The following is a 144,179-nucleotide window of genomic DNA, read 5'->3' on the forward strand; positions in this document are numbered from 1 at the left end:
GGGTTTATTCGATCACCTACCAATTCTCAGAAGGCAGCCCGCCCTTCGGCCCCTTTTTCTCCTCTACCTCTTCACGTAAATCACAGGGATCTGGGCCTGTTCCCGAGGAAGCAGTATATCCTTTGCGTCAGGCTCGTCAGACTGGTGAACGAAAAAAAGGATTCTGCTAGTCCGTGGTGAGTAATCGCAGCCCTGATGTCTAGAAGTTATTTTCGGTTATAAGAGACGTTAGTGGCGACATTATGTACAAAATAAGTTGAAAAATAGGTTAAACAACGCAAATAAATGAACAAAAAAAACTATCGGTTGGGGACACGTAAAACCTCTGCCTTCCTCACATTTTCCATGCGAGAAATTGCCAAGAAACTGAAAATCTCGTACAATGCTGTGTACTACTCCCTTCACAGAACAGCACAAACTGGCTCTAAACAGAATAGAAAGAGGAGTGGGAGGACCCGGTGCACAACTGAGCAAGAGGACAAGTGTATTAGTGTCTAGTTTGAGAAACAGATGCTTCACAAGTCCTCAACTGGCTACTTCATTAAATAGTACCCGCAAAACACCAGTCTCAACGTCAACAGTGAAGAAGCGACTCCAGAATGCTGGCCTTCAAGTCAGAGTTGCAAAGCAAAAGCCATATCTCAGACTGGCCAATAAAAAGAAAAAATTAAGATGGGCAAAAGAACACAGACACTGGACAGAGGAAGATTGTCCATAACACTTTTTTCCAGACAAATCTAAGTTTGAGGTGTTCGGATCAAAGAACATTCATGAGAAGCAGAAAAAATGTAAAGATGCTGAAGGAGTGCTTGACGCCATCTGTCAAGCATGGTGGAGGCAATGTGATGGTCTGGGGGGTGCTTTGGTGGTGGTAAAGTGGGATATTTGTACAGAGTAACAGGGATCTTGAAGAACTCCATACCAACAGGACAATGACAAAGCACAGCTCCAAACTATGCAATAACTATTTAGGGAAGAAGCAGTCAGCTGATATTCTGTCTATATTGGAGCGGCCAACACAGTCACCGGATCTCAGCCCTATGGAGCTGTTGTGGGAGCAGCTTGACCGTATGGTACGTAAGAAGTGCCCATCAAGCCAATCCAACTTGTGGGAGGTGCTTCAGGAAGCATAGGGGTGAAATCTCTTCAGATGACCTCAACAAATTGACAACAAGAATGCCAAAGGTCTGCAAGGCTGTAATTGCTGCAAATGGAGGATTCTTTGACGAAAGCAAAGTTGGAAGGACACAATTATTATTTCAATAAAAATGTAAAAAAACATTATTTATAAACTTGTCAATGTCTTCATTATATTTCCAATTCTTGATTATATTTCCAATTCATTTTGCAACTCATTTCATGTATGTTTTCATGGAAAACAAGGACATTTCTAAGGGACCCCAAACTTTTGAACAGTAGTATGTATACACACACACAATCTGGTTTCAGCATGGGAATACAAAGTACAGCACTGGATCTGAGCCGACTAGACCCACCTTATTACACCTATATATAATTGGAACACGTACAAACGACAGTAGGGTTTACCCTCAACAGCTCAGACTTTAATAAGTCTTACATACACACACCGACACTGCCTATAAGTCAAAACACAGCAGTGAGGGTGAGCCACTGCCCCCTACTGGTAGTACATGTTCAGGTAAGGAAAATGGGATATATGACCAAGGCGTTCACAGGTAAAAGACCATGGTCATGTTCGAGAGCATCAAAACAGTGATGTATCATGGGAAAATGTTGGCTGACTGGCCAATATTGAGTAGTTAATTAGGATACAAGGTGATTTGAATTGTAGGTCAGTCTGTCTACAATTGAAGTTTGAGTGCGTGGGGTAGGCAGAAAGTAAGACTGATCTGGATGTATAGTGATGCCTCTGAGGGAGAGAGGTTGGTGGTGGTGAACTTGGCGTGGGCCTCCCATCCTGCTGGTTTTAGCCCAGATAAAACCCCATTTGTCAGGCTGTGACTGTCCCAGCCGCCCAGGGCTCCCACCAGACAGAGCTGGATGAATATATTTGCCCAACAGGAAAGAAGGGATTTAACTCACAGAGACTAAAACCCCAGAAAATCCCTCCCCTAAAGTCTCTACTGGTGTAATGCATGGTAAACAGGTTGACCCAGGAACATAGCCAGAGGGAAGGGGGATAGAGAGACAGGAAATAGCAATAAGACAAGACATGGAGAAAAGAAGAGCATGGCAGAGAAAAGACAGAAGGCTCCAGGAGACAATGTTTAATGGAGAGACAGAGGAAGGGGGGATAGGAGAGACAGAGGAAATAGCAATAAGACAGACATGGAGAAAGAAGAGCATGGCAGAGAATGACAGTCAGAAGGCTCCAGGAGACAATGTTTAAAGTCATTCACGTCAGGCTGATACTTTAGTTCACACCATGTTTCATCAGCACCATCAATGTTTAAAATAGTGTTAATTGACTGAAAGACAAGAAAACTGTTTAAAAACTTTAAATTGTGAAAAAGATTTGCAGTTCCAATTAATGGACAATGGCTATGAACAGCGGGATACTCTGCCTCTCCAATGAAATCTTGCAACACCGGTGCCTAATTACAGCACACCACCACGATGCAATTAAACCAGAAGTGTGCATCAATCAAGCCAGGGTTTAAATGGACATTTAATTGTAATGTTTGATTTTCCATATACTGTTCCTATTAGTAAGTTCATCCTCATGCATTTTAATTCTCAATCACTCCAAAGACCGCAAATTAGGGAGACAAGAAAATCAGAGACCATTTCAGTTGTGTATAGTGTATTATTGAACAGAAGTCTTCTTTAATATATACATGTTTTACAAGACATTATGTGCACATACAGTAGTTAGCTATGATTTAGGAGACTGCATTGTGAAGTAAAAAAATATACAAAACTTCATCCAGCAGGTCTTCAAACAGGGGAATGACTGTGTCTATGGGATGTACCCGTAGCAGTATGGGATGTACCCGTAGCAGTATGGGTAGTGAAGCTTCATTCAAATTGGGGAGACGCGGGAGCGACAGTCCCAGTTCCCAACATCTCAGAGTTTTTCCCCCCACACGGCCGACATGCAATTTATAATGGTGCGATTAACGGTCACAGCACACCAAACACAAAATGATAGCACTTCAGGCGACAAGATTCTCCGGGGGAATCAGGTAGAAAGGCATCCAACGTGCGGTCAGAATGCACCAAACTCAAATTCACATGTATGTGACAGCTTAGTTGTCCTACATCTCCCCTGTATAAATGTACCTTGTCCGTAAGGGGTAGGTGGGCAGGTGTCAGAGTGCAGTAGACTCAACAGGCAACTCCCCCAAGAAGCTCATCAAGGTCATCTGCACAACACAGAGACAGACAAATTAAATCAAACAAAACACAGGGTGGAGCGCTGATTGGTTTCCCAAGAACATACACTCATATGCATATCCAAGTCCCACCTGCGCCCCAGGACAGGTCCAGTGGTGCAGCAGGCGGGCCCAGGGGAACACTAGAGGAGCCAGCACCAGAGTCTGCAGAGACCTGTGGGGCCCGAACATCCTCTTTCATCATCATTATCATAGAACAACTCCATCTGAGACACAGGGCTCCTGGGACACTGGAGGACTGATCAGATGATTCCAACATTGGCTCTACATTCAACAGTAGAGTTAGACAAACAAAATACAATACATCTGTCAAGACACCAAGTTTTTACTCATCAATGTCATTGATTTGTCATTGTTACATCAAACTCCCAACAGCAGGATACAGGATAACAACAAGATATCCTCCAGCCCTTGGTAGTGGTGTCTCACCGGGGGGAGGGGGAGCAGGGCTCTTGGTGTGGAGGGACGGGGTCGAGCCGTCAGGAGGGTAGATCCTCAGAGGTTGTTGGGTGTCACGTTCAGGTAGTGGTTACGTGGGGACGGAGAGAACACACCCACCTTCATGAAGAGACACCAATTATGGGTCTACAGCTAACAATTTTTGCACTATCAACTTTACACACAATTTGTTTTGTGCCGGATTTTTATTGTGAGTGGCTCAATCATTTTGAAGAATCCAACAAATGATTTGCAATGAAACACTAGTAAATAGTGAGGTGTGTGGCCCAGAAGTCTTACTCTGTTTGAGCAGCAGTACCGCCCCTGTCTTGAGCTCCCCTAGTCTGTCCTCTAGAGGCGCCGGCACTGTGCCCTGCATCTCTCCTACAGTCAGACACACGGTTACTACGGTGTTCACCGGCAGTCAGAGCAAAACAGCATACCTAGCCACTGTGCTTCTGCATTGCTTGCTCTTTTTTGGGGTTTTAGGCTGGGTTTCTGTATAGCACTCTGTGACAACTGCTGATGTAAAAATGGCTGTATAAAATACACGTGATTGATTCATTCCACATGGAGCACACTGGTCACATTATTCCTGCTAATGACAACAGTGTAGTAATCAGTGCATCCCTCCAGTGGTAATCTGTTGACAGGTAACACCATGGGCCACACTTCAGGAGGGAATGCACAGATCACTGAGACTTAATAGTCTGTGGTGATCAGCATGTGTTAATAAACGTTCATTTGATGCTGATCCATGATGACAGAATCACTAATAAGCACAACACTAAGGTTAAGTAAGTACTTTAAATAGATCCGCTCAGATTCAAGCTAGGTTCAAGCAGGAACTGCAAGAAAATGAGAGAAAGAGACAGAAAAAGGAAAAGAGCCCTAGAGACAATGAAACCGCCAGCCACAGACTCACTAAAATGCCTGTGACCAGTTCTACCTACAAGCACAAGCTTACCATCAGTAGGCCTTACCTGTGGGATCCCTGAACACAGCCTTGGCATCAGCGTGTGTGGAGGGATGCTCTTTAGTACCACAGCCATGTTGGGGACCTGTTCTTCACCAGCTGTTTCAGGGCCGCCTGACAGAGCAGACAGACAGAGACCTTCGTATTAGAGCACTACAAAACAAGTTCAAACAACTGCCAATCATTAACTTTAATTAATTAAACATCTCAATTACTCATGCAGAGTTGCCATTAGCAGTGGCACATTAAGACTGTGGAAAAAACAACAGAATAACCATTAAGATGATTAATGTGTGATCATGCTTGGGATGATAACTACTAATTCCCAGGCACAGGCCTGTCATTTGTCCTGATTATACTGATAGAGTGCCACCACAGAGACAAGGGCCATTAACATAGAGAAAAACAGCCCATCCACTTCTATCAGGGAGGCTGCCCTGGGTGCAGAAAACATGCTCATGAAGTCAAATTATGCAAACGGTGTTACGCAAGTGTTACATTTTGCACCAGATGATATGGCATTTTTCTAACATTAAATATGCTATGTTAAATGATGCATATTGTTGTGGGTACATGGCCACGCACAGCCTGAACACTGTTAGCCTTTCAGTCAATTTTCATGCCATTTACACTACTATAGGCTGTGTAAATTGATACCGCTAAATGTGCTGGTCACCTGCGGTGGAGTACCATGGCCACGCTGTAAGAGTGCAGAAACAGGAGGAGTTCCTTCGTCCAATCCCATCTCTGCCTTCATCGCTGCCCACGACCTCCACTGAAATCCTCTTCCTCAGTCTGGAGAGCTGGGAACCTGACAAGTTTTTTTACACACACATCACATGTTCATAAAAGCAAAATGATATAATAAAGCAATGGACAAAAAGGTTAACTAATATCATGACACATTCTGTAAATGTATAGGCTACACATCAGTGTGATAGTACCTGACTGGGCAGTCGAGCACGGCCCCCCATGTGCAGGTGTTCTGAGGAATGGCCACCACAATGTCATCCAGGGCTCTGCCCATGGAGCTGCTTTAAGGGAGAGAGAATGGAACCCGCAGTAGCTTAGTATCACAACCAAGCACATGTTGACTGCTGAGATTAGTTAGACTACAAATAAACGGACAGAGAGGCAGGTAGGGATAGAAGCAAAAAGAGACACACCTGTTGGTAGGATTCCTGCAGGCCCGGGAAGCGGCGGTATTGGGCCGGATGTGGTCAGAACCCGGTCTCTGGGGAGTCTTGTTGGAGTTGGACACCAGCTGAATCAAGTGGTTAGTGAAGATGGGCGGTGGAGGGAACGGGGGTGAGACTGGGGAATAAAACCAAACCTACTAGAGGGGCTGGGGAGACAAAAAGGCTGCGCCCTTGAGCCAGAGGTGTAGCCCAGGGCCTCTGTACCTGGGAAGGAAGCCCTCTGACTGGGGGTCACAGGCCTGGGGAAGGGGCTGGAGGCCATGGTGAGGCCAGATAACACTGGGCTCTGGGGTGGAGCTAGGAGGAAGGTAGCACTAGGATCAGGGTGGGGAGAGGGGAAGGGACCAGGGAATGAGGACCTGTGGAGTATACTACTACTACTGGGAAGACCAGACATTTGGTTAGAGGTACTGAATCCTCTCAGACCCACATTGGGCCCGGTTTGAGCACCACCACAGGCTGTGGGCCGTAGTCTTTGGCTGGGGATACAGAGTCATCGCTGGGCTTGGTTAGATCTGCAGCTGGAGCAGTTTCTCGGACCTGAGCCCAAGTGCTCATCTGTGGGTCACTTTCATCTAGGTCTGCCAGGTCAACAACCCAATCATCAAAGTCATCCTGCGGGCGAGGGGCCTCTTGTTGTCCTGTTGTGTTTGACTTCATCTGTTGAGCTGGTGAGGAGCTCTGTTGGGTAACTGTACACAGTCCCTACTCAGTGTAGGAAGGTGGAGAAGGGGGAAGAGGGAATGAGGGCAATGGTTTAGATGTAGAGAGCTGTCTCAAACCCAAAGCAGTAGACTGTCCTACACTGTTCGGTGTTGAATTATCTGACCCTGGGCCATTCGACAGGCCCCTATGGGCAAGTATGCCTTCTGTGGTTGGTTGATGTGAGTTATTCTGACCATAGGGGCAGCAGGAGTTGATGCTGCAGTTGAACGGAGGAAACAGGACTGTGCTGCAGAGGACACAGTGCAAGCAGACACTGATGGAGCAGACCAGTCCATCTCAAGTAGATCCTAACACACACACACACACACACACACACACACACACACACACACACACACACACACACACACACACACACAAAAAAAGTTGTATAACTCATATTCAAAGAAAGCCAGAGGTGTTCAGACTAAATAGTTTCACAACAGTACTCTACATTACTTGTGATGTCAATGTGAGAATTTATTCACAGAGGGCTATAATCTGTCATAACTATTATATCAGCAGGTGGTAATCACTGACTGTGTAAATCAGTTTGCAACACCTCATCATGAAGTCCTCCCCAACGTTAAATAATCCATTCCACTTGCAAGTCTGTCGAAAAAGAAAGACATCTTCAAATATAGCATCAACTAAGAAAGAGCTAGATGTAAATTACATTTTGCCAACTAGATGGTTGGCTAACACTGTTAGCTACGTGCCAAGCTAGCTAGAAGCTTCTCTCATTTGTAAACTTGTGGCAGCTACCGACCTGGGAACCAGAGCTAGCAAACAAATATGACTGATTCTTACCATAGCAGTCAATGCGATCTCGTGTCGAATGTCTTTTCTAACTGCCTATTTACATTGGTACATAAGATCAATCGGAAATGTAGATGTCATTTATTCAGTCATCCAGTACTTGCTGCAGTAAAAATAGTATAACTTTTCAAGCAAAGCAAAATGCGAAATTTTGTGAGATTGGCACCGCCACGTTCAAGTAGAACGTAATTGCGTAATCAATGTCTACGTTACATGACGTTCGCGAGATGGGTCGTCACTTGTCGCCACCTGCTGACTATCTCAGTTAATGCAGTTCCCCGAATATCAGATTGCGTTCCCTGTCTATTTATAACAGGCACTAAACTTGTATTGGGGCAACAATATCTTGTGAAAGGACATTTGGACGTGTCTGTAAAACACGTCATGAAGTGTCGAAAGCAAATTACATGATCCACAACAGCAAATGTACTATATTTTGTATAGTAACTTATTTGAGTTCACATGAAAAAAATCTGATTTCAGAGTGGTTACTACAAGTTCAAGGTGAGTAGAATTCTATATTCACACAACATTGATACTATGTAAATGCAATCTTCAAAGACCAGAGACAAAATAAATTGTTGTCTCTGTTATCTCTGTCTTGATTTTCGTTTAGTATTGGCCATAACAGTAGGTTTTTAGTCAGTGTCTAAGTCAAATTGGCTGCACTGAGTCATGTTGTGTAAACTGTAAACAACTAAAATTGGAACTGTTTCAAATGTGTTGCTTAAAGACCTCAGTGGGTTGCTTGAGATTCTGCTCCAGCTTTGGGTGTCATGTCCAGGGACACATTTGCCTTCAGCTCAGCCGCCTTGCATTCTCTGAAAGTGGATCAGGAGCTCCAGGAGTGGGAGGATAAGCGGCAGGCATTGGCTCACAGGAGGGCCATGAGCCGGCCACCTGTGTCCCGGGCCTCCAGACCCCCTCCCAGACAGCAACGGGGCCTCCAGGAGATCCGGGTCTATGAGGCCCGATGCAGAGACACCACAATCCACAACACATTCATGTGTGGGGACATGAAGGGAGTGCACACTGTGTTAAAGGACCCCTGCATGGTCAACGCACTGATGGAAACAGTACATGAGGAGATGGTGTGGGCTCCAGAGCTGGGTAGGTGTCAAACGCAGAGAATATAAACTCACTTTTACTGCTTCACTGTTGTCTTTTTGTTAGACCTATCTGTGCCTTTCTTATAGATCTTCCAATCATTCCCCAATCACTGCTCACTGACTCTCTTTATTCCATCCTCTAAACATACCTAAGCCTCTCTGGCTTTGAGCATCTGCTAGGTAAATAATGTACATACTCTCTGTCCCTCTGGCAGGGATGTGGACCATGAGCTCCAAGATCAAGCAGACATCTGCATTGCGTCTGGCAGCCAGCAAGGGACACTCAGGCTGTGTGGAGGAGCTGCTGTTTCGAGGGGCGGAGGTGGATGCTGACCCTGGTGGCAGCACAGCCCTGCATGATGCCTGTATAGGTGGCCATGACAGCTGTGTCCAGCTGCTGCTAGCCCACGGAGCAGACCCTGACCTGCTGGCAGAAGACGGCAGTGCACCCCTTCACCTCTGCAGCACAGCCCAGACATTTCAGTGAGTGACAGCGCTCTTAGCCATACTGACACTATGCCTGGTGATCATTTCTATTATTTATAGACAGAGGAATGTTTCAAAAGTTATATGGCAGGTGGGTCTGTTGATGTGGGTGCTAATGAATGATAAGATCATAAGGTTGTGTCTCTACTCTCTTCAGGTGTGCTGAGCTGCTGGTGACGGGTGGGGCAGAGGTCAATGTGTTGACCAGTGAAACAAAGCTAACGCCCCTCCATGTGGTGGCTCGTCGGGGTCTGGAGGAGCATGTGAAGCTCTTTCTGTCCCATGGAGCTGACGTGTCAGCCAGGAACCGTGAGGGGGAGACCCCCCTGAATGCAGCCTGTGGTGGGGCTGAGAGGCCTGCCGAGGCTGGGCGGTACCTCCGCGTGGTCCAGATGCTGCTGGGAGCTGGGGCTGACCCCTGCACTGCAGGCAGGAAACACCACACACCTCTACACAACGCCTGTAGTAACTGCAGCCCACGCATTGCAGAAATTTTACTACAACACGGAGCCAAAGCAGACGTGCAGAACTGTGCAGGATACACACCCATGGACTGTCTGTTACAGGTGGGGTTAAGGGTGGGCCATATGGGGAGGCAGAGGGAGCTACAGAGAGTTATGTGGTCAAAGTGTAAGATCCATTTGGACATAAGGTTATTTAATTATATTCATCATTTTCATAGTCAGTGAGTGGTAGATAAGACAGACTTCTTCTCCTTCTCCTGTCTGCAGGTGGTGGAGGACTATCCAGACCAGCATCCGGAGGCTGTAGCACGCTCCCTCCTAAACCACGGGGCCAAGGCCGGTAAAAGCTTGGTATGTCAGGGTGGGCAATTGGAAAAGTGTGTTGGGCCAAGCTGGGTGTAAAAATGCCAGTTGGAGGCTGCATTTGGGTCCATTTAATTCTATTTTATTGGGATGAAATATGTGCACCAGCAAAAGCTTGATTTTATTTCATTTGGGGTGCGCTATGAAAATGTTTTAAAGTTAATTCCCTGCAATTCTACGTAGACAATATATTTTGGAGGGCATGATAATAATAATAACCTCCACAGATTTCCTCCATATAGATGCTGAAGCTCTGCCTCCTCTCCCCTGCCACTCTGGAGGTAATGCTGAACTGCTATGCCGTTGTCCCTTCCTGTGAGGAATGGATGCAGTCTATCCCTCTTGAGATACATGAGGTTTGTCCTTTCCTCCGTTTTCAGCTCTCTCGTTCACTGCCTGAACCATCTAATGTCCTTCTTCCATTTCCCTCACCATCTCTCTGTCCCCAGACGCACCAGGGTTTCTTTGACTCTGTGAGGCAGATGACGAGCCAGCCCCGCTCCCTGCAGCACCTGTGCGGCTGTGCTCTGCGCCACCACTTAGGAAAAGGTATCGACGCAGCTATCAGTAGATTGGACGTCCCCAGCTCTCTGATGGAGTATCTGCTACTTCGGAATGACGGGGAGATCCGGTGAATAAAGTGAAACACGTGGGACAGAAGCCAAATCAAATCAAATCAAATTTTATTTGTCACATACACATGGTTAGCAGATGTTAATGCGAGTGTAGCGAAATGCTTGTGCTTCTAGTTCCGACAATGCAGTAATAACGAACAAGTAATCTAACTAACAATTCCAAAAAACTACTGTCTTATACACAGTGTAAGGGGATAAAGAATATGTACATAAGGATATATGAATGAGTGATGGTACAGAGCAGCATAGGCAGGATACAGTAGATGATATCGAGTACAGTATATACATATGAGATGAGTATGTAAACCAGTGGCATAGTTAAAGTGGCTAGTGATACATGTATTACATAAGGATGCAGTCGATGATATAGAGTACAGTATCTACGTATGCATATGAGATGAATAATGTAGGGTAAGTAACATTATATAGGTAGCATTGTTTAAAGTGGCTAGTGATATATTTACATCATTTCCCATCAATTCCCATTATTAAAGTGGCTGAGTAGAGTCAGTGTCATTGACAGTGTGTTGGCAGTAGCCACTCAATGTTAGTGGTGGCTGTTTAACAGTCTGATGGCCTTGAGATAGAAGCTGTTTTTCAGTCTCTCGGTCCCAGCTTTGATGCACCTGTACTGACCTCGCCTTCTGGATGACAGCGGGGTGAACAGGCAGTGGCTCCAGGGGTTGATGTCCTTGATGATCTTTATGGCCTTCCTGTAGCATCGGGTGGTGTAGGTGTCCTGGAGGGCAGGTAGTTTGCCCCCGGTGATGCGTTGTGCAGACCTCACTACCCTCTGGAGAGCCTTACGGTTGAGGGCGGTGCAGTTGCCATACCAGCCAAGAGAGAGAATGATTTGCATTTACAATAACTAAAAGAATGGTTGCAATAATTTGTGTTTTCTGTATTAATTTATTAATAAATCAACTTTTATTTTGCCTTTTGTGCTATGAAAATGTTATGATACATTTGTATGGACGATTGAAAAGACATCTCTGAACTGAGACTTATGATCAACTTTTGCTTATGCACCGGTGAAAGCAACCACCCACTACAGGTACACTATTGCTTTCATCTGTACTCTATTTTCAGCACATAAAGGAGAGAGAATGCGAGGAGAGGAAGTCACTTTTTAATATTTTAGATTTATACCGTTATTTGTTTCCTTGCTTGTGCCCGTTTGCGTACCAGCTACACAAGAGTTGGACGTCCCAAGGATCCCAGAAAGCACTAACCGACCTACGTGCTGGTGGCGTAACGTCATCTGTGTTTATGTGGCCCTCTACTCCAGTTTTATTATCGGGGCTGTGGCTAAATTAGCATGGTAGCATTTCGTCAAACATGATTTGACTACATAGCAGGTAAGCGCACCTCTTATATTCAAATGCGCATATAACTGGTGTGTGCATTTAATAAGAACATCTATAGAAAGCATTTTGACAATGTAGTGAAAGTTAGCAAACGAAGGTTGTCCTTGTTGCTATTACTAGCTAGCTAGCTTACCTAATACCTAGCTAGTAACCTACCAATATGTCTTCTAACGTTAGCATAAACATTGAAAAATGTTTTTATTCTGTATCTATCCAGTTCTCCAACGGATGCACAATGTAGTAGTAAACACATTAGTGACGTTTTAACTGGGTTGACATTTAGTTAGATGGTTTGTTAGCTAACTTTTGTGACAATATTGCCAGGCCATCACTTAAGAAACTATAGACGGTTGCTTTGAAGTAGCACTTAATCTCTGTCCCTGACAGTTGTAATACAGGTCTCGGTCCCTGACAGTTGTAATACAGGTCTCTGTCCCTGACAGTTGTAATACAGGTCTCTGTACCTGACAGTTGTAATACAGGTCTCTGTACCTGACAGTTGTAATACAGGTCTCTGTCCCTGACAGTTGTAATACAGGTCTCTGTACCTGACAGTTGTAATACAGGTCTCTGTACCTGACAGTTGTAATACAGGTCTCTGTCCCTGACAGTTGTAATACAGGTCTCTGTACCTGACAGTTGTAATACAGGGCTCTGTCCCTGACAGTTGTAATACAGGGCTCTGTCCCTGACAGTTGTAATACAGGGCTCTGTCCCTGACAGTTGTAATACAGGGCTCTGTCCCTGACAGTTGTAATACAGGTCTCTGTCCCTGACAGTTGTAATACAGGTCTCTGTCCCTGACAGTTGTAATACAGGGCTCTGTCCCTGACAGTTGTAATACAGGGCTCTGTCCCTGACAGTTGTAATACAGGGCTCTGTCCCTGACAGTTGTAATACAGGGCTCTGTCCCTGACAGTTGTAATACAGGGCTCTGTCCCTGACAGTTGTAATACAGGGCTCTGTCCCTGACAGTTGTAATACAGGGCTCTGTCCCTGACAGTTGTAATACAGGGCTCTGTACCTGACAGTTGTAATACAGGGCTCTGTCCCTGACAGTTGTAATACAGGGCTCTGTCCCTGACAGTTGTAATACAGGGCTCTGTCCCTGACAGTCACAATACAGGTCTCTACTCAGGCTTTCTACTCATATGTATCTATGCACTTCTTTCACTTCTCTTTTGCTTTTCAACAGACACAAAGGACAGAGATGGCGGTGTGTGCACTGACAATGGACGGGATGGAAGACGGGGTGGCTGCAGTAAGCGGTGTGTTACTCCTGGTCTTGGCCCTGGTCCTGGCTTGGCTCTCCACGCAAGTGGCAGATCGGGGAGACCACATCCTGAGCACCATCCTTACAGTTGGGGCCCACGCCTCTCTAATCGGGCTGGGGGGCCATGACAGTTACAGTGGAGGGCCACCCAGTGCAGACACACCAGAGCAGCAAACACCTCCACCCTCCCAGGAGAATAAGCCAGAGGAGGGGGAGCCTGGGTCTGAGAGGGAAGATGGGGAGATAACAGGAGAGGGGACTGCAGGGGCTGGAGTTGACCTGCTGTTGAATATCCAGGGGAAGAAACCTCAGACATACCAGCCTGATGATGATGAAGATGATGAGGATGACTATGAGGAAGAAGACAAGGTTCAGAAGCTGAGCCCAGTGGTCTCCTGCACCAGCATCACGGTTCGTTTGAAGTTCCTGAATGACACAGAAGAGGTGGCAGTCCTGAGTCCCCAGGATACAGTGGGTCTACTGAAGAGGTTAGTATGATATGGCAGCTCTCATTATACATGTTCTGTGTTTAACCTTCTTTTTTGATTTATTGAACATGCATATCTCTCCCATACAGTCTTACAGAGACATTTCTTTCTCCCCTCTAGTAAGTACTTCTCAGGGCGGGAGCGTCAGATCAAGTTGATCTACCAGGGCCAGCTGCTTCAGGATCCCAAACGGACTCTGCTCTCCCTCAACATCTCTCACAACAGTGTGATCCACTGCCACGTGTCCCAGGTGCTGCGGGAGGCCAGCCCAGAGGAGGCAGCTCGCTCTGGGGCTAGTGGGGGAATCAGGGCTGCAGGCCTGGCTCTGAGCACCAGCAGCCTGGTGGTGCCTGTGTTTGTGGTGATGTTAGCCGTGGTCTGGTACTTCCGCATCAACTACCGTCAGTTCTTCACCGCCCCTGCTACCATCTCCCTGGTGGGAGTCACTGTGTTCTTCAGCTTCCTCATCTTTGGAATGCACAGCCGGTGAGCGGGAGAGGAGGCAGGATGGAAGGGCCCTCATCTGGGCAGGAGAATGAGAGGGAAAAACAACTGTGTCAGGAGGATGAATGGAGTCAGGGGGCCTCTGCCTCAGACACCATAGAGCTCAACTGGAATCTTAAGAGTGGGTGTGCCTGTGTTTGTGCATGCACCAGCAAATAGCATAATATGAGATTGATTGTATGTGCAGAGATTTAAGTTATCTGGAATGTGTGTTTGTTAGTATGAAGCAGAGATAATACTGAGTGGTAATTTTGTTTCTCAGAAAAACATTGAGTGGGTCCAGCTCCTGTTGGTCCTTTATAGGGCAGAACCATCAGCATCACAGCCAGGACCACAGGCTGCTTGGTCCACTGTGTCAGCAACATCTTCTGGTCAGTTTGGCTTCACATAGCCTGTTCTGTGTTAGGTTGCTCTCAGTAATTAGGGTCTCTATTCAATCAGATCCGCTTAAGCCCACATCAGTATAGAAATTGTGTGGGAGGTGGAACTGTGTTAGTGCTGTCAATCCACTGAGGTATAAGAACTGGAGACTGCGCCCAATATGTCCGCCTTTTGTTTTCAAGGTTATCTACTCATGTTCGCATAGGCCAATTCATGTCTGTCTATATCCGGGTTGAATCCAGTTTATACAGACCAACATCGCATGCACACTAGCACTCAGTGCGCACAGGGTGCAGCGCAGACATCATCCAAAAACATGGCAGACTGATGAATATAAAATGTTGGCATTAGCTACAAATATTTGAATAATTAAATGGATGATTTGTGCACAAAGGTGATGACCTAAGTGTCTTATTATGAATTTTGAAATCTGACTTATCTATGTGGCCGTGTATGGAAATTGTCCTTCTGGGCTGAGTGTCAGTTAAACTGCAAAACTGTAGCTTTGCTTTAAGTAAATACCACGGAGCCTTGTTTACAAGTTCGAAAATGAGATGACCGATGCTTGCTTTGAGTAAATCTAGCCTACCACGGAGCCTTGTTTACAAGTTAGAACAATGGAATGAGAGAATCTAGACACCTCGATGAGGCTGATTAGACAAAATGACAGAATTTACAAAGACGCAAGAAACCACTCTTGTTATATTTCTACTTTCTTTCCATGGGACACTTTATTTACTGTAAACTGCCTTATTGCAAGGCAAAAAACAGTTTAAGGATTTTTGCTGCTTGAATTACTCTACGCTAATATACAATAGAAAATACAGACAAAGAAACCTCTGTACACTTGGGAAACTGAGAAAGAAAACCTAGCTGTGCGAACAATATACAATTGACATATTTGCACATGCACACACACGTGCATGAAAAAGTTGTTGTGAAGACACTTTCTATTGCACGTTTGTCCAAAAGTTGCACTCATATTGTTCAGAGACACACTGATACACACAAATAAACAGTTACACAGCATTAGTAATACAGGACATTCTTTACCCTGTCAGCAAAGAGGGACAAATTAAATGAGCCATACCCAAAATAGGTGTTTTTTCACTTGAAGGTTGATTCTTTTCGTGCACATTAAAGTGATGTCATACTTACTGGCTGAATGTTCTAAATGAAAGCTCAGGGTATATAAGATTCTTCCTAGCAAGTATAGTCTGGTGGACCCCTCAAACAGGAATGAATAACATATATCGAACTCTTTAGCTAGAGTAAAACTGAAAATGGCAAGAATAACAGTCTGAAATATCCCATGCAACAGCCATGGCACTTCTGTTGCAGGCGGCGGATTTGAATTCCTACAAGCACATAGACACTGCACATAAGCAGAGACAGACTTTGAAAGCAAGTCAAGTGATGCAGATTGACCTAGAGTATTATTGAAGAAAAAAAAGCAGGTTGACTCCACTATACTTTAGCATTATTCAACAGGAAGCAATGTGAGATCTACAACTTGTATAGAGTGATATTGTGATTTGCAGCAGAAGCAGATTAGAGAAACTTCAGACTGAGTATGAAACAGTAAAGATAGACAGGGAAGAAGCACTGTTTAGCATGAAGCTGTGTATGGTAGAGAGGTTACCGTGTATGTATACAGTATCCAATTAAATCATGATTCTTTTACATAGGTCATCATACCAAATGTATCGGTATATAAAAACACGTCAACATCTGCATTTACAATTTACTGAGTGCAGACATTAAATACACATCCTCACTTGACACAGTCAATGTAAACCAAAAAAGTTAAATATACAAAATAACACATATACTGACTCTACCACAATGGCACATTCAGAGATGCATAGTAATCTGAAAACAAATTAAATCACGCACACAACACGGAAAACAGTCAACTTTACACAACAAACATTCATACACACACACACCACTGTGCAATACAATGCTAGTACGGATAAAGCGACCATCAAGTACCCCAATACTGGTGAAACAACAAGATGGCACTGACATCCTCCACCACAATAACAACACTGTAGTCGTAAGGTGATGCAATTAGTCCACAAGTCCCCTCCTAAACAGAGACAGTCAAAAAGAAAGCAATGTTTTGTTTTCAGGAGAAAACAGATCAGAGTGCAAAAAAGCGGAGTGTGATTGGTCCATGTCTGAAGCCTAAATCACTGATTAACAAAAACATAATTAAAGTGAACAATCCATGTTTCTTTATAACTGGAATTGCAAAATATTGTCTTCAACAACAAACAAATAAGAATGGTGTTCAAATGAAGGGGTGCTGTGTCCAGTTATGAAAAAAGAGAAGTTACAACCCCTGGGCTAATCAGAGCTGATATTAATGTGTGAGTGAGTGGATGTTATCATCTTTGCCTCTGAGAGGGGGGGGGTTAGGTTGTCAGTTTAGGTTGTCATAGATACTGGGGGCAGAGGGAACAGGAAGCTTGGGCTTCTTCTTTCTGTTGGATTGGCCTACTAGACTACTCTGGGAGCTACTGCCCCCTCCACTCCCACTGCCGCCCCCTCCTCCTCCTGTGCTGTTTAGGCCAAGAGACGTCGTCTTCTTCTTCTTGGGCTTCTTAGAATCTGAGTTGTTGGTGCCTGGTAGAGAGATCGAGAGCAGGGGATGAGATGACTTCCACTGTATGAATGTACAGAATGTGGACCTGAATCGGTTCTCTTACTGGCTTTGGAGGAGGCTGAATCGGAGGGGGAGATGTCTGAGGATCCGTCCCACTGTAGGCGACTCATGAGAACCTGTCCGTCTGAGGCGTCGTAGCAGTCACTCTCCACCATCGTGTCTGCATCGGGCAGAGATGACCTGACAGAGACAACAGCCGCTCAGATCAGACCAGCCACAGACAGCAGCAGGACACATGGTGGAGCCATTCAACCTGCCATACAGCACACCTACTGTAGTACACATCCAGGCCATACAGTTGGCCCCATGAGTGCTCATACAGTAGCTAACTAACATAGTCCACCCTCAATGATAAGGCCTGTCCATCTAACTGGCACAAAACATCCACAATAAATACATAGTCATTCAATACAACTCCTCAAGCAAACACCTGTACATTTAGGGACACCACAGGCACCAGTCAAGATCGAATATATCAGTTCTAGGAATAAACCAGTCAGAACCAATGGAGGCCTGAGGGGCAGGGGAGGGGCACACTCACGCGGACGGCCCCAGGAGGAACACCCTGACGGCCCTCCTCTGTTCGTCCGTGTGCTGGGGGCACCGCTGGGACCTGGCAGGGACACAACGTGGCATTACAAACACCTGAGAAACACCTGCCCACAATGCACAGTGGCCCCGCCTACCCAGGGCCACGGCAGAGACAAGAGTGGGAGAGAGACAGAAACAGACACTGCCAGTGATCAATCAGATGATGGGTCAGGTGTCATGAGAGTTTGGAGGTTAGAGATTAACGTTTGCTCACTGACAGTGTCCAGTTCGTCTCTCACCACGTACGGCAGGCAGTGTCCAATCAGGGTCTTACATAGTCCAATTGGAAAATATCTGTCCAATCAAATATGAATTGTTTCACTAATTTTACACGATTTGGTATTATACTGAACAAAAATATAAAACGCAACATGCAACAACTTCAACGGTTTTACCAAGTTACAGTTCATAGAAGGAAATCAAGCCCTAATCTATGGATTTCACATGACTGGGCAGGGGGCAGCCATGGGTGGCATACTGTAGGTCCACCCACTGGGGAGCCAGAATGAGTTTTATCCCCACAAAAGGGCTTTATTACAGACAGAAATACTTTTCACTAGCCCCCCTCCCACTCCTCAAATTACCCCGCAGGTGAAGAAGTCGGATGTGGAGGTCCTGGGCTGACGTGGTTACACGTGGTCTACGGTTGTGAAGCCGGTTGGATGTACTGCCAAATTCTCTAAAATTACATTGGGAGGTAGCTTATTGTAGAGAAGTAAACATTAAATTCTCTGGCAATTGCACGCTCCCTCAAAACTAGAGACATCTGTGGAATTGTGTTGTGTGACTAATATTTTATTGTCCACAGCACAAGGTGCACCTGTGTAATGATCATGATGTTTAATCAGCTTCTTGATATGCCGCACCTGTCAGGTGGATGGAATATCTTGGCAAAGGAGAAATGCCCACTAACAGGGACACATTAATACACACAATAAGCTTTTTGTGCGTATGGAACGTGTGTGTATTTGTGCGTATTTTATTTCAGCTCATGAAAAATGGGGCCAACACTTTAGATGTTTAGTTTATATTTTTGTTCAGTATACATTTAAAAAAAGAAGAAAATTAGTCAATAACTGACCCCAATCATCTAATAAATACTATATGTTATAAAGGAAATGGAAAATAATTGAGAATCATATAGAGTTGCCACTTGTGTACCCCAAAAATCAGTCCCAACTACACATGATCACAACACACCAATGAAACTGATCATGTTAAAGGTCTCACAGAAACAACATGCAGAACAGTAACCATGAGTGTCTGTTGGCAGCCTCCATAATGGAGTTGGGCCACAGGTTTACCACTTGTCCGGAACACACGTCATTCAAGTCACGGAAGACCTTCCTGACTAGCTAGTTTAACAAACACCTCTGAGAACCTGGTAAGATCCATACTAAGGGGCAGGCTGAGGGATGGACACAGGACGTACTGACATTGACATCAAACTTCCAGGAAGATGTCTGTCTGAACCAGTACAACCCTGAATGGCTCATCATGATCATAATCAGCAACTTTGACTCAAGCTAACATCTAGTGCCAGCGCTTGAGAAACAAAAAGTATTAATGAGTTTGTGTGATAAAGGTGTGTGTGTGCACTCCGTGTAGCTGATAGGACATTAGGTGGAAATGACAAGACTATTAGAGGTGCATGTGCTGTGTTTGCGTGCAGAGTAATCCCTACCTGGTGCACATCTTCTTGGTGTGCTCTGAGATCACTCCACATTGCTGCAGACAGGGGGCAGTGTAGTTAGAGACAAGCCAGTCATACACACTGCTGATAAATGTCTTGAGATTTTAGATATGATCCAATACAGTTAGACTTGTGGATGGATGGTAGAATGGATAAATTAAAAATGACTCACTGTTGTCAACAGAGACCTCAGTTCGTCAGGGCCTAAAGTTTCGTAATTGATGCCAGTGTTATAGTTGTACTGCAGTGAGGGAGAGAAAACGATAACAGACATCAACACACTAATAGAAATGTAGGTGTGAACCATCAGAAAAATGGATTCTGGTTACCTTGTATGGATCTGCATTGACACTATTACTAAGCTCCCCTGAAAAAGAGAACAGCATATGATCTATCAGTCTACTTGCCAGACTCCCAAAGACACAGATGATGCACACAACCACCACCAACTATGAAATAAAGCAGTGATTACATTTAGTGCAATATCCACAATATTACATGTCACATTGATTCCTATGTCTGACAAAACATATGTAAAATGTACAGTTTATGATGGGATGAAGCAAAGGTCTCACTAGCTATTGACAAGTAAGGTAAGAGAACATAATTGATTATTATGTACGTGCTGCAGTAGCAAGCATATTTATGCATAAGCATAAGGCAAAATATATTTTAATGGTTTAATCAATCTGTGATTGAAATTGAGCAGCACTTTAAGGGCCAAAACCACAAATGACAGGTCGATCAAACTGGTGTGGATTGAGTTCAGGTAATTTATTACATAGGAACATCCTTGACGCTCCATAGAAGATAGCAGCACCGTTTAATTTCAGCTCCATTTAAAGAAACAGGTACAATCAGGAAATTAAGAATAAATGAAGACGTGATACAAAACGACAAAAACAAATGCAAACAAAAGCATGAATATGTCAAGTAGATAATGGATAGGATAATGCACAAAGAGGACTTGTTGAGTCACCTGAAAAACTAAGAGATAAACAGCTGGTCTGCTTTAGAGACATGACTGTAGTCTATCATTACTGGGACCAGACTATCATCTGACATGATTTTTTTCACTCAAGTGTTGAACGAGTTAAACAATATATAACACAATACAGAAAATAAATTGATATATTACATACAAAGAACTGAAAACTGGAGGCTGAACTGTGATTTATTGCACACAATTGTCAGCTTCCTGTAAGTCATTCTCAGCTCATTAACTTTGCACCATGATCCATGTCAAATTAAAATCATCAAGCAAACAGGAGACTGTGGAGCATGAAGAGTCGGCCTTTGCCTTATATCTTAATTGCTTATCCTCATCTTCAATGCTGCTTCTGATCCTTTTCACACTGTACTACGTCTGTATTCTGCCAACATTGTGATCCTTTTCATTCTGTACTACGTCTGTATTCTGCCAACATTGTGATCCTTTTCATTCTGTACTACGTCTGTATTCTGCCAACATTGTGATCCTTTTCATTCTGCACTACGTCTGCATTCTGCCAACATTGTGATCCTTTTCATACTGCACTGCGTCTGTATTCTGCCAACATTGTGATCCTTTTCATACTGTACTACGTCTGTATTCTGCCAACATTGTGATCCTTTTCATACTGTACTACGTCTGTATTCTGCCAACATTGTGATCCTTTTCATACTGTACTACGTCTGTATTCTGCCAACATTGTGATCCTTTTCATACTGTACTACGTCTGTATTCTGCCAACATTGTGATCCTTTTCATACTGCACTGCGTCTGTATTCTGCCAACATTGTGATCCTTTTCATACTGTACTACGTCTGTATTCTGCCAACATTCTGATCCTTTTCCTTTTCAACACTGCGTCTGTATTCTGCCAACATTCTGATCCTTTTTTTCATACTGCATGCGTCTGTATTCTGCCCATTCTGATTTAAGCAGCAGACTCTTCAATGGCCATCTATCGTCTGTATTCAGAAGGCCACATTCTGATCCTTTTCATACTGAAGATTTGAGACACCCTGGGTCTCTGCCAACATTCTGATTTCCTTAGGAAACATTCTGAACTCATACTTTCCCTGATGCCAACTGTCCTAACTGTACTACGTCTGGTTCTTTCCCAGATCCTTTTCTTCTCGTCTGGTCTACCAACATTCTGACTTTTACATTGCACTGCGGGAGGCCAACATTATAGAGCTGGCCTGGTCTGTATTCAGCCCCTTCTGATCCTTTTCATACTGTACTAGTCTGAAATGCATCATCTCTCAACACGCACTGCCAACATGGAGCTGTCCTGATCTGCAACAAGGCTTTGGCCCCAGCAATGCTGCCAACATTGTGATCCTTTTCAGAGTGTAAACATTCTGATCCTTTTCAACCATTCAACCAACATTCTAAAACTTTCACTGCACTGTATTCTGCCAACATTCTGATCCACAAAGTCTGGGCCAAAATTCTGATCCTTTTCATACTGCAGTGGGCTCTATTGTGCCAACATTCTGATCCTTTTCATACACACTTCCATTTCAAGGCTACAGTGAGTCTGGACTCTAGAACATTCCTTTTCAACTCCCTGTAACAAATAAAATACCATGAGACACTGATATAATATTCTGTACATTCTGATCCTCAGAATGCATTAATTAAACAATAATGTCTGCAATTAAATGAATGCACTGTGATTTCTACCAAATGATCCTTTTCATACTGATTGATTCTGCCAAATGATCCTTTTAAAAATTTGCCAAAAAAAACGGGGCAATTCTGCCAACAGTTGTACTACATCCATTTTGACCTGGATTTATAAACTCCTTAATGATATGTACCCATTGATTCTTGAAGAATATAACTTAAACTGTTATACCTTAGGAAATCAGAACTTGTTGTACTCCAATGTTTGTTAACAAAACACTATACAGCCTCAAAACTATAACTTTGATATCACAATGGTCAGTCCTTGCATCCATAGCTTTCTATTAATTTGGAGCAATGGTAAAACATTTCTAGCACAACTACTCTAAAACTTTCAGCTTTTTACAGAATAAGGGCCATAAATTGGGTGATGCCTATGTTTATTGTTTTAACTACTGATTGCCAGAAGATTAAAAACAAAAAATGAGCCATTCTAATCATTCTGTATTCAGAATGCATTATATAAAAATATTTACATTCCAGATGAAAATGTAAATGACACACAGCTTATAGTTTGTCATTTAACCTGCATCTTACATTTTGGGTTCTAAGAATATAACTTGAACTGTTATACAATCAGAACCATTTTTATGTTTGTTAACAAAACACTATACAGCCTCAAAACTATTTTGATGGTCTTCCTGCATCCAAGCTTTTTCTATTTTTAAGGTAAAACATAAGCTCTCAGCTTTTTACAGAATAAAGAGAACTGTCATTGTTTTACTGCTGATTGCCACTAAGATCTAGATAAAAATATCATCAAACAACTGGAAAATATTTACATGCAGACAGGAAAAGTGAATGACACACAGCTTATAGTTTGTCCTTAACCTGCATCTTACATGGGTTTGTAAAAAAAAATGTTTTAAATTTTGATCCTGGGTGCCATGATTCTAAGGAAATAATACACAAAAAGAGAACTGTCAATGTGATTCACATGATCCAGATGAAAATATCACAAACAATAGTGAAAAATGCAACAGGAAAAGTGAGCAACCCCTTGATCCAATTGAATTTTAAAAAAATAAAAAATTTGATCCTGCCATGCTTGTAAGCAGAAAGTAGGGCTGTGACAATACCAGTATGGCAAAAATAACAACTTAATGATGTTTGTTTACAACATTAGAGCTGTTTTCCTAAAGAAGTTTCCTTTCCACGACACTAACGAGTAATGCGATACTGGTATCATCCCGGCCCTAGCAGAAAGGACAGAGGGATACCAGAAATCCTAAAGGTTATTTTTTATCTATTGGCCCCCTTGCAATTACATGTGGACAAAAACACAACATACAGAACATGAATCTCCACAGCAATGAAACTTACCAAAGGTATATGTTGTTTCAAAGAATGTAAAAATACCTTATCTGACTTTCTCTTCTTAGCTGTAGAGGGAAAATAGAGGGGTGTAAGACAAGCATAGATGTGCTTGTTCAGCTAAAGTCACAAAAAACATTCAGACAGGGATTCACACTTGTTTTATTCTCACCTTTTTTTTCTGAGCCATACGACCAGTCATTGTCATTGACGTCATCATTGTCTTCCTGATCACTCTCTGATTTGTTGTTCATGTTGTTACTGCTTGCTATTCTGTAGACCAATATCAAGAAAATGATCAGAATTGCCCAATCACTTGAGGAATGTATTGGTTTGTTTTCTTTGTCACATTGTAGTGTAGTGTCTACTGTCCATGTCCAGTGCCCCTTGCTGACCTGCGGTTGGCGATGCGGCTGCTGTTGCGCCCCATGCCCAAGCATTTCTCCAGATGAGGGGCAAAGCGGGGACGCAGCAATGCTCCGGTTGCAGTTGGGACACACACACTCCTTGTTTTCCACTGATTGTACACTTGCCCGAAAATGTCCACTCCTGGTTGGTCAACGATTTCTACGGAGCAAGGCGAGAACATACATGAAAGATAAACTAACCAATTAAAGGCAGAGAGATGAACCAGATAACCAGACCCAGGAGAAGGCACTCTGGTCCTAACCGAAGTCCTTCATGCTTTCTTGGTCCGTGTCATCCAGGAAGAAGTAGCCCTGTTTGACAGCACGATGCACCTCGAAACACAGGCCCAAACAGGCGTCCTCCACCAGGTCCAGTAGATGTCCTGAGCCAAGGCCTGGAGGGCAGCAAAAATAAAGCAGAGTCACAAAGGAAAGGAAACTACATGAGCAACTTCCTGTTTTAAAGCAGGACAACAACCACCAAACATGATAGGATGGTGAAAGTGTAGTCCACTACTCACCTCTAGCTTGGTGTTGTCCAGGCCGACAGAGACATATCCTCCATTTTCATTTGCAAAAGTTGAAGGGCGAATCACTGCCTTCTACATGGCACAGCTATGGGGGACAACAGAGCTGAAAACAGGAAATACACACATTTAGTGATTTAAAATACCTCAGTCATTCAAACAATAAAAAAATAAGTGATGAGACAAGAGATTATCCATTTGTTGGACAAAACCCAACAAAAGTCCCAGAGTGAGACTGAATCAACACTTACAAAAGGAGCCCCCGACACTCAGTTGAGACCTCTTCTTCGCTAATAGTTGGCAGAGGTGACTGCCTGATATTGTTTTGGTTAGCTGTTGAAACAAATAAACAAATACATTTCACTGAATTAGTAAATTTGGTGTTGCGGCTACACAATACAAGACAGAACCAGAACAAAAACTAAAGTAAAGCCAGAACAGTTGTACTGTCTAGAGACTAGAGTGAGCATTAAGACACGGCTACTACGTGTTAGCTTGCGCTAACGTTCGATATTAGCTAGGATAGAACGCAGTAACAACTGATAGACAGCAAATTAGCTATCTAGTTAGCAAAACAAATATTTTCCTAATCTGCTACCGATAGCAAAAACATAGCTAGCTAACAAATCAGCTCATTGCACATAATCTTACAAATACGTGTACGTACAATTATTTCAATGATTTCTTTACACAGAATATCATACTGGTCAGCTCGCACTCACCATCAACGACCAATCGATGATTGAGCCGTTACAGTTAGCTGGACATTGACAATATATTATTTTGCTACATTGTATCTAGCTAGGATGATACATTTTGTTGTAGCTATTAGCTAGTCATTTAAATGTGATCCAGCAGAGCAAAGGGAAATAAGAAAATGTAAAAGAGGCTGCCATTTTCCTTCCTAACAGACCTCCCTAAACGATCACCGAGGTTCTCCGTGCCGTTTTACTTGGCCTAAAGTCGGAGAAAAATGGCAGAGAAAGGAAATGAACTTCTAATCAAATCAAGTGACTGTACTTAAGTGCAAATATTTAATGTTTAATTGGATATGCAATAATTCAATAGAAAAAACCTCGGCTGTCTGGATCCGCCCCCTCTCGCGAGTGGCCATTTATGTTATTGACGGAAAGGGAAGAGGTGAAATAATCACGGTTATCGTTTATCGATTAGTTCTCATGAAACAACCAAATCACAGATTAGGGTATATTTATATATCTAGTTGTAAGTATCTGACAATTCTACTTGATCCATTTATTTAGGAGGGCACTATTGTTTGGTCGGTATTTCGAACATATTATTTGAGTTGGTCCATTATCCATTTTCAGTAGGCTTCAACATCCATCATATAACACCTACAATCATTTGTAAAATAATGAATGCAATATGTATACTTTATTAAAGACCAAGTTTATTTGCCAAATGCTTAAATAGCAGGGACATAACACCCTCCACTATAGAAAACATCAAAAATGTGTCAAATGATCAGCAGTACAAATCTGTAAAGCCGTTCTCATTTAGTCATTTATACAAAGAAACCAACATGGGGAGAGATAACTAAAACGGACAAACACAATCAAAAACGTTTCCCCTGCAAGCAATGGACTCACACCTCCGATGGAGCCACTGACAAGACTTGGCCAAATAAATCAAACTACAAATCAAAGTAATTCCACACAATACAAAAAAGCAATATTTACAAATACCATACAACATGTCTGTTGTATCCCCATTGGAAACACCATCCCACAAATCCCTTTCCCGAATCCAGTATCCCACCCTCCATAACATTTCCACATTCCTTCACCAAATCATATATAGCCCACCATGCTGGTGTTAATCAACAATTATGAGATTTAGAAATGGACTAACTCAGTCCCATTTAAAATTGGGGCCATTGTTAACCCATTGTACTGCCCTGGAAACAAGTTAAACTTATGACATAACCAGTCCAGTGGGTCGTCTAACGCATCTGTCCTTGTGCTGGTAACCAACAGGACCACACATAACTCAGTTTTAATCATTTTGAGAAAAGGGCATTAAAAATCTTCATCCAGGTGTTTGTGTTGTAATGGGATGAGAAGTGCCTCCTACACCATGCAGGCACATACATCCTTCACAGATTGCAGTCGGTTCTGTACCCTTCTCCCCTAAGTGCAAACTCGTTCACTGCCCCTCAAGGATTTATAAGCATGTGACTGGTCTAAGAAACATTTTTAGGAACACAGTCTAGCCCATTCTCTCACCAAGCAAATGTTTTTTAATCCTTGGGCAGTGGAGAAGTACACACATGGAGAAAAGTAGATAATCGAAGCCACAGTCAAACACAGGATGCAGACAGCACACACCAATGCAGTCGCTCTCACACAAACACATGAAGGGGCTGAAAAGTTGACCACAGGAAGTATGGGACAGGCTTACATGAAGTGCAAAGATTTTTTGGGATACTTCGACTAAAAGAATATCGGGGTTGGGGTCAATTTAATTTAATTTAAAATAACTAAATGGATCCATTTCAATCTATCCCTGATTTCAAATGGAACTGACCACAGCCCTCGACATTATTAAAACAAATTCATTAAATCAGCTTTAGATCAAATAGAAGTGTAAAACAGTGGTTCAAGGAAGAAATCAAAACCAATATTAAATTGTACAACATAGTCTGTTTGTTATCTGCAGTCCAGGCAAAAATAACTACTCTGTAAGAGTGGCAAGCAAAAACTCTTAATCGATAAACGATATATTCCTTTGATACCACTAAGAAACATTCATTATTTATTCTGTTCAACAGGCCAGTGGATGAACAAATCTAAACTGAAAAATCAACATGAGAACCAACATGAGTCAAACAGAATTGTCTTGGACTTGCTCCACAAAGACCCTTGAAATTGTCCCCCAAAAAGCTTGGACGCATTTCTATGTAGCATAAATAAATAGACTGTCAGTCACCTTTGAACTTGACCACCTGTCAAAGACAGGCAAAAGCCATTTTTCTAAATGCATCCAAATCTAACTAAAACTGTGGATGAATACATCTCCTCTAAATTTCCAGCAACAACAAGAGACATTCATAATGGCTTAATTTTTCCTGAAGATACCACCTCGTTAAGAACCTAATAATTAAAACATACACATTGAGAGCAGGAAGAAAGTTGAGAGGCGCTGAAGAACAAAAGACTAAAGGAAACATTCTCAAGAGTGCAATTATTTGGTCCCCTGCACCCCCACCCCAAAATAATCCCACAGACAAATAGGTTCTTTGGCTCTCAGAGGCCTGTTCACACTCTCCCCCCTTCACAACCGTGGTCTCTTGCATCTGACAGACACTGACAAAACAGGATGGGGCCAAAATCAACAGTCACCCCAAAAAAGCTAATAGAAACCTATTAGCCACAGAATATAGAAAGGAAGCCAAATGTCCCCACCTGAACCCAGCGCTGTGTGGGCTGGGCAGGGGAGCAGGTCAAGGCAGGGTTGGAGGAATAACAGATGATGGGATGATGTGGTGGTGTTAGGGTCTTCACCCTCCTTGTACAGAACACCAATGAAGAAACACAGAAGAGAGAAAGCGAGTGAGAAATGGACATGGTGGGGCAGGGGCTCCCTCTGGTGGTGGGTTGTGAGGAGAGCAGGGCCGGCACAGTGGCAGCGCTCCCGAACTCTTGGCTCAGCGCTGCTCAGTCTCTTGGGTCACCATGGACCAGTTTCAGTCTGAATCAGAGTCCGATGTCTCCACTGAGCTCGAGTCACTGCTGCTACTACTCCCCTCTGACTTGTTCTCTTTATCCTCCGCCTCATCATCATCGTCATCATCGTCGTCTTCCTCATTCTGCAAGAGTAGGTGTCGCACAACAAGAACATTAGCCTCAAGTCAAGTCAGTCAAGGGCAACATTATAATTTCCAACAGCAATGATGAATTTCACACAAGTCTGAAAACTATCATCATCATCATCTTCCTCCTCACTGTCCTCTGCACTGGAAGAATCGTTATCTGATGAGGCAGCCTCCTTCTCTTCCTCCTCGTCATCATCATCCTCTGTGTCCTGGGGGACGATTGATTGTCAGAGATGAATGATGTTTGACTTAGAGTAGTAAAAGTAAAAGTAGAGTGGTAATGATAAACTGAACAGAGCTGGGACTTACCGACTTCTTGATTACCTTGGCCTTAACTTTGGCTGCAGTGCCTCCTGGTTTCACTGGGGTTTTTCTTTTCTGAGGAAGACAATAGGAGATTAAGATTAACACTCAGTTTGTTTACATGTTAATTTGCCAGCAACTACAGGGAGAGTTTGTGGTAACACTCACTCTAAGGCATAATAGAATAGCACAGACGACTTACTTGCGAGTTGTACTCCTTGTACACATTTCTTTCTTGTGAGGACAAGCTCTGTGAAAGCAGGGACATTTTAATTCGTCAGGTCATTACAGGCACACAATTTCTAGGATGTTCAATGCACTTAGTGTCTGCAACAAATCAAAGATGGCGTACCGCCAGCCACCGCTCCAGCTCTACTTTGTACAGCTTCTGTTTCTCCTCAGCGATCTTTTTGTAGCGGTCCTTCTCCTTCTGGGGCTGCCTCTGCCAGCGACCCCCGATCTCCCCCATGCGCTCCTTCATAGGGAGGTGGTTCAGCTCTCCGTTGGACAGCATCTCCTGAGAGAACTTCTGGTAGCCATTCCTGAAAGGTACGTTTACAAATCCTAGATCAATATCGTTATCAAAAACAGACAGAAGCACTCCATCAGAAATACACTCACGAAGGGGGTTTCTTGGGTTCACCGTCAAATTTCATCTTCTTCCCTGAGGCAATGATGGTTGCAGGAGAGCGCATCTCACTCAGCTCCCTCTGTCAGTAAAAAAAGTGCCAGTAAGTCTCAATGGACACTTAAATGTCTGGGGCCTCTGCCTTTCAGACACATTGGATTCCATTTACCTCGTATCGTTTCTGGTCCTCAGCTGCCTTCTTAATCCACATGATCTTCTCCTTCTTCTCCATGGTGTTCCAAGTGGCTTCCATGGCTTTCTGGGCTTTTGGCCGGTCGTTCTGTAAAGCACAGGAGGAATGAGGTAGATAGTCAGGACAAGGGGAGAAGCAGTTGACATGCTTTAAAAGGCAGTCCTGATCCAAGGCCATAGTTGTGTCACCCACCTTGAACCTGGCCAGGTAGTCTCCTATGACACTCTGCTGCCAGATGTCCTGTGCAGTCTTGGGGGTGTCTGGCAGCCGGCTGCGCTCCTCTTGTCCTTTCTTCACAGACTCGGCCTTCAGGACCGTCTCAAGGCGCTTGTACTTCTCCTACAGGGGGAAGACAACGTCAGTTATTTAGCTAACAATCACAGGTAGAGGCTGAAACCAGAAATCCTTTCATCGACACAAGCCGATGCCATATAATTGATGCGGTCATGCATCGTACTGCATTTTATTCTATACCATAGATTTATATACTGCATATAATATATATTACTGCTCAGAACCCTCCCTCAGCTGCACTATGGTAGTGTGTATTAAACTGGGGTGTGTACCTTCTTCTTATCTGAGAGCTCGTTCCACATGCGTGCCAGCAGCCTGGTGAGCTCACTGTCAGACAGGTCTGGTCGCTCTTGCTGCAGCTTGGGACGTTTCTCTTCAGAGAAGATGAACATGGCCGAGATGGGCCTTTTGGGCTTCTCTGGGCTAGGCTGCAATTTAAGCGATGGGAGCTTTTTTCAATTCAATACAACTTTATTGCAACAGGAAAAGTGAAGCACACACCCCTTGATCCAATTGCATTTGTAAAAAAAAATAAAAAATGTTCATCCTTGCCATGCTTGTAAGCAGAAAGTAGGGCTGTGACAATACCAGTGAAATAATGCATACTACAGTCAATATCTATTTTGTCTGAGATTGATAAAATTACAGTCATCTCCATTTCATACTTCCTTGTGATTGTTATTGTGAAATATGTGGAGCTGATGAGGTGAGTGATACTGACGCATTGTGGTACTTACCTTCGCTCTGCTCTTCTTTTTGCTGCCCCCGCTGCCCTTCTTAAAGCCAATCATCTTCTGCTCCCCCAGCACACGCTGCTGCTCCTCCTCTGATATACTCTGTAGACAGACACTGAGTAAATAACATACATACTGCCTCTGCTCTCATTCACTAGATACAGTTGAAGTTGGATGTTTACATACACCTTAGCCAAATACATTTAAACTCAGTTTCACAATTCCTGACATTTAATCCCAGTAAAAATTCCCTGTTTTAGGTCAGTTAGGATCAACACTTTATTTTTAAATGTCAGAATAATAGTAGAGAGAATGATTTATTTCAGCTTTTATTTCTTTCATCACATTCCCAGTGGGTCAGAAGTTTACATACACTCAATTAGTATTTGGTAGCATTGCCTTTAAATTATTTAACTTGGGTCAAACGTTTTGGGTAGTCTTCCATAAGCTTCCCACAATAAATTGGGCGAATTTTGGCCCATTCCTCCTGACAGAGCTGGTGTAACGAAGTCAGGTTTGTAGGCCACCTTGCTCGCACGCGACATTTCAGTTCTACACAAAAACTGTCTATAGGATTGAGGTCAGGGCTTTGTGATGGCCACTCCAATACCTTGACTTTGTTGTCCTTAAGCCATTTTGCCACAACTTTGGAAGTATGTTTGGTATCGTTGTTGATTTGGAAGACCCATTTGTGACCAAGCTTTAACTTCCTGACTGATGTCTTCGAGATGTTGCTTCAATATATCCACATAATTTTCCATCCTCATGATTCCATCTATTTTGTGAAGTGCACCAGTCCCTCCTGCAGCAAAGCACCCCCACAACATCATGCTGCCACCCCCGTGCTTCACGGTTGGGATGGTGTTCTTTGGCTTGAAAGCCTCCCCCTGTTTCTTCCAAACATAACGATGGTCATTATGGCCAAACAGTTATATTTTTGTTTCATCAGACCAGAGGACATTTCTCCAAAAAGTACGATCGTTGTCCCCATGTGCAGTTGCAAGCCGTAGTCTGGCTTTGTTATGGCAGACTTGGAGCAGTGGCTTCTTCCTTGCTGTGCGGCCTTTCAGGTTATGTCGATATAGGACTCGTTTTACTGTGGATATAGATACATTTGTACCCGTTTCCTCCAGCATCTTCACAAGGTCCTTTGCTGTTGTTCTGGAATTGAGTAGCACTTTCGCACCAAAGTACGTTCATCTCTAGGAGACAGAATGCGTCTCCTTCCTGAGCGGTTTGATGCGTGGTCCCATGGTGTTTATACTTGCATACTATTGTTTGTACAGATGAATGTGGTACCTTCAGGTATTTGGAAATTGCTCCCAAGGATGAACCAGACTTGTGGTGGTCTACATTTTTTCTGAGGTCTTGGCTGATTTCTTTTGATATTCCCATGGTGTCAAGCAAAGAGGCACTGAGTTTGAAGGTAGACCTTGACATACAGCCACACCTCCAATTGCCTCAAATTATGTCAATAAGCCTATCAGAAGCTTCTAAAGCCATGACATCATTTTCTAGAATTTTCCATGCTGTTTAAAAGGCACAGTCAACTTAGTATATGAACATTTCTGAACCACTGGAATTGTGATAGTGAATTTTTAAGTGAAATAATTTGTCTGTAAACAATTGTTGGGAAAAATTACTTGTGTCATGCACAAAGTAGATCTCCTAACCGACTTTCCACAAATTTATTTTGACCAAACTATAGTTTTGGCGTGGTTGAAAAACAAGTTTTAATGACTCCTAAAACCCTGACTACACTGCAAGCGTCATGTGCGCGAGCGTTGCAAAATAAATGTAGAAATCTATGTTATTCAATTTTTGCACCCACACTGCTCACGAGCGTCTGCGTTGCCAAGGGCTAAAATAGAAGTCCTTTCTATTTCTAAAATCGTCAGTGTTTCCTACTTACAAAGCATGTAGAGGTCTGTCATTTTTAGCATAGGTACACTTCAACTGTGAGAGACGGAATCTAAAACAAAAAATCCAGAAGATCACATTGTATGATTTAAGTAATTAATTTGCATTTTATTGCATGACATAAGTATTTGATACATCAGAAAAGCAGAACTTAATATTTGGTACAGAAACCTTTGTTTGCAATTACAGAGATCATACATTTCCTGCAGTTCTTGACCAGGTTTGCACACACTGCAGCAGGGATTTTGGCCCACTCCTCCATACAGACCTTCTCCAGATCCTTCTGGTTTTGGGGCTGTCGATGGGCAATACGGACTTTTAGCTCCCTCCAAAGATGTTCTATTGGGTTCAGGTCTGGAGACTGGCTAGGCCACTCCAGGACCTTGAGATGCTTCTTACGGAGCCACTCCTTAGTTGCCCTGGCTGTGTGTTTTGGGTCGTTGTCATGCTGGAAGACCCAGCCACAACCCATCTTCAATGCTCTTACTGAGGGAAGGAGGTTGTTGGCCAAGATCTCGTGATACATGGCCCCATCCATCCTCCCCTCAATACGGTGCAGTCATCCTGTCCCCTTTGCAGAAAAGCATCCCCAAAGAATGATGTTTCCACCTCCATGCTTCACGGTTGGGATGGTGTTCTTGGGGGTTGTAACTCATCCTTCTTTTTCCTCCAAACACAGCGAGTGGAGTTTAGACCAAAAAGCTCTATTTCTGTCTCATCAGACCACATGACCTTCTCCCATTCCTCCTCTGGATCATCCAGATGGTCATTGGCAAACTTCAGATGGGCCTGGACATGCGCTGGCTTGAGCAGGGGGGACCTTGCGTGCGCTGCAGGATTTTAATCCATGACGGCGTAGTGTGTTACTAATGGTTTTCTTTGAGACTGTGGTCCCAGCTCTCTTCAGGTCATTGACCAGGTCCTGCCGTGTAGTTCTGGGCTGATCCCTCACCTTCCTCATGATCATTGATGCCCCACAATGTGAGATCTTGCATGGAGCCCCCAGACCGAGGGTGATTGACCGTCATCTTGAACTTCTTCCATTTTCTAATAATTGCGCCAACAGTTGTTGCCTTCTCACCAAGCTGCTTGCCTATTGTCCTGTAGCCCATCCCAGCCTTGTGCAGGTCTACAATTTTATCCCTGATGTCCTTACACAGCTCTCTAGTCTTGGCCATTGTGGAGAGGTTGGAGTCTGTTTGATTGAGTGTGTGGACAGGTGTCTTTTATACAGGTAACGAGTTCAAAGGTGCAGTTAATACAGGTAATGAGTGGAGAACAGGAGGGCTTCTTAAAGAAAAACTAACAGGTCTGTGAGAGCCGGAATTCTTACTGGTTGGTAGGTGATCAAATACTTATGTCATGCAATAAAATGCAAATGAATTACTTAAAAATCATAGAATGTGATTTTCTTGATTTTTGTTTTAGATTCCGTCTCTCACAGTTCAAGTGTACCTATGATAAAAATTACAGACTCCTACATGCTTTGTAAGTGGGAAACCTGCAAAATCGGCTGTATCAAAATACTTGTTCTCCCACTGTATATATTGTACCAGGTAAGTTGACTGAGAACACATTCTCATTTAAGCAACGACCTGGGAATAGTTACAGGGGAGAGGAGGGGGATGAATGAGCCAATTGTAAGCTGGGGATGAGTAGGTGACCATGATGGTATGAGGGACAGCTTGGGAATTTAGCCGTGACACCGGGTTAACACCCCTACCTTACGAGATAAGTGCCATGGGACCTTAATGATCCAGAGAGTCAGGACACCCATTTAACGTCCCATCCGAAAGACAGCACCCTACACAGAGCAGGGTCCCCAATCACTGCCCTGGGGCATTGAATATTTTTTAGACCAGAGGGAAAGAGTGCCCCTACTGGCCCTCCAACACCACTTCCAGCAGCATCTGGTCTCCCATCCAGGGACGACCAACCCCTGCTTAGCTTCAGAAGCAAGCCAGCAGTGGATGTGAGTGGGTGGAATGCTGCTGGCTTATAGAAGCAGGTTGCTGGCTTATAGAAGCAGAACATGCCATCTCCTCATTGGTTATACCCACGTGGGTGATTGAAAGACGAACTGTGTTGCCGGTCGCCGTGGTAATACGATAATAATAGATGCCAATCACCGTATAAGTTCAAAGATGAAAAAGCCTGAAAGGAGGAGATGACTAGAAACGATTCGGTTGACCGTTTTATGTGTGGATTAATTGTCGGAGTGGCGGACCTTGTGCATTTATGGTAAAATAACTCAATGTTTATATCCCTGGACAAATTAGCAGTAACAGTAGTTAGCTGAGTCAGGGACAAATTAGCTAGCAAGTGCAAGCTAGCTAGCTAATTTGTCCTATTTAGCTAGCTTGTTGTTAGCAAGTGCAAGCTAGCTAAATTATACATGTTTTATGCTTTTCGACCTGTCCCCAAATTAATGTAATTGGTTCAGAGTTTGTTTTGATATTTTGTCGTGATCACGTTTTGGTGGGACAAAATTAATTTATGCACGATGGCACACGCGCGCAGCCGGTTTGGGTTCTGTTCTGTGTCAGTGTATGTAAACGTCCAAATTCAACTGTATATAGACACACACATACATACATGTAGAAAAACAAACTTACACAAAGAAACCGGTTCATCTCGACTTCGTATTCTTTCTTTCTCTGAAAAACAGAATTGTGAAAAGTTGAGCACTTAGGACTTCAGACAGTATGTCCAAAAAGTCAACATTGGAGTGAAACAGTCCACTGCTAGTGAAGTACAGACCTGCTCGCAGCGTTTCTGGTAGCCGTCCTCCGTTTCTGTTTCAGCAGCCTCACCTGGCTGCACATGACCATGCGCTCTGTACTGGGCACGTCCTTCATACTCAGACATCAACTCAGCACAGAACATGGAGTAATCCATTCCCAAAACACACACAGAATACACAACACGGTCACAACCCTTGTCACCATGTCCAGTTAACAGTGTGATCACCCAGTGGTAAGATTAAAAGTGTGCTGGTGTGGATTAGTACTCACGGGGGTGGTTTGTCTGGCCTGCCATCAGATTTGTCCTTCAGATGTCTCTCAGCCTTGGTGAGGGTGGACTTGACGATGTCCTCGTTGCTCATGTTGAGCTCTGGGTGAGTCTCAATGAAGCCCTTCATCACCTCCTGTGGAAAACAAACATGGGTCACAGGTTAAAAATCAATTAACACTCTTGGAAATACCCAAGACAGGCAGTAAATAGGCTTCCTTCAGAGTCTTGTGCCTCATATTTGAGGATGCTCTCACCTCATATGCTTTGTGCATCTCCAGGGACTTGGCAATCCACTTGAGTCTCTTTTTGTCTGACAGCTGTGTCCACTGCTTCCCAAGACTGTCTTTAATGTCTTTGGTGGTCGCCTAGTAACAGATATTATAGTTTCAAGAACATATACGTTGCTTCAGATGGACATAGTTCAACTTTAGCATGTTAGCTTTGAGTGTCAACATTGTGGCTTTGAAGGTGTAACAAACGGTCCTGAAAAGCGCAACTCACGTCTGCGTGTGTTTTGAGGAAGGCCTTCTTCTCGTGACTGTACCATAGCTGCTGAGGCGTCCTTGGTTTCCTCTGGTACATTAGAACCTTTCTTTGCCATGCTCTCCATCAGGTCGGGATGGTCCTCCCTATAGTCACACAGAAAACCCAATGACTACTGTGAGAGAGAGACAGCTGCATGTGAGCTCACATTTTTCAACATGTTTTTTTACAAAAGTGATAGACTTGGAGTTAGATAAAACTTTGATTTTCTCGGCAGGGACATATGCAGGATGCTACCCTCCACAGCATGGCTTCGAACCGAAACCCTAATTTTGACCAAAATTTACCGGAGAGATTACTGCTACCAAGGTTTCTTTTTCCAAGCTATATGGTGTGTGCTCTAGCAAATAAAAACAGCAGAGACCTGAGATACCGTCCAACCTGGAACTAAGTGAGTAGTGTTTGGTCTGATGATATTTTGAAAGCCAATAAGAAAAAACTACATTAATGATATTTTACTTTATGGGGACTGAATGTTGATAAGGCTGCACAGGCTTGTACAGGACAGACCAAATACAACTTCAATTAGCACTGAGGTGTGAAGTAAAAGGGTGTCAAGGCCTTTGGGCCCAACAAGTGGCAGGAATCTTTGAAGCGCCCTTTGAAGCCCCCCTCCTGCTGTTCAAAGACCATTCACTGGCATTTTCTACAAGAAATCTGCCTCCAGAAATAAAAGCTTCCCCCAAGTGGGTGTGACACCTACTCCTGTTGCCTGCTGCAATGCTGCTTGGATTCCACCTGCCGATCTGTTCACCGTCTGCCCTGGCTTGTCTCCCCCTGTCCTGTCTCCCCCACCACACTCCCCTCTCTCCTGAGCTTTCGTTCGCCTCCAGCACACACGCACTGTTGGGGCGAGTGACTACGAACTTAATGGCAATTTTTTTTCTATTTGCCTCATGACTCCTGCATGCTTTGTTGATTACAAACTTTCTTTACCAAACCGTGGGACAAACTGTTTGTTCCCATACTCGGGACTCTGACTCTCTATTGGTTACACTGACTTTTGACCTTCCATCCTATTCTAACCACCTCTCGCCGGCTTTGCATTCATGTTACCTGATGAAATTGCTGTACAATAGGATCTTGTAGCCATCTGATGCACATTCAGATGTCATAAATCAGCACTGCAGAGCTCTCCCTGTACTATGCCGTGCCTTGACTGTATTACTGTTGATGATATCTGGAAATGTACATGTACATACTGGCCCATCTACTGCTGCTAGCCCCAATTCTGATTTGTGCTCTGCTATCTGCTTCACTAATTTCTGCTCTTGTAAAAGCTTGGGTTTTCTGCACGTTAACACTAGAAGCTTATTACCTAAAATTGATCATTTGAAAGTATGGGTTCACAGCTCCAGATGTGTTGGTCATTACTGAGACGTGGTTAAGGAAGAGTGTTTTGAATACTGATGTTAACCTTTCTGCTTATAACCTTCCAAAAGGTGGGGGAATGGCAATCTTTTACCAAGGATCACCTTCAGTGCTCGGTTGTCTCCACCAAGTCTGTCTCCGAACAATTTGATTTGCTGGTTTTAAGCATTAAAACTTTCAAATAGCTTTTTTTGGACTGTTGCTGGGTGCTATCGTCCTCCATCAGCACCGGCCTGTACCCTAACTGCCCTAAGACATGCTTAAACCACCTGACCATGTCCTAAAGCAATGGGACTCCCTAAATCTTTCCAGATTATTACCAATCCCACAAGGTATGACTCCAAACACCCAGAAAAGGCTACTCTCCTCAATGTGATCCTCACAAATAATCCTGATAGGTATCAGTCTGGTGTTTTCTGTAATGACCTTAATGAACACTGTTTTACAGCCTGTGTTCGCAATGACTGGTCAGTGAAACAACCTGTCCTGATGTGTCATAGACGCTTGCTAAAAAACTTTAAAAATTAGCAAGTCTTCATGCACTGTCCTCTAAAATGGTATATAATCTGCTTGATCCCCTGTCGAAGATGCTTGGACCTTCTTTTTTGATATTTTCAGTGGTATTGTTAACAAACACGCACACAAAGAAAATGAGAATTAAAAACAGGTTCAGCACCTGGTCCAAACGTGATCTTGCAGTTACTCCACCTCAAGAATTGCATTAGGCGAAAGGCTCGGCACACGCATACTCAGGCTGATGGGCTCTTTCTTGTTCAGGCAAATGAGAAATAAGTGCACTCAGGCTATCTGGAAGGCCAAAGTTACTTTAAGGAGCAGTTCTCTCTCTATGGGTCTAACCCCCAAGAAGCTCTGGAAAACAGTTACAGATATAGAGAATAAACCCTCCTCCTCACAGCTGTCCGTGTCCCTTAATGTTGATGATGTGGTTGTTACTGACAAGACGCACATGGCTGAGCTCTTTAATCACCACTTCATTAAGTCAGAATTCCTATGACTCAGCCATGCCCTCACTGCCCATCCAACATTTCCTCATCTCCCACCCCTTCTAATGTGACAATCTCTGATGCTTCTCCCTCTTTTTCTCTGCCCCCACAACAAAGTTTCTCCATGCAAGCAGTCACGGAGTCAGAGGTGCTGAAGGAGCCCTTAAACTTGACCCCCAAAACATCTAGGTCAGATGGTTTCGACCCTTTCTTCTTTAAGGCTGCTGCCCCCATCATCGCCAAGCCAGTCTCTCCTTTCTTTCACGGTTCATCCTTTATTTAGGCGAGATCAATCTGATCCAAACTGTTATAGGCCTATTTCTATTTTGCCTGTTTATCAAAAAGTGTTGGAAAAACTATAATAATCAACTGACTAGCTTTCTTGATGTCTTTCGTATTCTCTCAGGTATGCAATCTGGTTTCAGCTCAGGTTATGGATGTGTCACTGCAACCTTAAAAGGTCCTCAATGATGTCACCATTGCCCTTGATTCTAAGCAATGTTGTGCTGCTATTTTTATTGACTTGGCCAAAGCTTTGATACGGTAGGACCATTCCATTCTTGTGGGCTGGCTAAGTAGTATTGGTGTCTCAGAGGTCTTTGGCCTGGTTTGCTAATCCTCTCTCAAAGAGTGCAGTGTTTAAAGTCACAAATCTGCTATCTCAGCTACTGCCTGTCAACAAGGAGTACCCAAGGACTCGATCCTAGGCCCTAGCTCTTCTCAACACATCAACAACATAGCTCAGGTAGTAAGAAGTCAAGCCATCCATTTATATGCAGATGATAGTCTTATACTCATTATTTTCCCAGATGTTGTGTTAAATGCTCTACAACAAAGCCTTTAGTTTCCAACAAGCTCTCTAGAAGTCGAACGATTATGATTTTTCAACGCCGATACCGATTATTGGAGGACCAAAAAAGGCCGATGCCAATTATTGGAGGACCAAAAAAAGCCGATAGCGATTAAATCGGCCGAGATATATATATACACACACACACAGTGGGGAGAACAATTATTTGATAACCTGCAAAACCGGCAGTGTTTCCCACTTACAAAGCATGTAGAGGTCTGTAATTTTTATCATAGGTACACTTGAACTGTGAGAGACGGAATCGAAGGCAAAAATCCCCAAAAATCACATCGTATGATTTTTAAGTAATTAATTTGCATTTTATTGCATGACATAAGTATTTGATCACCTACCAACCAGTAAGAATTCCGGCTCTCACAGAATTCCGGCTCTCACAGCTCTCACTGTTCTCCACTCATTACCTGTATTAACTGCACCTGTTTGAACTCATTACCTGTATAAAAGACACCTGTCCACACACTCAATCAAACAGACTCCAACCTCTCCACAATGGCCAAGACCATTGTGTAAGGACATCAGGGATAAAATTGTGGACCTGCACAAGGCTGGGATGAGCTACAGGACAATAGGCAAGCAGCTTGGTGAGAAGGCAACAACTGTTGGCACAGTTATTAGAAAATGGAAGAAGTTCAAGATGACGGTCAATCACCCTCGGCCTGGGGCTCCATGCAAGATCTCACCTCGTGGGGCATCAATGATCATGAGGAAGGTGAGGGATCAGCCCAGAACTACACGGTAGGACCTAGTCAATGATCTGAAGAGAGCTGGGACCACAGTCTCAAAGAAAACCATTCGTAAGACTCTACGCAGTCATGAATTAAAATCCTGCAGCACACGCAAGGTCCCCCTGCTCAAGCCAGCGCATGTCCAGGCCCATCTGAAGTTTGCCAATGACCATCTGGATGATCCAGAGGAGGAATGGGAGAAGGTCATGTGGTCTGATGAGACACTAGAGCTTTTTGGTCTAAACTCCGCTCGCCGTGTTTGGAGGAAGAAGAAGGATGAGTACAACACCAAGAACGCCATCCCAACCGTGAAGCACGTGGTGGAAACATCATTATTTGGGCATGCTTTTTTGCAAAGATGACAGGACGACTGCACCGTATTGAGGGGAGGATGGATGGGGCCATGTATTGCGAGATCTTGGCCAACAACCTCTTTACCCCAGTAAGAGCATTGAAGATGGTTCGTGGCTGGGTCTTCCAGCATGACAACGACCCGAAACACACAGCCAGGGCAACTAAGGAGTGGCTCCTTAAGAAGCATCTAGCCAGTCTCCAGACCTGAACCCAATAGAGAATCTTTGGAGGGAGCTGAAAGTCTGTATTGCCCAGCGACAGCCCCGAAACCTGAAGGATCTGGAGAAGGGGGTCAAAATCCCTGCTGCAGTGTGTGCAAACCTGGTCAAGAACTACAGGAAACGTATGATCTCTGTAATTGCAAACAAAGGTTTCTGTACCAAATATTAAGTTCTGCTTTTCTGATGTATCAAATACTTATGTCATGCAATAAAATGCTAATTAATTACTTAAATCATACAATGTGATCTTCTGGATTTTTGTTTTAGATTCCGTCTCTCACAGTTGAAGTGGTACCTATGATAAAAAATTTGACCTCTACATGCTTTGTAAGTAGGAAAACCTGCAAAATCAGCAGTGTATCAAATAATTGTTCTCCCCACTGTGTGCGTATATATATATATATATATATATAAAAAATGTAATAATGACCATTACAACACTTATTTTTAACTTAATACATAAATAAAATCTATTTAGTCTCAAATAAATAATGAAACATGGTCAATTTGGTTTAAATAATGCAAAAAGTGTTGGAGAAGAAAGTAAAAGTGCAATATGTGCCATGTAAAAAAGCTAACGTTTAAGATCCTTGCTCCGAACATATGAAAGCTGGTGGTTCCTTTTAACATGTCTTCAATATTCTCAGATAAAAGTTTTAAGTTGTAGTTATTATAGGACTATTTCTCTCTATACCATTTGTATTTCATATACCTTTGACTATGTGGATGTTCTAATAGGTACTTTAGTATTGCCAACCTAATCTCGGGAGTTGATAGGCTTGAAGTCAAAAACAGCGCAATGCTTGAAGCACAGCAAAGAGCTGCTGGCAAATGCCGCAGACCTTCTGCTGCCTACCACCACTCAGTCCGACTGATCTATCAAATCATAGACTTAATTGTAATATAATAACACAGAAATACGAGCCTTAGGTCATTAACATGGTCAAATCCGGAAACTATCATTTAGAAAACAAAATGTCATTTTTTTCCAGTGAAATGGAACTGTTCCGTATTTTATCAAACAGGTGGCATCCCTAAGTCTAAATATTGCTGTTACATTGCACAATAACTTCAGTGTTAAGTCATTATGTACAATTCTGGCAAATTAATGACGGTCTTTGTTAGGAAGAAATGGTCTTCACACAGTTGCTTGAGCCAGGTGGCCCAAACTGCTGCATATACCCGACTCAGCTTGCACAGACGCCAAGAAGTAACCCGAACTCATGAATTAAGAAAAGAATTCATGTTGAGCTATTAACCAATATTACAGTTTAAAAAATATATACTTGTGTATTGATTTTAAGAAAGGCATTGATGTTTATGGTTAGGTACACATTGGTGCAACGACAGTGCTTTTTTTCACGAATGCGCTTGTTAAATCATCCGTTTGGCGAAGTAGGCTGTGATTCAATGATAAATGAACAGGCACCGTATCGATTATATGCAACACAGGACAAGCTAGATAAACTAGTAATATCATCAACCATGTGTAGTTAACTAGTGATTGTTAAGATGTGTTGTTTTTTTTATAAGATAAGTTTAATGCTAGCTAGCACCTTACCTTGGCTCCTTGCTGCACTCATAACAGGTAGTCAGCCTGCCACGCAGTCTCCTCGTGGAGGGCAATGTAATCGGCCAATATCGGTGTCCAAAAATGCATATTACCGATTGTTATGAAAACTTGAAAATCTGCCCTAATTAAATCGGTCGACCTCTACTCTCTACCTTTGTTTTGGAGGTGTTCAGAACAAAGGTCATGTGGTTTGGTAAGAAGAATGCCCCTCTTCCCACAGGTATTATTACTACCTCTAAGGGTTTTAGAGCTTGAGGTAGTCACCTCATACGAGTACTTGGGAGTATGGCTAGATGAACACACTGTCCTTATCGCAGCACATATCAAATCTGCAGGCTGGCTTCCTCGATCATAATCGGTGTAGAGAGAGTCACCCCTCTTTCGCACCCAGCTACCAAACTAACCCCCTATTCAGGGGACTATGCTAGATCAAGGCCTTAGATTAGCTCGGCGACTAGATATTTTTTATCATTCAGCCATCAGATTTGCCACCAATGCTCCTTATTTAACTAGGCAAGTCAGTTATGAACAAATTCTTATTTACAATGACGGCCTAGGAACAGTGGGTTAACTGCCTTGTTCAGGGGCAGAACGACAGATTTTTACCTTGTCAGCTCAGGGGATTCGATCTCGCAACCTTTCGGTTACTAGCCCAACGCTCTAACCACTAGTCTACCTTCCCCCAACACCACTTTCCATGATTGTATAGCAGACCCTCATGCCAAATTGAGTCAAAGGCTTTTTTTAAATCAACAAAGCATGAGAAGACTTTGCCTTTGTTTTGGTTTGTTTGTCAATTAGGGTGTGCAGGGTGAATACGTGGTCTGTCGTACAATAATATTGTAAGAAGCTAATTTGACATTTGCTCAGTACATCGTTTTCACTGAGGAAATGTAGGAGTCTGCTGTTAATGATAACGCAGAGGATATTCAAGGTTTCTGTTGACGCATATCCCACGGCAGTAATTGGGGTGAAATTTGTCTCTACTTTTGTGGATTGGAGTGATCAGTAGAACACATCACTGCACTCTATACTCCTCTGTAAACTGGTTATCTCTGTATACCCATTGCAAGACCCACTGGTAGATGCTTATTTATGAAACCCTCTTAAGCCTCACTCCCCCCTATTTGAGATACCTACTGCAGCCCTCATCCTCCACATACAACACCCATTCTGCCAGTCACATTCTGTTAAAGGTCCCCAAAGCACACACATCCTTGGGTTGCTTCTCTTCTCAGTTCGCTGCAACTAGCGACTGGAACGAGCTGCAACAAACACTTAAACTGGACAGTTTATTCTCAATCTCTTCATTCAAAGACTCAATCATGGACACTCTTACTGACAGTTGTGGCTGCTTTGTGTGATGTATTATTGTCTCTACCTTCATGCCCTTCGTTGCTGTTGTCTGTGCCCAATAATGTTTGTACCATGTTGTTATTATGTTGTGCTGTGTTGTCATGTGTTTCTGCCTTGCTATGTTGTGGTCTTAGGTCTCTCTTTATGTCGTGTTGTTTCGTCTCTTTTCGTAATGTGTGTTTTGTCCTATATTTATATTTTATTTTTAATCCCAGCAGGAGGCTTTTGCCTTTTGGTAGGCCGTCATTGTAAATAAGAATTTGTTCTTGACTGACTTGCCTAGTTAAATAAAGGTTAAATAAAAATACTCATCAAGCAAATTAAAACACATTCAACACAATGGAGAAATCCCCCCCTTCAAATATAGATTTACTCCAGTTGCAGATAACCTAAATTTGAACCTTACCTGAACTTTGACATGCTGTGCCCAAACGTTTCTTTGTCTTTCTGGAAGTCTTCTAGATATTTTTTCTGTTGTCAAAAAAACAAGTCATTCGACCATGAGCAACGTCAGCAAATTACTCAGTTCAAATAAATTGTATCTACCAGGGAGAACATATTTACCACCCCATCCCAAATGTCACTATATCCCTCCCTTTAATTGCATCTCTTCCTTTCCTTCCCACACTCTCCCTGCTTCTGACCTTCTTTTTGTCAGGCAGCCCTCTGTACTTCATGGAGAGGATCTTGGTGAGGTCTAGGTTGCTCATCTCAGGGTGCAGCTTGGCATACTTGGCCCTCTTCTCAATGAAGAAGCGGAAATATGGCGTCAGGGGCTTCTTAGGGAAATCTGGATGCTTCTATTCAGTGAAAAATAAAACAAAAGAACATTCGAAAGAACAATACCAAATGTGAGTAAAATTACACACAAAAAGACAGTCAAATCAGTCATCAAATGACTGAATTTGCTAAGAAAATAATGTGTCACCTGTGAAAGTATTAACTGATAGTGTCTATCATAAAAAGAGGATATGCAGTTCACCTTCAGCTTCTTGCCCTTATACGGGTTCTTGATGAAGTCTTGGGCATCGAAAATCAGCTCTGTTAATGTGCGAAATTTACGGATCTGAACCAAAGACACAGAACAACAACATAAAACACATTGCAGAGGCAAGATGCAGAATGTATATATTGAACTGACAAGAGTTGGAAATCCACTTTTATTCTCAAATATAAATACCCCAGTCCACAGTATAACATAAAAGAGACATGGCGTACCACTTTGGAGACTTCGTTCCACTTCTGTTTGCACATCTCTCCTGTGAATGAGTTGAAGGCCACCTTCTCCCAGTCCAGATGGGACTCCGACGTCTTGTACTTGGCCAGGTCCTTTTGGGGAAGATTGACTTTCATGGCCTCTAGCAGATTCAGAAGGTCGTCCTGCGTCCACACTATAGCCACACAAGGACACACACATCAGCTTGCCTGTCCTGCAACCATTATCCTGGCTGAAGTGAAAAAAAAATCATGAATATCTCCATTTTGCACAATAATCTGAAGGGGATGGAAGGAAGAAGCTCCATGTTGTGACTATATCTCACCTTGATTGACTACTATGATCTCACGTTGATTGACTATGATCTCACCTTGGTCTTTAGTGGACGTGTCCATTTCTCCATTCATCTGTACTTTCTTTAACCTGCACATAAACAAAACAGAGCGCAATAAAACACTATCCCTTTCTTTTAATGGCTGTGAATAATATACAAGTTACTCTCACTACTGTGCCAGCAAAAAAAAAGTATCTACACAGTATACATAATAGCCAAGTTACCTATGCATACACCTAATGCATGCAAATGTGAGAAAGTAACAGAAAACTACTTTGGCCAATGCTATGCCTTGTGATATTAGGAAATATGTGGGAAAAAATAATGCTTGGAGATTAAACACATTTGAAATGGCATAGGCTAGAGGTTAAAAATGTATATCATTCTACTAGTATATCGACTTGCATATTAAAATAAGTGTAAAATGTGATACTGAAAACAAGATTTATTGGACAGAGATTATTCGACTGCTTTTAATCATTCCAAACAAGCTATTAGGTAAGAAATTCCAGCCTCTTAAAATCCTAGAAATTAAAATCGACCCCGACATGATGGTTATTAATGTTTATTACACCGCCCCTAAACGTTTACGCTACACGGTGAGATAGACTATAGCTTGTGACGGTTTCACATCTCAAATAACTCCGCAGAAGGCTACGACTGGTAATGTTCTTTATGTCGATTTGGAAAATAGGCTAGCTTATTCTCCATTAAAGTAGCAACTTATTTTGCTTTCTGTCGACCATGTCTTCTGTCGGTCGGTAATGGAGGATTTTCCCGGAGTGGTGGTGGGGAGGTTCCACAGAAGGAGGAAGCGAACGTTTAGAGGCAGCTGTAGGCAACCAGCTGACTATGGACGGGAGATCTGCTTTCGGTCTCCAACGAAGGGGAATGGTGGCCAGGGAACATTACTACCAAATGAACCACTCGACAAAGCCACACTACCAACATTGAGCTGGAATTGAAACCTGCCTCCGCCTTAAATCTCTATCGGCCGACTCTTGTGAGGGGCCAAAGAGGGATACACATTACGCTTTATAATAAATTAAATTGTTGGGCATAGTCCTCAGAGACCCGTTTCTATGCTTTAATCGTTTTAGTATCGAAGCGGGCAACCATAATCAAACCGAAAAAGATTCGAAAAAGCAGGACATTCTTGCGCGAGGCGTAACCGATCTCGGATATGTGAAGTCGACTCTGCAAGTCAGCACCCCGCCTGTTGTTTACCCGTTCTTGGTGATATTATAGTACGCACGAGCCTGTGTTGGACTGCCAGTGCATTTAAGGGGGGATACAATTATCGCTGGTCTAATGATGCGCTTAAAACAGTGGTTGGACATAGTTAGCTAGTGTCCCAATTAATCAGTGCAGTTTATGGGAAATTTAAAAGTAATATCCTGGTATGTGAAGATGGTTTGGGGGGTCCACAAACTCCAACCGAGCCAACGACCGCGCTAGCTAGCTGCAACCGCACTACGCTGGTTCAATGCAATGGTTAGCTAGCTCGCTAGCTATATTATGTTAGCAACCATCAGATTTACATTAATTTACAGCAATATGTTAGCCAACACGGTGGCCACCTGTGAAAAGAATCAAATGACAATAATCTATACATTTTAAGGTTTAAAAATGTGTAGTAGTTAGCTACTGTAAATTTAAAATATGAAAACCACCACCAGACCAGTCAACTTTTATGCTAGCTAGCTAAAGCTTGGCTAACTTCAGGGGATTCACCATGGATAATGATTTACGTTTTTATTTTGTATATACATTTACATCAATATTGCAGGTAACGTTAACTAGATAAATGTATTTGTATTTGGTCGTCCAAAAGATTACGTATCGGCCTAACGTTACTAGTTTTGCATAAACCCATAGGAAAAAATCCAGTTCCAAACGACTGCGACCCGAACACTGACCTCGTCTCCATGAAAGAGAATCATGTTTAGAAAATCATTCATCTCAGACAGAGAAATTCACTGTTGTGTTTCTTGAAAAACAACGATTTAAATGAACAAACTCACCGTGAAAACGGTTCTATCCACCCTGAATTTTCTTTCAGCTGTTGTTGAACACGGGGTAAACCAGGTTTTGTAGCCGTGTGGCGAGGATGGGTCATGAAGACTGAGGCACACGAATGAAGAAAAAGGGAAATAAATGGTAACAATCTTCGCTAATCTTCAGAATTGAAATGAGGATACTTAACTACAATTTATCATCTTTCACAAGGTTTCAATCCGCGGTTACATTGTATCAAATTGACACCACACATAATGAAATATTTGTACATCCGAGATTGCAAATGGTTCACTGGCGCGAGGTTGATCCCAGAGCCGCCATGCTACAGGCAAAGCGCGAGTCAGTTAGGATACCGACCGTGACAAGCTCATATGGCGCACTACATGCTTAGCAAGAAATGGGGTTTAAAGTAAGCCTGGGTGTGCAACTAACCTGCCCCGCACCAGGATCATAGGCAACTATAACAGTACCAAAGACTGGTTTTCGCAGGTTGGCAATGATGGTTGTCAAGCGAGATAGAGGGCGAGCCCACACGGTGATATATTAAACTGAGATCCATGATGGCTAACCAGAGAGGCGGCTGGTTCTGTCAACAACCGCATGGAGGTCTCGGCGCGGAAATAGTCAATTCTTAGCAGAAAATAAGATACATTGGTGAATTAAATTCCAAATTGACGGTGGTCCATAATCACTGCAAATTATCAATTTACACCATATTATTTAGACCCTATAGTTCGCATTTCTTACCCGTGGTAAAGGAGAGGAGATTCGGGTATGGCGACCTCGGAATGGTCTACCCTACAGCAGTCAGTGTTTTGCTAACACAAGGCATTCAAGATGAGGTGTTCTTTTAAAATTACTAAAGGGAGAAAATAAACCATATTGAGTTTAAATTGTTTGTGGAAATAATTTTGTTTATATAGCTTTTGAGCAGTCGAATTGACGGAGGTGGCTGTGAGCCTTACCTGTCTCAGCGTGAGTCGAGCTCGTTGTGGAACAAGGGTTGGGTTGAATGTTAGCCAGCACTGCGCCGCCGGTCCAGGGCACAGGCGCTCCAGTCCCCGCAGAGATGGGAACTTCCCCCCGCCTCCATCTCACTTGCTTTCTCCTTCCACTCAACGCGTAGCTCTCTCGATCCGACCATTTCTCTTAGCAAAGACATCCGCATTTTCGATCTCTCCCCCGCTGCCGAACGCATCACCCACAGCCATACTATTTTTCCACATTTAGCTCTCGAACCGCGGTTGCCAACCGAGGACAATGAGCGAGTGCAAATCTTTTAGACTACCGATACTTTAGTAAAAGTTATTTGTCCCAGACAGCTGCCTATATCTAAGTGGAACTTTAGTCAGCTGTTGTTAAAGTCATTTCACAAATTATAGCATAATAACTAACATTTTAATAACAATCTGCAGAGTGTTAAGGCCTATTGAACATTTTGAGAAAAAAAGTGTCATAAACATATATTCATGCCAGCGCTAACTCTGTTGACAGATTGCAAAAACGATACTGGAAATTGTATTCCATGGATAGGCCTATACTTTAGTGGTGCTCCTATTTGCAAAGTCGAGTAGCCTATTTGACGGTTTCATTTTCTCACCATGTAATTTCTTCCAACTCCACCTTGTCAATTTGGGCGTAATCCAGCCATCCAATCCAGACAGCCAGATCCAATGAAAACAAATGACTTTCCAATGAGCGCACAGCGTCGTTAAACCGCGTTGGAGTGGTGCTCCTGTGGACCAGCACTGTCAGCCCTCCTACCATTGATGAATGAAGTGATGGAATGTCTCAAATTAAGAAATGAAAGGGTTTAAAATGTCTTTAATTGGTTGGGTGAAAATCAAAACAACAGTTGTACAGTGATTCAAACACACATCAACATACAATAAACCAAATATACAGCTGTCCTTTTACACCTGTCCCTGATCAATGAAAAAAATGGTGCAATAGGCCTACTATAGTCAGATCTTATTGCTGTGATTCATTTGTCATATTTACACATTTCTCTCCCACATCATCATTATATTGTTACAATTCATTCAGTGATTAATCAATAATTTTCCTGTATGTATCCCTCTCACCTTTGCAATCCCGAAAGCATTACATCCTGAAGTAAATATGTATTTAGGTATAAGAACTGAATGAGTGACACCACTGGACACCCAAAAAAAATAGAACTAAGATGATCTGAACTCCATACTCACACGTTGAAGCTTGCAACTAAACAAAACAGCAAGAACAAAAGGTGATCTACATAAGACTTTCATTCAATAAGCTCACAATGAAGCATAAAACCAAACTGTAACAAAGGAGAGTAATGTAACTAGGGTATACAATAGGCTACAGAACCAAGGCTAAAATAACAGTTCCATAGAAAAGCATTTTCGTGTGATTTATAATATTGCATTTATCTATTTATCTGCCTAATACTGATGGGATTATATTTTTGGCATTATTTGGGTATTTGAGAGATAAATGTTAATTGTCATATTAATAGTGTAGAATATTAGGAAACCTGTCATTAAAAAGGTTTGAATGCTTACCCAAGACCTTCATTTTAGCTTGGCACACAAACATACCCAATTGCAATTGAGGTTTCAGGACAGTTGGCTAAAAATACATTTTCCTAAAGAATATTTTTGATGGCACATACTAATAAATGTGTTAGACACCAGTCCCTATTAAAGCATTGTTTGAGTTCACTGGATCCTCGCAGCGAGTTGAGAAGTGAAAGGTCGTGTCCAGGTGTTCATGGCAACGGGGACTCGTACATATCCTCTCCTGGCTCCTCTTCGAACTTCACCTTGCCGTCAGAGGCATCCAGCTGCAACAGGTCACACAGTCTCATTAGAGAAACACACACAGTTTAGTTGAGTCACACTGATTTAGGAGAGGCAGAATTTATTCTAAACCTCCTGAAATCATTTGAAAGATAGCATTTCCAATATTAATGAAACTGAACCCAATATGAAGAAAATGAATAGCGACACTGACATTCTATTGATCAACAGCTGAATGGGTATTTTGAAAATGTTCTCTGCAGATTCCATCAGTTCCATATTGTTCTCATGTGTATGTGATTTAGCTAAATCTTCTGACCACTCATCGGCATGACAACATAAGGTACTGGGACCAGGCTCCTACCCAAAACATATGCACGTGTTGTGATTGTAGTTAACCACAGTAAAACATTTGTGTGCCACTTACACATTTCATTTCCTTGTCAGTGAAGAGTGTTCCAGTGATGGCCATGCGCAGGGGGATGGTGAGGATGAGGACAAAGGGCAGAGCCAGGGAGAAGGCACTCATCTTCACCATCCAGAGAGCTCCCAAACACACCATCTGGATCAGAGTGAACAAGTGCATCTTCATAGTAGTTACCTGCATTAAGGAGATGAGAGAAGGAGGGTTAAGACAGGGGCAACACATTGGATATATACTTATGTTTACCAGGGGCATAACTTTCACTGGGGACTGGTACATTCTGAAATAGCATTTTTGTCCCCCCCAGTTTCATCTTTGGAATGTGATACAAAACAAGGCAATGGTGTGCTTTAGGACCATGCGGATGCGTCCGAGTGGGCTGTTTGGAGTGTTTATCCGATTGTATAAAAATTAAATACAAAATTACGTCTCCCCCACTTCTAAAACCAAGTTGCACTCCTGATATTTACTATGGTGTAAAACTTGTAAGTGCAAAGGTAATTTATGATTTTTCAGATAATTACGTTGTGATTGCCACAGTGTGTCATTGTGTAGGAATTGTCTGGTATGTTTCATTAATTAAATAATGATATAAAACGATGAAACAGAAAGGAGGACAATTGGGGGGTGGAGAGAGGCAGCATACCCTTTGTGCATAGGCGTCAGCAGGATAGTATTTCCTGGGTACAATAAGCAGAAGCATTCGGTCCCACATCTGGATCCCACTGAGTGAGGTTATACCCATGTAGAGGAAGATTCCAAACAGAGCCGTCATGGGAATCATCTTCAGGATAGGCTCCAAGAGAATAGACACACCTGGGAATAGCAGGAACAACAAACATTTCTCAGACATTTTTAGGAACTCAACACTGACTGTGCTGAACTTTTCTTTAGACACCCAGTGTTCTGTCTGTTCGTCGGGATCGACTGCATCAGCTAAATCTCAGTAGCCTATATGGTAGCACTTACCGACCATGGCGGCCACAAGCATGCCGCTGATCCTTTGCTCCAGCACCTTCTCGATCTCAGGCTTGGGTCCCTTGCTCATGACAGTGAGGGCGTTGGCATGGGTGACAGAACGCACGGTGGCGGCACTCAGCCAGGGCACCCCAAACAGGGAGGCGATGCCACCCATGGTGACCAGGATGAGCAGGTCCAGATGGAAACCAGAGCCCTTCACCATCTTCCTCTCTGGTTTGCTCACAATCAGCCTAGAAAGGTCAGAGGTCAAACAATGAGAGGAGGCTTGGCTGTTGTGGAGAGACTCTGGACATGAAGACGATTTTACTAACGTAGTGATCTGGGACTCGAGGAAGATGAGGATGAAGACCAGCAGGGCTGGCACGCAACACGCCCCCATCATCCAGGCGGGGAAAGGCTTCTTCTCTCCCAGGGGGTTGATGAACCAGCCTCTGGCATTGGGGTTGGACACCATTAGACCCTTGGGCACCACAAGTTTCTGCCAGGGGACACACAAAATACATATTCTGTATTTAATCTATTACTAGATATCCCTTTTTACATGAAACAGTTTAAGGAGTAATATGTTATACACCGAGATCACCTTTTAGTCAAGGCAACACAAACCTATAAATCACTAACCTGAGTGTAGGCATCCTCAATGGTGATATCCACAGCGATCATGAAGAAAATGGCGATGGGAACACCAAAATCTCCAACCATCCGACGAATCTGGTGATAGGGAAAACATATGTAGTGAAGGCTATCACACACAGAACACAGAGGGGGCTCTCCAGCGCTAAAAGACCCTATCCTGATTCATCTCTCTTCAATACTATCCAGCAGTCGCTTTGCTCACAGACATACACTAGTCATCACTGTTGAAAACAGCTGTAGCTCTTACCGGTCCAGGGAGGAAGTGGCCATTTTTGAACTGACGGAGGAAGTATGCAATGAAGAAACACCCGAACATAAGACACATGGAAAGCAGGGCGGTGTTGGGGTAGGCCCTCTCATGTATGACCTCGTGCACTGTCTTGTTGCCATCATCATGATACTCTATGCGCTCCTTGACCACCGGGTGGAAAGGGGTTGTCCAGGCTGTCGTTCAAGTGCTCATAATTCAGAACCAGAGGTGAGCTTTGAAGATCTGAATAACGAGAAGAAAAGTAGGTATGTAGATGAATTAGCAGCGGAGGACAGGAGGGGTGTGAAAAAGGAGAAAGACAGGTTTTATTTTTGTATTTACAGTTGAGGTATAAAAAAGTGCTTAGGATGGTGGATGGATGTAAATGTTGGGATGGATGTGAGGAGATGAGGTGGAGTGATGTGTAGTACCTTGCCGAGAGCTTGCTGAAGGTCATGTAGATGAAGATGAGGGAGATAAGGATGGAGAAGATCTCCTGCGTGAAGCGGGAGATGAATTTGACCAGGAAGGCTGCCCTCCACGGCCACGATAACAACCGGTAGTCTGCCAGCCACCAGGCCTGCCCAGATACGGCCCACAATGTATAATCCTCCTAGGACTTGCAGAACTAGACAATGGGATTTATAAAAATAAGTTGTTTATGTTAATGATGTACTTGTATTGAAACTTTGAAATTCATAGTTATCATAATAGCCAAAGCAAAACATATCTAATATGATTGACATCCTGAGGACATGAAGCAGTGATGGCTCAGCATACTGTCATCAGGGGTCAGAGCTAGAGCTCACTGAGCTGTTATGTGAAAGTGCTATGATACATACCGCAAAGAAGGCCTCCTCAAACACCAGCAGTGGCCCAGAGAAGCCAATGACCAGTGTAGGCTGGGCTGCGATGAAGGCGAAGATGATGCCCTGGACGCAGGTGGAGATCATCAGCTCAGACACGCCCATCATGTGCTCCGTCTTATCAGCTGGAGGCAGAGGTCAGGGGGATGAAGGTCATGATTATAACCGCTGTTATGTAGGCCTACCCACAAATCCCATATAGAGTCAGCAGTGCTCCTGTCCTCTTTGATACTAGGTGGGTCCCTCCTTCAGACATGAACTCACCCAGCAGGCCTCCGAAGGTGATGGCAGGGGACAGGGCAGCGAAGTAGATGAAGATGACAGCAGCCAGGACCTGGGGGTCGGGGGCGTCTGTAGAAGTCACTGATGTAATGGCGGTACCGCCGCTTCGTATCCTTTATCATCTTGAAGAATGCCTGTAGAGGCTGCGGGTCTTCTCTGGCTCCTCATCGGCCTCATCAGCTGGATACAAAAAGAAATAATGACTCAAAATGAGCACAGACAGAGCAAGTGTTTTGGATGTTTTTTTTGACTAGAATCTCCAGAATCTCTGCATTTTCTAAACATCAATTTTATTTGGAAAATCATATTAGATGGAAATGTAGGCCAAATGTTAACCAACCCTAATTTGGAAATTGAATTAACAAGTTTTTATAGATTTAGATTAGTTGTAACTACAGGGTTAGTCCGTGTGACTGACCTTTGGCCCCGCCACCAAATATGATTCGGGTGTCAGAGGGGCGGAGTCTGTCCTTCAGCATCTTCTTCTGGAAGTCAATGATTGGCTGGAGCATGCCCTTGTCCTGGATCTCAGTGGGCGGGATGACGATGCTGCAGTCCATGAAATCAGCGATGGCATTGGTCAATTCCTTGTTAGTCTGGGCTAGGTAAGCCTCCAGACTAAAGACCTGTAGGACCGGAGACATGGGGAGAGCATAGTTAGCTATTGTAAAACACTGAAAAGATTCATCTAGATACTATGAAGCATCTCCTCATTCTTCCCCTCCCCCCTTGCGCTCTTTGGCCTTAATAAGTCTCATCCCTCTTTCCACTCCTATTTTCTCACCCAATCAGCCATAAGGGCAGCCATGGCACGGCCACTCTCATGGTAATCCACTCCTCCATGGCTGGGGCCCACCAGCACAAAGACGAAGCGCACCGGCACAGGGGCCTCCAGGGCCCCTCTATCACACAGAGTCCCCCAGCCTGACGAAGGCCACGGCAGGCTTCTCCAGGGAGTCCATCACCCCTGGAACAAACACACACACATAGAGTTTAGATTACAGTCTCCATATTCTTTAGAATAAATGGTTGAATTGGCAAATCAGGCAGAGTATCCAGTTGGGCTCCCGAGTGGCACAGCTGTCTAAGGCACAGCATCTCAGTACTAGAGGCGTCACTACAGATACCCTGGTTCAATTCCAGGCGGTATCACAACCGGCTGTGATTGGGAGTCCCATAGGGCGCCGCACAATTGGCCCAGCGTCATCCGGGTTTGGCCGGTGTAGGTCACCATTGTAAATAAGAACTTGTTCTTAACTGACTTGCCTAGTTAAATAAAATACATTTAAAAAGTTGGTGGTGAGTTGTATTTCACTTTTCACACACGACTTACCTGAGAGGACAATGGAGGCTTCCACACTATCAGTTGTATCTCTCTGAAAAGCGAAGGGAGGAAGGTCAGTTAGTGAGATATTGGGAGAGAAAGATATATTTATCAAAGAAAGAGGAAGAGAGGTTGAATGAAGTCATGAAGTGCTGGAATGATATTTCGATTTAGCGGTGGGATAGAGATCCTAAGCCTAGTGTTACCTGCTTGGTGACAGAGAAGGTCTGCATCTCGATGTCTCCTCCCAGGGGTTGAGCTACAGCTCCCTCAGACTGACTGCGTCTCTGCAGTAGAGCCCTCAACAGGCCATCTCTATCAGTGGCACGGATCTCACCCTTGCTCCGCAATTCATCCACCACCTTCTCAGCCACAGCAGACAGACTGCTGGCCTGCAGGTCCAGAATGATCGCACCTGAACACACACAGACAGAGTTTTGGGATAGGTCAATTCATGGCCTGTTGCTGCCTGCCATCTATTGTTGGAAATACGGTTTCATATGGTGGCTCTGAGAAAAGATACATTTTCTAATAACCTCATGAAATGATCCAGATTATGTCAAGAAATGATTATAGATTGAGTGATAAACACTGTGCATTTGTTCAGATAGTCACCTGTGCTCATGATCTTGCGAAGCTGGATCAGACTCTTGAAGGTGAGGTAGGAGACGTGGGAGGGGCCCCACTTGCCCGTTGCTCTGTTCAAATTCTCCTCATAGCCCACCCAGCGGCCAGTCTCCTGCCAGCTGCTGCCTATGAGCTCATTCAGCTCCACATAGGCCTGAGACACACACAACATCATGCTCAGGTTCAAAATGGCACCCTTGTCAATATACTAGATATCCGTTTATTTGAAACTATACCCCAAATGGGGCTTACCTGAGCATCCCTCTGGTGTTGGCGTTGGTGTTCAGGTTCAGATAGGCTGAAATACAGAGGTAGTGTTCAGTCCTAGCACTTCATTGGAGGTGTACTTGTGTAGGAGAGACATACAGAGGGGAGTAGAGAGAATGTGTTGATGGGCGTTTAGTGCTCACCCTCTGGGTCGGTGTGAATGACGATGTTCTGGATGGCCTGGTTGCTGTCCTCTTCATGCCTGCTCTGCTCCAGGTCATAGTTGCCACTGTGGGGAGGGAGGGGTAGGGAGGTGAACCCGGTTAGTGAGGGGGGGGGCACGAGACGCAGGTGTGCTGCTCCTCAACACCTGTCCATGTCTCACCAGATCTTACAGACAACAGGCCAGGTTGTGCTCCTTTCTTTCATGAAGTACCTGCAGCTCCTGGTGTTTGGTGTTCTGGCCAAAAGGGACAGCAAAAGCCTGTATGACGTCTGTATATTCTGTAGGCTCAGAATCATTCGCTGGTTGTGTTACCAGAGATTGGTGACTTCAGTGAGAGACTTGGACAAGCTCTGCAATATCAGTGCTGCCTTCTCAGATAAGGACATCATGCTGGCTTAGACCAGTGGGGGGTGGTGTTGTATAATCATGTACAGTAGGCCTACTTCTGATCCTCTCACTGGACAATCTGGACAAACCACATGATGTAGCTGCATTCACAATATCTTGTTTTAGATCCCTTCACCCATTCATTTAATTCCTTCTAATAATTGTTCAGGTTGGACTTCTTGTATGAGGAAATGCTAATTAGACTTAAAATGAACTTTTAAGAGGAGAGCACTCCACGGTCTGGTCGGAGATGGGGAAAGCAGTCACTCTCCTCCTCAGAGGGCTTATGAGCATCCTGGATGGAATCAGAGAGGGGAGGGGGTCAGAGTAAAATAAGTGAATAAAATGTTACAAATACTTTTTGAATTGACAATTCACATTTCCCCATCCCATTCACTGCATTAGTGCAATAACAGTGTGTTTTATACACCTCTCCAAAAGACAGGTGGTTCTCCATTGGAGTGTGTCAGTGCTAGCTTCGTCTGTCCTTAAACTTTCAGCAACGTTTGTGCATACCCTGTAATGTGAATGCACATTGACATAAATGAATAAACACAAACACACTAGAATTAGACACAGGAAATACAGACATGCATTTGACCTTTATTTTACCATTGAAATGAATAATCTCTTACAAAGAGTAACCTGGCCAAAAAGCAAAACACTACAGTTTAAAAGATAAATGTACACATTGAGCAACAACATGGTTTAGGGAAGTGTCGTGCAACTAAGGGTCAAAACTGACAGCCCCTCACTTCATTTATATCAAGTGTTGACCCTTGATTTAAACAAATTTAAATGTAGGAGCTCTTGTAAATTCCAGGACTTCTTGAAGCTTGTTCGAAATGGAAGGGGCAGAGAACCCTCCCCGGATTTTGTGTTAAATGCTCTACAACAAAGCTTTCTTACTGTCCAACAAGCTTTCTCTACCCTTAACCTTGTTCTGAACACCTCCAAAACAAAGGTCATGTGGTTCGGTAAGAAGAATGCCCCTCCTCCCACATGTGTTATTACTACCTCTGAGGGTTTAGAGCTTGACGGTGCACTGTCCTTTTCTCAGCACATATCAAATATGCAGATTAAAGTTAAATCTAGACTTGATTTCCTCTATCATAATCACTCCTCTTTCACCCCAGCTGCCAAACTAACCCTGATTCAGATGACCATCCTACCCATTCTAGATTACAGAGACATCATTTATAGATCGGCAGGTAAGGGTGCTCTCGAGCGGCTAGATGTTCTTTACCATTCGGCCATCAGATTTGCCACCAATGCTCCTTATAGGACACATCACTGCACTTTATACTCCTCTTTAAACTGGTCATCTCTGTATACCCATCGCAAGACCCACAGGTTGATGCTTATTTATAAAACCCTCTTAGGCCTCGCTCCCTCCTATCTGAGATATCTACTGCAGCCCTCATCCTCCACATACAACACCCGTTCTGCCAGTCACATTCTGTTAAAGGTCCCCAAAGCACACACATCCCTGGGTCGCTCCTCTTTTCAGTTCGCTGCAGCTAGCGACTGGAACGAGCTGCAACAAACACTCAAACTGGACAGTTTATCTCAATCTCTTCATTCGAAGACTCAATCATGGACACTCTTACTGACAGTTGTGGCTGCTTTGTATGATGTATTGTTGTCTCTACCTTCTTGACCTTTGTTCTGTTGTCTGTGCCCAATAATGTTTCTACCATGTTTTGTGCTGCTACCATGTTGTGTTGCTACCATGTTGTTGTCATGTTATGTTGCTACCATGCTGTGTTGTCATGTTTTGCTGCCTTGTTATGTTGTTGTCTTAGGTCTCTCTTTATGTAGGGTTGTGTCTCGTTGTGATGCGTGTTATGTCCTATATTTATATTGTATTTCTATTTATTTTTATCCCAGGCCGTCGCAGAGGCCTTTTGCCTTTGGTAGGCCGTCATTGTAGTAACATTTGTTCTTAACTGACTTGCCTAGTTAAATAAGGTTCAATAAAAAATATTTTAAAAAACAATGAACCTTTTTCCCCCAGCTCTGTACGGGCCTAAGGCACAGTCAACAATGCACATGTGAGCGCAGGCGATAGTTGTCATTTTTCTGCTGGACAATGTAGGTACACAGGTGAAAAGGGACCTGTCTCAGTATGGCCTTATCAATATAAACATACCAATGACTTAGTCTCCGAAGAGCTAAAAAGAATGCCAACCCGCTCTCATATAGAGGGGGATATTAGGGATTCCCTCTGTCACAATCAATGGTTCAACAGTGACATCAAATAAGACCTTGCTCTAGTCTGGACCTCTCAGCTCTATCTTGACCATTTTGGGGGAGGGGAAGTGGAGGGGTTTATGGCCCTGGGCCTGAAGAATAATTCTGGGAATATCTGAGACTCAACTGCCCCTGCATCAGTTCTATAACTGGGGTAATCTGGGTTAAACTCCAACGGTAGTAATCTGGGGTAAACTCTGACTGGGGTAATCTGGGGTAAACTCTAATTGGGGTAATCTGGGGTAAACTCTGACTGGGTTAATCTGGTGTAAACTCTAATTTGGGTAATCTGGGGTAAACTCTGACTGGGCTAATCTGGTGTAAACTCTAATTGGGGTAATCTGGGGTAAACTCTGACTGGGTTAATCTGGTGTAAACTCTAATTGGGGTAATCTGGGGTAAACTCTGACTGGGCTAATCTGGGGTAAACTTTATCTGGGGTAATCTGGTGTCAACTCTAAATGGACTGTTTTTGTCATGTTTTCATGGGCTACTCATACACACAGTGAACCCAAATTGGTTACAATGTGTCACAAGCCCAACCAACAGGGCATATGAACCTCTACACAAGTAAGCCTTATAAACACACTTATGACACATTTTGAGGCCCATTTAATCAAGATAGCGCATGTCACAGCCCCTGTCACAGCCCCACCAGCGCATGTCACAGCCCCTATGAGCTGTGCTCCTAACCATGAGTCAGCCATTGAGACAGTGTGGCCCTTGCAGTGGTTTGAGTAGGAGACTCACAGAGTCTTATCTCTGGGTTACGCCTTCCCCAGGCCAGACAGACACCCTAGTGCTCTAGTCATCCATTACAGTAACTTACAATATTACAACTCATACTGTAACAACTATTTTGTACAGTAACTTGTAATTTAACAGATCTACTCTACTCCAAAAACAGTAAAGGAAAAAAAAAGGCTGGTGGTAACTCGTGGTACAATGACAGGCAATACAAATCTTTAAGTGTACAGTGAGAAGTAGAATGTTTTAATGTGTATTAATGTAAAATTGTGTCTTCATTTATCTGGTTACACAATGAATATGTAGTGCTCCAAACACACATAAAACAATGCTGATTAGGAATACTATGCAAATGTGTATAACATTGAAACAACAGAGGCTGATGGACAGATAAGAAGACACTGTTCACTACCGCCATCGTCTCTCAAACCTTGTGACCCTGAGCTTTTTAAACCTCCGTCGACCACTAAATTAAGGTGAGCGGGAAAACTTAAAAAAGTCAACTTTCTTCACCTATACCATCACTAATTAAACTGATGAAGAGAAGAGTGATGTTAGCTGTTATTTGAAACATCACGGGCCACAACCAAACACTACAGACCTTAAATTTTATTATACAACTCACATAATGCTGGTTAGATTTTACAGTCATTTTGTACCAATTACAAACAAGAAAAAAAGCACCTGGGTCATTGTACGGTTAGTTAGCAACAGACTAATCGAGAGACTTGGGTTGTAGAAAGACAAACTGTCATTCCAAATATGTATTCTCACTGATAGGCATATATGATCAAATTTTAGTATAAACCTCAGATACATGGAAAGTTAGATAAAGTTGTCTGTCGCATGTTTCATTCAAATCCCAACCTTTTCTCACCTGTACTCCACTCAATACCACTGACCCCTAAGCCCCCTCAATGACAGACGCCAGTAAAGGACCCCCGGCCTGGGAGTCCACCCTTACCTGCACCAGGTGATCCAGCCTAGTCTGTGGCAGTAGAAATAGGTTGATCGCCACGATGCTAACGTAAACGTACCCAATGATAGAGTGATCTGGGGCGGATGGAGAGGCAGAGAGAGAGAAGAGAGAAAATGGAGGAACACCCATTTGAAAGTACGCCGGGGCAAGAAACGCTGTACTACGTTCAGCACCAAAGGGGATAGAGAGATAAGGCCTGTGTGACAGACAAACAGCCCTATCGATGTGGCCCACCTTGGGCCAGGGATATCCCAACCCTCCTCTCTCCCCTCCGCCCTCTCTGTTTGGAATGATGCCAAGTCAGGACACAGGGTGCCAGAGAGACCAAACCTGTATGGACCAACAGGACCAGCTTCACCCTGCACGGAGGGGAAAGGGGGTATGGAAGGGGGGCACTCTATCAGTACGTGAGCATCTTGACTTCTGACGTCATCTTGTTAAAGTACTAGGGATTCCCTTCTATGAAGGGAGGGATTCCCCCTCATGATGACATCGAGTGGGTTTTATTATTAAATTAATATTTTTTTCATTAAGAGCTGCCAAACTTATAAGCAGGCCTTGGTCACACTTCATTTGGATAGTCTGGATTTTCCATCAGTAGATGGTCTACAGATGGTCATACTATCAACAATCTGTTAAGGTTAAGAATAAGGGTCAGAGTAAGGTTAGAGTTTTTTTAAGCTTTATTTTACTAGGCAAGGGTTAGAACAAATTCTTATTTTCAAGAATAGGAAAGTGGGTTAACTGCCTGTTCAGGGGCAGAGTAGAGTACCTTGTCAGCTCAGGGATTTGAACTTACAACCTTTCGGTTACTAGTCCAATTTAGGGTTGGGATAATGGTTAAGGTTAAGGTTAGGGTTAGAGCTATGGTTAGTGGGTAGTTAGTTGAAATGTTACTGATAGTCTGTAGATAGTCCATATAACATCTACAAATGGATTATCCAAATAAAGTGTTACCAGGCCCCCACTGACACATGTCATACTGTATGACCTACTGTAACTCCCCATCACCCCATGGCTTAACGTTCACACCATCAGATCGACCTTGATCCTTTTAGGGCCTTGATTGGGTCTTGGTTCTCAAACACTAGAAACTGATGACAGCAACATACAATGAAACAAGTAAATATATCTTGTGTATCCAAATATAGAGAGTGCCTGATGGTGGGGGTCTGTGGGTGACCTGTACTGTATCTCTATGAGACAGGAGGGACATCCATCCTGGCTTTTAATGAGATGACCAGAGATTGAAATATTTAACTATATTTCCATTTGCTCTGATTCTACAAAACACACAACATACTGTATCTGTATTTGTATCTAAATACCTGTATGAACAATCTCTCCAGCTTTGCGTGAGGAACTTTGTGCACCTCCTGTAAGGGAAATAAAATGTTTATACTACTGTAAATGCCGGCCCTTGTAATTGAAAAACCGTGTAGCCCGGTAAAAAAAATATGTATATATTAACTGGCTCGTTGGATCTTTCTTTTTTTTTGGGAGGTAACTTTGAGGAAATCAATAACATCCCCTGTTACCACTCAACAAATGTTGTTACTTTAAACGCAAATGTTATTGATGCACCACCACCATTCTTGCCAGTAGTCAATTAATGCTGAATCAATCTGTGAAAAGCATGAATTGGACATTAGAAATATGACAGTGTGTTCATCCATGCTCATGACAGAGGGGTTACTAGATAAGCAGTGGACCACACCCATGTGTTTACTTTAGAGCGGGGGTACTCAACTCTTAACCAATGAGGTCCAGAGCCTGATGGGTTTCTGTTCTACCTGATAATTCATTGCACCCACCTGGTGTCCCAGGTCTAAATCGGTCCCTTATTAGAGGGGAACAATGAAAAAAAGAATGGAGTGGGCTCTAGATGTTCACTGCACTTGGTCTTTTGCATTCACAATTTTCCCCATTTACTATAGCACCTATGCTATTTTTCCATTTATGGCACCTGTCTCAGAGCTAAACGTTATTGTAATATACTCATTGTGAACATGTGATCAGCCTTTTATGTTATGTATATGTACATTAAATGTTATAAGCAGGAGCTGAAGCATTCTGGGAATGATAATAGTGTGTCTAGTTGAGGGAGTATCAAAGATATTGAATTACTGAAAAAACAATAAATAATAGGACAAATCAAAAGGGAGAAGCCTGAGAGAGAGAGAGAGACGGAGGGATAGAGAAAATAGCAATTTTGCTATGGCACGGGCAGTTATCATAAATAGTGGAGGTCCATCTGCTGTGTCCATATGCCCCTGTACTGTCCCTCTTTAGCATTATCGTCACGTAATATGCAGAACATAGATGAGGACGTTATTCTCTTGGGGTTGTTTGTCTTGGGAGTCATGGTGTCCTCGGTTCAATCCCCCGCAAGGAACACTGTATTCCCAGCCATAGCTACAATATTGACAAACTAAAGAGGCTGTTGGTTGCATCCTTCTTGTGACATACAGTCACTTACCAGCTTCATAATTGATTGAAACTGATGCAGGAGGGAATCTCCTCTAACAAGTCATATGACAAACCAATAACACCATAACAATTCATCCTTCACAGAGTTGAGAAATTACTGTTGACTGGTATGGAGGGCCTCTTGCAAAAATGATCATGGCAACCCAATCATATATGAATTACACAATGCTAATGTTGAATGCTTCAATTCATAAAGTTCTTATGGGGGAATTGTGTGGCACAAAATGGGCGGCAGAGACAGTGACAGTACTATGGAGCTCATAGACTGAGACGATAGGCTCTATCAGGCATAGAGCAAGCAGGCTTGCATGAATTATCACTCCTTACCAGAGCCTGTACCCTGGACCCACCTAGCCAGTGTCAGCCACTTACCGCCCAAAGAGCAGAAACTCATAAAGGGCCAAAGTGCAAAACCATCAACCAAGCAAAAGGAATTCAACAGACAGTACAATACACAGAACATACTGTAGAAGTCAGATAAATGTGAAAACTAATTCAGCAAATATCACTTTAGAGAATAGGACTTTTTAACGCTGAGTTGAGTATGGCAAGTAATATAAAACTGTAGGCAAAAGATTTAGCCTGTGTCACCCTCTAGTGTACAAATGTGCCTCAGTGAAAACAAGTGTCTGTATGGGTTGCGGCCTCCTCCTCCCTCCTGTGTTACCAGTAAAGCCTGGGTTCTGAACATGACAACAATTAGGAAGAAAACAAACAATGTCATTTTATTTTATTTTGAGATTGAAGTCCTCCCAGTGGGTATCAAACATTGTCATCAGCAATCAATAACAGTATTCAGCGATGATAATTCAAATGACGTGTGATGAACATGGGCTGATGTCTCGTTAGTGTAGCATACAGACTAGTGGGTGGTGGCCTATATTACCATAACTAGCAATTCATCTACTCACTTGACCAGCTCTACTTAAAGCTAATTGCAAAGCATCAGTTGCAATATGGGAGATCAATACACAGTAACACAACGCGAGACAGGCTTCAGCAACTCAAATTGATAGTTTATCTGGCTGATGATGGTGCTGTAAACAGATAGCCATAGAAGATCTGGAATAAGGAAGTTCCACCCAACCAGTCTTTCCATGTCCTCCCTTTCTCTGATCCCATAACATAGGAGCTGCCAGGACTGGGGTCATCATACTATAAACCTTTCAGCTTTGGTCTACAGTAATCATATAAAGTCCTGGAACACTGCAATGGGAGCAGAGAGAGAGAAGGAACAGAAAGGAGTCTCTGCTGTGTGAGTGGTGACAGACAGCAGCATTGGTCTGAGTGATAACTGTTGGAGGATGGAGGGAATTGAAATCTACAGGATGACACAAGGTGGGCGATTTCTGGTCCACTTTTCTACTTGCTTGCCAGCATAGGTGTTCTGGAGAGCGTCCCTGACCTGAAGGGGCATACACATAGTTGAGACCATTTGTGATAAATACAATCCCACCTGATGTCAATTTCAAAACATTTGTGTCAATTTCAGTGATGTAAACAAACTGGCTGAAGTTGACAGTTCTGCAACTTCAGAGGAGAAAGCTTCCAGTACTCACATCCTTTTCCATGGGGAAGCCACCTGTTTCCAGCTTGGAGAAGACCAGCTCCCCGTTGATCTCCAACTCAAAGCTGCCTGCAGAAACAACAGCATCACACTTCTCCTCAAAACAAATGTAGGTTTAACCTTGATGGATACAGTGCCTTGCGAAAGTATTCGGCCCCCTTGAACTTTGCGACCTTTTGCCACATTTCAGGCTTCAAACAAAGATATAAAACTGTATTTTTTTGTTTAGAATCAACAACAAGTGGGACACAACCATGAAGTGGAACGACATTTATTGGATATTTCAAACTTTTTTAACAAATCAAAAACTGAAAAAGTGCAAAATTATTCAGCCCCTTTACTTTCAGTGCAGCAAACTCTCTTCAGAAGTTCAGTGAGGATTCTGAATGATCCAATGTTGACCTAAATGACTAATGATGATAAATACAATCCACCTGTGTGTAATCAAGTCTCAAGTATATATAAATGCACCTGCACTGTGATAGTCTCAGAGGTTTAAAAGCGCAGAGAGCATCATGAAGAACAAGGAACACACCAGGCAGGTCCGAGATACTGTTGTGAAGAAGTTTAAAGCCGTTTGGATACAAAAAAGATTTCCCAAGCTTTAAACATCCCAAAGAGCACTGTGCAAGCGATAATATTTGGAAGGAGTATCAGACCACTGCAAATCTACCAAGACCTGGGTCCCTCTAAACTTTTCATACAAGGAGAAGACTGATCAGAGATGGGCCCATGATCACTCTGGATGAACTGCAGAGATCTACAGCGGAGGTGGGAGACTCTGTCCATAGGACAACAATCAGTCATATATTGCACAAATCTGGCCTTTATGGAAGAAAGAAGAAAGCCATTTCTTAAAGATATCCATAAAAAGTGTTGTTTAAAGTTTGCCACAAGCCACCTGGGAGACACACCAAACATTGGAAGAAGGTGCTCTTCAGATGAAACCAAAAGCTATTTGCAACAACAAAACATTATGTTTGGCGTCATCCCCACTGTCAAACATGGTGGTGGCAGCATCATGGTTTGGGCCTGCTTTTCTTCCTACAGGAAAGTCTGCAAAAGACCTGAGACTGGGATTTGTCTTCCAACCAGACACCTCCATATCCAGGTGTTAGAATGGCCCAGACCTGAATCCAATCGAGAATCTGTGGAAAGAACTGAATCCCCACTGTTCACAAATGCTCTCCATCCAACCTCACTGAGCTCGAGCTGTTTTGCAGGAGGAAGGAAGATGTTGGAAAATTGATGGCTGAATAATTTTTACCGCCCAATTTTTTCAGTTTTTGATTTGTTAAAAAGAGTTCCACTTCATGACCACTTGTTTGTTGATTCTTCACAAAAATACAGTTTTATATCTTTATGGAAACTGCCACCAAATTTTTCTTTGGGGTTTTAGGCTGGGTTTCTGTTGCACTCTGTGACAACTGCTGATGTAAAAGCTTTATAAAATAAATATTGAAAACCTTTTCGTCCTACAAAGCCTGACACCTCCGCCCCAAGCTCCAGACAGCCTGCTGAAGTTTCTTGTAGCGACGGGGCCCGTAAACCCTCATTGGCCACTGAAACAGTGATAGAAAACCAAAATGGCGATGAATAATTGGGAAGATGGATGGAGCCAAAACGGCATAAAAACATACAACATAAAGACTCAACCCGAGTGTTAAAAGATATGGCAGTTGCAATATTTCCATAGTTTGCATAATGAAATGTTCCATGAGCTTGGCGCCAAAGTTTAACTTAAGGGGGCTGAATAATTTTGCACGCCCAATTTTTCAGTTTTTGATTTGTTGTTTAAACAATAAAACATGATTGTGCTTGTTGTTGATCCTCCCAAATATAAATGAACATAAACCTGAAAACCAGTAAATATTACAACAATACATTTACTAGCCACGTGCTTCTTGATTCTGCTCACCACACCCATGGCTTTTGATCCAGATTCTTCTTCTCACTCCTTTCTAGAAAACCAAAACTGTGATTGTGTTACAACATACAGACTCAACCTGATGTAAAAGATAAGGTGTTTTGACTGAGGTTGGAGGAGTAAGAAACCTCAAAAGGTGTTTTGACTGAGGTTGGAGGAGTAAGAAAATACAATAGGAGCAATCGTAACCTGCCTCCTTAGTTATGAGTAAGTCTAAAAGGGTATATTGGATTACATCTTTACTGTCCCAGGTAGGGTTGGGCCAGTGATCAACTGAAACAGGCAAGTTACTACACGATAGTTAACTGTTTTTTCATGTAAAACAATAAAACATTGCAAAAGCAAAAACCATTGACAATCGAGACACCAAAGGCTCATCATCCTGAGTTATTTGAAGTTTCTATCCTGTTCTTTAGTAATGGATAAGTTCTAGGAAAACATTGAAACATGTATTGAGACAATAATATAGCTGGGCAGGGTATTGGATTCCATGTGTGTAGTGTCAAGACCATAACATGCAGGAACAACACCTCCACAAAATGTCATATCTGAGAGGATCTATTCTACAGTGACTTGGAAACATTTCAGTTAACAGAAGTACATAGCTAGCTAGATGGCACTGGTATTTTGAGCTGAACACCAGTTAATTCAGGAAGAAAACTGAAATGGAAATTCCAATTGCCCTGAACATCGATTCAATGTGGATTTACAATTTCAGTTTACTTCCTGAATCAAATTAATTAAAATTGACCACAAACCTGCTTAACACATTCAATACAGGAAGAACTCAGACACACTTTACTTTAGCCAGTCAGCAGGGTTTGATCAATGCAGGCGCAATGTATGAAACGTACCAAGATGCTTCTTGCTCCAAAGACTTTTCTCTTCCTACTGCAGTTGTCATGGCTGGCTCTGTTGACATTACAGCGTGGGTGTAGCCTACAGCTGTTCCCATTATAGAATGATCACATGACAGTGGCATTCGATGTCTGGATGTGAGCATCAACAAGTGAGTAATTACTGAGACCTGAGTAACACACCTGAGGTGCTATGTTGCCATGGGGATGTACTCTATGGAGAGTTCAGACCTGTGAATGAGCCAATAGTCTAATAATATGGTAATATGTTGTTACATAGCCCTTTAGAACTGACATGTTCTCCATTCTAATGGAGTTGAGTAGTTATTACAGAAGTGAAACAAAGAGAAGAAAAAACATGCTAAGTAGTTTTGAGCATGACACGTTAAGACAATACTAACATATTTATCGAGTTAAATAATCAATAACTTTATTTTGTGATAGAAGTTCTCCTAATGGGTATCATACTTGACAGCCCTGGGCAACAGAAAAAAAACAGTATTCAGAGATGATATTCAATAAACTGTGCGCATAAACAGGGGCTGATGAGGTGTTGTTAGTGATAGACTGACCAGTGAGAGATGGCTTTCAAAACAATTTAGGATTTATCTACCTGCAAGGTCAGCTCTACTAATAGTTCAGCTGATCATATATAAAAGCCACTGAGTCAATGAAAATGCATTATCTATGATTCAGTGACAGTATACAATTGCAAATTCACAAGAGGTTTGGTTACTACAGTGTTTCTCATGTTTCGGCTAAAGAGAACAGTTCAAAACAGAGATATAGTTCACTGTTAAAGACACTGCCTGGAATGCTCCAGGCAGATTAGCTATAGATGGACATAACTGAAGAAAAAAAACCTGATTAAATCCAAGTTCCGACATTGATACACTAGTTTTAAAGATACATAAAAGTTGTAGTGACAGAACTGAACAAAAACATTAAAAGTATAAGCTTCAACCTTGATTAAAGTGTCTCCACTTTAGAACACATCTTATTAAATACATTGACAAACATTGCATTGACAGGTTCAAGCAGCACGTTCATCATCATAGTAGGGTACAGGATACAAGTTGTGAAACAGGGCTTATGATGCTTAGAGCTAGGTGATAGAATTATTTTCACAGAGGGCTGAAAATGATTGAGCTCCTTTCTTGCTTTTGGTACTCAATAACATTTATCTTTTACGTTCATCAAAACTTTGTTTATGTCTGGCCAATGATGGTGCTGTATTATTTGAGAGGAATTCGAACAATCAGGCAGTAACTGTCTGCCAGGCAATGAGGCTTTCGGAATAAAATAGGGTGCTCCCCGCAACTAGTCTGCCCCTCGATCTTACGGTCTCCTCCATTTCTCTGATCCCATAACATAGGAGCTGCCAGGACTGGGGTCATCATACTATAAACTTTCAGCTTTGGGCTACAGTAATCATATAAGTCCTGGAACACCTCAATGGGAGCAGAGAAAGAGGGGAGAGAGAAGGCACAACAAAACCTTACGACAGGTTGTACTCTAAATCAAAGACAGTGGTCTTAGTCCAACTCTGCTAGTGTAGTTTCAACAGAGAGTTGCGTGTCACCCTCATGCCCGGTTAGTGCAAAGGCTGAGTGAGTAATGACAGTGGCAGTGATGGATGCACACTGTCCTGTCTTCAGCATGCTGCTGTCAGGAGAGGGCAGGGTTGGAGAATAGAGGGAGAGGAGATCTACAGGATGACACAAGGCGGGCGGCTCTTGGTGATCTTCTCCACTGGCTTGCCATCATGGGCTTTCTGTATAGCATCCATGATCTGCATGGGGACAAGACATCTTGTGTCATTGGGGGTAGTCATTGGCAGTTGACACACACAGTGTGTCAGACATTAAAATAACAGCCTTGTAAGAAGTTAACAACTTACGTCGTCTTCATATGGGAAGCCGCTTGTTTCGAGCTTAGAGAAAACTACTTGCCCGTTGATCTCAATCTCAAAACTGCCTGCAGAAACAAAAGCATCAAATCAAGGAAAACAATGTAGTCTGAGAATATGGTAGAAACATACACTCACTAGCCAGTTTATTAGGTACACCACCATGTTCAAGAAAATGGTTCACTCCTACAGACAGTGAGTCATGTGGCCGTGGCTAGCTATATAAAGCAGGCAGACCGGCACAGGCATTCAGTTGCTGTGCAATTGGATGTTAGTAAAATGGGCAAAACAAGTGACCCAAGTGACTGAGTGCGGTATGATCGTTGGTGCCAAGCACATCGGATCGAGAATCTCTGAAACGGCCTCTTGGGCTTTTCAACGACAACAGTGTCTAGGTTCTCCAGAATGTTGCCACAAACCAAAACAATCCAGTCAGCAGCAGTCCTGTGGGCAAAAACAGCTCATTCATGAGAGGTCAAAGGAAAATATCAAGAATCATGCAAGCTAACAGGCGGGCCACAAACAGACAAATAACGTCCCAGTACAACAGTGGTGTGTAGAATGGCATTTTAGAATGCACCGATCCTTGTCACGGATGGGCTGTTGCAGCAGACATCCACACCGGGTTCCATTCCTACCAGCTAAACACAAGAAGAAACAGCTCCAGTGGGCACGCGACCGCCAACACTGGACAATTGAGAAGTGGAAAAAACGTCACCTGGTCCGACGAATCCCGGTTCCTGTTGCTTTATGCTGATGGCAGAGACAGGATTTAGTGTAAGCGGCATGAGTCCATGGACCCATCCTGCCTGGTGTCAATGGTACAGGCTGATTGCGGTGGTGTACCACGATCCAATCTGCAGCAACTGCATGATGCCATCGCATCAGTGTAGACCAACATCCCTTTGGAATGTGTCTGACTTGAAGAATCCATTCCCAAAATAATTCAGGACGTTCTGGAGGCAAAGGGGGTCCGTGTGGCAGTGAGCTCCCATCACTGCCACTGTCATTACTTACTCACCCTTTGCACTAACCTGGCACACACACCTCTCTAATAAACTGTCCAGTGAGTATATAGCTACACAGAAGAAATAACATGTAACGATGTCAAAATGCTTCACATTATTAGTGTACTTACCAACACTGTACGTACCTGTATTGTCTGTAGTAGGCTGTGGAAAGGACCAACTTACCTTGCCTTCCTACGAAGCCCGACACTTCCGCTTCAGTGAACTCCGCGGTGACAACCCGCGCGAGCTCCTGATAGCGGGGCCCGTACCCTCATCCACCGCTAAAGACGACAAAACAAAAACACTGCTTGGTGATGAATAATTAACCCTAAAGTAGTTGGGGGAAAATGTCCAAGCAAATGTCCAAGCAATGTCTAAGGTAAACATTCATCAACTAACGTTAGCTAGCATAAAACATAGCCCGTTTCATAATAAAAGAGTGGGTACTCTGCGCTATGAAGGTGGCTAGTTCGAGCTGGTAGCTACAGTAGCTACCTAAAACGCATTGGAGCTGCTTTAAAAAAAAAAGGGAATAATCCAATAAATGGAAAATAAACATACCAGTATTCGACTTTGACTTGCACACCCATGGCTGTTGAAGAAACTAGCTAGCTTGCTAGTTCCTTCTTCTCGATAAGCTGATTCAGGTTTGACCTAAAGACACGATTGTGTAACACAAATGCTAAAAAGGCGACATAGCTAGCTAAAGCGTATGAACAGAGAAATGCTGTTGATTGGTGTAACCAGAGGTGGGAGGAGCGAGAAAAAGCAGGAAGAAAATACTAGCAGGGACCTGTTCCAATACTTTTGAAATGCATCCATCCTTTCACTTTCTTCTTCCCTTCTTTGAGATTATTTAGGAATAATCTCAAAAAATTTAGGAATGATGTTAAGTACAGTGGGTCTTTTGTAAAATAGCTTTATAAATTAAAACAGCAATATATCAGCCTATGTGACATTAAAGAGGGCCAACCAACATTCTAGTAGAGAAGGCAGTGATGAGTACTAAAATTGTCGCCCGTAATAAATCGCAGTGCGCTATTATAAACTGCAACTAATAGCTTTAATGAAGTGGTAGCTGCATTTATATAGATGATGTCGCCATAGTCTAGGACCGATAGGAATGTCTACTGAATAATATGCTTTCTACTAAACCCATTTTTATTCTCAGTTTATTCTCATGCATTCAATTCATATTTACAACTTCACAACTCGTAAATACCATCTTCCCATTTGGTTTTAAACACACCATTATTACAGTTTATTACTGCTCACCTTCAGACTCATAAAGACATCACAAGTCATCATGGCAAGTGTCCACTCCCTTCAGAGTAAAAGCTACACCCCAGTCTTTCAGGAACTTGTTGTAAGCTAGAAGTAAAAGGACTGTTATTGGGCATTGACATGATGACTAAAATGAGTTGGATTATAACAATTTAGGGAAGAAACTAAGCACAGACAAAGCTTAAAATGAAGAGAAATGGCAACCAAAGATTCATCAACATGTGGTAAGTTTTTTCATCTCTATTGTCTTACATATCAACTTTAGAAAAAGGTTGTACTGTATATAAAGGACAATTTACACATGGCTTGTGAAGTTGTTTTTACAGTTATCAGTCACTTTGGTGCATTTCTTAGATCAAAAGTGCAATTCTTGATACTACTTGTACAAATTCCAAATAATCTAGTCACTTGTACACATCATTAAAGCAATTTCTTATTCCTTTGAACAAATTTCAATTGATAATGTACACGTCAGCTTTTTCCACATTATCAATTGCTCATGTCATGTTGATCAAAATGTAGTAGATGGTTCTCTGTTGAATAGTCTTACCCCTCAAAATATCTAGGCATTAGTTCCTTGCACAAGCCATTACATGCAAAATTGTTGAACTATTTGTCATAAACTGTCAAGCATAGTTTTACACATTTCTATTAGACCTTTTGTACAAAAACGTGAATTGATGAATCGTGCAGGTGATATTGACCCTCACTCATGAAGGAATGTAAAGTGTTAGTTCAACCAACAATCAACCAGTTGTCTAAATTGCTCAAAGGTGCATCTAGTGAAGAATCAATTGGCAAGCATATATAGACAGACCACAACACAGAGTTGCAATTTTCCAATAATGGATGGACCAGGAAACTAACAGCCTGTATCCGCTATGGAGCCGCAGTCAAACGACCACCCCTCATCACTGTCAAACGCTCCCTAAAACACTTCTGTGAGCAGGCCTTTCTAATCGACCTGGCCCGGGTATCCTGGAAGGACATTGACCTCATCCCGTCAGTTGAGGATGCCTGGTCATTCTTTAAAAGTAACTTCCTCACCATTTTAGATAAGCATGCTCCGTTCAAAAAATGCAGAACTAAGAACAGATACAGTCCTTGGTTCACCCCAGACCTGACTGCCCTCGACCAGCACAAAAACATCCTGTGGCGGACTGCAATAGCATCGAATAGTCCCCGGGATATGCAACTGTTCAGGGAAGTCCGTAACCAATACACGCAGTCAGTCAGGAAAGCTAAGGCCAGCTTCTTCAGGCAGAAGTTTGCATCATGTAGCTCCAACTCCAAAAAGTTCTGGGACACTGTGAAGTCCATGGAGAACAAGAGCACCTCCTCCCAGCTGCCCACTGCACTGAGGCTAGGTAACACGGTCACCACCGATAAATCCATGATTATCGAAAACTTCAATAAGCATTTCTCAACGGCTGGCCATGCCTTCCGCCTGGCTACTCCAACCTCGGCCAACAGCTCTGCCCCCGGCAGCTCCTCGCCCAAGCCTCTCCAGGTTCTCCTTTACCCAAATCCAGATAGCAGATGTTCTGAAAGAGCTGCAAAACCTGGACCCGTACAAATCAGCTGGGCTTGACAATCTGGACCCCCTATTTCTGAAACTTTCCGCCGCCATTGTCGCAACCCCTATTACCAGCCTGTTCAACCTCTCTTTCATATCGTCTGAGATCCCCAAGGATTGAAAGCTGCCGCAGTCATCCCCTCTTCAAAGGGGGAGACACCCTGGACCCAAACTGTTACAGACCTATATCCATCCTGCCCTGCCTATCTAAGGTCTTCGAAAGCCAAGTCAACAAACAGGTCACTGACCATCTCGAATCCCACCGTACCTTCTCCGCTGTGCAATCTGGTTTCCGAGCCGGTCACGGGTGCACCTCAGCAACACTCAAGGTACTAAACGATATCATAACCGCCATCGATAAAAGACAGTACTGTGCAGCCGTCTTCATTGACCTTGCCAAGGCTTTCGACTCTGTCAATCACCATATTCTTATCGGCAGACTCAGTAGCCTCGGTTTTCGGATGACTGCCTTGCCTGGTTCACCAATTACTTTGCAGACAGAGTTCAGTGTGTCAAATCGGAGGGCATGCTGTCCGGTCCTCTGGCAGTCTCTATGGGGGTGCCACAGGGTTCAATTCTCGGGCCGACTCTTTTCTCTGTATATATCAATGACGTTGCTCTTGCTGCGGGCGATTCCCTGATCCACCTCTACGCAGACGACACCATTCTATATACTTTCGGCCCGTCATTGGACACTGTGCTATCCAACCTCCAAACAAGCTTCAATGCCATACAACACTCATTCCGTGGCCTCCAACTGCTCTTAAACGCTAGTAAAACCGATGCCTGCACCCGCATGCCCGACTAGCATCACCACCCTGGATGGTTCCGACCTTGAATATGTGGACATCTATAAGTACCTAGGTGTCTGGCTAGACTGCAAACTCTCCTATCAGACTCATATCAAACATCTCCAATCGAAAATCAAATCAAGAGTCGGCTTTCTATTCCGTAACAAAGCCTCCTTCACTCACGCCGCCAAGCTTACCCTAGTAAAACTGACTATCCTTCCGATCCTCGACTTCGGCGATGTCATCTACAAAATGGCTTCCAACACTCTACTCAGCAAACTGGATGCAGTCTATCACAGTGCCATCCGTTTTGTCACTAAAGCACCTTATACCACCCACCACTGCGACCTGTATGCTCTAGTCGGCTGGCCCTCATTACATATTCTGGCTCCAGGTCATCTACAAGTCCATGCTAGGTAAAGCTCCGCCTTATCTCAGTTCACTGGTCACGATGGCAACACCCATCCGTAGCACGCGCTCCAGCAGGTGTATCTCACTGATCATCCCTAAAGCCAACACCTCATTTGGCCGCCTTTCGTTCCAGTACTCTGCTGCCTGTGACTGGAACGAATTGCAAAAATCGCTGAAGTTGGAGACTTTTATCTCCCTCACCAACTTCAAACATCAGCTATCTGAGCAGCTAACCGATCGCTGCTGCTGTACATAGTCTATTGGTAAATAGCCCACCCATTTTCACCTACCTCATCCCCATACTGTTTTTATTTATTTACTTGCTCTTTTGCACACCAATATCTCTACCTGTACATGACCATCTGATCATTTATCACTCCAGTGTTAATCTGCAAAATTGTAATTATTCGCCTACCTCCTCATGCCTTTTGCACACATTGTATATAGACTCCCCCTTTGTTTTCTACTGTGTTATTGACTTGTTAATTGTTTATTCCATGTGTAACTCTGTGTTGTCTGCTCACACTGCTATGCTTTATCTTGGCCAGGTCACAGTTGCAAATGAGAACTTGTTCTCAACTGGCCTACCTGGTTAAATAAAGGTGAAATAAAAAATAAAAAAATAAATAAAAACAGGGTCAACAGCCAAGAGGAGGAAGAAGAGGAGCAAGGATGCGTGGTGGAAGGCAAAACAGAGGAAGAGGCAGAAGAGGACATAGGCGCATATCTGATGACATAAGGGCCACTATTGTAGACCATGTTGTCAATCATGGCCTTACAATGGCTGAGGCGGGTCGAAGGGTGCAGCCGAATATTGGGAGCTCAACCGTGTCCTCAATAGTTCAAACATTTCGAAGAGAGAACAAATATGTCCACCAATGTACAGTGCACTGTTACTGTATATAAGCAGTATACTGTATACTTCCTACAATGCCTCATATTACAGTAGTCCACTTGTATTTCACAGCATACAGAAATATACTCTATACAGATACATACTGCACCTTACATGCACCCACCTGTATGTTTTACAGTAAAATGTGTGTTCGCATAGTTTTTGTCTATGTGAAAGTGTGCGATGCATCACTGCATTTTTCCCCACATAGGACTGCAAGATTACCTCAAACCGGTGGCAGAGGACACCTTTTCACACCTCAACAGGAGGCTATTTGCACCATGGTCCGAGCAAACAATGCCATGAGACTCAGGGAAATACAAAGGACCATTATAGAAGACAACGATGTCTTTGAAAACATCCATACGGTTAGCATATCAACCATCGACAGGGTGCTGCATAGAAACCAGATGAGTATGAAACAGCTGTACCGTGTACCATTCCAAAGGAATGAGGAGCTACGGAGCTAAGGAGGAGCTAAGGAGCTACGGTATCAGTATGTACAGGTAAAACATATATCTAAGTAACTACTTTACAGCAACATTTTATAGTGATACATAGTACAGTAAGCATAAACTGCACACATTTCCATTGCTGTGGAAGGAACATGCAATATATGTACATTTTATGTCACTCTTCCTTACCAAAACAAATTCAACTGTGTGTTCTGGGATATAGCGTATAATGGAGTTGGAATCAAGTGAACCCTCTCACAACTTTGTATACGTGGATGAGGCTGGCTTCAACCTGACCAAATGCAGAAGGCGGGGTCGGAATATAAATTGGTCACAGAGCTACTGTGGATTTGCCAGGCCAACTGGGAGGAAATATCACCATGTGTGCTGCTATCTTGGATAATGTGAGTTTCCATCGATCAAACATCATAAGGCAATGGTTTGTGACCCACCCGAGGATGCTCATAGAATTCCTCCCACCTTATTCACCATTCCTTAACCCAATTGAGGAGTTATGTTCAGCATGGAGGTGGAAGGTGTACGATCGTCAGCCACACACACAGATGACCCTGCTGGCTGCAATGGATGCAGCATGTGAGGACATCACAGTATACTCCTGCAGAGGATGGATAAGTCATTCCAAAAGATTCTTTCCACGTTGCATTGGAAGGGAAATATCCGGTGTGATGTGGATGAGAATGTGGGCCGACAGACAGGAACGTCTTGTGTTTCTTTCTAATTTTTTTTTTTTTCCTTTGTGCCCCTTGGGTTGTCCAGTCTCTTTCAATCAATAACCCACATACAGTAATATGTAAATAGTACTGTTGAAATTGATATGTGTAACGGTTTTCTTCTGGTGAAAGAGAGGCGGACCAAAATGCAGCGTGGTTAGTTTTGTACATCTTTAATAAAGATGAAAATACAACAATCTACAAAACAAGAAACGTGAAAAAAAAAAAAACAGTCCTATCTGGTGCCACAAAGACCAGAACAAAACCCAACACAAAACAGGCTACCTAAATATGGTTCCCAATCAGAGACAATGACTAACACCTGCCTCTGATTGAGAACCATATCAGGCCAAACATAGAAATAGACAAACCAGACACACAACATAGAATGCCCACCCAGCTCACGTCCTGACCAACACTAAAACAAGGAAAACGCACAAGAACGATGGTCAGAACGTGACAATATGCCATAGAAGTGCAGCCTTGTGCATTTTCAATACAGTAACTGTCATCCAAACTGTAGCCTAAGTTTACATCAGGTAATACGGTCGAGGTACACAGTTACATTGACAACATGCCTAAACATTTTGACGACCTTGGTCGTGAACAATGACTCATTGACTTACTGACATGATCATTGGCATGAATATTTACTTGTGAGAGATGTACTAAGGATTTTTAGTGACTGACTAGCTTTAGAAACATATCTATTGTATATTGCAGTTTGTACAAATTGTTCTGAGTAATGCACTTATTTTGCACATGTTAGGGATGCTGTGAAAAATGCACCAAAGCGACTGAGAAAAACTGTAATAACTTTAGCATCAGTCAGTGTAAAAGTATTACTCTAACCCTAACATGGCCAGTTTAATGTAAGTTAAGATGATTAACTGCCCTGTTCTATCAATGTGGTGCGTGTACTGATATTTCTAGGCAACATTACCATTACTTATAGCAACTATTTGTTAATGTTTTTATAATGTTTTTATGATATCTCCATGTACTGTATGTATACTGTGTGTAGCAGGTACATACTGTGTGTAGCAGGTACATACTGTGTGTGTGTGTAGCAGGTACATAGGTACATACTGTGTGTAGCAGGTACATACTGTGTGTAGCAGGTACATACTGTGTGTAGCAGGTACATACTGTGTGTAGCAGGTACATACTGTGTGTGGCAGGTACATACTGTGTGTGCAGGTACATAGCAGGTACATACTGTGTGTGGCAGGTACATACTGTGTGTGGCAGGTACATACTGTGTGTGTGGCAGGTACATACTGTGTGTGGCAGGTACATACTGTGTGTAGCAGGTACATACTGTGTGTAGCAGGTAAATACTATGTGCAATAAGGCAACGTGACAGACATCTGATCAAGTTGTCAATACACCACGTTATCAGTAGTTTCATAGTGGCGTAATACACACACAGCTGCATGTTATCTGTGTCTGTTTGTGTATGCACTGTACTTGTGAGTATAAGTGCGTGTGTGTTTATGTATGTACTTGTGACTGTACATGTTTGTGTTTGTGTGTACTTGTGTGTGTGTGTGTGTTTGTGTATGTACTTGTGACTATAAGTGTGTGTTTGTGTATGTACTTGTGACTACGTGTGTGTGTGTTGTGTGTGTGTACTTGTGACTGTACTGTGTGTGTGTGTTTTTACAATTTATTCATTAATCATTGTGGGAATGACAGTCCCTTTAAAATGGAAGCCTAATGTCAGGCAGTATAACACAAAATGTGCACTAGCATGAACAGTAACTCTCACGTCTCTTGTTTGTGTGTCACTCAGACCTGAAAGTTATCCTTCTTGGCAGCAGAAACTCTGGGAAGAGCGAAGTAGGCAATGTGCTGCTGGACAAGGAGGAGTTTGTCATCAAGGAGCGGACTACGTGTTCTAGGAGGGGGGGAGAGGTGGCAGGTGGGTGGGTTACTGTGGTGGACACACCTGGCTGGTGGTGTGACTTCAAGGTGCAGGACACGCCTCAGCTGGTGAAAAGGGAGATAGTGCGCAGTGTCTCTCTGTCCACCCCAGGACCCCATATTTTCCTTATCGTCATTAAGACACACTCAGTGTTCTGTGAGAAGCGTCGCAGGGCTGTAGAGGAGCACCTGGACTTCCTCAGTGAGAGAGTGTGGAGTCACTGTATGGTCGTCTTCATCTGCAGTGACTGGCCTGGACACATGCACATGGAGCAGCAAGTCAAGAGAGGAGGCATGGCCCCCTGTGGCTGGTGGAGAAATGCAGTCATAGGTATCACTGCCTGAACTTGAAGAGTGGACCAGGTGGAAATCAGGTCACAGAGCTGTTCAGGAAGATGCAGAGACTGGTGACAGAAAATAGTCACAGCTGTTTTAAAATGGAGGGACTGCTTTTACAAGAGGTGGAGGAAAAGAAGAGGATAGTGGAGCAAAGGGCTCAGCAGAGATTGATGAAGATGCAGAAACAGAGATCTCTGCTCAATGGTGAGTTATCACTGAGATGGTTCTTAGTACACAATGCTTTGCCATATTGCCAACAGTAGATTTTAGAATATTTCTTGGAATTCAAAAATGAAGGATTCTAGCTTTATTACCTCAAATGTGGACAACTACAAATACCTAGGTGTCTGGCTAGACTGTAAACTCTCCTTCCAGATTCATATTATACATCTCCAATTCAAAATTGATCTAGAATCGGCTTCCTATTTCGCAACCAAGCCAAGCCTCCTTCCAAACATACCCTCGTAAAATTGACTATCCTACCGATCCTCGACTTCGGTGATGTCATTTACAAAATAGCCTCCAACACTCTGCTCAGCAAACTGGATGCAGTCTATCACAGTGCCATCCATTTTGTCACCAAAGCCCCATATACCACCCACCACTGCGACATGTATGCTCTCGTTGGCTGGCCCTGCTACATATTCCTCGCCAGACCCATTGGCTCCAGGTCATCTATAAGTCTATGCTAGCTTATCTCAGCTCACTGGTCACCATAACAACACCCACCCGTAGCACGCGCTCCAGCCGGTATATCTCACTGGTCATCCCCAAAGCAAACACCAACTTTGGCCACCTTTCCTTCCAGTTCTCTGCTACCAATGACTGGAACGAATTGCAAAAATCGCTGAAGTTGGAGACTTATATCTCCCTCACTAACTTTAAGCATCAGCTATCTGAGCAGCTAACCGATCGCTGCAGGTGCACACAGCCCATCTGTAAATATCCCATCCAATCTACCTGCCTCATCCCCATATTGTTTTTATTTACTTTGTTGCTCTTTTGCACACCAGTATTTCTACTTGTACATCCTCATCTGCACATCTATCATTCCCTTGTTAATTTTCTAAATTGTAATTACTTCGCTACTATGGCCTATTTATTGCCTTACCTCCTTACGCCATTTGCACACACTGTATATAGACTTTTTCTGTTGTGTTATTGACTCTACTTTTGTTTATTCCATGTTGTTTGTGTCGCACTGCTTTGCTTTATCTTGGCCAGGTCGCAGTTGTAAATGGGAACTTGTTCTCAACTGGCCTACCTGGTTAAATAAAAAATAAAAAAATATTTCTCATTGTGCTGCTACATTTCATTGTGTGCTCCTACATTTTCCAACTTAGGCGCACATGTGCTCCTTGTCAAAAATGACAACGTAAAGCACTATCTATTTTGATGTTGAATTGTTTCCTTCTTTTCTACCAGGGGAGTCATGTCATCTCTCCGAAATCAGAGTCATGCTGCTTGGAGCTCGGGGCTCAGGGAAGAGTTCAGCAGGAAACACCATCCTGGGTCAAGGAGGAAGCTTTGAGGTCAGAAGGAGAACAGTGCAATGGATGGTGGGAGCAGGTGATGTTGCCGGGAGACAAGTCACTGTGGTGGACACTCCAGGCTGGTGGATGAATTACTTCTCTCAGGATAGTCCTGTTTTTGACAGACACTACACACTATCTCCTGTATCTCTTTGCTCCCCTGGTCCACATGCCCTCCTGCTGATGGTGCGTGTGGACCGGTCCTTCACAGGGACCTACAGGAGAGCTGTGCAGGAGCACCTAGAGCTCATCACAGACGCAGTCTGGGCTCACATCATCGTCCTGTTCAACTTTGGGGACTGGCTGGGAGACACAACCATCGAGCAGCACATTGAGAGTGAGGGGGAGGCCCTCCAGTGGCTTGTGGAGAAGTGTGGCAACAGGTATCATGTCCTCAACAATAGAAGCAACTCAGGATTTCAGGTTACGGAACTGATGAGAAAGATTGAGGAACTGATGTCATTCAACAGCAGTAGTTACTGTAAGATTGAGGGTGGGATTCTGCAGGAGAAGAGGAGGGAAGAACAGAAAAGAGCAGGGGAGAGACTGACGAGGAGGCAGAAACAAAGAGAGACTGCCAGATCTCTATTAGGTGAGTTAAATCAATCTCTCTCAAAATGCACTTTAGGTGTCTGATTCTATTCATATTGGTGTGAAATGTTTAGGATGAACATTTTGCAATTGTTCATAGTGCTTTAAATCTGACAATGTGAATGAAACACTTTGTATTCATACATTTTATGTCCAAAGCAGACATGTTATACATGACAGTATTCTTATTTGTTTGTGACAGGGGAGCTCTACTGTCCCTCAGAGCTGAGAATAATGCTGCTGAGTGGCCGCAACACAGGCAGGAGCTCTGCTGGAAACACCATCCTGGGCAGAGGCACTTTAAAGTAGGGTGCCATGCTACTGACTGTGTGGAAGGACAAGGAAAGGTCAGGGGTGAGACTGTGACAGTTTTAGACCCACCAGGCTGGCTGTCAGTGGGTCCTGGCTCCCTGATGTCTCCCTCAGCCTCTGGGGTAACTGTGGTCCTGGTGGTTGTGAATGTGAGCTCCTCCTTCAGCCACACTGTCTGGAGAACAGCAGAAAAACACCTGGAGTGCCTCGGAGAGAAAGTATGGAATATAAGTCACTGTCTTTCATAGTAGAGGAGGATGACTGTCTCACCAGCAACAGCCCAGAGCTGAATGATGTTGGGGAGGATCTTGTAAATAATGGTGACCAGGAGGTGCTGTCATCCATTGACAAGAAGCTGTCTAAGCTGGACATCCTGGAAGGCATGCAGAGAGACTTGCTGGACCTCAGACAGAGTCTGGATCGCAGCTGTGACATCATACAGGAACTCAGTGACAAAAGTAAAGCAACACAGAAGCCTGCTGTTCCCTCTGATGCAGGGGAGGCAGAAGTGGAGGAAAGTTGCTAGAGGAGAGATGTTCAACAATAACATAAATGATAAGTTATAGATTGGTTTGTTTTATCTAAATATGCCCTAACATCATTGTTCAGGTAACAACTAATTAACAGTATTGATTTATTGATGGAGTAAATGCTAATGGTGAGGCAGTATATTAACTTCATGATGTCATGTTTTTCCACAAGGGGGAGCCCTCTGACAAGCAATTGTGGGGGGTTGGTCTCCTGCGTAGGTTACTGTATCTATTCACTACATGAAATATTTCACTCCATTATTATGCAAGATACCAGTAATTTTAAATCAGTTATTGATGATAATTTCCTAGATGATTATTTTATTTATCTTATGAGGCTTGTATAAAGACTTATCAGGGTCCAGATGACAGCACATGTGTCATGCCATAAAAGTAACATATTATATATCATGAAACATATCATGCCATCCAGGGGGCGACTCTTTTTTTGTGTTTGCTCATGAGACTTGTTCGAGTCAATGTAAAAAGAATTGACAGCAACAAAGACTGAGAGCCGTGACCCTCTTAGGTGGTGGGTAAGCTGAGGATGAAAAACTGTCTGACTGTGCTGTGGTGACTGTCTGCAGGTGCTGCAGCCCCAGCCTCAGCCCACTGGCTGATGACTCATCTCTCTACAGCAGAAGCAGAACATGTACAGTAGAACTGGGCTGATTCACAACTGGAAGGGAAATACTGTAGGTCTTCACATTGGGTAGCTACTGTTCATAAATAAGGGCATGGAGTTTTTCCTCTTCAGGTCACATGGTTAGGAAACACTTCAGGTGCTATTCACAATTGCTCTCCATCTTGCAACATGCTGAGGTGTGTGAGAGGGAGAGAGAAAGAGTGAGAGAGAAAGGGGGAGGAATAGTAAGAGAGAGAGGGAGAGAAAGAGAGAGAGATGCAGAAACAGAGCATGTCCTAAATTACCTTCAATCTCCAGTTAATGAAAAACAGGAAGTTGGTTCAGGCAGACCAGACATTGTGTTAGCTGAGAATACCATAAAGCTGGAAGGCTACATTTCTAAACCCTTTCAGAATTTGTCCAAGAGCCAGAGAGATGAGTCACACAGACACATACAGCGGCTAATTGATTTCTGGCTGGGTAAGTAAACACTCTGCAAAGCCTGGTGCAGTCAAGGTCAATCTCTATCTACCTTTAAAGCCAACATGTAAGAACCTCAAAGTAAAGTGTTTTTATAGGGCAATTTTTGTTGAAATCCGGAAATGGGAAGACATTAAAAAAATGTTTTTGCCAAGCTATTATTTTTTGGACCCTCTGAACAAGGTTACAACGTTGACAGATTGATTAAAAAATAGATGTTTTATTGTCACATACACCAGATAGGTAGTACTGTAAAAAATATTGATACTCAGACATTGTAGAATTGCTGAAACTTAGGCCAAAAACCAGCCAGACAATTGTACTTTCCTCTCAATACTGTTTTTTGTCAACCTCTAGTTTAACTCTCTACATCCAATATTCACCTTTGTCAATAGCAACACTGGGTTATTTTAGAGTAAAGAAATCCCACAGCCACAAAGTGAGGCTCTTGTGGCATAAATGCACTTGTTTAATTTCTGACACATAGCCTCGGCATCCAGTCTCTTCCCTGGCCTGGTGTGTTTTTCCCTACTCAGACTAGAAGTTCCATTCTGGGAGCATGCATTATGCAGCGATCCCCAGACTGCTTGGAGAGAGTGAGGAGGGTCCCACCTGGTGTGTTCAGAGTGCATCTCCCCACCGCCCACCTTACTGGCCAATGGGAGAGAGGGTTGTGACTGCCATCAAGGCATTGCCTGGACTGGAAAGAAAGGAGAGTAAGTACAAAGTGGTAAACAGAGAGGATATGGGATGTTTTAATATGTTGTAAAACAACAGATGTAAACTCCACTCTTAGGAAAAAAAGGGTTCCAAAAGGGTTCTCCGGCTGTCCCCAAAGGAGAACCCTTTTGAGTTCCATATAGAACCCTCTGTGGAAAGGGTCTCCTATGGGGACAGCTGGAGAACCCTTTTAGGTTCCAGATAGCACATTTTTTCCTAAGAGTGTACAAGGGAGGAGGAAGGGAAAGAGTGGTGATGAGTAGATTTGGTGTTTGCAAGACTTCCTCCCACTGTGAGCCAGAGGTGACTTGTTTGCAATCATGATCTCTTTATCTCTGTCAGTCTCTCTCTGCATCTCACTGCATTATTCCCTCATGAATATCAATCCCCCCCTTTATCCACTCCTCCCTCTCTTTCTCGCTCTCTTGCTTTATCATCCATCCTCCTTTAGCCTCCAACAGCTTAACACAGCAGGCATAGAAAGACGTCTGAGCGAAGTTCCCACTTCCGATGTTCAGGGGAAACAGAAGTTAGGTTGAAAATACTCCATCCCTGTAAAGCAGATGTTAGTGTGTTCTGGTGACGCAGCATAGGCTAGTCCTCCAGTCACTAGTCTTCTTCTCTTCCTCTCTCTATCCCCCCCTCCCAATCTTACAGCTCCAGGTGTGAGTCTCAACCCTCCCCACTCATTAAAAAAGATTTGCAGCTTGGACGGAAGCTGGAGAGAAATGGATCTCTCAGCGTGATGGCGGTGCAGTGGCCGTTTGGCCCAGGAGACAGTCTTGAGCCCACATTCATCTCCATTAGTAGGACAGCCCAGCCCCCCCCCCCACACACACACACACAGGCACACATACGGGATCACGTTTCACCGCCTGCTATTTTTCCAGGTGGAGAGAGGATGGGAAAAGGAGGTAGGGAGAGAAGCAGGCATGGAGAGGGAGGGAGAGAGAGGGATGATTTAGAAAATAAATCAGCCATTCTTCCCTTCCCCTCTCCACGCTCCAATGTCATGACCCCCCCGAAGGGGTCAATGTCTGTCTGAGGTGGTACACTGTAGATCAGGGGGAGGGCTGAACCTCTATACCTCATAAAGAGTGCATCTTGATATGCATAGGGCCATATGCTTTCTGATTTCATATGAATAAAAACAAGCTGTTATTAAAAAGCTGCTGGACACAACTGTCATAATGTTTATCTACTAAAAATATATTTAGATCGATATAATAACAAACAATAGTGAAGCTTTCAAAATATGCCATGGGACCCAGAAGGATTCAGAAGAACTCTATTGGGGGAACAGGATAAGGCTTGTGGTCAGGCCCAGTTCCTAAAATGAATTATTATTATCCGATGAATCAGCTGTGATTGGTTTGTACCTGGCCTGAAACAGAGACCGCTTGGCTTACCCAAGAATGTAAAGGTAACTGAACTAAATGACTATCGCCCAGCAGCACTCACTTCTGTCATAATGAAGTGCTTTGAGAGACTAGTCAAGGATCATAACACCTCCACCTTACCTGTCACACATGATCCACTTCAATTTGCTTCCCACCCCAATAGGTCCACAGATGATGCAATCGCCATCACACTGCACACTGCCCTATCCCATCTGGACAAGGGGAATACCTGTGTAAGAATGCTGTTCATTGCCTATAGCTCAGCATTCAACACCATAGTACCCTCCAAGCTCATCATTAGGCTTGAGCGTTCTCAGCCCCCTCCAGTACTCCCTGTTCACCCATGACTGCGTGGCCATGCACGCCTCCAACTCAATCATCAAGATTACAGACGACACAACAGTAGTAGGCTTGATTACCAACAACGAGACAGCCTACAGGGAGGAAGTGAGGGCACTCGGAGTGTGGTGTCAGGATAACAGCCTCTCACTCAACATCAACAAAACAAAGGAGATGATCTTGGACTTCAGGAAACAGCAGAGGGAGCATGCCCCTATCCACATCGACGGGACAGCAGTGGAGAAGATGGAATGTTTTAAGTTCCTTGGCGTAAACATCACTGACAAACTGAAATGGTCCACCCACACAGACAGTGTGGTGAAGAAAGCGTGACAGCACCTCTTCAACCTCAGGAGGCTGAAGAAATTTGGCTTGTCACCTAAAACCTTCACAAACTATTACAGATGCACAATTGAGAGCATCCTGTTGGGCTGTATCACTGCCTGGTATGACAACTGCACTGCCCACAACCGCAGGGCTCTCCAGAGGGTGGTGCGGTCTGCCCAACGCATCACCGGGGGCACAAGGCCTGCCCTCCAGCACACCTACAGCACCCGATGTCACAGGAAGGCCAAAAAGATAATCAAGGACAACAACCACTCGAGCCACTGCCTGTTCACCCCGCTACCATCCAGAAGGCGAGGTCAGTACAGGTGCATCAAAGCTGAGACAGAGAGACTGAAAAACAGCTTTTATCTCAAGGCCATAAGACTGTTAAACAGAGAGGCTGCTGCCTACATACAGACTTGAAATCATTGGCCACTTTAATAAATGGATCACTAGTCACTTTAATAATGCCACTTCAATAATGTTTACATATCTTGCATTACTCATCTCATATGTACAGTTGAAGTCGGAAGTTGACATACACTTAGGTTGGAGTCATTAAAACTCGTTTTTCAACCACTCCACAAATTTCTTGTGAACAAACTATAGTTTTGCCAAGTCAGTTAGGACATCTACTTTGTGCATGACACAAGTCATTTTTCCAAGACTGGTTCATCCTTGGGAGCAATTTCCAAAGGTACCACGTTCATCTGTACAAACAATAGTACCCAAGTATAAACACCATTGGACCACGCAGCCGTCATACCGTTCAGGAAGGAGACACGTTCTGTCTCCTAGAGATGAACGTACTTTGGTGCGAAAAGTGCAAATCAATTCCAGAACAAAAGCAAAGGACCTTGTGAAGATGCTGGAGGAAACAGGTCCAAAAGTATCTATATCCACAGTCAAACAAGTCCTATATCGACCTTCGTCCTATCGACCTAACCTTGAAAGGACGCTCAGCAAGGAAGAAGGCACTGCTCCAAAACTCCCATAAAAAAGCCAGACTATGGTTTGCAACTGCACAGGGGGGAAAAGATCATACTTTTTGGAGAAATGTCCTCTGGTCTGACGAAACAAAAATAGAACTGTTTGGCCACAATGAACATCGTTATGTTTGGAGGAAAAAGGGGGAGGCTTGCAAGCCGAAGAACACCATCCCAACAGGGAAGCACAGGGGTGGAAGCATCATGTTGTGGGGGTGCTTTGCTGCAGGAGGGACTGGTGCACTTCACAAAATAGATGGCATCACGAGGGAGGAAAATGATGTGGATATATTGAAGCAACATCTCAAGACATCAGTCATGAAGTTAAAGCTTGGTCGCAAATGGGTCTTCCAATTGGACAATGACCCCAAGCATACTTCCAAAGTTGTGGCAAAATGGCTTAAGGACAACAAAGTCAAGGTTTTGGAGTGGCCATCACAAAGCCCTGACCTCAATCCCAAAGAATATTTGTGGGCAGAACTGAAAAAGTGTGTGCGAGCAAGGAGGCCTACAAACCTGACTCAGTTACACCAGTTCTGTCAGGAGGAATGGGCCAAAATTCACCCAACTTATTGTGGGAAACTTGTGGAAGGCTACCCGAAACGTTTGACCCAAGTTAAATCATTTAAAGGCAATGCTTCCATATACTATTTGAGTGTATGTAAACTTCTGACCCACTGGGAATGTGATGAAATAAATAAAAGCTGAAATAAATAATTATCTCATCTATTATTCTGACATTTCACATTTTTTAAATAAAGTGGTGATCCTAACTGACCTAAGACTGGGAATTGTTACTAGGATTAAATGTCAGGAATGAGGAAAAACTGAGTTTAAATGTATTTGGCTAAGGTGTATGTAAACTTCTGACTTCAACTGTATACACTGTATTTTATACAATGTATTGCATCTTGTCTATGCCACTCTGTCATTGCTCATCCGTATATTTATATATTCTTATTCCATTCCTTTACTTAGATTTGTGTGTATTAGGTAGCTGTTGTGGAATTGTTAGATTACTTGTTAGATATTGCTGCACTGTTGGAACTAGAAGCACAAGCATTTCGCTACACTTGCAATAACATCTGCTAAGCATGTGTATGTGCCCAATAAAATTGTATTTTATTTTTACTATCTAGATTTTCAAGAACTGAACCTTCCCCAACCCCTCCTGTCCCCCCTACCCCCACCTGCAAATCCCAGGTCAAGGGTATATTAACAACTTATGACAGGGTTGATGCTACAAACCACTGAGAAGAAGGCTATGAGAAGACCCTCTCCTAGCCGACGAGGACTGGGTTTACCTCTTTCTGACCCTGAGCTCTATTGAACCTTCAGACATTTTAATAAACTCTACTTCTCATCATGTGTTGCTGGATGAAGATGCAGTGGGATGGAAAAACCTTCCCTGTTGCCTCAAGAGCTGTGGCCACAGATAGATAGAGTGCTCTTACAAATAACCTGACTTAATATATATTCCTTCCTGTTATGAAATGTCATGTCGGGATATTTCTGTGATTGTTGTTGGACGGTCTTTTTCACCTGTAAACAATTCTGATACGGATGGGGTTTGTATAGAGTGGACACTGTGATGATATAACAGCAAGGCTATTGCTTTGTGGCTGGAATGATAAGGGACAAAGAGCAGTATATGTTCACACTGCTATGCTTTATCTTGGCCAGGTCACAGTTGTAAATGAGAACTTGTTCTCAACTAGCCTACCTGGTTAAATAAAGGTAGAAATAAATAAATAAAAAAATATAGCCTGTATGGATTCAGCATGTAAGGTTGTCTATGATGAGGTTTATTGGGCTGCTGATTGGAGAGAGAGTTGATGAAAATACAGCAAGTTAGAGAGAGGAGGAGGAGAAAGGGGAAAGAGTTCAAGTGCAAATTCTAGCATCCATTTGTAAAAACATAGAGACATAAGCATGCCACACACTGCCACAAACACATAGAGACATAAGCATGCCACACACTGCCACAAAAACATCCTGTATACACACTTGCATAGCACAGACTGTACAAACACACGCAAACACATGCACACGCACACAAACACACACACGCCAATGCAAACGCACACACACACACAGAACATTTATTATCTCCTTGTTTGCTTGTTGGGGATTTCCAGGACATTAGCTTGAAGCCATGTGTGCTGCTTGACTGAACCTGTCCCAGCCACACAAGGTTAAAGGCTTTGATCACTGCCAATGAGGCAAACAATATGGTCAGACTGACCCGTGCAAATAAGCATATGCACAACACAGACAGACAGACAGACAGACAGACAGACAGACAGACAGACAGACAGACAGACAGACAGACAGACAGACAGACAGACAGACAGACAGACAGACAGACAGACAGACAGACAGACAGACAGACAGACAGACAGACAGACAGACAGACAGACAGACAGACAGACAGACAGACAGACAGACAGACAGACAGACACGCATTATCTTTCCACATCCGCCCTGGGTGGCAAGTAAAATTACACACAAACAAACTAAATACATATTGAAGGACACACATCAACATAATGTAGGCCTACATTTGTGTTTGGATGTTTTGGATTCATAAGTAAGCATTCTTTGGATTGCCATTTCACAATTGGTGTATTATTTATTTATATGGTTTATTTCATTGGATCAGGCACACACTTTGATTATCCTATTAAATGTCATAATTCATTAGTAAATATTATTCAATAGAATGGAGCCGAGGAAGTCCAGTGCCTGCAGAGTTCAATGAGAGCCTGAGCTCAGATCACATTGTGGAAGGGAAGGAAGCAGGGAGGAAGAGAGAGGAGATCAGGTTATCACTGATGGCTATTCAATACCAGGCCACCAACCAATCAGATTAGTACCTCACTGTGCCTGGCTGTCAATACTCATCACTAAGATCGTCTGTGTTAACACTTCTCCTTTCCTCCTTTCCTCGTTTGCTTTTTTTTTCTCCTCTCCTCTCCTCTCCTCTCCTCTCCTCTCCTCTCCTCTCCTCTCCTCTCCTCTCCTCTCTCTCCTCTCCTCTCCTCTCCTCTCCTCTCCTCTCCTCTCCTCTCCTCTCCTCTACTCCTCTACTCTCTCTCTCCTCTCCTCTCCTCTCCTCCTCTCCCCTCCTCTCCTCTCCTCCCTCCCCTCCCCTCCTCCTCTCCCTCCTCTCCTCCCCTCTCCTCTCCCCTCCCCTCCCCTCCCTCCTCTCCCTCCCCTCCCCTCCCCTCCTCTCCTCTCCTCTCCTCTCCTCTCCTCTCCCTCTCCTCTCCTCTCCTCTCCTCTCCCCTCCCTCCTCTCCCTCTCCCTCCTCCCCTCCCCTCCCTCTCCCTCCCTCCCTCCCCCTCCCCTCTCCTCTCCCTCCCCTCCCCTCCCCTCCCCTCCCCTCCCCTCCTCCTCCCCTCCTCTCCCTCCCCTCCCCTCCCTCCTCCCCTCCCCTCCTCTCCTCTCCTCTCCTCTCCTCCCCTCCTCTCTCCTCCCTGGTGCTGTCCATTTAACAGATAAGATGAAGACATCCAGTGGAGGTCTTGGTCTCAGTGGTTGTTAAGGATCCCAGGACACTCATACAGAGGATGAGAGGTTTAAACGATGGTCTCCTGGCTTAGTTCCCATGCACTCTCACATACACTAAGACTCATTCCACTGTTTGATATGCTGAATACATGACTAGCTGCGTGTGTCCAGAACAAAATAGCTGCGATGCCTTAACACCCCCTCCCCTCAATACATATGGTATGTATTGAGAGATATAAATGAAACCATATCTTAGTGCAAATAGCAAACTACTGATACTGATATACTCATAATAAAATACATTACTGATACGTTCTTCAAATGTTATACACACCATTTTACACAATACAATAATAACAGTATTGTTGCGGAAAATTCTAATTCTGCCACAACAATATGCAATAATAATCTCTCTCCCCCCGAGAAGACCCCAGGGGGGTCCCCACCTCCCAACATCATCAATATTCACCCAGAGCAAACCATCCATTTAGCTGATTAGAGCTAGTAGCTAAAGAGACTAAAGAGAATCACTCCTCTCTTTTCTGTGGCCAGTATGTGGTGGTGAGTGTCCAGTTGCAAAATACTGCTATGCATCCATCCACCAGGTTGGGTTCCTACATGTGCCCCCATGTGCTCTACGACACTCTGCACAATCAGTAGGAGAAGGGAGGCAGGACCCACTGGGCACAGATGTCAAATCAACATCTATTCCACGTTGGTTCAAAGTAATTCCACTTTAATGACATGGAAACAATGTTGATTCAACCAGCGTGTTCCCAGTGGGGAGTTTTCCATTCTAGTCTACACACACAACATGAACAACCTAGCATCTATCCCACCAGTGGAAACGGGATGCTGTGTTTATTAGCTGACCTGCCTGCTTACAGACAACATCCTTCTCACATCTGGGGGATGTCAGGGGCACACTGGACTTCCATCCTGTTTGCTGAATTCTCAGACCACATCCTCAGGGCCAACAGAGGACCACCATGTCTGTATTTGTCTGACACCCTCTCACTCCTCAATGCTCTCATGGCCAGATAGACCATACTGTAATAGACAGGTCTGTCTCTATCACCTGTACAAACACAGGGAGCCATGGCTACTTCCCTGTGACATCCTCAGGATCATCCCCTCTAACAGGTCAGGTGTTTTACAACCTGGTCTCCCCAGCCTCAGTGCACCTTGCCACAACCCTGACCACTGATTCTGTTTGGCTTCTTCTGAGCCACAGAGTCAAGGGGTAGATTGGGTCAATGTCTGGTCATGGTTAGTGCCTCCTACCAGCCCCAGCCCACCTCCCACTGGCCTCACAGATGTCAGAGGAGGACTGTGACTCGAGACATGAGGTATGAGTTTACACTTTGAAGATACAGTATAGCCACACAATGCATGACGAGGGGTGCTGTATAACATGCTGTATGCGTTTATTTTTTTCCCTTTGATTTATACAGAGCTGTCATTTGAATTCACTGTCCATGTCAGTTAGAGGAATTCAGCATAGTACAAAACATAGTAAACATGACTCAATCTAGCAAAAACACTCACAGGGGAGAGTTATGCATGCACACACATAACTAGAACAAATGATTGTTCCCTAAAATAAACAGGGAGAGATTACAGTCATCTGTGATTTTGGACTTGTTGAACGCAGGCCCCAAAACAGAATGGATATCATTAGTCAGCCCATTAACGAGAGGGCTAATTAACACATAACTAATGCACTTATCATCACATTATGATTGAGGGGGAGCTCACAGTCGGCGTTCCAATTCATCCCAAAGAGAGGGGGAATTTATATAATGGTCCTGATGGGATCATCATTTGTCTGTTAATGTTCTGTATTATGTCATGTTTCATGTTTTGTGTGGACCCCAGGAAGAGTAGCTGCTGCTTTCTCAACAGCTAATGGGGAATCTAATAAAATATCAAAAATACTAAATACTGTGCTGATAGGCCCTAACTCCAGTACACTGTACTGATAGACTCTAACTCTAGTACACTGTGCTGATAGGCTCTAACTCCAGTACACTGTGCTGATAGGCTCTAACTCCAGTACACTGTGCTGATAGGCTCTAAATCCACTAGATGTTGGAACTTTGCCATGGGGACTTGTTTCCATTCAGCTACAAGACCATTAGTGTGGTGGGTCACTGATGTTGGGTGATTAGGTCTGGCTCACAGTCGGCGTTCCAATTCACCCCAAAGTTGTTAGATGGGGTTGAGGTCAGGGCTCTGCGCAGGCCAGTCAAGATCTTCCACACGGATCCCTTCAAGCCATTTCTGCACGGGGGCATTCAAATCAAATCAAATTTATTTATATAGCCCTTCGTACATCAGCTGATATCTCAAAGTGCTGTACAGAAAGCCAGCCTAAAACCCCAACCAGCAAGCAATGCAGGTGTAGAAGCACGGTGGCTAGGAAAAACTCCGTAGAAAGGCCAAAACCTAGGAAGAAACCTAGAGAGGAACCAGGTTATGAGGGGTGGCCAGTCCTCTTCTGGCTGTGCCGGGTGGAGATTATAACAGAACATGGCCAAGATGTTCAAATGTTCATAAATGACCAGCATGGTCAAATAATAATAATCACAGTAGTTGTCGATGGTGCAGCAAGTCAGCACCTCAGGAGTAAATGGCAGATGGCTTTTCAGAGCCGATCATTATGAGTATCTCTACCACTCCTGCTGTCTCTAGAGAGTTGAAAACAGCAGGTCTGGGCCAGGTAGCACGTCCGGTGAACAGGTCAGGATTCCATAGCCGCATGCAGAACAGTTGAAACTGGAGCAGCAGTACGGCTAGGTGGACTGGGGAGAGCAAGGAGTCATCATGTCAGGTAGTCCTGAGGCATGGTCCTAGGGCTCAGGTCCTCCGAGAGAAAGAGAGAATTAGAGAGAGCATACTTAATAAATTCACACAGGACACCGGATAAGACAGGAGAAGTACTCCAGATATAACAAACTGACACTAGCCCCGCGACACATAAACTACTGCAGCATAAATACTGGAGGCTGAGACAGGAGGGGTCAGGAGACACTGTGGCCCCATCCGATGATACCCCCGGAGAGGGTCAAACAGGAAGGATATAACCCCACCCACTTTGCCAAAGCACAGCCCCCACACCACTAGAGGGATATCATCAACCACCAACTTACCATCCTGAGACAAGGCTGAGTATAGCCCACAAAGATCTCCGCCACGGCACAAGGGGGGGCGCCAACCCAGACAGGAAGATCACGTCAGTGACTCAACCCACTCAAGTGACGCACCCCTCCTAGGGACGACATGAAAGAGCACCAGTAAGCCAGTGACTCAGCCCCTGTAATAGGGTTAGAGAAGAGAATCCCAGTGGAGAGAGGGGAACCGGCCAGGCAGAGACAGCAAGGGCGGTTCGTTGCTCCAGAGCCTTTCCGTTCACCTTCCCACTCCTGGGCCAGACTACACTCAATCATATGACCCACTGAAGAGATGAGTCTTCAGTAAAGACTTAAAGGTTGAGACCGAGTCTGCGTCTCTCACATGGGTAGGCAGACCGTTCCATAAAAATGGAGCTCTATAGGAGAAAGCCCTGCCTCCAGCTGTTTGCTTAGAAATTCTAGGGACAATTAGGAGGCCTGCGTCTTGTGACCGTAGCGTACGTGTAGGTATGTACGGCAGGACCAAATCATACAGGTAGGAGCAAGCCCATGTAATGCTTTGTAGGTTAGCAGTAAAACCTTGAAATCAGCCATTGCCTTAACAGGAAGCCAGTGTAGGGAGGCTAGCACTGGAGTAATATGATCAAATTGTTTGGTTCTAGTCAGGATTCTAGCAGCCGTATTTAGCACTAACTGAAGTTTATTTAGTGCTTCATCCGGGTATCCGGAAAGTAGAGCATTGGAGTAGTCTAACCTAGAAGTAACAAAAGCATGGATTAATTTTTCTGCATCATTTTTGGACAGAAAGTGTCTGATTTTTGCAATGTTACGTAGATGGGAAAATCTGTCCTTGAAACAGTCTTGATATGCTCGTCAAAAGAGAGATCAGGTTCCAGAGTAACGCCGAGGTCCTTCACAGTTTAATTCTGAGACGACTGTACAACTATCAAGATTAATTGTCAGATTCAACAGAAGATCTCTTTGTTTCTTGGGACCTAGAACAAGCATCTCTGTTTTGTCCGAGTTTAAAAGTAGAAAGTTTGCAGCCATCCACTTCCTTATGTCTGAAACACAGGCTTCTAGCGAGGGCAATTTTGGGGCTTCACCATGTTTCACTGAAATGTACAGTCGTGTGTCATCCGCATAGCAGTGAAAGTTAACATTATGTTTTCGAATGACATCCCTAAGAGGTAAAATATATAGTGAAAACAATAGTGGTCCTAAAACGGAACCTTGAGGAACACCGCATTGTCAGGCTGAAACAGGATAGGGCCTTCCCCAAACTGTTGCCACAAAGTTGGAAGCACAGAATTGTCTAGAATGCCATCGTATTCTATAGCATTAAGGGGCCTAGCCCGAACCATGATAAACAGTCCCAGACCATTATTCCTCCTCCACCGTATTTTACAGTTGGCACTACGCATTGGGGCAGGTAGCGTTCTCCTAGATTCCGCCAATGCCAGATTCATCTGTCGGACTGCCAGATGTGAAGCGGGATTTATCACTCCACAGAGCACTTTTCCACGGCTCCAGAGTCCAATGGCGGCAAGCTTTACACCACTCCAGCCAACGCTTGGCATAGCGCATGGTGATCTTACGCTTGTTTGGGGCTGCTCGGACATGGAAACCCACTTCATGAAGCTCCCGACGAACAGTTATTGTGCTGATGTTGCTGCCAGTGGCAGTTTGGAATGTCGTAGTGAGTGTTTCAACTGAGGACAGACGATTTTTAGGAGTTACGCGCTTCAGCATTCGGGGGTCCTATTCTGTGAGCTTGTGTGGACTACCACTTCACGGCTGAGCCATTGTTGGTCCTAGATGTTTCCACTTCACAATAACAGCACTTACAGTTGACTGGGGCAGCTCTAGCAGGGCAGAAATTTGACAAACTGACATGTTGGAAAGGTCCCAACCTATGACGGTGCCACGTTGAAAGTCACTGAGCTCTTCAGTACCGGGCCATCCTACTGCCACTGTCTTTTTTATGGAGATTGCATGGCTGTGTGCTCGATTTTATACATCTGTCAGCAACGGGTGTGGCTGAAATAGGTGAATCTACTAACTTGAAGGGTTGTCCACATTTGGCCATCTAGTGTAGCTCTATATTATCAAAGGGAGTTCAATGTTCTGACTGCTGCTGGAAAAACACTGAAAGAAGTAATTGGATGGATGGGAGGGGTCGTTGATGATTTTTTCTGCACATTTGGAGGTGCGCTTGGTGTACAGAAAGCTCACAGAGGGAAGGTCCCAGGACAGCCAGTAATCTTTGAGTCTTTCAGCACAACCCTTTCTAGTCTCTTCTTAGTGAGACTGTCCATGTTACCATACCAAACTGTAACAGACTGTATGAGGCAAAGTCATGAGTAAGGTACTTTAAGAAACTTATCATGTTTCATTACTTATTCTAATGAATAGGACATTCAGCTACTTTACCAATTCAAACCTTTAAAACTTTCAGCCTCATCAAATCTTTATCAAGACTATATTTTATGAGTGACCTTGCCGAGTGGAATGACATTGGCTTACAGTATGCTGACTAATCACAAGGACAGGAACATGATATGTGGGGAGAGAATAATGTATGAGTCATAGACGGCCTTGTCAGCACACCAGCAGCATATACATAACACTACTTAAAGAGCTCTCATTCACTGCCTATTTGCTATCTATGGCCAGTTGGATAGATACATTTCAGCAAGATGTTCTATTCACCTCCAAAACCATGTAATCATCATCATATTCATCATCACCTCTTTCAATGGGCTGTTAATCCATTAGCAAGTTGCCATGACACTCCTATTAACAAACCAACCAAGTGTATGACAACAAACTGTGGTAGGCCTACCACCTACCATAATGGATAATAATATAGTCTGAAGAGTCATATTGTGGCTACATGCATACAAACAAAAAACAACTTGAGTGACACCATCTGTAAAGGTCAGTGACACAGTAGAAGACTTTCTTACTTGCGTATTTCCTATGCAATGTTTTAGATTAAAGCGACTGGTTGGTCCGTGTCCTCTGGATGGGGGACATGGGGGTGGGAGGAGTGGGGGCTGGTCTTCTGGGAGGATGGAGGATGTGGGATCATTGATGTGTCCAGAGATCAATAAAGGAAAGTATTCAGATCTCAACAGTGAAACCCAACCAGCCTGCCAATACAAGAGGGCTTCAGCCCATAGAGTAGAGCAGACCCCCTCAGCTGATAGGTACAGGAGGGGTGGAGCCAGACAGGGTCAGGGGGACAATAAGGTTATAGTGGAGGTGGGACGTGACGGTAGCAGGTTCAGTGTGCTGCAACCTGATTGGTGGCTTCTGCTGGCCAAATTGTCTGAGCTCAATAGCCATCAACACTGGTTTGCCTTTAAGTGTGAATACCTCAATGAGCAGTAAACACAATTATAGAACTCAGACGTGCATTAGTGGTCTTTCAGTGGCCTTCCCAAATTTAGTGTATCATCAAGGACTGTGGAGCCTGTCCATGGACCATGTGATCTGCTTTGATGGACAGGTTCAATACAGAGCATAATCCCAGAGGTGTGTGTATGAGCATAATGGCTCAATTGAAAATTCACACTCTCTCTCACTCTATTCACTTACCATATGGTGTTGTGTCATGGTAACATAAGTACAAGTGGTAGGTTAATGGTTGTAAGCCTTGGTATGATATTACATGACACAAAATTATGTTATAAAATGGATTGTAAAACATGAGGCAATATTAATTCAGTTGTTTCTTCTTGAAAGTGCACATCCCTCATTGAACTGTCTTACTTTGATAGCCTGATTATTCACAGTAGTGTTACTTCAGGGATGTCCAACTATGCAAGGGAGGTAGTCTCCCTCTTGTGGTGTATCATTATATTGTGTAAGAGACTGTGGTGTGGCTGGTTAAAAGCCTAGCTCTTTGAGCAATGTTACAATTCCCACCAAGTGGGTTATCCCTATTATCGCGATGCATAGGGTGTCTGTCTTTCACGCCGGAGACCAGGATTCGCTTGCCATTCCCTCTGTTCGCTACGTTGGTGTCAAGTCGGATGGCGGCCTTGGGTCATCGAAAGGCACAGAGATACTTGTGAAGGGGTTTGAAAGAAAGTCGACGTGCCCACTGGTTCGAAAGGGGCAGAATTGCGGTCCTCGCTGTATGAGCCACTTTACAATTTCCACCAAGTGGGTTAACCCTATTGGCGCGATGCGTGTTTGCCTTTCACGCCTGGATTTGCTTATTTTGTTCGCTACATATACTGTATATATATATATATATATATATATATATATATATATATATATATATATATATATATATATATATATATATATATATATATATATAAATATAATTTTTGGGGGTGCGGCAGGTAAATATTGTAGGCTACGTGACCATGTAGAAAGCGCAAGAATCAAGCTGTGCCTAGAATGATGATGTGCTTGACACCAGACCCTGAAGAAGGCACAGTGATGCCAAAACGTTGGTGGTTTACCCAGTACATTACTGGGAGCTTGTATATAGAGTATGCGACTCTCTCTTATTTTTTTATTTCCTTTTTTTACATAGTTTGCTCGCCATTGGTCAGCACCTCTACCAACTTTTGGGGTGTGCACCAGCACTTGAAATTCAACCATTAATATACAGTTGACGCAATAATACAGACCACATAAATGAGAAATGGTCAATGAAAATGCATGTGAAAAAAGCAGCTACCCAGTAGATTTCAAGTAGATTTCCGGGGATGCTTTCTTTGGCAAACAACATGCAATGCAACGCAACGCTTTGGAGAGAGAGCTAGAGAGAGCGATAGAGAGAAAGAGAGAGAGGGATAGAGAGAAAGAGAGAGGAAGAGAGAGAGAAAGAGAGAGCGAGATATAGATGAAGTGTCAGAAAAGTGGCTCCAGTTGATCCTTGTCTCTTGTCTGTGTAGATCAGGGTCCCCCAACTGGTGGCCAGAGTGACGAATTTGTACTGCAGGTGTTTTTGTGTGTTTTTGTTTGGTTGCATTTTCATTGTTGGACATAAAACAATGTAAATCAGCTCCAAGTTTTAATTTGGAATATCTGTTCCCAAGTATTCCCATGCATAATATAGACACGCATTACCATATACAAATGCAAGCAAGGTTTGGAAGTATTATGTGCTAGTCAAATATTATATATGTTTGGGCTTAATGCGGTCAATTTGAAGTCTACAGATGATTTGTAACTATGTTCTTGCCCCCCAACCATCCACTCAAGAAAAAATTGACGCACGTCTGAATCTAGTTGATGATACCAGGTGTAGATCGTGCAAGTCGACGACTGCAGAAGTCACAGGGTAAATCGGGAAGGAGTGGACGTGCCTCTCTTCAGTTCGTGCACGACTCTTGCCTCCGCAGTGCACTGCTGGATAGCGCTCAGTACAGTCAGTCTGCGCCGGGACGCTTCACGCACGCACCAGTGACCTGCCAATGCGACGCATCTTACTCTCAAAAGGTCTCGAACGATGCACCGCAGCGAAGAGCATGTGGAATTCACTGCGGACTCATTGATAAAGAATTGCCACTGGAATTAAAATGAACAATTCGTCCTGTATGGTCCTTTGCAGTATCCATTTAGTATAGTCTATTTGTTTATGACACTGTAGGAAACCGAAGCATGGCGGGTACCTTATCATTGGTGATGTTGTTTGGAGTGGTGAGTAGTGGCATGATTTATAACTCTGATTTCATAAATATATATTTCATTTGATTGAATAGGTAGCATGGGAGAAATGTGTTCATTGTTTGCATTTTATTACTTTGCGTTATAACACTGTAGTTGTATTAGACTGGGGATCCCTGCACTGTCCCTCGTATTTCTCCATCTAATGCTGGCACATTAGTCACGATACTAATCTGAGGAGCTGCTGGAGGGAAGGTGTTTACCCCACACACACACACATCTCAGAACTAAGCATAATAAACCCAAATGTGTGTTTTATAATAACAGTTATAGTTCCCCATGCTCTTCATCTGAATCCTTTATAGAACAACCATCCTGAATGGTTTTCATAGGCAGGTGCCATAGCCCATGGTTCCTTTTACAATGTAGGATTTCATAGCAGGTCCATCCATTTAAAACTGTGGTAAGATCACATCGGACTGAAATGAAAGGCTTGCTCAGTCATCGGTAAATATGCATACTCAGTGTTGGGGAAGCTACTCAGAAAATATAGTTTACCAAGCTACCAATTACTTCACACTGGAAGAAGTTCAGCTACATTAAAGCTACCCATAATACAAATATAGTTTACTGATCTAAAGTTACTTTGAAAAAGTAGTTCACCACATCCAAACTAGTTCTTAAAAAACGTTTATATGTGCACCTGAAATGCCATAGATAACAAATTGCAATTGAGGTCATATGTTAACAGAATGTGTAATTTAGCCTAAGAAACAAAAAAACGAACGTTTCAAGTGAGAATTAGGCAGGTCTAATGCTGAAAAAAAGAAAATGATTGCCTACTTCACTCATATACCCAGTTTAACTTCTTCCAGTGTGAATTAATTGGTAGCTTGGTAAAATATATTTTCAGAGTAACTTCCCCAACACTGAGTATGCATATATGAAACAGATCTGTGCCATTTACTGATGACTGATCAAACCCTTAACATTTCAGTCCATACGTGATCTAATAACAGTTTTTATGCATGAATCTGTTATGAAATCCTAAAATACCCATATTTTCTCTTTTTATGGAAGTAGGCTTCTGTTGAAGTGGAGGTAGTGACTTATCTGAAGTTCAGAAAGTTTTGAGGAATTCATGACATGAGTGTGGACTTTCGATAGTTGGGTGATGATAATGATAATGGTGATGGGGATGATTACAAACTGTTTGCTATTATTTGGTGAGTGGCTCTCATAGGCTAATCCTCCTGATATTTCAAGACCTGCTGGTCTAATAAGGCTTGTTCAATCACTCACCATGTGAACAGCCCTCTACATTACTCAGGAGCAGTCTGTTTTCACATCTTCTTTATAACATTGTGTTAGTATAGAGCATGTTTGTAGAATTAGATTCAGAAATAGTCTCTAATTGACTATGAAATCGGGGAGAGTGCAAAGCAGGCATCTCAAGGCTGGGGATGTGACCTGGTGTGTGTGTGTGTGTTTGCGTGTGTGTGCGTGTGTGTGTGTGTGAGGGCATTGCCTTATTCTACACTTTTGAGTTAAAGACTTAAAGCCAATTTATGCTTGATCCAACAATGTGGTCGGAGGCTCCGTATGGATGGTGTGATGCAATTGCGCAGTCTACGGAGGGGAGTCGCTGTGCGCGGCTCTAATTTTGTGACAATGCGGAGGGCTCCGTATAGCTCCTCACTGACATGATAGGTACAGTTGATGTCGGAAGTTTACATACACCTTAGCCATATACATTCAAACTCAGTTTTTCACAATTCCTGACATTTAAAATTCCCTGTCTTAGGTCAGTTAGGATCAACACTTTATTTTAAGAACTTTAAATGTCAGAATAATAGTAGAGAGAATGATATATTTCAGCTTTTATTTCTTTCATCACATTCCCAGTGGGTCAGAAGTTTACATACATTCAATTAGTATTTGTTAGCATTGCCTTTAAATTGTTTAACTTGGTTCAAACGTTTTGGGTAGTCTTCCACAAGCTTCCCATAATAAGTTGGGTGAATTTTGGCCCATTCCTCCTGACAGAGCTGGTGTAACTGAGTCAGGTTTGTAGGCCTCCTTGCTCACACACACTTTTTCAGTTCTGCCCACAAATGTTCTATAGGATTGAGGTCAGGGCTTTATGATGGCCACTCCAATACCTTGACTTTGCTGTCCTTAAGCCATTTTGCCACAACTCTGGAACTATGCTTGGGGTCATTGTCCATTTGGAAGACCCATTTACGTCCAAGCTTTAACTTCATGACTGATGTCTTGAGATGTTTCTTCAATATATCCACATAATTTTCCATCCTCATGATGCCATCTATTTTGTGAAGTGCACCAGTCCCTCCTGCAGCAAAGCACCCCCACAACATGATGCTGCCACCCCCTTGCTTCATGGTTGGGATGGTGTTTTTCCAAGCTGTTTAAAGGCACAGTCAACTTAGTGTATGTAAACTTCTGACCCACTGGAATTATGATACAGTGAATTATAAGTGAAATAATCTGTCTGTAAACAATTGTTGGAAAAATTAAGTGTGTCATGCACAAAGTAGATGTCCTAACTGACTTGACAAAACTATAGTTTGTTAACAAGACATTTGTGGAGTGGTTGAAAACGAGTTTTAATGACTCCAACATGAGTGCATGTAAACTTCTGACTTCAACTGTAGGTCAGGAGGTCCTGTATAAACACAAACTCACTTCCTTGACAACTTCCTTCACAACGGTTCTGCGCTGCTCCGCTAAGCTCAAGAAGTATGAATACCCTGACTTCTGCAGAGGCCATATCACCCTAAATGCTGCACGGCCAATGCAGACGTCAGATTGACCATGCAGCACCATTTCAGTCACTCAGATCATGTTGAGAGTAGCAGGCTCCTTATCAGAGGTGAAGCTGGTAAGTTACCAGTTTATTTCACTGACAAGATGCACACAGATACAGATAAACTTGGGGGTTTGGGCGGCATTCCAAGTTCATATTCACCGACCTGGTGATTATAGTGTAAGACCATATTCAAATAAAAACAGAGGTTTTGAGCCAAGGTTTGCATAAATTAGTAAGGATAAGAAAATATGCTTATGTGTGGTTTAACAATGCTTTGGACAATTCTCCAACAGAGGGAGACATGCCAAGAGTGGGGTGATTCTGAAATTGCTCTTTAGTCCTCCTCAGTTTTATCATTGGATTGTGGTACAAAATGAGGCAACGGTGTGCTTTAGGACCATGCAGATGCCTCCAAGCAGTCGGGTAGACTGTTTGGAGTGTTTATCCGACTGGATAAAAATGTAATAAAATAGTTATGTCCCCCCACTTCTAAAACCAAAGTTGCGCCCTTGAGAGGGTTTGAGATTATGTGGGGGATATCACTGGGGGGGGGCACACACACACACACACACACACACACACACACACACACACACACACACACACACACACACACACACACACACACACACACACACACACACACACACACACACACACACACACACACACACACACACACACACACAGAGCAGATAGAGAGAGGGAAGAGAGGGAGGGAGAAATGTACAGAGCGGATTAGTCGATCGACAGAGAGAGAGAGAGAGAGAGAGAGCTGTGCTGGCGGCTGCTCTCAGTGCATCTGTTTCTGAATGAAAGCAGGGGCTGAGGGAGGGGGAGAGAGGGAGACAGTTAAAGAGAGAGAGAAGGCATCTCAGTGAGAGTGAGACCAGCAGTGTTTCTTAGTAAAATGTGAGGCATTAAACATTAAAGCGTTTCAGTCTAATGGTTTTGATGATTATGACTTCAGAATGTGCCTCACATTATTTTATCCTTATTTAAATGTATTGTATGTATGAAAACATGCTTTAGTCTTGTGCCTGTGAAGCTGTTTGGCACTTATATCAGAGTGAGAGAGAGGAAGTGACAGGGAAGGGGAAAGAGAGGGAGAGTGGAGAGAGGCAGTGAGAAAAAGACTGGAAATAAAGAGACAGAGAGAAGATTGTGTGTAGCAGGAAGCAGCATGTGTGTATGCCTTTGCGTGCGTGTGTGAATTTATAGTTTTAAGTTGCGCAATATGAGGACTTGTTATGCAAATTCCAGAGAGGAATCATTCTTTTACCACACCTAGCAATTAGAGAGAAAAACAAGGACGTTAACTCTCCCAGGCCCTCCATCAACAGTACTGAGTCTGACCAATAGCCCCGTAGACAGCTCCGTTTGTCTTGGCCTTAAAGAAAAAGTTAAGCTCCTCAAATGCTTTACTCCCCGAAACAGTCCCGCCTGGACTTGCAGTATGCTCCAGCCAGCATTATTCAACTAACATTTGCACTACAAGCGAATAAATAAGGAGGAGAGTAACCCCTATGGAGAAGAAAACACAAATCAAGTATTAGAAAAACAAAGGTAGATTTTCTCCTTATAAATGAATGGGTTCAGGAGTCTTTGTAAACACTCTGCAGACTGACAGCTTCAGTGTGAAGGGCAGTGGGCTGGACATGGATGATCGGAACAGGAATTCTGGGGGGTAGTATGTGTGTGTGCATGTGTGTGTGTGCACGAGTGTGTGCATGCATTGGTGTGTGTGTGTGTGTATGGGGAGGATATATTGAAGTGCTAACATGCAATAATATGAGGTTGTGCATTAGGCACATATGCTTATATGTGTTACTTGGACCTGTCATGGGTGAGCACATTGAGGCTTGCCTTTATGTGCCTTTAAAGGCTCTCTGAGGATGGGACAATGTACTGCTCTGTAGAAGAATTTGTCTCTGATTTAGATGTAGACAAAATAATTTATTGCGAATCATGATACGAGGTTAGATTAGGAACATGATTGTAATACGCACCTCGCTGTCATTTTTGCCTTCAAAACATTCCCCTCTATGAGCCAGTATTATGGGTGACCTCTGCTCTAACACCCTTCTGTCTGTTCCTCTGTCTGTGCCAGGTTGGGGCATTGGTGGCTTCTAAGACGGAGCGGGCGGTGCAGGTGCCCTGTGAGTCAGGCCAGTACACCAAGGGTGGAGAGTGCTGCGAGGTGTGCCCACCTGGAGAGGGGGTGGTGAGGAGGTGTGGTGCCAACCAGACTGTCTGCGCCCAGTGCCTAGACAGTGAGTTCATCCTTCAAATGTACAAGTACACATCTATACAGACATACTGTATTATGCACATGCACACAGGCACGCACACACAGCTATTTTCAGGTGCACAACTAGAGGTTTTCTTCGGGATCAAAAAGGGGCTTATGTTGTGGGCGCGGTTGGCCCGTCGGCACGTCATAATTTTAGAAGCCCCCATCTTGGCGGCGTAAAGAATGGCTAATGTTGTGTTCTTTTGCTCAAACATAATAACAATATCTATAATGCTAAATGCATTGTTTTTAGAATTTTCAATTCTCCCTGACTGTCTAGTTTTTATTTTGGGGATTGTTAGTTCTCAATGTTTATGTTATCAAGAAATATATACAGTGGGGCAAAAAAGTATTTAGTCAGCCACCAATTGTGCAAGTTCTCCCACTTAAAAAGATGAGAGAGGCCTGTAATTTTCCTCATAGGTACACTTCAACTATGACAGACAAAATGAGAAAAAAAATCCAGAAAATCACATTGTAGGATATTTAATTTATTTATTTGCAAATTATGGTGGAAAATAAGTATTTGGTCACCTATAAACAAGCAAGATTTCTGGTTCTCACAGACCTGTAACTTCTTCTTTAAGAGGCTCCTCTGTCCTCCACTCGTTACCTGTATTAATGGCACCTGTTTGAACTTGTTATCGAAAATGTATTTTAAAAAGTATATATACAGTATATTAAAACTTTTTTTTACACTGTTTGGACTTAGCCACCTCAATGATTTCAATGGCAGAAAAATCCCTGAACTATACAATTCACCTTATATGCACTCATTTACACCATCAACGGCAATTTACACATTAATATCCCACCGTCTAAAACCATCCAATCAAAACAGAAAAAAGCATGAACAAAAATGTTACTGTCCAATTTGCACATAACAAAAAAAATCCTTCTGTCCTTGCTTTAATAACAAAGTGTTCTTTAGAAACAGGTTTGATGGCTGTAAGTGGGGCCAAATGTGTTCACTTACAACTGGCTGGAACCCATTAGCACTGATTCAGAGGGAGGATAAAACGGGACGGGAGAGGTGCCAATGTTGTGCTACAACGTCCTACAGAGAGGAAGAGCCTTTATGCAAACATACATATGCACTTCATCTTAGGGTTTGTTTCACCATTTTCCCTCTCTTTCTCTTTCACTCTCTTTCTGTTGATGTCCTTTACAGTAGTTAAGATGCATAGTAGAAGTTAAAGTGTGGTTCTCATAGGTCACTGCATAGCATAGAAATAGAATCCAGAGAGAGAGAGAGAGTCAGCTGGATTCTACAGCACTTATATAAGTCCAAATGTAGTTCTCAAAGGTCACTGCATGGTTGTGGTGGATGAGCAGAAGGACTTTACAAATCCCAGGAATGACAGTGTCTTCCAACACAATTTGATCAGGACAGAGAACAGACGAGGTCTAAAATTAGATCAATTAAGTAATTTAGTCAGAAGATGGCCTGTGTGCTGCTTGATATAGTATTACCATAACAAGCTCCCACAGACACAACACTGGCCTGGGATGCCTGTGAACTGCTGCCCAACAATGTGTAAAGACATGGTATGCACATATTATTTAATGTAACCTCCAAACATTCCTGGAGCTTGGCAGTTTAAGATCAAAGTCTCATCCACAGCAGCTGGTCAGTTGGGGAACAGCCAACCAGACAGTGTACATGGAGAGGTAAAAGAACAACGGGAAGGGAGGGGAAATGGAAATGGAAGAGGAGGGATGAGGAATGGAGACTAATTCATCATTATTATCAGCAAATTACACAAAGTGATGGATTACAGCAGGAAACTGGAGCCGCTTGGCTTCTCTGCAAAAGCAGCAGAGACATCCTAATATGGACTTGTATTCTAAGGTGTGACTGAACCCTGCCCTCAGAGTCCTTAATTTATAAATTAAAATGTATAAATGCTGTCACTTCTTTTCATGGGAAATAATAAACCACTACTGAGCGCTCCACTCTCATTCCCTACCAGTCTTTATGTGACTCATCGGCTGTAACGGGGACAAAAACTGGTCTGAGGGAGCATCAGGCACCAAAGAGCAGGGTCTGCTCATTCATCTTGCATGATGTTATATGACTGCATCTTTACACAGTTAAACAGACTAATTATACCAGTGCGCCACGCCCATTTCATATCCTACACAGGGATGCAGAAAACAATGTTGTCAGTGTTGTCCCATCGCTGCCACTCCTGTACGGACTCAGGGGAGGTGAAGATCGAGAGCCATGCGTCCTCCGAAACACGACGCCACCAAGCCGCACTGCTTCTTGACACACTGCTCGCTTAACCCGGAAGTCAGCCGCACCTCATGGGTCTCCCAGCCTTGGCCAGCTGCTACACAGCCCGGGATCGAATCCGGATCTGTAGTGCCACCTCTAGTACTGAGATGCAGTGCCTTAGACCGCTGCACTCGGGAAGCCCTAGAAAACTATTATCGTGAGCCACGATACAGACATGGTATCAATAATGTAGTAAACATTCCACAATTTAGCCGAATTGCATTAGTTTGTGACAATTTGAGTCAATTTACAATTGTTCTCTTCCTGTCCATTTTTGTTAGTCCAAATAAAATCTTATTGTGCCTGATGCATCCCTGAAACACTAACAAAAATAGGGCCTGAGAGTGTTATAAATGGATGTCAGTGGCTGAAAACACGGACCTTTACCTGAATAACAAAAGCTATATACGTAGATAGAAGCAGTATTTCATAAAGCGCAGGTATTAATATTTTAAAAGGTGAAAAAACATTCAGAGCATCCATTTCCTGTTTCATGGTAAATATGGGTGCATCTTTATTTACCTCTTCTTCCTCTCTGGATACTCTTCTTCCTGTCCTGCTAACACCTCCCCTCCTCATTGCCCTATCCTTTCAGGTCTAGACGCCTGCCAACGTCAGCACCGCTAAAATATTTATCAGTCCTTTCCACTTTCTCTCTCTCTGCCTGTCATGGGACACAGCACATCCAGAGCTGCTTCTCAGTGAAGCATCACAAAGGGGGCTGAAACTGACTGGGGATCAGTGGGGATGGAAAGAGAAAAGGCCAGTCAATGAAGCGTTTAGAAAGTCCTCTGACTGAATGGGGTTCAGTTGGGGATTTGGAGAGAGAGAGAGGGAAAGAGAGAGAGACAGAGAAGGACATAGAGAGAGGAGAACCACAGCTTCCTTAGTCAATGGAGTGTGTAAAAGAGGACTGACTGATTGTGGATCAGTGGGTAATGGGGGAATTAGTAGAAATTAGTTTGAGAGTCCTCTGTGGCTCCTACAGTGGAAACTACTGCATGACTCCACTGACCCCAGAACAACACTAGGTGAGCTAATGAGGGATAACACATAACTGTCACCAGATATGACTTCTCTTTTTAACATCCTAATAATAGCATTATAGGAATGTTAATAATACCCTAAACAGATGTTGTAAACCTTGGGGTCGAGCCAAGCAGACCACTGAAGCGTGGCGATAATTACACACTGTTAAATAAATGTTTCAAGTTTTAAAAGACAAATAGAAACCGACATGCAGGTTTCAGAACGTTTAACGTATAGCCCTACAGAGAAACAAGAGCCAGTGAAAGGTCAGTATGTTATGTTAGCATAGCAGAGAGAGAGAAAAGAGTTAAGGAAGGAAAACTGTCTGACATTAGTGGGGAAATGGCCATTGGCCACAGTCCCCTAGAAGAACACAGCAGGATAGTGCTGACAATGGAGAAGATGAAAGAGGATGGACACAGGAGAAACTTAAGGATGTCCAGACCTGCATTATTAATGATGCTAATCTAATGGGGACGAAACACTTTGATGTGAGAGGAGGAGCCTTCTCAGGCTGAATTGGCACATTTAAACTACATCCATCAGCTTTCAATCACTAACTGCTGACAGAATCATACTGCTAGATATCTAGAGGAGGGCAGTCAGGTTGACAGGAACCATGAGGATCATATGGCTAGATATCTAGAGGAGGGTGGTCAGGTTGAGAGGAACCATGAGGATCATACTGCTAGATACAGTGCCTTGCGAAAGTATTCGCCCCCCTTGAACTTTGCGACCTTTTGCCACATTTCAGGCTTCATACATAAAGATATAAAACTGTATTTTTTTGTGAAGAATCAACAACAAGTGGGACACAATCATGAAGTGGAACGACATTTATTGGATATTTCAAACTTTTTTAACAAATCAAAAACTGAAAAATTGGGTGTGCAAAATTATTCAGCCCCTTTACTTTCAGTGCAGCAAACTCTCTCCAGAAGTTCAGTGAGGATCTCTGAATGATCCAATGTTGACCTAAATGACTAATGATGATAAATACAATCCACCTGTGTGTAATCAAGTCTCCGTATAAATGCACCTGCACTGTGATAGTCTCAGAGGTCCGTTAAAAGCGCAGAGAGCATCATGAAGAACAAGGAACACACCAGGCAGGTCCGAGATACTGTTGTGAAGAAGTTTAAAGCCGGATTTGGATACAAAAAGATTTCCCAAGCTTTAAACATCCCAAGGAGCACTGTGCAAGCGATAATATTGAAATGGAAGGAGTATCAGACCACTGCAAATCTACCAAGACCTGGCCGTCCCTCTAAACTTTCAGCTCATACAAGGAGAAGACTGATCAGAGATGCAGCCAAGAGGCCCATGATCACTCTGGATGAACTGCAGAGATCTACAGCTGAGGTGGGAGACTCTGTCCATAGGACAACAATCAGTCGTATATTGCACAAATATGGCCTTTATGGAAGAGTGGCAAGAAGAAAGCCATTTCTTAAAGATATCCATAAAAAGTGTCGTTTAAAGTTTGCCACAAGCCACCTGGAAGACACACCAAACATGTGGAAGAAGGTGCTCTGGTCAGATGAAACCAAAATTGAACTTTTTGGCAACAATGCAAAACGTTATGTTTGGCGTAAAAGCAACACAGCTCATCACCCTGAACACACCATCCCCACTGTCAAACATGGTGGTGGCAGCATCATGGTTTGGGCCTGCTTTTCTTCAGCAGGGACAGGGAAGATGGTTAAAATTGATGGGAAGATGGATGGAGCCAAATACAGGACCATTCTGGAAGAAAACCTGATGGAGTCTACAAAAGACCTGAGACTGGGACGGAGATTTGTCTTCCAACAAGACAATGATCCAAAACATAAAGCAAAATCTACAATGGAATGGTTCAAAAATAAACATATCCAGGTGTTAGAATGGCCAAGTCAAAGTCCAGACCTGAATCCAATCGAGAATCTGTGGAAAGAACTGAAAACTGCTGTTCACAAATGCTCTCCATCCAACCTCACTGAGCTCGAGCTGTTTTGCAAGGAGGAATGGGAAAAAAATTTCAGTCTCTCGATGTGCAAAACTGATAGAGACATACCCCAAGCGACTTACAGCTGTAATCGCAGCAAAAGGTGGCGCTACAAAGTATTAACTTAAGGGGGCTGAATAATTTTGCACGCCCAATTTTTCAGTTTTTGATTTGTTAAAAAAGTTTGAAATATCCAATAAATGTCGTTCCACTTCATGATTGTGTCCCACTTGTTGTTGATTCTTCACAAAAAAATACAGTTTTATATCTTTATGTTTGAAGCCTGAAATGTGGCAAAAGGTCGCAAAGTTCAAGGGGGCCGAATACTTTCGCAAGGCACTGTATATAGAGGAGGGTGGTCAGGTTGAGAGGAACCATGAGGATCATACTGCTAGATATCTAGAGGAGGGTGGTCAGGTTGACAGGAACCATGAGGATCATACTGCTAGATATATAGAGGAGGGTGGTCAGGTTGACAGGAACCATGAGGATCATACTGCTAGATATATAGAGGAGGGTGGTCAGGTTGAGAGGAACCACGAGGATCATACTGCTAGATATTTAGAGGAGGGCGGTCAGGTTGAGAGGAACCATGAGGATCATACTGCTAGATATCTAGAGGAGGGTGGTCAGGTTGAGAGGAAGCATGAGGATCATACTGCTAGATATCTAGAGGAGGGTGGTCAGGTTGACAGGAACCATGAGGATCATACTGCTAGATATCTAGAGGAGGGTGGTCAGGTTGAGAGGAACCATGAGGATCATAGTGCTAGATATCTAGAGGAGGGTGGTCAGGTTGAGAGGAACCATGAGGATCATACTGCTAGATATCTAGAGGAGGGTGGTCAGGTTGACAGGAACCATGAGGATCATACTGCTAGATATATAGAGGAGGGTGGTCAGGTTGAGAGGAACCATGAGGATCATACTGCTAGATATCTAGAGGAGGGTGGTCAGGTTGACAGGAACCATGAGGATCATACTGCTAGATATATAGAGGAGGGTGGTCAGGTTGACAGGAACCATGAGGATCATACTGCTTGATATATAGAGGAGGGTGGTCAGGTTGACAGGAACCATGAGGATCATACTGCTAGATATATAGAGGAGGGTGGTCAGGTTGACAGGAACCATGAGGATCATACTGCTAGATATCTAGAGGAGGGTGGTCAGGTTGACAGGAACCATGAGGATCATACTGCTAGATATCTAGAGGAGGGTGGTCAGGTTGACAGGAACCAGGAGTATCATACTGCTAGATATATAGAGGAGGGTGGTCAGGTTGACAGGAACCATGAGGATCATACTGCTAGATATCTAGAAGAGGGTGGTCAGGTTGAGAGGAACCACGAGGATCATACTGCTAGATATTTAGAGGAGGGCGGTCAGGTTGAGAGGAAGCATGAGGATCATACTGCTAGATATCTAGAGGAGGGTGGTCAGGTTGACAGGAACCATGAGGATCATACTGCTAGATATCTAGAGGAGGGTGGTCAGGTTGAGAGGAACCATGAGGATCATACTGCTAGATATCTAGAGGAGGGTGGTCAGGTTGAGAGGAACCATGAGGATCATACTGCTAGATATCTAGAGGAGGGTGGTCAGGTTGACAGGAACCATGAGGATCATACTGCTAGATATATAGAGGGAGGGTGGTCAGGTTGAGAGGAACCATGAGGATCATACTGCTAGATATCTAGAGGAGGGTGGTCAGGTTGAGAGGAACCATGAGGATCATACTGCTAGATATCTAGAGGAGGGTGGTCAGGTTGAGAGGAACCATGAGGATCATACTGCTAGATATCTAGAGGAGGGTGGTCAGGTTGAGAGGAACCATGAGGATCATACTGCTAGATATCTAGAGGAGGGTGGTCAGGTTGAGAGGAACCATGAGGATCATACTGCTAGATATCTAGAGGAGGGTGGTCAGGTTGAGAGGAACCATGAGGATCATACTGCTAGATATCTAGAGGAGGGTGGTCAGGTTGACAGGAACCATGAGGATCATACTGCTAGATATCTAGAGGAGGGTGGTCAGGTTGAGAGGAACCATGAGGATCATACTGCTAGATATCTAGAGGAGGGTGGTCAGGTTGAGAGGAACCATGAGGATCATACTGCTAGATATCTAGAGGAGGGTGGTCAGGTTGAGAGGAACCATGAGGATCATACTGCTAGATATCTAGAGGAGGGTGGTCAGGTTGAGAGGAACCATGAGGATCATACTGCTAGATATCTAGAGGAGGGTGGTCAGGTTGACAGGAACCATGAGGATCATACTGCTAGATATCTAGAGGAGGGTGGTCAGGTTGAGAGGAACCATGAGGATCATACTGCTAGATATCTAGAGGAGGGTGGTCAGGTTGACAGGAACCATGAGGATCATACTGCTAGATATCTAGAGGAGGGTGGTCTGGTTGACAGGAACCATGAGGATCATACTGCTAGATATCTAGAGGAGGGTGGTCAGGTTGACAGGAACCATGAGGATCATACTGCTAGATATCTAGAGGAGAGTGGTCTGGTTGACAGGAACCATGAGGATCATACTGCTAGATATCTAGAGGAGGGTGGTCAGGTTGACAGGAACCATGAGGATCATACTGCTAGATATCTAGAGGAGGGTGGTCTGGTTGACAGGAACCATGAGGATCATACTGCTAGATATCTAGAGGAGGGTGGTCAGGTTGAGAGGAACCACGAGGATCATACTGCTAGATATTTAGAGGAGGGCGGTCAGGTTGAGAGGAACCATGAGGATCGTACTGCTAGATATCTAGAGGAGGGTGGTCAGGTTGACAGGAACCATGAGGATCATACTGCTAGATATCTAGAGGAGGGTGGTCAGGTTGACAGGAACCATGAGGATCATACTGCTAGATATCTAGAGGAGGGTGGTCAGGTTGACAGGAACCATGAGGATCATACTGCTAGATATATAGAGGAGGGTGGTCAGGTTGACAGGAACCATGAGGATCATACTGCTAGAAATATAGAGGAGGGTGGTCAGGTTGACAGGAACCATGAGGATCATATTCAGGAGGAGAGGAAAGATGTTGCTAACCTTAATGCTCTGCACGGTCTCAGGCATGGTAACTCTTTATCTCTCTCTCTCTCATGTGCACGGTTCTGGAGCATACAGTCACATGTAGACATGTTTATATACAATGACTGCATAGAGATTTATGCATGCAAGCTAAAATTAGGTAGAGGCCTGTTGCACTGCAGGATAATTGGGGAGGTTGAGGAAAGGTTGAACCGTCAAGCCTGGCTGAAAAGAAAACAAAGGCTCTGAGTCCTACTTCAAATCATTATTTACCCTAAGGTCAGTTATTTATCCACCAGATCGAAGGCCCCACTCACTCAGTCAATGTCAGAGCTGCTCTGCTACCTCTAGCCAGACATTCTCTGTTTCCAGTGTGTTTAAAGTAAGGGAGATGACACCCTGTGTTGTCAGGTAGTAAGCTGTGCTGCTGTTTACAAGGTGTTAGAGATATTAGGCTCAGCCTGTGCTTGTGTTTACATGCTGGAGGAGCTTACAAGGCAAGGCAAGTGCTGGGACAATGCTGCAGGGCTTTTCACACCAGCAATACGCTCTCTCTCTCTTACTGAACACAACAACTGCCATCCAACACTTCTCACTGCTGACACAGACACGTGCACACACAGACACGTGCACACAGACAGACACACACACACACACACACACACACACACACACACACACACACACACACACACACACACACACACACACACACACACACACACACACACACACACACACACACACACACACACACACAAAAACATGCATCACTTGCTGTTTCTAATAGCAAGGGAAGCCTCTTAAGCTCTACATTGAATAGATTCCAGAAGATGCCTCCTCTCTCCTGTTCCCAATTTAGAAGAGCATCACACAGGAGTACAGAGGGATTTGGGGAACCCTATATCCAGTGGGGAACCCGGTGTTCTTTTATTCAAACCAGCCTGCCCCTCCTCTCCACCGTCTCCTCTTCTCTTATCCTCTCCTCCTCTCTTCTCTTATCCTCTCCTCCTCCTCTCCACCGTCTCCTCCTCTCTTATCCTCTCCTCTCTTATCCTCTCCTCTCCTCCCTCTCCTCCTCTCCCGCCAAACGTCACTCTCATCTCCTACAGCCACGAAAATAACAGACTCTATGAATAATTCAGCAGGGTTCCAATTATATCTGAAAAAATTCTATAAGAACATGCAATATTAATGGATGACTTTGTACCGCTAAGAACTCTCAGCATGAGAATAACCCAGTTTGGGGTCAACACCTTCATGGCTCAACTTCTAACACCAACATTCCTGAAGAGCACATTCTACTAATGGAACTTCATAAAGACAACTACAACTGTCTCAGCAAATAGTCATCAGGGGCCTCCTTTATAAACATTGCGTAGCTACAAAATATACCACAAAACATGCGTGCGCCAGTTTGGGCGCAAAAGTAGTAATTTATAAAAAGTGAACTTCGCTTGAGGATGTGTTTTCCTCCACGCACATTTTCTGTTAGTTGTAGTATTGTATTGCAAGCAGGCAAGTAAGTATGTTGTGCAAATGGGGGATATGAGGACACGCTTATTCATAAAAACATAATAACAAGATGCAACCATTTGCTGTTAGTGAGAACAACGAAACTCAATGTGTTTTATTTTTGTACTTGAAATCAAAACATTGTTGACAAGTCCACAACAATTGGCCACTGTTTTCTCTGTCAGAAAGTGTCACAGTCCTTTACAGCCAGATACAGCATAAATTATTGTCCTTTACAGCCAGATACAGCATAAATTATTGTCCTTTACAGCCAGATACAGCATAAATTACTGTCCTTTACAGCCAGGTACAGCATAAATTAGTGCCCTTTACAGCCAGATACAGCATAAAAATTACAGCCAGATACAGTGCCCTTTACAGCCAGATACAGCATAAATTACTGTCCTTTACAGCCAGATACAGGATAAATGATTGTCCTTTACAGCCAGATACAGCATAAATTACTGTCCTTTACAGCCAGATACAGCATAAATTACTGCCCTTTACAGCCAGATACAGCATAAATTTTACAGCCAGATACAGCATAAATTAGTCCTTTATAAATTAGCATAAATGCTGTCCTTTACAGCCAGATACAGCATAAATTAGTGTCCTTTACAGCCAGATACAGCATAAATTATTGTCCTTTACAGCCAGATACAGCATAAATTATTGTCCTTTACAGCCAGATACAGCATAAATTACTGTCCTTTACAGCCAGGTACAGCATAAATTAGTGCCCTTTACAGCCAGATACAGCATAAATTACTGTCCTTTACAGCCAGATACAGGATAAATGATTGTCCTTTACAGCCAGATACAGCATAAATTACTGTTGTTTACAGCCAGATGGAGCATAAATTACTGCCCTTTACAGCCAGATACAGCATAAATTATTGTCCTTTACAGCCAGATACACATAAATTACTGTCCTTTACAGCCAATACTGCATAAATTTGTCCTTTACAGCCAGATACAGCATAAATTACTGTCCTTTACAGCCAGATACAGCATAAATTACTGTCCTTTACAGCCAGATACAGCATAAATAAGATACAGCATAAATTACTGTCCTTTACAGCCAGATACAGCATAAATTACTGTCCTTTACATACAGCCAGATACAGCATAAATTACTGTCCTTTACAGCCAGATACAGCATAAATTACTGTCCTTTACAGCCAGATACAGCATAAATTACTGCCCTTTACAGCCAGATACAGCATAAATTACTGTCCTTTACAGCCAGATACAGCATAAATTATTGTCCTTTACAGCCAGATACAGCATAAATTATTGTCCTTTACAGCCAGATACAGCATAAATTACTGCCCTTTACAGCCAGATACAGCATAAATTATTGTCCTTTACAGCCAGATACAGCATAAATTATTGTCCTTTACAGCCAGATACAGCATAAATTACTGTCCTTTACAGCCAGATACAGCATAAATTACTGCCCTTTACAGCCAGATACAGCATAAATTATTGTCCTTTACAGCCAGATACAGCATAAATTAATACAGCATAAATTACTGTCCTTTACAGCCAGATACAGCATAAATTACTGTCCTTTACAGCCAGATACAGCATAAATTACTGTCCTTTACAGCCAGATACAGCATAAATTACTGTCCTTTACAGCCAGATACAGCATAAATTACTGTCCTTTACAGCCAGATACAGCATAAATTACTGTCCTTTACAGCCAGATACAGCATAAATTACTGTCCTTTACAGCCAGATACAGCATAAATTATTGTCCTTTACAGCCAGATACAGCATAAATTACTGCCCTTTACAGCCAGATACAGCATAAATTACTGTCCTTTACAGCCAGATACAGCATAAATTACTGTCCTTTACAGCCAGATACAGCATAAATTACTGCCCTTTACAGCCAGATACAGCATAAATTACTGTCCTTTACAGCCAGATACAGCATAAATTAGTGTCCTTTACAGCCAGAAACAGCATAAATTACTGTCCTTTACAGCCAGATACAGCATAAATTACTGAAAAAGATTAATACATTCTTCCTACACAGTAAATATATCGGTAGCTTGTGTAAAAGACTTGCCAGTATGGGTTTAGTCTACAGTATTGCTGTGCAATAGGAGCGCGACATCTCAGAGACCCAAGGCAGGAGATACTGAAGAATCACAATAATCTATTGATAAACAAAACAATTAGTCTTTTGCAAAGCAGTGTGGGCTGTTGCATTTTAATTAAAACATTTTTGAATATACAATCAATAAATTGTTTGGCACTCGGTATAGGCAGCATGTTACATCTGTCGTTAGAAGGAGGCCAAGGTGCAGCGTGCTAGGCGTACATTTTACTTTATTTTCAAATGTCACCAAAAAACAACAAAATACAAACTAACGTAAATTTCTGCAGGCTCCACAGCAACTATGCAAAAACAAGATCCCACAAACTAGGGTGGAAAACAGGCTGCCTACGTATGATTCCCAAACAGAGACAGCGATAGACAGCTGCCTCTGATTGGGAACCCTACCTGGCCAAAAAATAAATAGAAAACTAGAATGCCCACCCAAATCACAACCTGACTTAACCAAATAGAGACATAAAAAGGCTCTCTGAGGTCAGGGCGTGACACAGCATGCATGTTTAGTTTGAAAAAGTCACTGTAAAAGACTAAAACATTCTGCCCACACCTCTACAGAAATGTGATCAAATTGGCCATTGCTCTTTCTTTGAGAAACTGCCGTCCCCTGGTCTAATTCCAATAGTTCCACATCATAAAACAAATAAAGTGTTTTGAAGGGTGTTATAGTCAGGTGAATGGAGGGTGCTTTCTTGGCAGAGTTAAAATGCTTGTTCACACACACACACAGTTTCATGACAAGTCTGATTTACAATGGGAAACATGCGTATGGCGTGCGCTACGTTTATACATATCAATATTGTTAGACGTATGTATTCTTTTCAGAAATAGCTTGAAACATACTTTAAAATTACGAAGAGGGGGATGGTAGGGGACGCCATGTGCGACTGACGTGTTTTCCGTTTGCTCCCGTGGTATTCTTAAAGTTTATGTGACTTCTGCAGCAGAACCGTATTTATTTTCAAATATTAATTTGGTGATCCCTTTCCATAAAAAACAAGACTACTTTGCTTCCGAATGTCAGCATGTCGACCAAGCATAAGGCCAAAAGCATGACTTTGAGAAAACCCGGCCTACAAGACCCGCTCTCATCACCTGAGTCTGAGGGCCCGGGGACGCACACTTTACCCGGGGGCACGGCTTGGCCCGGCGGCGCTGAAATGAACATTCTCGAGGCCATCAAACTACTACGCTCTGAGATAGTTGAAATGAAAACACAGGTGGTTGCTATGATTGAGGCCAGAATACAGGAGGTTTTTGATACTTTAAAAGCAGATTTAACCATCCTGCGGAACGAGACTGTGCCAGCAATCACATTACTCAAAACAACAACTGCGTCACACACTACAACGATTGCAGCACTGGAGACCTCCGCTACTAATGTCTCCGATTTAACTACATCCCTGGAGGCTGAAGTTAAACGCCTAGCTGCGGATTTGAAAAAGGTGAAGGAGAGCTGTGTGAGTTTAGAGGGATTCTCTCGCTGCAATAATCTGAGACTTGTATCGGTCCCAGAGTCAGCGGAAATGCATCGCGCCACGGATTTCGTTTCAGGGGGCTGCTGAAGGATGTTCTTGCCTTAGATGAAAGGCCCCTGATTGATCGAGCCCACCGGTCGCTGCGCCCAAAGCCCCGGGATGGGAAGAGGCCCCATGACATAATTCTTTGAGTGCACTTTTTTCATGAGAAGATGGAGATCCTCAGACGAGCCCGCAATACCACTCTGAGCTTTCAAGGACAGAGCTTCTCCATCTACCAGGACTACTCTCCCACTGTTTCCAGGCAGCGCGCAGCTTTCGGACAGGCCAAACGAGTACTTCGGGACCATCCAAGTGTGAAGTATGGACTGCGATTCCCGGCCCGTTTATGGATATCTCATGAGGGTAAAGACTACACATTTGAATCTCCGGATGAGGCTATGGCTCACATTCAACGTCACATCAAGAAGTCTTGAATATGCTCACAATTCAGCAACTGTTGCTTGCGAACTCTGGATAGTAAGTAACCCACCTGTGGTAAAATTATGTTTAGATATAACAGGCTAGTCTTGTATAGTTGGTGAAACTATTCAGGCTTATTTGATGTGATCTAATGTTTTGATCATCTAGTGTGCGTGCCTTATCTCGCTCACCTATTTAGTTTACACATTGTCTCAGTGACTCAAAATATTTTTGGTTATTTGTTTACTGCATCCGTTTGCATTGACCCAGTAAACAGTAAATGTCTCCCAAGGCTACACGGTTTTTGGGGCCCCACTTTAATTTTAAAAGTTTTGAGCGTCATTTATGCCCAGCAAACGTTCACGTAGTTTTTTGGTATTGGTTGTAAGCTGTCTCAGCGTCAACTAGACTACTATTATAATTACTATTATTTTTGATTGTCTTACTACGATTTCCTTACTTCAAATTAGATTTTTGGCTGAGAGCCTTTATACATTTTATTTATTTTCTCTCTCAATGCCTGTTATAAGACTGGGAATACAATTATATACATCTACAGGTGGTGCTTTTGTCATTCCGTTTGCACAAGGGATTTGCCTTTTAAAAATAAAAAAAATAAAAACCATACAAATCTTTCTTTTTGCTGCTTGATCCACTAACAAAACGCGACTTTAAAGAGCGGGACTGTGGGTTTAGGTTTAAGACCGCACTCTCACAGACATACTGTGCGAAGAGAACATGTTCTATTTAGGCTTGTACCTCGTTTGGGGAGGTATTGTCTGGGATGGGGGGAGGGGGTGGGGGGGCAGGTTGAATTGTTCAGTTCTAATGTTGTCATTCTGTCTTTTTAGTTTTTTTTTCTTTTTTTTCCTGTACTTTTTCCAAACATTTACCACCGTACATTATTACTCTGAGACAAGTTATTCTGGGGGTTTTGGGCGCTCATTGCTTTTCCATTCTATGCTCTAATGACAGGGTTGAATAACGGGAATGCCCAGAGGGGCCGAAATAATGCGATCAAGTACATTTCTTGGAATACCAAAGGGGTTAACAACCCGGTGAAGCGTAAGAGGGTGTTGACACACTTAAAGGGTTTGAATGCAAATATTGCATTTCTACAAGAGACTCACTTGAGGACTGGTGAGCATTTTAGGATGCGTAAGGACTGGGTTGGTCAAGTGTTCCACTCAAACTTTCATAGTAAATCAAGAGGTGCTGCTATTCTGGTTGATAAAGCTACTCCCTTTGTAGCTTCTGAGGTTATTGCTGATCCTAAGGGACGATACGTCATAGTAACCGGTGAACTGTTTTCTACCCCTCTTGTTTTGGCTAGTGTTTATGCTCCCAATTGGGATGACACAAGTTTCATTTCTTCCTTTCTGTCTGCTATTCCCAATTTAGATTCTCATTTGTTGATTTTAGGGGGGGATTTCAACTGTAAAATGTCCCCAGTTCTTGACAAGTCCTCACAAACAAATACAGGCCCATCTAAATGTGCCCTACTTATTCAATCCTTTCTTCAGAAATATGCTATGTTTGAGGCCTGGCGTTTCCTACATCCTACAGATAGACAGTATTCCTTTTATTCTCATGTTCATCAAACATACTCCCGGATTGATTATTTATTTTTGGACAAAAAACTTCTGCCTAACCTTCGGCAGTGTACTTATGAGAGTATTGTTATCTCTGACCATTCACCATTAGTGTTTGAACTAGAGTTTCCCCAGCGACCTCCTATGTGTTATCAATGGCGTCTCAACCCCATTTTACTCTCAGATAAGGAGTTTTTCAATTTCATTTCTTCTGAAATCACCTTATTCCTAGAAACTAATTCAACACCAGGTATGTCCTGCTCTACCATATGGGAGTCTCTCAAAGCATACCTACGTGGCCAAATTATTTCTTATACAGCCAACTAAAACAGAGTTTGCTCCCAGCGACTTCGGGACCTGAGCGAGTCCATAGCCACATTGGATGAGAAGTATGCTACGGATCCTTCCTCTGATCTGCATAAAGAGCGCCAACTACTCCAATCTGAATTTGATGAGCTTTCTACCAGGCAAGCTGAACAGTTACTCTTGCGAGCTCGATACAAAGTCTATGAACAAGGTGACAAGGCCAGTAAACTCCTTGCGCATCAGATCCGTAAATCTGAGGCCTCACGTTTAATCCCACAAATAAGGACCCCGTCTGGTGCCACCACAGTTATCCATAAAGAGATCAATGATCAATTTAAACAATTTTACTCTGCGCTATACACCTCTGAATCCCCTCAAGACCCTTTGCTGATTGACTCCTTCTTTAATGGCTTGAATATGCCTTCAATTGATACAGACTCCCATGACTATCTAGAAGAAGAATTTACGCTTGAAGAGATTGCAACAGCAGTGCCCTCAATGAAAAGTGGTAAATCACCGGGTCCGGACGGTTTTCCAACCGAATTTTACAGGACGTTTTCTGGTCTGCTTTGCCCATTCTTGTCTTGACTATTTGCAATGCCTTAATACTTCAAAGCTACCGCCTAGTCTTTATCAGGCTTCAATTTCATTACTACTAAAGAAAAACAAAGACCCCCTGGAATGTGGATCCTATCGCCCAATCTCGCTTTTAAACTGTGATTGCACCAACTAATACACTCTGACCAGACTGGCTTTGTGAGAAATAGGCATTTATTTTTTAATATTAGGCGCCTTATGAATATACTGTACTCCCCAGCGTCGGAGGACCCGGAGGTGGTGGTCTCACTTGATGCCGAAAAAGCGTTTGACCGCGTTGAGTGGGATTACCTAACAGCTGCCCTTTATAGATTTGGCTTTGGCCCCAAATTCATTGCGTGGAAAAAGATTCTTTATTTTTCCCCCATGGCTTCGGTACGGACTAATAACTTGTCCTCTGACTATTTTCCCTTGCACCGCGGATCCAGACAGGGTTGCCCACTCTCCCCCTTGTTGTTCTCTTTGGCAATCGAACCTCTCGCCATTGCACTACGCTCTAATGATGCCATTCAAGGCATAATCAGGGCGGGCTGGGAGCAGAAAGTCTCGCTATATGCTGACGACCTCCTTTTGTTTATCTCCAACCCCGATACCTCATTGCCACGTGCCCTATCTGTTCTTAAAAAGTTTGGATCAATCTCAGGGTACAAGCTGAATCTAGGCAAGAGTGAGCTTTTTCCGGTAAACAAGGCTGCTTTAAAGTGCTCTTTTACAAGTTCTCAGTTTAGGATTGTCCGGGATCAATTCACTTACTTGGGAGTAAAAGTGACAAGGAAATATTCAAATTTGTTTCAGGAAAACTTTGTTGCTCTAGCAGACAGATTGAAACAATCTTTTACTTTTTGGAATTCGCTACCCCTTTCTCTTATCGGAAGGATTAATGTCATTAAAATTAATGTGTTGCCCAAATATTTATATTTATTTCAATGTTTACCCATTTTTATTCCAAAATCTTTTTTTATTTCACTGGATCAAACATTCATGCATTTTATTTGGGATGGCAAGGTACCACGGATTGGTAGAAAACATTTACAGAAGCCTAGGTCATTGGGGGGTTTAGCTCTACCAAATTTTCAGACATACTACTGGGCTGCGAATTTCAGAGCCATTCTGTACTGGCTGCAGACTGATCCTACTGGCCCTAGACCACTCTGGGTCCAGATGGAGTCTGAATCGTGTAAACCTGCAGCACTTTCCTCTGTGCTGTGCTCGTCTCTCCCAGTGTCCCTAGGCAAAAGGTGTGTCAACCCAATTGTAAAGCAGTCTCTTAAAATTTGGAATCAGTTCCGTTTAGCCTTTAGCCTCCGAGGCTTTTCTCTATCAGGCCCAATCAATCAGAACATTTTATTTCCTCCATCTTTGAATGATGGGGCTTTTGGCATTTGGCACTCACTAGGCCTCTCCTCGCTAGCCCAATTATTCTTTGATGCTACATTTGCCTCTTTTTCTCAGCTGCAGGAAAAGTTCAATCTCCCCATTCCCACTTTTTCCGCTATCTCCAGACTAGAAACTTTGTCAGAGCTAACACACCTGGATTTCCCAATAGGCCTGCGAATACAGCTATAGAGAGCATCTTGGAGCTGAACAAGCTTCCTAGGGGCGCAATTTCAGATGTATATGCAATCATTCATGACTTACAGAACCCTTCTTTGGTGCCTTTATAGACTCGATGGGAAAAGGATTTGGGGGAGGAACTTGGGGAAGACGCCTGGGAATCTGTGCTGCACAGGGTGCACTCGTCCTCTTTTAGCACTAGACACAGCCTCATTCAATTCAAGGTGGTTCACCGTATCCACTGGTCGGGGGCCAAACTTGGAAGAATATTCTCTGATTTGGATCCTTCCTGTGTCAGATGTAAAGTGGAACCAGCCACTCTGTTGCATATGTTTTGGGGCTGTCATAAACTGTCAGGTTTCTGGGAATGAATATTTAAATGTTTCTCTGATATATATGACACTGTTATAGATCCGTCTCCCCTTACAGCCCTTTTTGGAGTACTGCCCATGGGTACCCCCCTATCAAGAATCCAGTCGGACACTGTTGCTTATACAACTCTTTTAGCTAGACGGCTAATACTACAGAACTGGAAGATGGCAGCTCCCCCATCTTATAAATATTGGGTGAGGGATGTGTTGTGCTCTCTGAAACTAGAAAAAATGCAATTCAATTCACGTGGGAACCCCAAACTGTTTGATGAGGCTTGGGCTCCATTCCGGTCTTACTTTAAACAGTCCATCCTCTGATGGCATTCCAATTAATATTAAAATAAGTCTGTGACTTAAGGGTTGGAGGAGCTTCTCTCTGTGTTTTTGGTGGGGAGGGCATTAAGGTCCATGTGCTTATTGATTATGATCCGCAGATGCCTTGTTCATCTTGCCCGGGCAGAGACTGAAGTGTGAGCTTGTTTTTCCCAGTTATTTTTACATTTTGTTCACGCCTACATGAATAATCATTCTATTTTTTATTTATTTTTAAATTTTAAAGCATTGTAAACTTTTTTTTGATCCAGTGGATGGTCGGTCTGTGGCCATGACTCTCTGTGAGTGGTTGCATTTCTCCACCCTTATCCCTTGACTGTTTACAGGAACAATGGTGAGGTGTTTGCTCTGTCCCTGTACTATAGATTGCCCTTTAACCTCTGTAGCCTTCTGCCTGGTGTGTTTAACTTGTCTAAAGTATGGTATCTTTAAAGCCATTTTTTTATTTGTATTTTTATTTGTATTTTTTTTCTAGTTGAGTATATTATTTATATTGCTTTGTCTTGTCTGTGTGTGTGTAAAACTTAATAAACAGAGTTTTAAAAAAATGACGAAGAGTTGCCAAGCATCAAATAATCAGTGATCATTTGTGCCAAACCCAGCTTGATTAACTTTGAATAGAGGCCATCTCATCGTCTGTTCAGACCAGTAGAGAGCTATATCATTACAGTATAGTCGGTACAGTCCACACAGAGATCAATCTAGTAATGAGCGCGGCGGGCTTCAGACTCCTTCCTTAACAAGAGCACCTTTCATGTCTCAGAACACTAATCATCCAGAGCCCACTGGATCACTGTGTGTCCCCCTCTCGATGAATACAGCAGCAGTAAACATGATTCATGTCATTAGACTGACTGTCTCTCTCTCTCCTCCCTCCATCCCCCTCTCCCCTCTGTCTCATCCTCCCCTCATTGTTCTCTATCCCCCTCTTCTTTCTTCTCCTCCAGGTGAGACCTACTCAGAGACCTACAGCCACATAGACACCTGTATCCCCTGCACCATGTGTACAGGTCTGATGCGCATGCAGACGCCCTGCACTGACTCCAACAATGCCATCTGCGTGTGTGACTACAACTACTACCTGAATGAGGTGTCTGGGCGCTGTGAGCCCTGCACGGTGTGCTCGGCGGGCCAGGGCGTGTTGGCACACTGCGAGCACAACCACGACACGGTGTGTGAGGACTGTATAGACGACACCTACTCTGACCGGGACAGCTCCCTGGACCCCTGCCTGCCCTGCACCATATGTGATGAGGGCATCGAGGTGGAGCTGAGCGCCTGCACCCCCGTCAGCGACTCCTTCTGCCATAGTAAGAGAACCAACGCACACTCACAGCAACATACACACACACAACCTGCACACTAGCCAGTAGCAGTAACGTCTGGGAACTTATGGTAATCTTTGCCCTCCTGTCCTATCAGGGTCGTATAGTAAAGGCCTGTATGTCTCTATCACAATGTTTTCTTTCTCATGTGAATTTAGGAGGTCAACAGGGGTGACTTCCACATGTGTCTGTTCTACAGTCAGGGTCAGAGGGCCATGCAGGCCAAATTGTCAGACTGCAGAAAAAACAGAACAGCGGTCACAGAGGTCAAGAAGTGGTGGAGTGTCAACACAGAGACAGTGCATATTCTCCAAACGCTCTAACTAGAGGCCAGGTATTCCCTCTGCAGGCACGGTGAACACAGATGCACTACAGGGCAGGCTGCAGCACTGGAGCACATACCCAGGAAGCTGTCAATCCAGTAGGGTGGATGTGGCATGAAATCAGCCATGTCAGTGAATAATAAGCCCAGCCTCTGGGAGGTCCACTGCTGCTAGGGCTGCAAGATATGGAGCTCCCTGCTTTGGTAGCAGACTGGGTTAGGTTTATAGTAATGTGTTGCCTCCACAGTCTGGGTTAGGTTTATAGTAATGTGTTGCCTCCACAGTCTGGGTTAGGTTTATAGTAATGTGTTGGCTCCACAGGCTGGGTTAGGTTTGGGGGACTTGGTCTGAGGTTTGTGTGCTGGGCTTGGATCCTGCCTGGGCCAGAAATGCCATGTTGCAAATGCAAGTGGGTTATCCGGGGACACCTGCTGCACTGTGCTGGAGATGCTTTTCAGGCAGATGGGGCCATAAATCGCTCTTCTTTTAATGTTCTGTCATCTCTTGCAAGTTCTCAGTTAGTTGTGAAACAAACTGAGAAAAGATCCAAAGAGGAGGAAAGATCAGGAGAGGAGGAAACACTCTCTCACCCACACATAGGCTATGTCCAAAATGGCACTCTATTCCCAATATAGTGAATTGCTTTTAACCAGAGCCTGTAGCATGTCCTGGTCAAAAGTAGTACACTACATAGTGAGTAAAGTGTCATATAGGAGGCAAACTGACAGCTGTTTCTGGGTTCTCAAAAAGGCAGAAACACCTGCTTCTGATCAATCAGGGACATCTCTGTTCAGAGAGAGGGAGATTAAAATGGAGAGAAGAGAGAGAGAGAGAGAGACAGACAGAAAGAGATAGAAAGAGAGCGAAAGAGCGAGAGAGACAGAGACAGAGTAGAAGGTAGTGAGGACAAAAGAGGACACGTTCCAGCACCATAATCACATGAACCAGTCCAGAACCGTCCCAATTAATAATCACATGAACAAGTCCAGAACCTTCCCAATTCATAATCACATGAACCAGTCCAGAACCTTCCCAATTCATAATCACATGAACCAGTCCAGAACCTTACCAATTCATAGTCACATGAACAAGTCCAGAACCTTCCCAATTCATAGTCACATGAACCAGTCCAGAACCTTCCCAATTCATAATCACATGAACCAGTCCAGAACCTTCCCAATTCATAATCACATGAACAAGTCCAGAACCTTCCCAATTCATAGTCACATGAACAAGTCCAGAACCTTCCCAATTCATAATCACATGAACCAGTCCAGAACCTTCCCAATTCATAGTCACATGAACCAGTCCAGAACCTTCCCAATTCATAGTCACATGAACCAGTCCAGAACCTTCCCAATTCATAATCACATGAACCAGTCCAGAACCTTCCCAATTCATAATCACATGAACCAGTCCAGAACCTTCCCAATTCATAATCACATGAAACAGTCCAGAACCTTCCCAATTAATAATCACATGAACCAGTCCAGAACCTTCCCAATTAATAATCACATGAACAAGTCCAGAACCTTCCCAATTCATAATCACATGAACAAGTCCAGAACCTTCCCAATTCATAATCACATGAACCAGTCCAGAACCTTCCCAATTCATAATCACATGAAACAGTCCAGAACCTTCCCAATTAATAATCACATGAACCAGTCCAGAACCATCCCAATTAATAATCACATGAACAAGTCCAGAACCTTCCCAATTCATAATCACATGAACCAGTCCAGAACTTTCCCAATTCATAATCACATGAACCAGTCCAGAACCTTCCCAATTCATAGTCACATGAACAAGTCCAGAACCTTCCCAATTCATAGTCACATGAACCAGTCCAGAACCTTCCCAATTCATAATCACATGAACCAGTCCAGAACCTTCCCAATTCATAGTCACATGAACAAGTCCAGAACCTTCCCAATTCATACTCACATGAACCAGTCCAGAACCTTCCCAATTCATAATCACATGAACAAGTCCAGAACCTTCCCAATTCATAGTCACATGAACAAGTCCAGAACCTTCCCAATTCATAATCACATGAACCAGTCCAGAACCTTTCCAATTCATAGTCACATGAACCAGTCCAGAACCTTCCCAATTCATAGTCACATGAACCAGTCCAGAACCTTCCCAATTCATAATCACATGAACTAGTCCAGAACCTTCCCAATTCATAATCACATGAACCAGTCCAGAACCTTCCCAATTCATAATCACATGAATTAGTCCAGAACCTTCCCAATTCATAATCACATGAACCAGTCCAGAACCTTCCCAATTCATAATCACATGAAACAGTCCAGAACCTTCCCAATTAATAATCACATGAACCAGTCCAGAACCTTCCCAATTAATAATCACATGAACAAGTCCAGAACCTTCCCAATTCATAATCACATGAACAAGTCCAGAACCTTCCCAATTCATAATCACATGAACCAGTCCAGAACCTTCCCAATTCATAATCACATGAACAAGTCCAGAACCTTCCCAATTCATAATCACATGAACCAGTCCAGAACCTTCCCAATTCATAATCACATGAACAAGTCCAGAACCTTCCCAATTCATAATCACATGAACAAGTCCAGAACCTTCCCAATTCATAGTCACATGAACAAGTCCAGAACCTTCCCAATTCATAGTCACATGAACAAGTCCAGAACCTTCCCAATTCATAGTCACATGAACCAGTCCAGAACCTTCCCAATTCAAAGTCACATGAACCAGTCCAGAACCTTCCCAATTCAAAGTCACATGAACAAGTCCAGAACCTTCCCAATTCATAGTCACATGAACAAGTCCAGAAGTCACATGAACCAGTCCAGAACCTTCCCAATTCAAAGTCACATGAACCAGTTCAGAACCTTCCCAATTCAAAGTCACATGAACAAGTCCAGAACCTTCCCAATTCATAAGTCACATGAACAAGTCCAGAACCTTCCCAATTCATAGTCACATGAACCAGTCCAGAACCTTCCCAATTCAAAGTCACATGAACCAGTTCAGAACCTTCCCAATTCAAAGTCACATGAACCAGTTCAGAACCTTCCCAATTCAAAGTCACATGAACCAGTTCAGAACCTTCCCAATTCATAGTCACATGAACAAGTCCAGAACCTTCCCAATTCATAGTCACATGAACAAGTCCAGAACCTTCCCAATTCATAGTCACATGAACCAGTCCAGAACCTTCCCAATTCAAAGTCACATGAACCAGTCCAGAACCTTCCCAATTCAAAGTCACATGAACCAGTTCAGAACCTTGCCAATTCAAAGTCACATGAACTAGTCCAGAACCTTCCCAATTCATAATCAAATGAACAAGTCCAGAACCTTCCCAATTCATAATCACATGAACAAGTCCAGAAACCTTCCCAGAATTCATTCAAAGTCACATGAACAAGTCCAGAACCTTCCCAATTCATAATCACATGAACCAGTCCAGAACCTTCCCAGAATTCATCAAAGTCACATGAACCAGTTCAGAACCTTCCCAATTCAAAGTCACATGAACAAGTCCAGAACCTTCCCAATTCATAGTCACATGAACAAGTCCAGAACCTTCCCAATTCATAGTCACATGAACCAGTCCAGAACCTTCCCAATTCAAAGTCACATGAACCAGTTCAGAACCTTCCCAATTCAAAGTCACATGAACAAGTCCAGAACCTTCCCAATTCATAATCACATGAACAAGTCCAGAACCTTCCCAATTCATAGTCACATGAACCAGTCCAGAACCTTCCCAATTCAAAGTCACATGAACCAGTTCAGAACCTTCCCAATTCAAAGTCACATGAACCAGTTCAGAACCTTCCCAATTCAAAGTCACATGAACCAGTTCAGAACCTTCCCAATTCATAGTCACATGAACAAGTCCAGAACCTTCCCAATTCATAGTCACATGAACAAGTCCAGAACCTTCCCAATTCATAGTCACATGAACCAGTCCAGAACCTTCCCAATTCAAAGACACATGAACCAGTCCAGAACCTTCCCAATTCAAAGTCACATGAACCAGTTCAGAACCTTGCCAATTCAAAGTCACATGAACTAGTCCAGACATGAAAGTGTAAGAAATTGTGTCCTCTCTTCCCTTCTCTGTTTTCCTCACTACCTTTTCCTCTCTCTCTATCTCAATTCAATTCAATTCAAGGGCTTTATTGGCATGTGAAACATATGTTAACATTGCTAAAGCAAGTGAAGTAGATAATAAACAAAAGTGAAATAAACAATAAAAATGTACAGTAAACATTACACTCACAGAAGTTCCAAAAGAATAAAGACATTTCAAATGTCATATTATGTCTATATACAGTGTTCTTTCTCTTTCTCACTGACTCTAAAAAAATAAAGTAGTAAATATGAGAATTGGGAATATCACTTATATCACTCATAAGTTGTGTGAGAGTCAGAGAGTCATATGGACTGCAGAGTCCAGTCAAACCGCACCATGTGTGCCTCATACAGTGAGTGAACATCTATGTCAGGCCTTCTATTATGAGTGATGTACAGTAGGGTACAATGCAGCCTTGTGCTGTACCATATAGAGGACCACCAGCAGTGGAGATAAAGACAGCACACAACCAGAGCGCCTCTGACCTCGGGGCTCTGTCTTCTTCTCTGTGACCCTGTGTTGTTTTCCGCTGGCCACGGACAGGACTAGGGACAGTAGTGGCAGTATGGGGTGGCTCTGGGTGACCTTGCCCTGTGTGGTGTGTCAGGGGGACTCTGGCATGTGAAAGGAGCCACAGTCATACACCCATAAGGTCACACGGAAACATGTGGATGCCATCGAACCATTGCCATGACTGTTTTGTTCCCAAGACACCCCGGTGGTCTATGAGGACAAATCTGGTGCTCACTCTCTGGTCACCCCCAAAACCAATTCCTCCTTTGGCCGCCTCTCCTTCCAGTTCTCTGCTGCCAATGACTGGAATGAACTACAAAAATCTCTGAAACTGGAAACACTTCTCCCTCACTAGCTTTAAGCACCAGTTGTCAGAGCAGCTCACAGATTACTGCACCTGTACATAGCCCATCTATAATTTATTTTGCTCCTTTGCACCCCGTTATTTCTATTTCTACTTTGCACATTCTTCCACTGCAAATCTACCATTCCAGTGTTTTACTTTCTATATTGTATTTACTTCGCCACTATGGCCTTTTTTTTTGCCTTTACCTCCCAACTCACCTCATTTGCTCACATTGTATATAGACTTATTTTTCTACTGTATTATTGACTGTATGTTTGTTTTACTCCATGTGTAACTCTGTGTCGTTGTATGTGTCGAAATGCTTTGCTTTATCTTGGCCAGGTCGCAATTGAAAATATAACTTGTTCTCAACTTGCCTACCTGGTTAAATAAAGGTGAAATAAAAAAAACATGACAAAGAAATGATCAGTCTATAATATTAATGGTAGGTTTATTTGAACAGTGAGAGACAGAATAACAACAAAAAGATCCAGAAAAACATATGTAAAAAATGTTATAAATTGATTTGCATTTTAATGAGGGTCAATAATCCAGAACGGTGGGGTAAGGTACAAAACAGCAGGCAGTCTCAGGGTCAGGACAGGCAGAACGGTCAACACCGGGAAGGACTAGAAAACAGGAGCAAGAAAACAGGCAGGAGCAGCGGAACAAATGCTGGTAGGTTTTATGAACAAAACGAACTAGCAACGGACAAACAGATAACACAGGTATAAATACACAGGGGATAATGGGGAAGATGGGCGACACCTGGAGGGGGGTAGAGACCATCACAAAGACAGGTTAAACAGATCAGGGTGTGACAAAAATAGGCTTTCACAGCATTCCATATCTGAAGACAGAAAACATTATAAAGATACAGGCTTCATTATACTTCAATTACACAGCACAGAATATTATGTTGCTATTATCTTGCTGTCCTCAAACTTTTCCCCTCTAGGTACTGGAACTGGACAATCTTTTCATAATGTCCTGGCACAAAATGACCTGCCCTGTCCAGTAGCCGACACTCTCCCTTTACTGACAGCTGGAGATTCAATTTCACCCCCTTCCATGGCATTTGGAGACTGTGTTTTTAATTAACGATGATTATATCAAGATAGCTAGCTAATAGGACGTTTGCTAGCTGATGACATTTAATTCACTTAGCTTAACAGTGTGTAAAGTCAGCTAATTAGCAGTTCAATTGAGTTATGCCGGGTGTACACTACACAATTTTAGCTGTACCTGAAATCTGATACAAAACCCCCATGTCGTTGCCTACTCAGGGCCCACACCAACGCTCATTTAACTTGAACAGGTCAGAGACACAATCTGAGGGCTACCAATCTAGTCTTCGAGCAGTCCCAGACATCCCGATATTTTCAGACATGTTGGATTTTATCGGAGCAAAATCTACAATGCTCTTGTAGTGTGAAATGTGCAACAACAAGCTTTCAGAACTGTGATCAGCAATAGCCAATGAGAGCTCGCCAGAGAAGAAGCCAGTGAGATGTTGACATTGTTTCGCGTCAACCAGAATGTGTAGACTCTCCAGCAGGAACGATGACTACTACTAGTATGCGTTTATACTTGCCTTTAACCAAAACGTTAAATCGTTACAGATCTGAAGTGCACAAGCAATGTTATTCATTTCAAAAATGTTGGCTAGACATTTCAACTCTGTGTGGCAAGCGTGAATGTCTGACTGAAAACATTTATGAGGCTGCTTTGAGCCAAAGCGTGTTGTAGCTACGTTAAATGAAATGACATAATTGTTGCAATGGAAAGTTTAGTTCATCAACTCTAAATAGCAAACCGCAGCTTGTGTAGATCTATAAAACAACATGAACCCACTCATACCAATATCAATAAGTAATTTGGGTCAATACATGTGTTGGTTTATCTATCATCTGAGCAGATGATGCAACGTTTACATGTCCACTTTCATTTCAATGTGTCGACTAGAGTGTGGGAAGACGGCGGAAGTGGATGATGCTGAGTTGGAATCAAGCAGCGCGTCGAGGAAATTTGGTGAAGATGAATGTTCTGAATGGAGAACCGTAGTTGAAATGGTCTCAAATTGGAGTGGAGGATACGTGTGTGAATGATTATGAATTGCTTCTTGTTGGGATGCGTTTGTTGAGTAAGGATGCATATGTGGGAAACCCGTTTGAGGTGTCTATAATGGGGTATTTTGATTCATTGTATTTTTGAAGAGCAGAGGAAGATTTCAGTGGGACTCAAACGAATCTGGACAACAGAAGTTTTATGTTTTGAACTTCAGAGTAGAGCACCCGTTAAAAGAGTCATCTCAGGGGCGACGACAGATGTTCAGGTTGAATACCTGAAGAGAATTCCTGGTGTGGTTGGTGCCCGGCGTCTGAACCGCTGGGGGAATGGAGAAATAGAAGAAAGTCTGTCGATTCTGTTGGTTTTCGATAAAGAGCAAATACCTACGCATGTGAAGCTTGCTTATGTAGGAAGCTTTCGTCCCCAAACCACTGCAGTGTAAGAAAATTAAAGAATTTGGCCACGTTTCAAGTGTGTGCAGACGTTTCAACTGTGTGTAGACGAACAGAGTATTCTGAAGAATGTTGTGTAGAAACATGATGGTGTTGCAATTGTGGTGGGGATCATGATCCCGAGTTCCTGGAGTGCCCTGTGAAGGTGAGGAAGGTGGCAAAAGTTAGAGCTGTCAATCAAATCTCCTATGAGGAGGTGATTAAAATAATTGAGAAAACAAGTCCAATCAAATCAAATGTTATTGGTCACATACACATGGTTAGCAGATGTTAATGCAAGTGTAGTGAAACGCTTGTGCTTCTAGTTTCAACTATGCAGCAAAATCTAACGAGTAATCCAACAAATTCACAACAACTACCTTATACACACAAATACACACAAATGTAAAGTGATGAATAAGTATATTACATATAAATATATGGGTGAGCGATGGCGTGCGGCATAGACAAGATGCAGTAGATGGTGTAGAATACAGTATATACATATGAGATGAGTAATGTAGGGTATGTAATAGAATGGCGTTATGGTGGACAGGCAGTGGCTTGGGTGGTTGTTGTCCTTGATGATCTTTTTAGCCTTCCTGCGACATCGGGTGCTGTAGGTGTCCTGGAGGGCAGGTAGTTTGCCCCAGGTGATGTGTTGTTCAGACCGCTACCCTCTGGTGTCACGTTCTGACCTTAGTTCTGTTATTTTATCTGTGTTTTAGTATGGTCAGGGCATGAGTTGGGTGGGCAGTCTGTTTTTTTTCTATGTTGGTTTTTGAGTTCGGCCTAGTTTGGTTCTCAATCAGAGGCAGCTGTCAATTGTTGTCCCTGATTGAGAATCATACTTAGGCAGCCTGGGTTTCACTTTTGGGTTGTGGGTGTTTGTCTTCCGTGTTAGTACCACACGGGACTGTTTCTTTCATTTCACGTTTATTGTTTTGTATTTCGTAGTGTTCAGTTTATGCATTAAAATAAACATTATGGACACTTACCACGCTACAAATTGGTCCTCCGATCCTTCTCGCTACTCCTCCTCAGAAGAGGCGGACGAGGTTCGTTACATCTGGAGAGCCTTGCGATTGAGGGCGGTGCAATTGCCGTACCAGGCGGTGATACAGCCCGACAGGATGCTCTCGATTGTGCATCTGTAAAAGTTTGTGAGTGTTTTAGATGACAAGCCAAATTTCTTTAGGCTTCTGAGGCACTGTTGCGCCTTCTTCACCACACTGTCTGTGTTGGTGGACCATTTCAGTTTGTGTGTGATGTGTACGCCGAGGAGCTTAACTTTCCACCTTCTCCACTGCGGTCCCGTCGATGTGGATAGGGTGGTGCTCCCTCTGGAGTTTCCTGAAGTCCATGATCATCTCCTTTGCTTTTATGATGTTGAGTGAGAGGTTATTTTCCTGTAACCACACTCCGAGGGCCCTCACCTCCTCCTGTAGGCTGTCTTGTAGTTGTTGGTAATCAGGCCTACTACTGTAGTGTCGTCTGCAAACTTGATGATTAAGTTGGAAGCCTGCATGGCCACGCAGTCATGGGTGAACAGGGAGTACAGGAGAGGGCTGAGAACATACCCTTGTGGGCCCAAGTGTTGAGGATCAGCGGGTTGGAGATGTTGTTTGCTACCTTCACCACCTGGGGGCGGCCCGTCAGAAAGTCCAGGACCCAGTTGCACAGGGCGGGGTCGAGACCCAGGGTCTTGATGACGAGTTTGGAGGGTACTATGGTGTTAAATGCTGAGCTGTAGTTAATGAACAGCATTCTTACATAGGTATTCCTCTTGTCCAGATGGGATAGGGCAGTGTGCAGTGTGATGGCGATTGCATTGTCAGTGGACCTATTGGGGGAGTAAGGAAATTGGAGTGGGTCTAGGGTATTGGGTAGGGTGGAGGTGATATGAAACTTAACTAGTCTCTCAAAGCACTACATGATGACAGAAGTGAGTGCTACGGGGTGATAGTCATTTGGTTCAGTTACCTCAGCTTTCTTGGGAACAGGAACAATTGTGGCCATCTTGAATTATGTGGGGACAACAGACTGGGATAGGGATTGATTGAATATGTCCGTAAACACACCAGCCAGCTGGTCTGCGCATGCTCTGAGGACGCAGCTAGGGATGTTGCCTGGGCCGGCAGCCTTGTGAGGGTTAACACGTTTAAATATTTTACTCACGTTGGCCACGGAGAAGGAGAGCCCACAGGATTCGGTAGAGGGCCGTGTCAGTGGAACTGTATTGTCCTCAAAGCGAGCAAGGAAGTTGTTTAGTTTGTCTGGGAGAAAGACGTCAGTGTCCGTGACGGGGCTGGTTTTCTTTTTGTAATCCATGATTGACTGTAGACCCTACCACGCACGTCTCGTGTTTGAGCCGTTGAATTGCCACTCTACTTTGTTTCTATACTGACGCTTTGCCTGTTTGATTGTCTTGAGGAGGGAATAGCTGCACTGTTTGCATTCGGTCATGTTTCCGGTCACCTTTCCATGATTAAAAGCGGTGGTTCGCGCTTTCAGTTTCGTGCGAATGCTGCCATCAATCCACAGTTTTTGGTTAGGGAAGGTTTTAATGGTCAGAGAGGGAACGACATCTCAGATGCACTTGCTAATGAACTCGCTCACCGAGTCAGCGTATACGTCAATGTTATTGTCTGAGGCTATCCGGGATATATCCCCGTCCACGTGATCGAAGCAATCTTGAAGCATGGAATCCAATTGGTCAGACCAGAATTGTATTGACCTGAGCAGCATAAGTGAAGATATGGTACTGGATACACCACAGCCTGTAGTAAATGTTTGCTGCCAGACAAAAGATACCCTGTGTGTTAAAAGGGTGGAATTTGTTGCATTCATTTCCACAGTTATGAGGTATACAGCACAAGTCTCAAAGAAGTCTAGAAAACTGGACAAACTGACTTAAGGATTTTACATCTGAAGACTTTCAAGGGGTGCTGGCGCCAGAAGACCTGCCCTTCCAGGTTCCCCTTGAGCCTGTGTAGGGATCAGATCTGATTTATTTTTGGGTAGTTTGTTCAGTTTTTGGGGGAATCCTGTTTCCCTCCAGCATAGTAGGTGCACATTCAATTGTGTGATCACCAATATACCATAGAACGTGCAATTGACAATCCTCACGACCAAGTGAGGAATCTTGTAGTGTGTGACCCCTGTCTGTGCCACATGGTTTAGTGTGTGAGCCCTGTCTGTGCCACATGGTTTAGTGTGTGAGCCCTGTCTGTGCCACATGGTTTAGTGTGTGAGCCCTGTCTGTGCCACATGGTTTAGTGTGTGAGCCCTGTTTGTGCCACATGGTTTAGTGTGTGAGCCCTGTCTGTGCCACATGGTTTCGTGTGTGAGCCCTGTCTGTGCATGGTTTAGTGTGTGAGCCCTGTCTGTGCCACATGGTTTAGTGTGTGACCCCTGTCTGTGCCACATGGTTTAGTGTGTGAGCGCTGTCTGTGCCACATGGTTTAGTGTGTGAGCCCTGTCTGTGCCACATGGTTTAGTGTGTGAGCCCTGTCTGTGCCACATGGTTTAGTGTGTGAGCGCTGTCTGTGCCACATGGTTTAGTGTGTGAGCCCTGTCTGTGCCACATGGTTTAGTGTGGCACCACTACGTTGGCAAGACAACAAAATACTACAGGAAAGGCGGTTGTTTAGTGTGAGAGGCTCAGCCATGTTAGGATTTTGAAAGTCATGTAGTGCACACCTGGCATTACCCTACAAGTGGCCTACTGTAGCCAGCTAGCTAGCTAATAATACATTGTTTTTGTATTTACTTTCTAGGTTCTCCCACTGCCTCAGTTTTTTGGGTCCTTACAAAAACAAATATAATGGGCAATCTTCACGATATTTGCAGTGGTAACAAAGTGCAGCAAGCAGCCATGTCGATGAATGGAGATGGAAAAAAGTCTGTCACCAGAGTGGTTTAGTTGTGATGTTTGACTTTACCAGTATAATCCACTTTCAATTTCAATGAAAATAAATTGCAGACTGTCGGCCACCTTTCATAACTTGAAACTAACATAGGCCAAAACTACTGGAGGGATATCAGTGACGCACATAACACACAGCACCCCTTCTACCGGCGTGTGGGGGAGGGTTCTTGAAATGTAACATCCAATCAAAATCTTGCCTCTGGTAGCCAGTGGACCATTCGAACTGTTTTTGCAATAAAAAATTATTCAGACTTCGGCGGTTAACGCTTGATCGGATTGAATCTAGACCTAACTCAGTCAATGTGTGTGATACTAGATTTCAATCTTGCTGACACAGTGTGTGTGTGTGTGTGTGCTTGTGTGCTTGTGTGTGTGTGTGTGTGTGTGTGTGCACGCAAGTGTGTGTTTAAGTAGCTGCGGCAGGCATTTTCACATACTCTCTTCATATCCAGCTGTTTCCAAGTGGCAATCACTCACAATGAGAGAATGATTAGAGAGAGGGGGGGGTGCATCAGATGTGCTGTGCTGTTCTGTGTGGACTGGAGGGTCGATAAGAGTGCTGGGGTTTCTCCTGCTCACACTCAGGTTTCGCTGGGTGACCTTTATGAGCACCGAACACTCTGCAGCAGGACCCACACAGACTTAGACACTCTCTCTCTCAGCTCACATCTCTCTCTCTCTCAGCTCACATCTCTCTCTCTCTCAGCTCACATCTCTCTCTCTCAGCTCATATCTCTCTCTCATCCTCTATCAGCTCACATCTCTCTCTCTCATCCTCTCAGCTCACATCTCTTTCTCAGCTCACATCTCTCTCTCTCAGCTCACATCTCGCTCTCTCATCCTCTCTCAGCTCACATCTCTTTATCTCTCTCTTTCTCAGCTCACATCTCTCCCTCTCTCATCCTCTCTCAGCTCACATCTCTCTCTCTCTCTCTCCTTCCCTCTCTGTTCATCTCTTCATCTCTCAGCTCAGCGGTCTCTCTCCTCCACCATGCGGTTAGTTGTGTGTGTCGGTGAGTGTGCAGACTGTATGTGTGACAGGGTTATTGCACAATTCCTTACACACTAAAGTTTAGCTTTTCATGACTCAGTTTATCACCTACAGACCCTTCTTAGATAAAGAGGGAGAAATTCTCTCTCCCTCCTTATCTCTTCCCCACTCTCTCTTTCTCAGCCTCTCTTCTCCTCCCCTCTCTCCTTCCTCCCTTTCTCCCCGAGCAGCCTTGAGTGGTTAGGCCGAGGGAAAAGAGGGAGAAAAGGGATGAGGGGAGGAGTGGGTCATTCAGTGCTTCACTGCTGCAGTGTAATTACTCCTGCTAATCAGAGCACTTTACATCAGTGCTTCTGTTCCTCTTCTCCTCCATCCTCTCATCTCCTCTCTCCCCCTCCCCTCTACTCTCCCCCTCGCTCCCATACACTCTCCTAATACTGTCCCTTTCTGACTCTCTCTACCCCCACTCTCCCTATTAACTCTCACTCTCTATGGAAAGCAGAACACCAACTTGAATCATTTCATCCGAGGAGAGTGTGTGTGTGTGTGTGTGTGTGTGGTGTTTACAAGAGGCCTAGGCAGATAGAGATAGGCCGTAATGAGACAGTGGGAGAGTGTTCTCTGATAGATAAAGAGGTCATTGTGCGTGTGGTGTGTTTGAAAACTGTCCATCACCCCAACTTGACTGCAAGGAACCAAGGAGGGAATACAGTGCCTTGACTTTTTCCATGTTTTGTTGTGTTACAGCCTGAATTTAAAATGTATTCAATTGAGATGTTTTGTCACTGACCTACACACAATACCCCATAATGTCAAAGTGGAATAATGTTTCTATACTTTTTTTGTTGTTGGACAAATTAATTAAAAATTAAAAGCTGAAATGTATTTGAGTCAATACGTAGTCAACCCCTTTGTTATGGCAAGCCTAAAAATAGGCTTAACAAGTCCCATAATAAGTTGCATGGACTCACTCTGTTCGCAATAATAGTGTTTAAGATGATTTTTGAATGACTACCTAATCTCTGAACCCCACACATACAATTATCTGTAATGTCCCTCAGTTGAGCAGTCAATTTCAAATCACACCAACACACCAGCAAACATATACACACACCCCAACACACAAACACACACACATACACATACAGATTCAACCACAAAGACCAGGGAGATGTTCGAATGCCTCGCAAAAAGAAGGGCACCTATTGGAAGATGGGTTAAATATCCCATTGAATATCCCTTTGAGCATGGGGAAGTTATTAACTACACTTTGGATGGTGTATTAATACACCCAATCGCTACAAAGATACAGACATCCTTCCTAACTCAGTTACAAGGGATTTTAACAAGAGGCCAATGGTGACTTTAAAACAGTTATAGAGTTTAATGGCAGTTTAAGGAGGAAACTGAGGATCGATCAACAACATTGTAGTTACTTCACAATACTAACCTAATTGAGTGAAAAGAAGGAAGCCTGTACATAATGCAAATATTCCAAAACATGCATCCTGTTTGCAACAAGACACTAAAGTAATACTGCAAAAAATGTGGCAAAGAAATTCACTTTTTTCCCTTAATATAAAGTGTTATATTTGTGGCAAATCAATACATCACCTGTACCACTCTCCATATTTTCAAGTATAGTGGTGGCTGCATCATGTTATGGGTATGCTTGTAATCATTAAGAACTGGGGAGTTTTTCAGGATAAAAAATATATGGAATGGACGAAGCACAGGCAAAATCCTAGAGGAAACTTCAGTCTGCTTTCCACCAGACATTTGGAGATGAATTTGCCTTTCAGCAGGACAATAAACTAAAACACAAGGCCACATTTACACTAAAGTTGCTTACCAAGAAGACAATAAATGTTCCTGAGTGGCCTAGTTACAGTTTTGACTTAAATCTACTTGAAGATTGCTGCCAAGGGTGCTTCTACAAAGTGTTGACTAGGGGTGTGAATACTTATGTAAGTGAAATATTTCTGTATTTCATGTCCTAATACAAAAACAATTCAAAAACGTGTTCACTTTGTCATATTTGTGTGTCGATGGGTGAGGAAAGTGTTGAAATCAGGCTGTAACAACAAAATGTGGAGTAATCAAGGGGTATGAATACTTTCTGAAGGCACTGTACAGGGTTAACTTTACAAAACAAAACCTAAAATGACAAATAAAATACAATTGAATAGCATTTCTCTATCATCCTCCACTCCCCCTAATAAACAGTTATTCACCAGCCTGGGCTCATAAAAGCTCAGGGAAGTTTTTATTTGTTTCAGAGACGTTTAAAATCCATTGAAGCTGAAATAAAACAGTTAAACCACGGCTGCCTTTGGGTAACGCGCTTAGCCGACCGAGACAGGCACTGGAGCCGCAGGTTTATTTCCAAGTTAACTGCCTTACTTTCTAGATCAGCACAGGGCTGATGCATACATGCAGGTAAGCATGAGATATGAGAGAAAAACAGAGAGAAAGAGAATGACGAGAAAGAGAGAGAAAGAGGGCAAGGGGTTCAGAGGAATATAGAAAGAAAGAGAGGAAAAAGAGATACAGAAGGTTTGTGTTGGTGACAGTGAGTGTTGAGTCACTGTGACTCACTGTGATCACCCCAGATTGCCATCCGTAGGGTACCGGATGAAATGGACACGGCTATCAGAACTCACACACACCGTCTCCAAAGGTGTGAATAAATGGTGTGTGTGTGTGGTCATTGTAGAATTATATGGCTGACGTAGTCGCTGCATGCACTGTATGACTCACACAGTGGAAAAAGTGGAAAGAGGGGAATTTGAAGTGATTGTGGAAATCTCATCTTTGGGATCCTCTTGTTTTATCACCATAATGCTAAACCGACTGTAACTGATTGGTGAATAGAGATGGAAGGAGAAGCGCACTTCCTGAAAGTTCAAGCATGTTCTGTTACACCTGCACTGGGACTGACAGACTGGAAACGTGACTACCATTCCTACTGGCAACATCACTTGTGACCTGACCTTGGCCTAAAATAATTCCCTGCAATCGATACCATGCCTTTAAATAGGTTGAGTTTTATTTTTGTGTCTTGGTGTGACATGGCTGTGAGCAGGGAGTGTCCAGTATGGAACGGTATTCTCTACAGTTTCAGTAAACCTACGGACAAAGGAATGTCCTGTCATTGTCAAGAAAACAGCCAGGAGATATCGAAGTCTTAACAAGCTGCAGAATTTAACAAATGTACCCTAAGACTCCCATCAGTGCTGAATTTTGACAGTTCGTTATTATTGTGATGGTCCACTGCTTTCCTTTGTGTCAAACTGTCAAGAGACCACATCACTGACCAGGACTGCCATTTCATACTTCACTGTGTTCTTAAAGTTCCATTGCAGCCATTTTTATCTCAATATCAAATCATTTCTGGGAAACAATTAAGTACTTTACAGTGATTGTTTTGAATTAAAATGGTCAAAAATAAAGAAAAATAGCTTCTTAGCAAAGAGCAATTTCTCAAGTGGGGTGGGGGAAACTGAAAACTAGCTGTTATTGGCAGAGAGGTTTGAAACTCTTTCTTATTGGTCTATTAACTAATTTACAGCCTGGTGATGTCAAAACTCCATCCCACCAAAACAGGCAGAAATTTCAGGCAGTATTTTCAAACAGTTCTTTCACTAAAATGGCATTATCATAATTTTCACAATTTCACAGTGTTATACCAACCTCACTCATAGTGTGGAAATATCCACTCACCAGCCAGTGTATTAAGTACACCACAACATTTCATAAAAATGGATCGCTCCTACACACAGTGAGTCACCTGGCCATGGCTTGCTATCTAAAGCAGGCAGCCAGGCATCGAGGCATTCAGTTCCTGTTCGATTGAATGTTAGAATGGGCATAACGAGTGACCTAAGTGACTTTGAGTCTGGTTTGATCGTCGGTGCCAGGCGCGCCGGATCCAGTATTTCAGAAACAGCTGGCCTCCTGGGCTTTTTATGAAGAGAATGGTGCAACAAACACAAAATCCAGTCAACGCCAGTCCTGTGGGGGACAACAACTTGTGGATAAGCAACGGTGAAGGAGAATTACAAGAATCGGGCAAGCTAACAGGAGTGCCACAAACAGACAAATAACGGCGCAGTACAACAGTGGTGTGCAGAACGACATCTCGGGAACGCACAACTCGTCGGTCCTTGTCACGGATGGACTATTGCAGAAAACCACCAAACTGGGTTCCTCTCCTATCAGTTAAAAACAAGAAGAAGTGGCTCCAGTGGGCACACGATCACCAACACTGGACAACTGAGGAGTGGAAAAACATTGCCTGGTCTGACGAATCCCAGTTCCTGTTGCTTTATGCTGATGGCAGAGTCAGGATTTGACGTAACCAGCATGAGTCCATGGACCCATCCTGCCTGGTGTCAACAGACCAACATCCCTGTGGAATGTTTCTGACTTTTAGGTCTGACCCGGTGTTTATAAAACACAGTGTTTATAAATCATATTATTTGAGGGCTGAGGAAGCCTGCATGGGGTTCTGTTCTGTTGGGGATTACTCCTTCATAATCACACCACCACAGAGAGAGACAAGGCCCATCTCCACCATCCACCACACTCCCCTCGGGGTGTGGATACTGGCAGACATACTGTAACTACATCTAATGCTTGAAGCATACGTTTTATTACACAACACACACAGTAGGAGTGCGTGACACAGCAGATAACAGGGTAACCACTACAAAGAACATGACTGAGTTGTCCTGTGCTGTATGTACGTTGCCAAGGGAAGCAGAAGCAAGAAGGCCTCTGGGCAGCCATGGTGAAAGGTGCTGCTGGCACACTGGAAAATAGCAGTTGTTCATGAATGCAATTAACAGAGAAACAGAAAGAGAGAGAGGAAATGGGACAATTTATAAAAATGTCTCCTCTTTAGTGAGTTAAGCCTGATGAAAACCAGACCCCTCCAGTAGCACAGAGAGAGAGAGAGAGAGAGAGAGAGAGAGAGAGAGAGAGAGAGAAAGAGAGAGAGTTTCTACTGCTGCCCTCCCAGGCCTGGCCTGCAGCACCAGAGGTTATGCTGAACACACTGACCCTCTAAAGCCCTTGACTTTGTACTGTGGGTACTCCACATGGTGTGTGTCATGTTATGTACAGAGATCACAGTTATGCTCCCATATAGAGAATAACTTGGAGTGCATCCCCAATGGCACCCTATTCCCTCTATAATAGTGCACTACTTTTGACCAGAGCCCTCTGAGTTCTGGTCAAAAGTAATGCACTATGTAGGAAATAGGGTGCCCTTTGGGATGCGGCCCTGGTGAGAGAGTCATGATGTGCTGCTGGGCTTGGGTTATTATGTGGGTGAGTGACAGTTTGCCTCCCATCTCCTCCTCCTCTAGAAGCATTCCCCCTTTTTCTCCAGGTAGCATCCTAGCCGGAGCCCATCTGCCTATAAGAACTAGAGATCGACTGATTCTGATTTTCAACGCCGATACCATACCGATTATTGGAGGACCAAAAAAGCCGTTACCGATTAATCGGCCGATTTGTATTTATTTATTTGTAATAATGACAATTACAACAATCCTGAATGAACACTTATTTTAACTTAATATAATACATCAATAAAATAAATGTAGCCTCAAATAAATAATGACACATGTTCAATTTGGTTTAAATAATGCAAAAACAAAGTGTTGGAGAAGAAAGTAAAAGTGCAATATGTGCCATGAAAGAAAGCTAACGTTTAATTCCTTGCTCAGAACATGAGAACATATGAAAGCTGGTGGTTCCTTTTAACATGAGTCTTCAATATTCCCAGGTAAGAAGTTTTAGGTTGTAGTTATTATAGGAATTATAGGACTCTCTCTCTCTATACCATTTGTATTTCATTAACCTTTCACTATTGGATGTTCTTATAGGCACTTTAGTATTGCCAGTGTAACAGTATAGCTTCCATCCCTCTCCTCGCTCCTACCTGGGCTCGAACCAGGAACACAATGACAACAGCCACCCTCGAAGCAGCATTACCCATTGCTCCACAAACGCCGCGGCCCTGGCAGAGCAAGGGGAACAACTACTCCAAGTCTCAGAGAGAGTGACGTTTGAAACGCTATTAGAGCGCACCCCGCTAACTAGCTAGCCATTTCACATTGGTTACACCAGCCTAATCTCGGGAGTTGATAGGCTTGAAGTCATAAACAGCTGCTGGCAAACTCAGGAAAATACTGTTTGAATGAACGCTTACGAGGCTGCTGCTGCCTACCATCGCTCAGTCAGACTGCTCTATCAAATCATAGACTTAGTTATAACATGATAACACACAGAAATACGAGCCTTAGGTCATTAATATGGCCAAATCCGGAAACTATTATCTCGAAAACAAAACGTATTTTATCTAACGGGTGGCATCCATAAGTCTAAATATTCTTGTTACATTGCACAACCTTCAATGTTATTATATAAAATTCTGGCAAATTAGGTTTTTATTTTTATTTTTTTATTTCACCTTTATTTAACCAGGTAGGCTAGTTGAGAACAAGTTCTCATTTACAACTGCGACCTGGCCAAGATAAAGCATAGCAGTGTGAGCAGACAACACAGAGTTACACATGGAATAAACAATTAACAAGTCAATAACACAGTAGAAAACAAATGTGTGGGCAGTCTATGGAATAAACAATTGTAACACAGTGCAAAAGGCATGAGGAGGTAGACGAATAGTTACAATTTTGCAGATTAACACTGGAGTGATAAATGATCAGATGGTCATGTACAGGTAGAGAGATATTGGTGTGCAAAAGAGCAGAAAAGTAAGTAAATAAAAACAGTATGGGGATGAGGTAGGTGAAAATGGGTGGGCTATTTACCAATAGACTATGTACAGCTGATGCGATCGGTTAGCTGCTCAGATAGCTGATGTTTGAAGTTGGTGAGGGAGATAAAAGTCTCCAACTTCAGCGATTTTTGCAATTCGTTCCAGTCACAGGCAGCAGGTGGCCCAAACTGTTGCATATACACTGACTCTGTGTGCAATGAACGCAAGAGAACTAGAGAACTAGAACTAGTGGACTAGTTAACTGTAAGGTTGCAAGATTGTGTCCCCCGAGCTGACAAGGTAAAAATCTGTCGTTCTGCCCCTGAACGAGGCAGTTAAACCACCGTTCCTAGGCCATCATTGAAAATAAGAATGTGTTCTTAACTGACTTGCCTAGTTAAATAAAGATTAAATAAAGGTGTTAGAAAAAATCTGTGTCCGGCCAAATCTGTGTCCAAAAATACAGATTTCCGATTGTTATGAAAACTTGAAATCGGCCATTCCGATTAATAAGAACAAGCATTCACATGTGTGCACTGTCACTCAAACATCTGCTTAGGGACATTGTCGTGACTAAACCCAGGCTCAGAACTACTTGAAGAAGGATGTATACAGTTATAGTTTATGAAATGTTATTTTTACATTATGGGGATACGTATCTCTTTGGTTTGTTTTCATTTCCCTGGTCCCCATTGTAAATTCCCTTTTTGATACACCGGTGTGCTGACTACAGTACCATGTGCTGGTTCCAAGGAGACTTGATGTAGGTTGCTTAGCCAATGATAATGTATTCCTAAACTGGCTATTATTACTGCTGGTTCAGTGTGTGATTTTTTAAAAATAAAACATTCTTACTGTAAAATAATGACCTCATGAAAATGACCTCTTCCTGTCTTATATAATAGCATTCTCTCCTTTTTCCTCTCTTCCTTCACTCTCCTTAGATCCTCTCCTCCCGTCCTACACGTCTCCCACCACTCCCCTGGACCGGTCTTCCCCCTCTTTCACAGACATCTTCCCACCAGACAGCTCCAGCAGCCCCTCCCCTGGGGGAGAGAGCACCACGGCCCAGCCCAGCCCTCACTTCATCAGACCGGGATTCAACGAGAACCTCATCCCCATCTACTGCTCCATCCTGGCTGCTGTGGTGGTGGGGCTGGTGGCCTACATCGTCTTCAAAAGGTGAGGGGCCATGGAGTGGGAGCATAGACAAAGCAGGGAGATAGGATATGAGCACAGGTAGAAGCAGCTATCACACAGGTAGAAGCAGCTATCACACAGAT

At 43.4% G+C, this 144,179-nt stretch overlaps 6 protein-coding genes, 2 long non-coding RNA genes and 2 pseudogenes across 10 annotated transcripts in view; 4 read left to right on the forward strand and 6 right to left on the reverse strand.

Moving 5' to 3' along the window:
* The first annotated feature begins 7,911 nt into the window (after positions 1-7,911).
* asb16 (ankyrin repeat and SOCS box containing 16) lies at positions 7,912-10,686 on the forward strand. 3 transcript variants are annotated; one of them, XM_042317178.1, is made up of 7 exons: positions 7,912-8,018; positions 8,317-8,624; positions 8,839-9,106; positions 9,267-9,675; positions 9,841-9,924; positions 10,179-10,292; positions 10,386-10,686. In XM_042317178.1, the coding sequence occupies exons 2-7, from the start codon at positions 8,402-8,404 to the stop codon at positions 10,569-10,571; spliced, it is 1,284 nt and encodes a 427-aa protein (XP_042173112.1). In that variant the 5' UTR covers positions 7,912-8,018; positions 8,317-8,401; the 3' UTR covers positions 10,572-10,686. The 3 variants fall into 3 exon arrangements, with proteins under 3 accessions (XP_042173112.1, XP_042173111.1, XP_042173113.1); XM_042317177.1 differs by having other exon boundaries at positions 8,343-8,624; XM_042317179.1 differs by having other exon boundaries at positions 8,351-8,624.
* A 1,071-nt stretch (positions 10,687-11,757) lies between these two features.
* On the forward strand, positions 11,758-14,979 carry LOC121845616 (transmembrane and ubiquitin-like domain-containing protein 2). Its single transcript, XM_042317180.1, has 3 exons — positions 11,758-11,929; positions 13,134-13,699; positions 13,820-14,979. Exons 2-3 carry the CDS (start codon positions 13,149-13,151, stop codon positions 14,187-14,189), a joined length of 921 nt encoding a protein of 306 aa, XP_042173114.1. The 5' UTR covers positions 11,758-11,929; positions 13,134-13,148; the 3' UTR covers positions 14,190-14,979.
* A 1,324-nt stretch (positions 14,980-16,303) lies between these two features.
* Positions 16,304-24,425, reverse strand: LOC112236348 (ataxin-7-like protein 3). The gene is given in 13 exon segments (XM_042317181.1): positions 16,304-17,215; positions 17,299-17,435; positions 17,797-17,868; positions 19,531-19,574; positions 19,712-19,780; positions 19,869-19,988; positions 23,462-23,598; positions 23,703-23,803; positions 23,926-23,993; positions 23,995-24,041; positions 24,044-24,097; positions 24,201-24,332; positions 24,419-24,425. Coding segments are annotated over 13 exon segments (1,191 nt in total). The 3' UTR covers positions 16,304-17,012.
* A 54-nt stretch (positions 24,426-24,479) lies between these two features.
* Positions 24,480-25,592, reverse strand: LOC121845613. Its single transcript, XR_006082659.1, has 4 exons — positions 25,540-25,592; positions 25,378-25,421; positions 24,716-24,797; positions 24,480-24,570 (listed from the first exon to the last, which is right to left on the reverse strand). It is a non-coding gene; the product is annotated as an uncharacterized LOC121845613 (long non-coding RNA).
* Positions 25,593-28,170: 2,578 nt separating this feature from the next.
* LOC112236343 (nucleolar transcription factor 1) lies at positions 28,171-48,468 on the reverse strand. The gene is given in 26 exon segments (XM_042317182.1): positions 28,171-28,293; positions 28,389-28,508; positions 28,609-28,677; positions 28,805-28,852; positions 28,955-29,144; positions 29,224-29,312; positions 29,400-29,510; positions 29,616-29,762; positions 29,990-30,145; positions 30,455-30,553; positions 34,987-35,028; positions 35,132-35,166; positions 35,169-35,232; positions 35,234-35,273; positions 35,389-35,519; positions 35,641-35,751; positions 35,888-35,956; positions 35,958-36,015; positions 43,811-43,875; positions 44,049-44,204; positions 44,387-44,470; positions 44,623-44,795; positions 44,991-45,043; positions 46,979-47,078; positions 47,721-47,832; positions 47,939-48,468. Coding segments are annotated over 24 exon segments (2,328 nt in total). The 5' UTR covers positions 47,074-47,078; positions 47,721-47,832; positions 47,939-48,468.
* A 309-nt stretch (positions 48,469-48,777) lies between these two features.
* Positions 48,778-56,060, reverse strand: LOC121845617 (annotated as a pseudogene).
* Positions 56,061-63,148: 7,088 nt separating this feature from the next.
* LOC121845615 lies at positions 63,149-65,503 on the reverse strand. The gene is made up of 3 exons (XR_006082660.1): positions 65,469-65,503; positions 63,995-64,071; positions 63,149-63,840 (listed from the first exon to the last, which is right to left on the reverse strand). It is a non-coding gene; the product is annotated as an uncharacterized LOC121845615 (long non-coding RNA).
* A 1,691-nt stretch (positions 65,504-67,194) lies between these two features.
* On the reverse strand, positions 67,195-70,428 carry LOC112236341 (annotated as a pseudogene).
* Positions 70,429-78,037: 7,609 nt separating this feature from the next.
* Positions 78,038-81,074, forward strand: LOC121845618 (GTPase IMAP family member 4-like). Its single transcript, XM_042317183.1, has 4 exons — positions 78,038-78,317; positions 79,539-80,237; positions 80,439-80,541; positions 80,663-81,074. The coding sequence occupies exons 1-4, from the start codon at positions 78,170-78,172 to the stop codon at positions 81,072-81,074; spliced, it is 1,362 nt and encodes a 453-aa protein (XP_042173117.1). The 5' UTR covers positions 78,038-78,169.
* A 16,640-nt stretch (positions 81,075-97,714) lies between these two features.
* Positions 97,715-144,179, forward strand: part of LOC112236350 (tumor necrosis factor receptor superfamily member 16-like) — a 56,398-nt gene continuing 9,933 nt past the window's right edge. The window contains exons 1-4 of the mRNA XM_042317176.1: positions 97,715-98,272; positions 103,180-103,342; positions 122,986-123,348; positions 143,841-144,078. Of these exons, the coding sequence (XP_042173110.1) occupies positions 98,234-98,272; positions 103,180-103,342; positions 122,986-123,348; positions 143,841-144,078 (803 nt within the window). The 5' untranslated portion in view covers positions 97,715-98,233. The remainder of the gene's footprint in view (positions 98,273-103,179; positions 103,343-122,985; positions 123,349-143,840; positions 144,079-144,179) is intronic.

Source organism: Oncorhynchus tshawytscha, unplaced genomic scaffold (genome assembly GCF_018296145.1).
Source record: "Oncorhynchus tshawytscha isolate Ot180627B unplaced genomic scaffold, Otsh_v2.0 Un_contig_2487_pilon_pilon, whole genome shotgun sequence".
NCBI classification, from domain to species: Eukaryota; Metazoa; Chordata; class Actinopteri; order Salmoniformes; family Salmonidae; genus Oncorhynchus; species Oncorhynchus tshawytscha.

What these genes read in the sequence shown, in the direction of transcription:
- LOC121845618 (XM_042317183.1), top strand. Translation starts at nt 78,170, where the DNA reads ATGCAGAGACTGGTGACAGAAAATAGTCACAGCTGTTTTAAAATGGAG. An exon ending in ACAGAGATCTCTGCTCAATG is followed by an intron (nt 78,318 to 79,538) that starts GTGAGTTATCAC and finishes CTTTTCTACCAG; the next exon opens with GGGAGTCATGTCATCTCTCC. An exon ending in CTGGGCAGAGGCACTTTAAA is followed by an intron (nt 80,542 to 80,662) that starts GTAGGGTGCCAT and finishes TGTCTCCCTCAG; the next exon opens with CCTCTGGGGTAACTGTGGTC.
- asb16 (XM_042317177.1), top strand. Translation starts at nt 7,922, where the DNA reads ATGATCCACAACAGCAAATGTACTATATTTTGTATAGTAACTTATTTG. An exon ending in CCATGGACTGTCTGTTACAG is followed by an intron (nt 9,676 to 9,840) that starts GTGGGGTTAAGG and finishes TCCTGTCTGCAG; the next exon opens with GTGGTGGAGGACTATCCAGA. An exon ending in CCAAGGCCGGTAAAAGCTTG is followed by an intron (nt 9,925 to 10,178) that starts GTATGTCAGGGT and finishes TCCTCCATATAG; the next exon opens with ATGCTGAAGCTCTGCCTCCT.
- LOC121845616 (XM_042317180.1), top strand. Translation starts at nt 13,149, where the DNA reads ATGGCGGTGTGTGCACTGACAATGGACGGGATGGAAGACGGGGTGGCT. An exon ending in ACAGTGGGTCTACTGAAGAG is followed by an intron (nt 13,700 to 13,819) that starts GTTAGTATGATA and finishes TCTCCCCTCTAG; the next exon opens with TAAGTACTTCTCAGGGCGGG.